This window comes from Mesocricetus auratus, unplaced genomic scaffold (genome assembly GCF_017639785.1).
Source record: "Mesocricetus auratus isolate SY011 unplaced genomic scaffold, BCM_Maur_2.0 Super-Scaffold_100676, whole genome shotgun sequence".
Lineage (NCBI taxonomy): Eukaryota > Metazoa > Chordata > Mammalia > Rodentia > Cricetidae > Mesocricetus > Mesocricetus auratus.
The window spans coordinates 183,483,309-183,620,454 of NW_024429266.1; the positions used below are offsets into that span (position 1 = coordinate 183,483,309).

Genomic DNA, 137,146 nt, shown 5'->3' on the forward strand with positions numbered 1-137,146 from the left:
GACCCCTGGTGGCCAAACCAGGGAATTACTGTCACTTCCTCAGTGACAGGCTAGTATCTCAATCCAGGTGGATGGAAGTCAGATGCTCACTAGGCCCTGACCACCAGCGGCTCTACAGAAGGCCTGCTGTTAACATCTGTCCCTATCTCATCTGTATTCAAGGTGTGTGCTCTCCCTGGCAGGACAGTATGGATGGCATCAACCCTCCTCCGCTGAATCTCAGGACATTGTACTACACAAACAGCAAAACAGAATCTTCAAAAGTTTTGGCGGTGAGGGGGTGGAGTTTGTGGACATAGTTCAATTGGTAGAGTGCTTGCCTTGCATGCACAAAACCTCGGGTTTGAAACCCAGCACCACATAAGCCTGACCCGGTGTTGTATGCTTGCAATCACAGTACCCAGAGAGTAGAGTCCTGGTGGCACTCCCCTTAATCCCAGCACTGTGGCAGCAGAGAAAGGCAGCTCTCCGTGAGTTTCAGGCCAGCCTCCTCTACACTGAGAGTTCCAGACATCCAGGGCTACATAGAGACCCTGTGTATGTGTGTGTGTGTGTGTGTGTGTGTGTGTGTGAGAGAGAGAGAGAGAGAGAGAGAGAGAGACAGAGAGACAGAGAGACAGAGAAGCAAGATCAGGAGTTCTAGGTTGTTCTCAGCTGCACACTGACATATTGAGTTCTAGGATATATATGACTATCTCAAAAAAGTTCCCAGCTGAGCTGTGGTGGCCTGTGCCTCGAATTCCAGTCCTCAGGAGGCAGAGGCAGGCAGAGCTCTGTGAGTTCAAGGCCAGAGAGGTCTACACAGTCAGGCCAGCCAGAGCTACATAGTGAGACCCTCTTCTCAAAAAAAGAAAAGTAACTTGAGATGTCTGAGTCTTGGGCACGTGTCTATATCCCAGCTCTGCAGACACTGAGGCTGGAGAATCATGCATTTGAGGCCAGCATTCACAAGTCCCTAGGTGTGACCTCTAGCACTACAAAACTAATAAGTAAACAAACACATTGAAAAAATGAGCTGGGTGGTGGTGGCGCACGCCTTTAATCAAGCACTTGGGAGGCAGAGACAGGCGGATCTCTGAGTTCGAGACCAGTCTGCTCTACAAAAGCTAGTTCTAGGACAGCCTCCAAAGCCACAGAGAAACCCTGTCTTAAAAATCAAAACCAAAAAAAAAAAAAAGAGAGTACTTTTTATATTCAGGTATCGAGCAGATTCCAGATGATTAAAGCAGCATGCATCACCTAAGGGGTCACATAACTTACTATTTATTCTAATGTTTGTATGTATTAGCTGTCTTCCTAATGTAAGCAGGGGGACTAAGGGTTTTCGTTTGGCTGGCCCGTTGCTGTATTCACTGCATCTAGAACAGTGCCTGGCACAAAGGAAGTACTCATAAAGACTCGCTGAGTGGACGTCAGGACTTGTGGAGTGCTTGCCTGTGGGGACTGCGGCACGGTGAGCAGCAACGGGAGACAAAGGAAAGGAGGGACGGTGCTGGCAGGTGACTTAGGGGAGCCCCCTGAGAGGTGCCCCGTGAGGTTTGCTCACAGACATGCTCGCAGGATAGAACTGTAGGGAAATCAGGCAGGGAGAGTCTAGGGAAGGGAGGGCCGTGGGAAGGACTACGTAGGGAGGCGTGTGGTCAGTGGAAGCAGGTTGTCTCCAGCCTGAAACCTATGCTGTCAGAGCCCAGAACTGTTTCCATGCATTTCACCACCGTGAGAACAGAGGCAAGACTAGATACAAAGAGGTATTGTAGCTGGGTGATGGTGGTGCACGCCTGTAATCACAGCACTCAGGAGGCTGAGGCAGGAGGATCTTTTGTTCAAAGGCCAGCCTGGGCTACTGAGTGAGACCCTGTCTCAAAATAATCAGGGGCCCGAGGATAGTTTTTGCCAAGCATGTGTAATGACTTGGGTTCAACCCCCAGCATAAAAAAGAAAGAAAGAAAGCATTAAAGGGTTGAAACAAGGGCTGGAGAGACAGCTCAGTGGTTAGGAACACTGGCTGTTCTTCTAGAGGTCCTGAGTTCAATTCCCAGAAACCACATGGTGGTTCACAACCATCTGTAATGAGATCTGGCGCCCTCTTCTGGCCTGCAGACACCATACAGACAGAACATTGTGTGCATAATAAATAAATAAATAAATAAATAAATAAATAAATAAATAAATGTCTTTAAAAAAGGGGGGTTGAAACAAAATATCTCTGCTTCCTCCCCACAAAATAGACTATTATTCTGATAGTGTTGTTCTGTAGTCCCAAACTACTCTGGGACCCATGGTAAGATTATAAGAACCTATGGCCTTGATTTAGAATTCAAGGTCAGCCTGGACAATAAAGAAAAGACCCAAGCTTTTAATCCCAGCACACAGGAGGCAGAAGCAGGCCATCTCTGAGTTTGAGGCCAGCCTGGTCTACAGAGGGAGTCCCAAGAGAGCCAGGGCTACACAGAAAAAACTTGTCTTGACAAACAGAAAGAAAAGAAGGAAGGAGGAAAGGAGGGAGGGAGGGAGGGAGGGAGGGAGGGAGGGAGGGAGGGAGGGAGGGAAGAAAGGACCCTGTCTCAATAAATATACAAGCAAACAAGTTTTCTGTACACCAAGATTTCAATATAATGTTCATAATGTCTCTATTTTTTTTTTTTTTTGAGACAGGGTCTCTCTACTTAGCCCTGGCTGTGCTGGTACTCACTATGTGACCAGGCTGACCTCAAACTCACAGAGAGCCTGCCTTTGCCTCCAAGTGCTGGGATAAAAGATGTGTTCCACTACACACCTGGCTTGCTTTTTTGAGACAGGCTCTTGCCTGTCCCAGACTGTCTTTGAGCTCTCAATCCTCCTGCCTCCGTTTCTGAAGTGTTAAGATCAATGTGCTCCTCCTCTTCTTTTTCTTTTTCTTTTGTTTTTCGAGACAGGGTTTCTCTGTGGTTTTGGAGCTGTCCTATAACTAGCTGTACCTGTCTCTGCCTCCCAAGTGCTGGGATTAAAGGTGTGAGCCACCACTGCCCGACTCCACCACGGGTTTCTAGGGTGCATCATCTTATTTATGGGATACGAACATGATTAGCCCCATTTCACAGAGGAACACTGGGGAATCTGAGGGCTAAAGGCCACACAACCAGGAAGTGGCTCAGTCTCTGTTTCCCAAACCCTTTTTTTTTTTTTTTTTTTTTTTTTTTTGGTTTTTTGAGACAGGGTTTCTCTGTGGCTTTAGAGGCTGTCCTGGAACTCGCTCTGTAGACCAGGCTGACCTCAAACTCACAGAGATCCGCCTGCCTCTGCCTCCCGAGTGCTGGGATTAAAGGCATGTGCCACCAACGCCCGGCTGGTTTCCCAAACTCTTTACTCGACACCTCCTTCCACAATCTCACGCAGCCAGGGCCAGTTCCAACTACTTTTCCCTCAGGCCGCATAAGGCCTTGCCAGCCCATCATACTTCTCACCTCTGCTATATCTTGTTGTGTGTCCGACTTCTCTGAGACCATGCAGGAAAGTAAACAGCACAAAGTAGCTTCAGGAAGTCCCTGAAACTGACGGGATCCACTAGGCCTCTCCCTGTCACAGTCAACAAAGCTGAGAGAACTAAGTGGAGCCAAGCTTGAGAGACCCTCTGGCTAGGCCAGCTGCCTGAAAGAAGCAGAGATCCGCTGAGCTCCTTGAAGGGACACTCTTCAACCCGTGGAGCGGCCTGCAGACTGTGCAGTGAGCTCCAGGTCCCCGCTTTGTGAGCTGTCACCCATGCTGGGGTGGCCTTGGTGATGAGCTCCTCTAAGAAACCCCAACAAAACTCAGTGGCTTACCACGCTGGACTGCGGTGGTATCCCCACTCTGTTCTGTCCGTGGCTCCGTATCTGGGGTGGGTGTTACATTTTCCCAGGAGGCTTTGTCACACATCCACCCTTGGTTTCCTTCCCCTCTTCCCTCCCTCTTCACATAAACCACCTAGCTCTTCCCGGCCCTCCCTGAAGCTGACTCATTATCTGCACTGCTCTCTCCACATCTTCCTTCACCGTCCGAGTCCCCTGACCCCTCACGCTACACTTGGGGCCAGACACCGTGCGGCTGAGGGAGGGCTGAGACCTGAACTCATTCAGGTCTCCAAGTGTGTTGCCCCCCAAACACACCCCACAGAACCGTCAGTGGCCTGCAGAATGGCTTAGGCTTCCTGCAGTTGACCAGGCCCCTCTCCCAAGTCTGCGACACTCTGACAGTCGGTACTCTTACACCCACCAGCTCAGCAGGGGGGATGGCAGATCTGCTTCCCTCTGGCCTTGCATTCACTCACAGAAAAGCCCTGCAAGGGTTGTCAGCTGGAGTTCGTGAAGATGGGAAGGAGAGAGGTAAACCTCACGTGGGCCTTTCTGCTCTTTCAGTAGGCCCTAGAGACAGGCCGGAAGCTAGGACATGTGTCTCAAGCCGCCTTCCAGAGCTCTTAAAGAACTGGAAAGGGAAGTTTCTCCTACTGGGTTTAGGGAAAACCAAAGGCTTCCGGGACTTTGGAATCAAACAAACCTGGCTAGTTAATTTCAGCGGTCACTTCCTAGCGTTGTGACATTAACCAGTTACCCTCTGTGAGCCCCATTTCACGGGTGGAAACAGGCTCTACTTACTGGGAGGTTGAGGGCCAAGGGAATTTGAAAGGCACTTTAGAAATCCCGCAAATGGGAGCTCCTTCCTTCGAGGTCTTATGGAGGGCTTTGGGGTTGCTGGCCGTGCTCTTCTGAACGACAGCCAGGACTCCAGGTGCATGGCCCAGATGAGCCCTGCTACTGAGCAGAAGTAGAGTCAGGGGAACTAGCAATAGGCAGGCAGGGCACGTTTCCATGGTGCTGGGTCAAGCAGGCCGCCTTGGGGCAGTAACTGGCCCACTGCCCTCTGGGGGCACTCTCTCCCCATGAGCTGATGTCCAATCCTGGGGGCTGCTATGGAGGTGGAGAAGTGCAGAGGGGTAGACAGACTGGAGAGTCCGCGGTGGAGGAAGGCCAGGGAAGGTTGGGGGAAGTAAGGGCCGGGCAGGCACAGGGTGGGGCTGGCAGAGGGGCCGTGGCCCCAGGGCAGCGCCTGCCCGGAGGGAGAGCTCCGACCCGGGGAGGAGGGACAGCGAGGGCGACCAGCGGCGCTGACACAGCCTCCATGTGTGGAGCGGGCTGGGGTTTGGCCCACAGGTCAGGCGTCTGGCAGTATTATGGGATGGAGAGGCCTTAGGAGACAGGGAGAGTATTATGGGCTGGAACAGCCTTTGGAGACTGGGGAATATTATGGGCTGGTGAGGCCCGGCTCCAACTGGAGGCGGGAGGAAGGGGTGCGGGGCGGGAAGGGGGGTGGTGGTGGAAGGGAGTATTATGGGCTGGAGGCCTCCTGCGACCAGAGGCAAGAGTATTATGGGCTGGCAAGGCCTTCGGTGGCCAGAGGGGGGAGCAGCGGGGGATGGCACCGGCTGCATGTGACTGAGGGGGGGGGCAAGTTGGGGGGTGACGAGTGGGGGTGGGGGAGCTTATTATGGGATAGCTCTTTGTACCTACTGCGGGGACTGCTTCTCCAGAAGATATTATGGGATGTCGTGTGTGGGAGGGGGAAGGGGGCTGGGGATTATTATGGGATGGTGGTGCAGAATTGGGAGGGCCTGAGGAGCTCTTCTCCAACCCCCCCACCAGCTCACCCCTCACTCTCTCCCCGCTGTAAGGTCAGCCTTCCTCCAAAAGCCCAACGGGAACACCTGAAATCCATCTCCCTACACACTTCCCCCACGCAGCCACACCCCCTCCGCACTGGGCACCTCGGCCCGTGCTAGGCATCCCCCCCCGGTCTAGCAGCCACCTCCGGCCTGCGGAGGGGAAAATGTAACTCCTGGATGGTGGGGAGGAAGCCTCACAGCAAGGTTGTGGTAGTCAGGGGTTCCCACCTGCATGTCACCTTTGACCCCAAATTCTTATGTCACTCTCCTTTTCCCCAAAGTGGGGGCCCTTGGCTCTCCCCTCCCCCGCCCCTCCATTTCCTCTCCACCTCCCTCCACAGCCGTAACCAGTAAAACAGGCGGCCGGCTATTATGGGATGGCTGCTCCCAGCAGCTCTGCAGGGAGGGGGCGGTCACCGCGGAATGTCTCTTGTGGGTGGCTATTATGGGATGGCCGCCTCTCTTCTGGGAGGGGTGGGGGCTAGGGAGGAGAATTATTATGGGATGGACCCAGCACAGCTGGGTGGGGCTGTCCTGGGTAGGTAAAGCACTGGGGAGGACAGGGAGGGGGGAGGAAAGGAAGGAAGAGGGAGGGAAGGAGCTGGCGAGGGTGGGGTGAGCCGAGGAGCCAGACCTAAGGCCTGGCAGGAGTAACTGGCTGGAGAGGTTTCTTTGGTGACAGCTGTTGGAAGAGGCCCCAGGGGCAGGCTCCATCGAGCCAAAGCCTAGGACACCTGGGTCCTCTTCATATCTTGGGGGTTGCAGATCTGGTGCCGTGCTGGAAGAGCTACCCGGCTAGGTGGCTCAAGTACTCCCTTCCACCTGTGCCTCCTCTAGCCTGGGGACGATCACAGAAAGATGATCACTGAAAAAGTAGAGACCGGGTGGGTTCCCGAGGGACACATGTCACTCCCCAAGCCCCACATGGGGTGCAGCCAGCCTGTCTAGCTATCTGGTTATCTAGTCTTCATAAATCCTCTTTCTGTCAGTGCAGAACTAGCCCCTGGGATCTCTGAGCAGTTTCTCCATCCACCCAAAGCAGAGGTGTGAGGAGAAGAACCGTGGATGGTATGTTTAAAACTCTAGGATGCCCTCCTCAGGGTTCTTGTAAACCATAGGGTGGAAACAGAGTTCTAGATAACTGGCTAGAGAGGCTGCCCCTTGGGTGCATTCATTGGGAGATTATGCCATCCTTAGTCTCTGTGGGCCAATCATGTCAGTAGCCTATTTATAACTGATCAAGGAGGTGAGCGTGGGGCAGAGAAGGGAGTGCGAGGTACAGACGCATGAGGACCACAGAAGCAGCACAAAAACGCACGCACGCTAACCCCCTGGCACTCGAGAAGATGGGGTGGAGGTGGAGATACGCCTCAGCAGCCAAGAAACTGCTCTTGTAGATGCTCGGGGTTCAGTTCTCGGCACCCTGGGGGTGGCTCACAACTGACCATAACTCCAGTCCCAGGGGCTCTGATGCCATCTTCTGTTCTCTTCCCATACTGGGCACATACATGGTGCACATACATATATGCAAGCAAACACTCATACACGTAAAATAAAATCTAAAAAGCAAGATTAAACAAAAAGATGAGCCGGGCGTTGGTGGCACACGCCTTTAATCCCAGCACTCGGGAGGCAGAGGCAGGCTGATCTCTGTGAGTTTGAGACCAGCCTGGTCTACCAAGCGAGTTCCAGGACAGTCTCCAAAGCCACAGAGAAACCCTGTCTCGAAAAACCCAAAAAAAAAAAAAAGGACTACCAAGACACTACCTCCTCCAGTCAGATGGCGAGGGGTTTGAACCTTCTTGTGCTGGTATCAGGGAGAGGTGGGAAGTGGGAGGGACACAGGGATAAGAGGTTGGAATCTGCAGAGGCGGAGTAGGTGTGGTCGATGAAGGATGCCAGTGTGATAGACCACAAGCAAGAGGCTGTGACCACCTACTTGTAAACCCTCCCTAGTTTACATTCACCCATCACTGTGGTGATGTGGTGTACACAGGAGAGGTCGGATCTGGGAAGTTGGAGATACTTATTACACAACTGAATTTGAGACCCAGAGACATGCTTGATGGAAGAAATTGGGGATAGAAGAGGACCTAATAAGGTATCCAGCAGAACTGTGTAGGAAGGAACAGCTTTCCTGAAAGGAGGAATACCTACATTATAGTGTCTTAAATGAGCCATATTCTAGCCCGTCAGTGGTGGCTCACAACTTTAATCCCAGCATTCAGGAGGCAGAGGCAGAGGCAGGCAGATCTCTTGAGTTTGAAGGCTAGCTTGGTCTACAGAGTAAGTTCCAGGACAGCCAGGGCTACACGGAGAAACCCTGTCTCAACAACAACAACCCCAAAAAACAAAAAACAGGGACTGGAGAGATGGCTCAGAGGTTAAGAGCCCTGACTGCTCTTCTAGAGGTCCCGAGTTCAATTCCCAGCAACCACTTTGTGGCTCACAACCATCTGGAATGTGGTCTGGTTCCCTCTTCTGGCATATATATGCAAGTAGAATACTGTATGCATAATAAATAAATAAATAGAAGCTTGAATGAGGAAGACTATGGAAGCCTGAGGGATGGAGAGAATGGACAATAGACCACAGTAAGCACAGCCAGAGGGTAGTCCAAAGAGTTCAGCTTAGTTTTGGAAAAAGAAATAATGAACTTCAAAAATGATTGGATGTCTCTCTGGCTGGCCTAGAAATTAGCCTCTAACTCAGAGGTCCACCTGTCTGTTGAGTGCTGGGGTTAAAGGTTTCTCCCATCATGCCCTGTTTGACCTAATACTTCACTATGGAGGGCTCATGGTTACACTCACAGGATTAGATGGGAAGGCACGTCCAGCATCACTGATAATCTGTTTGGGAGTAAGGAGACTGTCATTTTTCTGAGTAAAGTCTTCCCTGCTTCTTCAGCACTCATGAATTTGGTGCTTTGAATTTCACGGGAGAGTGTTAGCTGTTGGGGCCCTCTCTCTGGAGAGGTGAGATGAGCAACATAAGAGAGAGCATGAAGACCCTACAATTCACTTTGGATCAGGAAGTCCTCTTCCTGTAAGGAAATTCTGGTTCCTTTTCAACCCGTCCAGCTTCCACAGGTCTTTGGCCTTCCTGAAACAAGCAGGTTAGAGCAGAGGGAGACATGTCTGGCTTAAAGAAAGAGAAAGTGAGGCAGTAACGTTGGGATATTGGTTTTCACTGACAGAGACTAACTTGCTTCTGCTTCCCAAGAGCTGTTGTCAACACCCTCTACTACGCCATGCCTTTATTTATTTATTTGTTTGTTTATTTGTTCGTGAAGTGGAAAATAGGGTCCCTACAAAATGAGGATGGGAACAAATTGATAGTATTATGAGGCTTCAGGATATATAACTGGGGATTGACTAAAAAAAAATGTAGGACATTGAACATGAACCGAATTTGGTATTCAAGAATCAAGGTAGGAGCTGGAGAGATGGCTGAAGGGGTTCCACTCCCGGCATGCATATGGTAGTTTACAACCACCTGTTACTCCAGTTCCAAAGGATCTGGTGCCCTCCTCTGGCACTAACATGGTACATGGGTGTATGTGCAGGCAAAAATACTCCTAGACATGTTTGTTTGTTTTTTAAAGCTTTGTGTAGTGGTCCCCACCTCTAATTCTTGTAACCCTAGGATTTGGGAAACAGAGCAGGAGGATGGAAGATGATAATCTGAGGTCAGACTGAAAGAGAGAACCTATCTAAAAAAACAAAAACAAAAAACAAAAGGGCAGCTGGATGTGGTGTTGAGCATCTGTAGTCCCAGCATTCAGAAGGCAGAAGTAGGTGGATGGATCTCTGAGTTTGAGGCCAGCCTGGTCTACAGAGCGAGTCCTAGGACAGCCAGGGCTACACAGAGAAACCTGTCTTGGAAAACAGACAAAATGGTTTAATGGGCTTGAGAGATGACTCAGTGGTTAAGAGACATGCTGTTCTTGCAGAGGACGGGAGTTCAATTCCTAGCACCTACCTCAGGCAGCTTAGAAGTGCCTGTAACTCCAGCTCTAGGGGATCAGATAATACCCCTCTAACCTCCTCCTTCTCCTCCTCCTCCTTCTCCACACACACACACACACACACACACACACACACACACACACACACACACACCAAAAACAAAATAACCCAAGCAGACAAGTGAAAAAATGAGAGTAGCAACTGTGGCACAGATGTGTTTCAAGGAAACATGACAATGTTACAGAATTTCAGCATTAGGAACACTGACTGGGTGGATGCTGCTTACCGTTCAAAATCCCTTAGCATGTAGGGACCAGCCAGGAGATTATCATTCTCTTTTCTCCTCTCTCCTGAGGCCTCTTCTGCTCCTCAATATCCTCCTGTGCTGTGGATCAAACTAGGGGCATTGCATGTCCTAGACAAGAACTTTACTAGTGACAACTCCAGCTCTAGGTAGTATCTTTGTTTCTGTTTTGAGACAGTCTCTGATTTAGCCCAGAATGGCTCCAAACTGAGGATCTTCTTGTCTTTGCCTCAAGAGTGAAGGGTCTGAAGGCGTGCATCGTCAGGCCCTGCAGGAGATTATCTTGACAACCCCTTCTCTGGTAATCGCTCTAGATCAGTGGTTCTCAACCTGTGGGTAGTGACCCCTTTGGGGAGTGTGAATGACACTTTCACAGGGTCACCTAAGACCATCAGAAAACACAGATACTTACATTATGTTCATAATTGGAGTGAAATTACAGTTATGAACTAGCAATGAAAATAATTTTATGGCTGGGAGTTACCACAACATGAGGAACTGTATTAAAGGGTCCCAGCATTAGGAAGGTTGAGAACCGCAGTCCTGGAGGGACCACCTCCCCAGATCTCTATGGGGGTTGTGATCTCTCTTAGAGAGCAGTTAGGATTTGTTCAGTTCTCTATGGCAGGACCAGCTATTTTCATATTGTATCATGGTTTCTTTGGTAGTTTAATGCTTCTTTTAAAATTATTTATTGGTGCCCTGTCAGCCTGGTTGGTTAGAGCATGGGTGCTGCTAATAATGTTTATTTATTTGAGACTGGGTTCTACTGAAGCCCAGGCTGGCCTTGAATTCACTAAGTAGCAAAGGATGGCCTTAAGCTCTTGATTCTCTGCCTTCTGAGTGCTGGGATTACAGGCATATGACACCATTCCCAGCTGTTTGTTTCCTGTGGGAAGGCACCTGTGTCTTTCCTTGCCTTCTTAGTCCTCCTGCCAGCTCTCTGTACCTTGCTGAGTTCTCTGCAAAGGAATGTTGAATGAGCATGAGTGTGGGTAATGGGGAGCAGAGAGAGGGCAAGGCACTCATGTGGTGATGACGGGACAGCCACCACAGGGGCTGCCTGGGCTGGAGAGAGGCAGTGGGGAGGATGGCTGGAATGCTGAGAAACAGTTTTGGATGGGGGTTTATAATTAGCATGCGATGCTCTGGGTCAGTTAAAGTTCATGCAAGTTTTTCATCTAGTCTATATATTACTTGTTTGATTTTACACAAACTTTCAGAGTGGGAGGGAAGCATCTAAGATAGACGTGGATTGATGGGGCTCTAGGTTGGCTCTCTGTTCCTGAGTGTCTGCAGACGGTGAGCTAGGGAGCCCAAGGTCCTGGACACTGAGACACTTCTGGCCAGAGTACTCCTTTTGCCCAGAAAGGGAATAAGGTGTGTGCTAATGGGGGCGGGGACAGGGCAGTTAGAAGTTTGCCACACCCTCTGCTCTCGGGTGTTGGAAGAGATTGACAACTTCTAGAGATGGGGGAGGTAGTGAATATTATGGGATGTCTGGCCAGAAGACCTGTGTGAGGTGGTGGAGTGCAGCAGACATATTATGGGATGTGCACTGGGTTGTGTTGGGAGTGTTATGGTATCATGGGCTTCTTGTAATTAGGGATGCCGGAACAGATGGAGTGAACCGGTGGGACATTTCCCCAGTGTTAGGGGAGAGGACGTTTAGACGCCCGTCCTCTGCGAGGTGACCGCAGAGCTGCTGGCCACCAGCGGTGTCTCCTCGGTAGGGAGGAGTGTGATGTCTGGGCCTTGGAGCTAGGAGAGGCCAGGGAGGCTGGGGCTGGGGATGCGAACCTACAACACCCAGAACGCCCTGGTGTGCCGGGACTGGGGGCAGCTCTGGGGGGTTGGCTATTATGGGATATCAGTGTAGAAAGTGGGAGACTGATTATTACGGGATGTGTGTGGGAGGAGGCCGAGTGTCCGTTGTAGAGTGGGGTGGGTGAGTTTCTGACAATCATGGGATATCAAACTGGGGGTGGATGAAGGGTGGTTATTATGGGATGTTAGTGGGGGATGGGGTTGAGTATTATGGGATATGAGGCTGAAGTGATGGGAGGGGTGCTTATTATGGGATGGCCAAGGGGAGGGAGGGGTAAGGAGTTATTATGGGATGTTAGCAGTAGAGCCAAGAGTGAAGAAGTTGGCAAAGAGTGGTTATTATGGGATATCTGAGGTGGGGAGCAGGTTTAGTTTGAAAAGGTCCGCAATATATGTCAGTAGCCCCCGGGCATATATGTGCATGGAGTGTTGGGGGCGGGGTGTGTGTATGTGGGGTGTCCGTGTGTATTATGGGATGGCCAGGAGGTGGGCGGTTGCCCGGGTGACGCGCGCGCGCGCTCGACGGGGGCGTGGCCAATGGTTGCCTGAGCGACGAGGGGGCGGGGGTTGCCCGGGAGACCTAGGGAGGAGGGTGGCGGTAGTGGAGGGGGGGTTGGAGTTGGTTGAGGTTATTATGGGCTGTCCGTGGGGGGGCGGGGCCTGTGCGGTGGGATTTCCCGGCCGGTGTTTCGGGCCCTTTAAGAGGCGACGCCGGAGCCGGAGCCATTTTCCCCCCTTCGGCCGCGGTGAGGAGGAGCCGGAGCGGGAGTGACACCGGCGAGACCCAGCGCGACCTGAGGCGGCTCTAGGGTGAGGAGAGCGCGAGGCTCCGGGGGAGACGTCTCTCCCGGCCCGACAACATCTTGAGGGTCATCCTTTCACCTGTCCCTCCCTCGGGCGTCCCGGGGCCGGCGGGCCGTGCCCTGGCCGGGGAGCCGACCCTTTTCCTCCGCCCGTGAGGCGTTCGGGTTGCCCCCCGGCGTCGCCCTGCCCTGAGGGAGTCGTGCTCCCCGCGCCCGTCTCCCGGGCTCGGCCTCCCACAATGCCGGGCGCCCGCCCCTCGCCCTTTCCTCGCTAGCCCCCCGGGACACGTGGCCCGGCCCCCTTCCCGGTGGGAGCCAGCTCTCCGCCCGCGTCCCGACTCCTTGGGACCCTGGAGCGCCCGAGCCTCCACGCCCCCTGGTCCCCGCCGTTCCGGAAGAGAACCTGAGTTGTCCCGGAGGACAGCCTTTGGAGAGCTGCCCTGTCTGGGGACTGGCCCCTCCCCGGGCCCAGAGAGGCGCCCCCCCTCCCAAGTGACCTTGTGTCCCCGAGCACCGGCCGCCTCCCCTGGCCCCCGCCGCGCCTCGCCGCTCGGACCCCTGCTCGGTCTCTCCCGGTTCGCTCTAGCCCAGCTCGTCGCCACCCCACCGTGCACCAGCCTGACCTCGGGGGCATCGCTCCCTCTTCTTGGGGGCTCCTGCTGGGGAGCCGGCTCACGGGCTGTCCCCGAGGAGTGTGGAACTAAGTTCAGCCTGAGTGGTTCGGGTGCTCGGCGAGGGTGGCAGGGCCCGGGGGGCGGAAAGAGCGAGTGGGGGAGGGGGACTGCGCGTCACTCACTGTTCTCCCCCCTCCCCCGCACAGTGACTCGGGCCAGTGTCGAGGGCCCCAGGCCGCAGGCAGGAGCAGCTGGGCCGATTCCCTGGCCGGGGAGCGGAAGGGGATGGCGTCGGGCCTGGGCTCCCCGTCCCCCTGCTCAGCGGGCAGTGAGGAGGAGGACATGGATGCACTTCTGAACAACAGCCTGCCCCCACCCCATCCAGGTAACGTCTTCCCAGAGCGCCCAGGGCAGGAAGTGTTTGATCTTTCCTAGAGACCTGAGTGAGGCTGGGCGTGCTGCTCGCCTCCTAGGTGCAGAGCCCAGGGTGGAGGGCATCCGAAGGGAGTGGTTCTCCTCTGCGGAGCTCTTGTGTGTTGGGGGGGGGGTGTGCGGAGGGGGGAGGTGGACGCCATGTGCCTCTCGGGCACCGCGGACCCAGATGTAATCGGGCTGCACTCAAGGCTGTCTGGAATACTCCGCAGTTCCCAGTTGAGGGAGCTCTCTGGGTTAGCAGGCATCACCTCGTGCAGGTTCTTAGGAATGCAGGTGGCTGGGACTCCTGGAGACTCCGGTGACACGGTGGGGTGCTTTGAGATGTCTGTTGTAGGAGCCCTGCCAGGCATTTGGGATCCCGCGGTTGTTCTTGGGAAAAGAAAGTGGGAGTGTTGGTTGCTCTCTGTCCGATTATTTTTAGCTTGTGATAAGTTACCGGTTTTCTGCGCAGTTTCATGAGTGCGAAGTTTGAATCTCGCTCCTTATCGGATCTAGAGAACTTTTAGCTAGGCAGATTATTGGAATTTTTTGAATGGGGAAGGGATGGGGGGACTAGGAGGATGCAGTAACCGAGTAAGGAGAGGCAGAGGGAAGGAAGGGACTCCTTTTCCCCTGGGGTGGACATAATCCTGGCCTCCTTCCTAGAGGCTTCGGCCACTCTGAAGTAGTTTGGGCTCTGGATTGGTGGCGAGGTGTTTGGGTGGGTGTGTTAGGGTTTGCACTATCAGTGTTTTGGGGTGGCTCCTTGGACTGGCCAAACCCGTATAGATATCAGCTTGCCTGAGTGCCTGTTCTCAAGTGATGGTTGATGTCATGCTTATAAGTGGATAACTTCCTCTTGTCTCCTTATTCAGAGCCCCTTCGTTAAGACACCTATTGGTTAATTGACTCCCTGGTCACTTAAAAAATTAGAGTTTAAGTTAGAGAAAGCAAGCCCTTCCCCACCAGTGCTTTCCTTTATCCTCTCTTCCCCGTTCTGCTATCTGGTGGTCTTGGCTTTTTGTTTGTTTTGTGGTTTTTCTGTGTAACAGTCCTGGCTGTCCTGGCATCTGCTTTGTAGATCAGGCTGGCCTTGAACTCACAGAGATCCAATTGCCTGTGCCTCCCGAGTGCTGGGATTAAATTCATGCACCACCATGGCCAGGCCTGTTTTTATTTTTTATGACATGGTTTTCACTTCTGCCTTTTCCTTAGATCCAACTGGATTTTGAGGTATCCCGAAGAAATGCTTTTTAATTAAATTTGCCTTCCTTCCTTCGTTCCTTCTTTCTTTTTGAGACAGGGCTTCTCTGTAATCCTGGTTGTCCTGGAACTCACTCTGTAGATCAGGCTATCCTCCAACTCACAGAGATCTGCCTGCCTCATGAGTACTGGGATTGAAGGCTTGTGACACCACTTCTCAGCAAATGTGATCTCTTCTAATTTGGAATTATTTACTTCAGTTCAAGGCCATTTAAGAGAGCTGATATCTTTGGCCACTGGGATAAGGGACTTAGATGTGCATGTCATCACTGAGATGTAAGGCTGCAGATTTCTGTGCCTTTATGGGTTGGTGGTGGTGTAAGGAAGAGGGCTTACTTTCCTTCATATTCCTTGAGAGGGGCAGCATGAGTAGTGCTCTCCACCAGTGCTGGTCCTCAGCTCAGCCTTCCTTCTGTTATCCCTCTGGTCTAGGACTTCCCTCCCAAGTTGAGTGTGAGCACGCAGACTCTCAGTGTGAACTCTGCCCCAGTATATATAGCATGACCCGGTTTTCCCCTTTCCCAAATCCTCCTCTCTGTCTCCTGCAATGTGTTGCCTGCCATTTCAGCGTGTGATGCCTGAGGAGTTTGAGGCGTGTATGGATGGAAAGGCAGGCGATACTTTGCCTCCATGTGTTTGCCCTACCTCACTTGGCTCTGTCGGCAAGGATGGAGACGGGAAATGCAGCTGACTGAGGGTACTGTAAGGGTTATGGGGAAGAAGCCTTTAAGAAAATGACTGTTTGGGAACGAGGGTCTTCTAAGCTGACTCGATACTGGGATGGGTGAAAATGGGAGGCCTCTGGTGCCTGCACAACCTTAGGGCCTGTCTGACTTCGCAAGGCAGAACTGGAGTCATTTCAGGGCTACTTTTGGGCTCATGAGCTCATGATGTTTGCCATTGTTTTCTTGGTCCTGCTGCTTTTTGGGGGTCTGGACATGATTTCCATATGTTGGATAAGATTCTTGTTGGATGATTAGGGAGCTGAGCTTTGAGACTGGTTGTGGGCTCCATTCCTCAAGCTAAAGCTTTTGGATACCTTCAAGGGAAGAAGGTCATATAGTTTGATAACCTCCACTGAGCCCTTGTTAAATCTTCATTGTAATGTTTTAGAAAAATGATGGTTGAGTGAGTAACGCAGTCCCTGAGATAGTATTGCTCTTCATACTGTCTTGGCTTGCTTGCCTGGAACATTAGGGTGACCTCCTACAAACTGTGTCATCCTTGAGTAGGTAGGAGAGATCACTGGCTTTGGACCTAGGGCAGGTAATAATTTGAGAAGTTTTCTTTGAGGGTACTCTTTGCTGTGTGCACTGTGTCAGCTCCACCCCTCCCTGCCACTTCCTGCCTGTCTCATGTTGGCACTGGGTGCCCTGGGCTGGCTTCCGCGGTCAGGAGCCATTTTCCTTCTCTTCAGTGGGTGAGGCACTCCCTTCTCTCTCCTCCCTTTCCTACTCCCCCCTTCTTGGGCGGGGGTGGCTTGGGAAGAGATGGAGGAGAGGGAGGAGGGAACTGGGAGCCAGTGTACGTCTGGTACAAAGAAAGCTGCCTCCTAGCCTTCTCCCTTTGCCCTTTCTACCTACCCTTGCCCAGGAGCCCAGTGTTACCCAGGCTTTGTGTGCTTCTAGCCAGGGAAGGAGGTGGAGCCAGATGGGAGGGGGGTTGGGAAGGGGAGATGGTGACAGCTGGGCTGATTCCAGGCCCCTAGGGAGAAGAGTCGCCTGACCCAGGAGAAAGCTGGAAAGAAACAGTGGGACTAGAGATGGAGGAAGGAAACTGGGAGTGGGCATGAAGTTGAACTGCAAGCTGAATCTGGGACTGGGGAGGTTCTGGTGGTTCTGAGCAGTGGTAATCCTGAAGGGGTTTGATAAGGGTGTGATTTCTTAGACCTGGTGTTTGATCTGGGGCGGTGTGGTGAGGATTGAGTTTGTGTTGAGTGCCTCTGGTTAGGCTTTCCTCACCTTACAGTCTTATGGGCTGTTTGGTGGCCACTTGTAGGAGACCCGGATCCAGTTCTCTTACTTGCTGCAATCCAGGCAGCTAGCTCCATTTACCACACAGCTGAAGGTGACTGGAGTGCTGAGGAGAGGAGGTAGGGGCCTGGACAGCTGCCCGAGGTGGGCCTGCTCTAGCCTAGCTGCCTGTTTCAGGGATACCTAGCTCTTTGTGTGTTTTTGTACTGGGTATCAGCTCCCTTCCATGTAGTATAGCAGTTCTCTTCAGGAGAGTCTGGAAGCAGAGGTGTGGAAAGACAGACTGACCCCCTCTGCACTACGTCCTGACTTTTTGCCATTGCTCTTTTTCTCCGTCTGTCACACTTTGCCAAATGTATGTAGAAAATGAAGACGACCCAGAAGAGGATTTATCAGAAGCAGAGACTCCAAAACTCAAGAAGAAGAAAAAGCCTAAGAAACCTCGAGACCCTAAAATCCCTAAGAGCAAGCGCCAAAAAAAGGAGGTGAGTGGGTGACTGAATGTTCTGGGGAGTGAGAGGAAGGAAGAAGGAGGTGCTCCAAGAACGGTTGTAAGCCTGAGGGTTTTTTCTCCTTCTGGAGCTGTGGGTCAGGTCCTGGGATGAGCCTCAGGACTGTCCTGAGGTGAGCATGTGTGTAGCATGTGTGTCTGTCTCCCTCTTCCCCCTTCCCTGCTCCAGCGTTTACTCTTATGCCGGCAGCTGGGGGACAGCTCTGGGGAGGGGCCAGAGTTTGTGGAGGAGGAGGAAGAGGTGGCTCTGCGCTCAGACAGTGAGGGCAGCGACTACACTCCTGGCAAGAAGAAGAAGAAGAAGCTCGGACCTAAGAAGGAGAAGAAGAGCAAGTCCAAGAGGAAGGAGGAGGAAGAAGAGGAGGATGATGACGATGATTCAAAGGTGTGAGATCTCTGTCCTGTAAAGACCGCTGCCCTCTCCTCTGACCTTTGTTCCCAGATACATTCCTGCCCTTCAGAACACAATCTCTCCATATAGTTTTGATCATTTTCTCTTAGCTCTCTTTACCCTGCTCTTGCAAGCCATAGTTTCAACTCATATTCTCTTAGCAAGTGTGAGCAGTAGGAGGCAGGTTCTTGACTGTGTTCTCTGTTTCAGGAACCGAAATCATCTGCCCAGCTTTTGGAAGACTGGGGCATGGAAGACATTGACCATGTGTTCTCAGAGGAAGACTACCGTACTCTCACCAATTACAAGGCCTTCAGTCAGTTTGTCCGGTAAGTGAAGGAGGATCTTAGGGAGTGGAAAGGGAGGAGATTCCTTCTAGAATTTCTTGTTTCCTTTTCTCTTTTATTTTTATACATGGCCATCTTTCTTATTTATTTTTTCATTTCTCTACCAGACCCCTAATTGCTGCTAAAAACCCCAAGATTGCTGTCTCCAAGATGATGATGGTCTTGGGTGCGAAATGGAGGGAGTTCAGCACCAACAACCCCTTCAAGGGCAGCTCTGGAGCCTCAGTGGCGGCTGCAGCTGCAGCGGCTGTGGCTGTGGTGGAGAGCATGGTGACTGCTACTGAAGTTGCACCTCCCCCTCCCCCTGTGGAGGTGCCTATCCGCAAGGCCAAGACCAAGGAGGGCAAAGGTGAGATGGAATTTAATGAAGAGTTCAGAGTGGGCTTGGGAAGTCAAAAAGCAGCATAGGAATGCTGTAATACCCCTGAGGTAGGCAGCCGGAGGTAGGAGTGAACCTCAGGTTTAGAAGACAAAGCAGGTTAGAGCAAAGTTTAGGTGAAGACTTTGTTCTCTTGTCACTTGCCTTGTGATGCACATTTGGGTGTGCCCTGACTTTAGGTCCCAATGCTCGGAGGAAACCCAAAGGCAGCCCACGAGTGCCTGATGCGAAGAAGCCCAAGCCCAAGAAAGTTGCTCCTCTGAAAATCAAGCTGGGAGGCTTTGGCTCCAAGCGGAAGAGATCTTCGGTGAGAGCCTGGTTCATACCCCTGGGGAAGGAGGGAGCTTCTGTCAGGTACATAAGAATGTGGGGTACTATATTGCCTTAGGCAGGTGTGACTAAGCTCCTTCTATGTAATTCTTGCTGGCCTTTTTCACCATTCTTTCCTAGGCCTAGGCTTTTAACCTTGTTCTTGTCTCATTTTTTTCTCCAGAGTGAGGATGATGACTTAGATGTGGAATCTGATTTCGATGATGCCAGCATCAATAGCTACTCTGTTTCGGATGGCTCTACCAGCCGAAGTAGTCGGAGCCGCAAGAAACTCCGGACTGCTAAAAAGAAAAAGAAAGGTGTGTTTCTTTTCTGTACTTTGGTGGGAATGGGACAAGGTGGGAATGGCCAGGGAAGAATCTCCCTTAGGAGATAAGGGTTGGGGGGGAGGTGGTTTTGTTCTAATAATTGGGCTTTCCCTCTTCCTTGCCCAGGCGAGGAGGAGGTGACTGCTGTGGATGGTTATGAGACAGACCACCAGGACTATTGCGAGGTGTGCCAGCAAGGCGGTGAGATCATCCTGTGTGATACCTGTCCCCGAGCCTACCATATGGTGTGCCTGGACCCAGACATGGAGAAGGCCCCCGAGGGCAAGTGGAGCTGCCCACACTGTGTGAGTACCTGGGTACCCCTTAGGGCAGGGGTGGGGTGGGGGATGAGCTTCTTTGGGCCTAGGTGGAAATAGAAATGGCTGTCAATTTTGGAAAACATCTGAAGGGACAGTGGCAGTAGGTTCTGACTTGGGGTGGGGGTGGGGTGGTAATAATCTGATCTCTGGTTCTTTATTGCAGGAGAAGGAGGGCATCCAGTGGGAAGCTAAAGAGGACAATTCTGAGGGTGAGGAAATTCTGGAAGAGGTTGGGGGAGACCCAGAAGAGGAAGACGACCACCATATGGAGTTCTGTCGAGTCTGCAAAGATGGAGGGGAGCTACTGTGCTGTGACACCTGTCCTTCTTCCTACCATATCCACTGCCTGAACCCGCCCCTGCCTGAGATCCCAAATGGCGAATGGCTCTGTCCCCGGTGTACCGTAAGTAACTTCAGTGAGGGTGGAAGATGGGCAGTATCATATAATAAATAGCACAAAGGTTTGCTCCCTTGTAGGCATTGTGAGACTGAGGGCGTGGAGAAATCATTAGAGACCTACCCATTTTCTAGCTGAGACAGGAATTTTGTATTTTGTTTGTTTGCTTCTTTGTTTTTTGTTTGTTTGTTTTTTTGAGACAGGGTTTCTCTGTATTGCTTTGGAGCCTGTCCTGGAACTCGCTCTGTAGACCAGTCTGGCTTCGAACTCACAGAGATCTGCCTGCCTCTGCCTCCCAAGTGCTGGGATTAAAGGCGTGCGCCACCAACGCCCGGCCTTGGTAGTCCTTTGAAGCAGGATGAAATACTGTTTTAGTTTAGAGTAGTGATTCCTTTTTTTTTTTTTTTTCGAGACAGGGTTTCTCTATGGCTTTGAGGCTGTCCTGGAACTAGCTCTGTAGACCAGGCTGGTCTTGAACTCACAGAGATCTGCCTGCCTCTGCCTCCTGAGTGTTGGGATTAAAGGCGTGCGCCACCAACGCCTGGCACACACATTTTTCTTTTCTTTTTTTTTTTTTTTTCTTTTTTTTTTTTTTTTTTTTGGTGTTTTGAAGTGAAGTCTTACAGTCCAGACTGGCTGGCCTTGAACTCACTATACAGTGTATGTAACTCAGGCTGGCTTTGAATTCATGGTATCTCCTGGGTGCTGGGATTATAGGCATTAGTCCTACACGTGATCCTGTCTTTAAAACTTTGATTTTGGGAGGTGGAGAGATGGCTCAATGATTAAGAGCTCTTGATACTCTTGCAGAACACTGTTTGGTTTATTATATTTTATTTTTGTTTTTTGTTTGTTTTTTGAGATAGGGTTTCTCTGTGTAGCTTTGGAGGCTGTCCTGGAACTAGCTCTTGTAGACCAGGCTGGTCTCCAACTCACAGAGATCCTCCTACCTCTGCCTCCCAAGTGATGAAAGGTGTGCAGCACCTCCGCCCTGCTGTTTTTGTTTTTTTAATATATGTTCTGCCTGTCTTGGAGTGGCCTTGAACTAGATCTGCTTGCCACTGCCTCCTGCCTGCCTGCTACACTGAAGTTTCTTCCCCTTCCTGTCAGCCAGCCCTTTGTTCCTCTTTAATAGGTCTGTGTCTACTTATATGTCCTGTGTGCATACATGATTTTATGTGTCTGTGAGTTTAGGACTCAAACATTAGAGAAAACGTTAAGACTGACTTAATTTTCCTATATGATTGCCATAAACCTGTTTTCCTCTAAATGATATAAGTTTATTTATTTATTTTTAAATTTATTTATTTGTTATGCATACAGTATTCTGCCTGCATGTATGTCTGCAGGCCAGAAGAAGGCACCAGAGCTCATTACAGATGGTTGTGAGCCACCATGTGGTTGCTGGGAATTGAACTCAGGACCTTTGGAAGAGCAGTCAGTGCTATTAACCACTGAGCCATCGCTCCAGCCCACAAGTTTATTCTTTTTTTTTTTTTTTTTTTTTTTTTGGTTTTTCAAGACAGGGTTTCTCTGTATTGTTTTGGAGGCTGTCCTGGAACTCACTCTGTAGACCAGGCTGGCCTGGAACTCACAGAGATCCGCCTGCCTTTGCCTCCCGAGTGCTGGGATTAAAGGCATGTGCCACCAACGCCTGGCCACAAGTTTATTCTTTATAGCTGAAAAGGTTGGGTTGTTATAAATACACTACATTTTCTCCATTATTTCTTCCGTTGATGAACACCTACGTTGGTCCTATAACTTAGCTCTTATATACAAGTGCCACAATAAACTTATTTTTGAGACAAGGAGCTCATTATGTAGCCCAAGTGGGCCTTGAACTCATACCATCTATCTCATCTTACTGAGTATCAGGAGTAAAGCTCAGGTTACTGTGCCCGGCTTCACTTCAGTCTTGATGTCTTGCCTCAATTCTTGATAGCTTAGACTGTTTGAGACCCCATTTGTTGCATTTAGAGTGCTTAAGACAGGGAATCCGCCAGGCGGTGGTGGCGCACGCCTTTAATCCCAGCACTCAGGAGGCAGAGGCAGGTGGATCTCTGTGAGTTCGAGGCCGGGCTGGACCGACAGCCTCCAAAACAATACAGAGAAACCCTGTCTCGTAAAACAAAACAAAAAAAACAAAGCAACAACAAAAAAAAAGACAGGGAATCCTTGGCTCTAGTTCTGTGAATTTTCTATGCCGAACCATTCTGGATCATTGTTTAATGTATAGCTACTTGGCTTTTTATTTTAAGTTCTCTGATAATGTACAGAAAGGGAGAGAAAATTCTAATGTTCTTTACTTAGAGAGGGTCATGAGGTTAAGATTTTATTTGAAATGAAGTCTTATGACTCATTGACAAGATTTTTGGACTTGTCTGCTATTTTGTTTATAATTTTTTTTTTTTTTTTTGGTTTTTCGAGACAGGGTTTCTCTCTGGCTTTGGAGGCTGTCCTGGAACTCGCTCTGTAGACCAGGCTGGCCTCGAACTCACAGAGATCCGCCTGCCTCTGCCTCCCAAGTGCTGGGATTAAAGGCGTGCGCCACCAGCGCCCGACTTTGTTTATAATTATTTACAAAAACTTTTTTTGATAGGGTCCCAGTTTATAGCCCTGGCTTGAAATCCACTGTGTAAAACAGATAGGCAGGTCTCCAATTAACAGAGCTCTACTACCTACCTCTGTCTCCTCAGTGCTGGTATCAAAGATTTAGGTCACCAGACTCCCTGTAGTTTTTAACTTTTATTTTTCTGGGTATGATGGTTCGTTCCTTTAATTCTAGCAGAGGCAGTCAGATCTCTATGAGTTTAAGGTTGGTCTGGTCTGTATATTGAATTCCAGGCCAGCTAGGGCTCTGCAGTGAGACTTAGCTGAAAAGAAAAAAAGTATCTGTGTGTCTGTGGGTATTGTATATGCACATGTATGTGTAGGGATCCAGCCTCTTGTGTGCCTAGGTCAGGAAAGCAGCAATGTGCCGCTCTATTATTCCACTTTATGCCTTTGGAAAGAATATTAATAAGTCTTATTAAGCCTGAAGCTGTGCTGGCAGCTAGCAGGCTCCCATGATCCTCTCTTCCTTCTGCTCCCATAGCATTGGGGTTGCAGGTTGCATGACTATGTGTGGCTTTCTGTGTGGGTGCTGGGGGTTTGTTTAATGATGGGTGTTTTTCGCTGTATGTATGTGTAGACCATGTGTACTCAGTGAGAGAGGACCCTAACCCCTGGAACTGGAGTTACAAATGATTGTTAGCCAGAATGTGAATGCTCGGAATCAAATGTGGTTCTTCTGGAAGACCAGCACGTCTCATCTCTCCAAATGCTGGCTGTTTGAACCCAAGTTCTCATCCTTGTGCAGCAAGTGGTCTTACCCATGCTCTCATAAACATTAATGTTTATTAATTCTTGGGTAATTTCTTTATCTCCCTGTGGTTTTTGAGATAAAGTGGTCTCTTTTTCAGTGTCCAGCTCTTAAGGGCAAAGTGCAGAAGATCCTGATTTGGAAGTGGGGCCAGCCACCATCTCCCACACCAGTGCCTCGGCCTCCAGACGCTGACCCTAATACTCCTTCTCCCAAACCTTTGGAGGGGCGGCCAGAGAGACAGTTTTTTGTAAAATGGCAAGGCATGTCTTACTGGCACTGCTCCTGGGTATCAGAACTGCAGGTAAGCCTGGGACAGGCAGTATGGGTGGGGTGACACTGCAGAGATGGTAAGAAAACAGCCTTGTGAGTAAAGGCTGGATGGAGTTTCAGGGTGGTTTATTTTGTCTCTCTGCTCCCAGTTGGAGCTGCACTGTCAGGTGATGTTCCGAAACTATCAGCGGAAGAATGACATGGATGAGCCGCCTTCTGGGGACTTTGGTGGAGATGAAGAGAAGAGCCGAAAGAGAAAGAACAAGGACCCCAAGTTTGCAGAGATGGAAGAGCGCTTCTATCGCTATGGAATAAAACCGGAGTGGATGATGATCCACCGAATCCTCAACCACAGGTACCAGTTTGGCTCCCTGGAGGTAGTGTACTCTTACTAAAACAGTTAAGAGTGGCCATTGCCAGTGACTTACACTCAGTAGACATTCTGCTGTAATTCAGTGACTGAGTCCTGGAATTTGGCCCATAGGGAGAGTATAAATTAGAGAGAGAGATTAGTGGTCCAAAGACAGATACCATTGAGGCTTTGAGTACGTGTGGAGTCTGGCACATTTAGAATGAATGGTTTTGTCAGTTTTTAAGAGCAAGGCTGACTGAGGAGGTGAGGAAAGTTGCTTTCTGACTCTAAGGAGTTCTTTATTGACCTTGTAGTGTGGACAAGAAGGGCCATGTTCACTACTTAATCAAGTGGCGAGACTTACCCTATGATCAGGCATCTTGGGAGAGTGAGGATGTGGAGATACAGGACTATGACCTGTTCAAGCAGGGCTACTGGAATCACAGGTAGGTGCTCGAACGGGGCAAAGAGTAGAGCTGCCCTCTTGAAAGGACCCCAGGCAGCCGTGGTCTGTTTCCATTCCTAGGGAGTTAATGAGGGGAGAGGAAGGTCGGCCGGGCAAGAAGCTCAAGAAGGTGAAGCTTCGGAAACTGGAGAGGCCTCCGGAGACCCCAACTGTTGATGTGAGTTGGGGTGAAAGGAAGGGCATCATTTGTTGGGTGGGCAGTATATCTTGCCTGCTGCATTCTCATGGTGAACGAAGCTCCGAGTCATGGCCTGCAGATGACTCTAGCTTAGATGCTCTGGAGATATCACATCCTCCCTTTTAAGTAAAAAAAAAAAATTCTGGGATTTCATTCATTCTTCACCATCAGAAAAAACAAACCCACAGAAGGGATATTGTATGTGATGACAAATATTGTCTAGGGAGTGGTCTTATACACAGAGCTTGTTTATTTGAGAAAAGGCAGGGTCTCATAGCTGAGGCTGGCCTTGAACTGATCTTCCTGTTTCCACTTCCCACATGCTTTGACTGCAGGTATGTATCACCATCACACCTAGCTACCTGGCAGACCTAGTGGAATCAGTGTATTGGTAGTCTTTGATTTTCATTTTTTAAAAAATAATCTATTATTTTAGTAGCATTGGTGTTTTGCCTGCATGCATGTCTGTGTGAGGGTATCAGATCTTGAGAGTTACAGAGCACTGTTAGCTGCCATGTGGGTGCTGGGAATTGTTCCCGAGTTATTTGGAAGAGCCGTTAGTGCTCTCAACCACTGAGCTATCTGTCCAGCCCCTGGTTTTCATATTGAACTCAATCCTTCTGTTTCAACCTCTAAAGTACTAGGATTACGGGCTGGAGAGATGGCTCAGAGGTTAAGAGCACTGACTGCTCTTCCAGGGGTCCTGAGTTCAATTCCCAGTAACCACATGGTGGCTCACAACCATCTGTAATAAGATCTGGTGCCTCTTCTGGCGTGCAGACATACATGGAGGCAGGATGTTGTATTCATAATAAATAAATAAATCTTTAAAAAAAAAAAAAAAAAAAAAAAGTACTAGGATTACAGGCAGGTGCTACCATGCCTGGCTTCCTTAAGGGTTTGTTTGTGTGTTTTTGTTTTTCTTTTAGCTCTTAGAGGAAAAAAATATAGTGAGGAAGTGTGAAGGAAGCTACTGTCTCATGGGAAAAAGGGAAATCTTTACCAACTCTGTCTTCTCTCTCATCCTTCAGCCGACAGTGAAGTATGAGCGGCAGCCCGAGTACCTGGATGCCACAGGTGGAACCTTACACCCCTACCAGATGGAAGGCTTAAACTGGCTGCGCTTCTCCTGGGCTCAGGGCACGGACACCATCTTGGCTGATGAGATGGGCCTTGGGAAGACTGTGCAGACAGCAGTCTTTCTCTACTCCCTCTACAAGGAGGTAAGGATGGCAGGGTTAGTTTTTGATGTGGGTATTTATTTTTCTTGTACTTGAGGAGAGGATGGAAGGGAAGAAGGAAGTCTGACTTTGAACACTACTGAGGGATAGGAAGACGTAGGTCTGCTGGGGAGTTCAAGACAGGGTTTCTCTGTGTAGCTGGCCTCGAACTCTGTCTCCTGAGTGCTGGGATCAAAAGCATGTGCCACCAACACCCAACCTCCACTCTGGAATTTTTGTGTGTGTGTGGGGGGGTGTTTTACCTATAAGTATGTCTGTCCACCACTGGTGGAGACCAGATTCCAATTTCAGATATGAAACTGGAGTTACAGATGGAGCCATCATGTGGGTCCTGGTATCTGAACGGGGGTCCTTTGCAAGAGCTGCCAGTGCTCTTAACCAGTGAGCCATCTGTCCAGCCCTGCTGTGGCAGTGTGAAGGGAGTGGAGCCATGCTAGACGTAGTGTGTCTGTCCTGGGCATTGGGAATGTGTGTGTTTTGAGGTAAACAGAATTACGGTTGGATTTAGTGGTAGGGAAAGTCTTGGTGGAGCTTGGCTTTGTCAAGGTGGGTGTTGTGTTTTGGAAAAGAGGATCAGACAGTTTTGAAATGAGAACAGTGGGTGGGAGCAGTGGTGCACATGTCAGGCCCCAGCTTCTCTGAGTGTTGGGGCGAGGTGGAGTCTGTTTGAGGATGATACGACTCTTAGTCCTGATTCTGCCTGCTTTCTCCCTAGGGTCATTCCAAAGGCCCCTTCTTAGTGAGTGCTCCTCTTTCTACCATCATCAACTGGGAGCGAGAGTTTGAGATGTGGGCTCCTGATATGTATGTCGTAACCTATGTGGGTGACAAGGACAGCCGTGCTATCATCAGGGAGAATGAATTCTCCTTTGAAGACAATGCCATTCGTGGTGGCAAGAAGGCCTCCCGAATGAAGGTATCTCAGTGCGGGGAGGAAGAGGATACTGTTTGAAAGGGATTCATTGCTTTGGGCTTAGTTTGCTGCTTCACCTGATCTCTGAATAAAGCAAAAGGATAACTCTGGGAGTGGGGAAAGCCTACCTGCCTCTTGCTCTGGCTCTGCTGATATTGGAGGTGTGGACCAGTATTGAATAACCAACTCATCTTTATGCAGAAAGAAGCATCCGTGAAATTTCATGTTCTGCTGACATCCTATGAATTGATCACCATTGATATGGCCATCTTAGGTTCTATTGATTGGGCCTGCCTCATTGTGGATGAAGCCCATCGTCTGAAGAACAATCAATCTAAGGTGAGTAGAGAGGGAGGTGATAGTCTTCAGTTTTAGTCTCTTGGGAGCATCCTCTCTTTGAAATAAACCTAAGTAGAGAAGAAAGGAAAAATGGTCTTTGTTTCCTTCCTTACCTGTGGTAGCACTTCTGTGGCCGGGCCTTTAAGAATGATGGTGGGGGTGGGGAGGGGGGTGGGAGGTAACAGGGGTGGCTGGACAGATGGCTCAATGGTCCTGGGTTCAATTCCCAGCACCCACATGGCAGCTTTCAATGGCCTGCACCTGTACCTCCAGGGGATCCAACACGCTAATGCAGACATACACATAGGCAAAACACCAATGAACATAAAATAAAAATAAATACATCATTAAAAAAGAATGATGCCAGCCATGGGATGAGAGAATTGATTTCACTGGACAGTGAAACAGCTTGGGATTCTGTAGAGATAGATTGGTGCTCTGATTTCTTGAATTTCTTCTCTTCCCCAGTTCTTCCGAGTTTTGAATGGTTACTCACTACAGCACAAGCTGTTGCTAACTGGGACTCCATTACAAAACAATCTGGAGGAATTGTTTCATCTGCTCAACTTTCTCACCCCTGAGAGGTTCCAGTAAGTGTGTTTGTCATGGTCAGTCCATGGTTATCCTTTTAATTCTTCCGTTGTTGCCCATTTCCTATATTAGTTCCTTCCCTTGTTTCTCCCTCTCCAATGACTTTTTTTTTTCTGAAGCAATTTGGAAGGCTTCTTGGAGGAGTTTGCTGACATTGCTAAAGAGGACCAGATTAAAAAGCTACATGATATGCTGGGACCTCACATGTTGCGGCGGCTTAAAGCTGATGTATTCAAGAATATGCCATCCAAGACAGAACTGATTGTGCGTGTGGAGCTGAGCCCTATGCAGAAGTGAGTGTGGAGTGTGGAAGCCTGCCACTCTGCCAAGGCTTGTGGTGACAGGAGCAGGCAGGGCCTGAAGACACCTGAGAGCTGGGGCTGGAGTTGGGAGTTCTTAGTTATACCTTCCTGTGTCTAACACGACGGCGGGGTGGCTAGTGTTAGCCGAGCTCCACAGTGAGGAATGTTGGAAAGATGACCTCAGGCAGTTGGGTTACTTCATTAGTCATTTAAAGACTTGAGTCCAACCTGTGCTTGTTCATGTAGGAAGTACTACAAGTATATTCTCACTCGGAATTTTGAAGCACTTAATGCTCGAGGTGGTGGCAACCAGGTTTCCCTGCTAAATGTGGTGATGGATCTTAAGAAGTGCTGCAACCACCCTTACCTCTTCCCTGTGGCGGCGATGGTAAGTTGTGCCACCTCTGTCCGCCCTGGTGCTCACTCCTCCTTGTGGGCGTTCTTTCAGTATATTTTCCTTTGCTCGGTCACCAGGAAGCTCCTAAGATGCCTAATGGCATGTATGATGGCAGTGCCCTCATCAGAGCCTCTGGGAAATTGTTGCTGCTACAGAAGATGCTCAAGAACCTTAAGGAGGGAGGGCATCGTGTACTCATCTTTTCCCAGGTATGTAGGCCCAGCCAGAACTGCGGAGACAGTGGGGCAGCCTAGTGACTGAGAAGAGGGATGATCACCGGGCAGCTCTATAATTAAGCTGTTCTTTTTACAGATGACCAAGATGTTGGACTTGCTAGAAGATTTTTTAGAACATGAAGGTTATAAATATGAACGTATTGATGGTGGGATCACTGGGAATATGCGTCAGGAGGCTATTGATCGCTTCAATGGTAAGAGAGGAATGGCTTATTTCGAGGCAATCATTTCCTGTCCTTTTTTTTTGTTTGGTTTTTAAGACAGGGTTTGGAAGCTGTCCTGGAACTAGCTCTTGTAGACTAGGCTGGTCTCGAACTCACAGAGATCCGCCTGCCTCTGCCTCCCGAGTGCTGGGATTAAAGGCGTGCGCCACCAACGCCCGGCTCTGTCCCTTTTTTTAATAAAGAAATATTATTGCTGGATGATGGTGGCATATGCCTTTAATCTTAGCACATATCTCTCTTGAGTTTGAGGCCAGTTTGGTCTACAGAACTAGTTCCAGGATAGCTAGGGCTAGACAGAGAAACCCTATCTCGAAAAAAAAAATTTATGTATGTATGTATGTATGTGTGCATATACACCTATATTTGTATATGTGATGATGATGGTGGGCATGGTGTGCACACCTTTACTCCTAGTACTCAAGAGACAGAGACAGATGTCTGTGAGTTTAAGGCCTGTTGGTTTACGTAGTGAGTTCCAGCACAGCCAGAACTATGTAGAGAGATCCTGTCTCTCAAAACCCCAAACAACAACAATAAAAATAATTACTTTTCATGTGTGAGTGTTTTGCTTGTGTTGTAAGTATGTGCTCCCACTATGTGGCTGCCTAGGTACTAGAGTTACAGAGGGTTGTGACAGACTGTGTGGGTGCTGGGACTTGAACCTAGGTCCTCTGTAAGAACAATCTTGCTATGTATCCTTGGCTGGTCTGGAACTCTTTTTTTTTTTTTTTTGGTTTTTACGAGACAGGGTTTCTCTGTATTGTTTTGGAGGCTATCGGTCCAGCCTGGCCTCGAACTCACAGAGATCCGCCTGCCTCTGCCTCCCGAGTGCTGGGATTAAAGGCGTGTGCCACCAACGCCCGGCCTGGTCTGGAACTCTTATGTAGACCAGGGTGGACTCAAGTGCAAAGATGTACCTGCCTTTAACTAAGTGCTAGTATTAAAGGAGTGTGCCTCCTGCCTTCCTCAATCATGCATGTTTGCAACTGCATCTGCACACTTGTGTACTATAGCACCGATGTGGGAATCCCAGGAAAACTTCCAGGAATTAGTTCTCTCCTAATACCACATAAATCCTAGGGATTAAACACCAGTCATCAAGGAATCATTATCTGTTGAGCCATTTCACTGGCCCCACTGTTTTTTTTTTTTTTTAAGATTTTATTTTGTGTGTGTGTGTTTTGCCTGTATGTATCTTTTGTTGTTGTTGTTGTTGTTGTTGTTGTTTTGTTTTTTGAGACAGGGTTTTTGTTTTTTTGTTTTTTTTTCTTTTCTCTGTATTGCTTTGGAAGCTGTCCTGGAAGTAGCTCCTGTAGACCAGACTGGCCTTGAACTCACAAGGATCCACCTGCTTCTGCTTCCTGAGTGCTGGGATTAAAGGCGTGCACCACCAACGCCCGGTGCCTGTATGTGTCTTTATATGCCATAGGCAATGTAGTACCTGCAGAGAAACCAGAAGAAGGCATTGGATCTCCTGGAACTAGAGTTATAGCTGGTTGTTCCGTCTCCATGTGGATTTTGGGTATGAACCCAGGTCCTCTGGAAGAAAAGCCAGTGCTCTTTACTGCTGAGCCATCTCTTTCCAGGACCTCAGCTTATTCTTTTTTTGTTTTTTTGAGACAGGGTTTCTCTGTGAAACAGGTCTGACTGTCCTGGAACTCACTCTGTAGACCAGGCTGGCCTTGCACTCACGGAGATCTGCCTGCCGAGTGCTAGGATTAAAGGCGAACTCTACAACTGGCCCCCAGATTGTTCATTTGCAGCTGTTTTCTCAGTAGTTCTTAGGTGTGACAGGTGCCTGAAGAGGTGCCTAGAGTTACGAGCTAACTGATAGGAACTGAACCTGCTTTGTCTGTGAGAGCAGAGAGTACTCTATCTCCAGTCTCAAGGACTAGATTTGGTGATGCTCAAATAAGTGGTGGACTTGTCTGTCTCAGTAGATGGAAGTACGCCTTCCCCCAACCTTTAATTTTTATTTATTTATTTTGAAACAGGGTCTCTCTGTATAGTACTGGCTGTCCTGGTTATTTAAAATATTTTAGACTTAAAAGTTGTAAAACAATACAGAGTTAGCTTGCTGTCTTAATAGCTAGCAGCTTCCAGTGCTTGGTGGCATATGCATGTAGTCTCAGCACTTAGGATGTCAGTGGAACTGGAAAGAACATTGATTGACTGTTCTAGAGGATCTGGAATTTGATTTGCTGCTAGCACCCACATGGCAGCTCATAACTCTAACTCCAGTTTCAGGGAATTCAACATCCTTTTATGGCTTCTCCAGGCAGTACACATGCTGTGCACAGACATACATGAAGGCAACACACACACAAAAGTAAAGATAAAAAATATTTAAAAATGGGCTGGAGAGATGGCTTAGAGGTTAAGAGCACTGGCTGTTCTTCCAGAGGTCCTGAGTTCAATTCCCAGCAACCACATGGTGGCTCACAACCATCCGTAATGAGATCTGGTGCCCTCTTCTGGCGTGCAGACATACATGGAGGAAGAATGTTGTATTCATAATAAATAAATAAATCTTTAAAAAATATTTAAAAATAATTCAATGATACCTGGGCTACATGGCTGTATGAAACCCAGTCTGGAAGGGGAAAAAAAGACCCAGTGAGATGGCTAGCAGGTGAAGGTACTTGCCACCAAACATGTCTGTCTTGATTTTTATCCTGGGGACTCATGGTAGAAAGAGCCAACTCCTGCAAGATGTCCTCTCTGACTACACATATGTGCACATGCACGTACATACACAAAATAACGTAATTATCACCTGCTAGCCATCTCACTTGGTTTTTTTTTTTTTTTTTTTTTTTTTTTTTGGCGTACACCTTTAATCCCAGTACTAGGGAGCCAGAGGCAGGTGGATGAGTTCGAGGCCAGCCTGGTCTACAGCAAGTTTCAGGACAGCCTCCAAAATAATACAGAGAAACCCTGTCTTGAAAAACAAAAAACAAACAAACAAACAAAAAAAGCCTCTTTAAAAGGCCAGTGAGGTGGTTCAGTGGGTAAAGGTGCCAAGCTTGTTTACCTGAGTTTCTGTGTCTGGGAGTCACATAGTGGAAAGGGAAGGCTGGCTTTGTTTACCTGAGTTTCTGTGTCTGGGAGTCACATAGTGGAAAGGGAAGGCTGGCTTTGTTTACCTGAGTTTCTGTCTGGGAGTCACATAGTGGAAAGGGAAGGCTGGCTTTGTTTACCTGAGTTTCTGTCTGGGAGTCACATAGTGGAAAGGGAAGGCTGGCTTTGTCCTCTGGCCTCTATTTTGGATCTGGAGAGCATAATCCCATATCCCAGCACATAGATGCACACAAAATGAAGGGGGCATGAGGAATTGTCTGGGGCTGTAACCCAACTGTTACGAATGCTTGCCTAACATGCATGAGGCCCTTGGTTCAGTCCTCAGCGCTACATAAAGTGTGGTGACATAACTAACCTCAGCATTGGGGAAGGAGGCAGGAAGTTCAGTTATCCAGAGAGTTTAGGACCACTCAGATCTGCATGATACCCTGTTTCAAAAAACAAAAAAACAAAAAACCCAAACTCAACAAAACAAAGTTAATAATTTGTATAACCATGGTACAGTTGCCAACAGTAGGGAGTTAATTAACATTGAGTCATACTGTGAACTGTAGGTCCTAATTGTCACCAGTTTTTCTTTAATGTTCTTTTTTGGTTTGAGGATCCACTTAGATCCAAGGGTAGATCCTACTCTTTACATGTACTGTTAGATAGGAAGCTGCTGCTTCTTTTTTTTTTTTTTTCCCCCGAGACAGGGTTTCTCTGTGTAGCTTTGGAGGCTGTCCTGGAACTCACTCTGTAAACCAGGCTGGCCTCGGACTCACAGAGATCCACCTGCCTCTGCCTCCTGAGAACTGCGATTAAAGTCGAGTGCCACTACCACCTGGCTAGATAGGAAACTTCCTAACTGATATTTCACTCCCTCATCCCTTCATGGTATTGACACTTTGAATTTTAGGTCACTTATTTCATGTAGTGTCTCTTTCTTGAAAAATACTTGTTTAAGAATGTCACAGGTGTGATGTTTTGTGATATTTGCATTTATCCTTTCTGATGATTATTGGTCACTTGGTTGAGGTGGTGTCTGCTAAAATTCTCCATTGTAAAGTTACTTTTCTCATTGAAATTCATACATGTCTTGAGTCAGATACTTGAGGTTATGTTAATACTTTGTTTATAAACATTGATGCTGATTTCAGTATCCTTCAGGGTACCCTGTTTATGACAATTGTTTGGTATTTTTATAAGTTGTTTCTTACCTTCCTTCTCTACTTATTGGAATTCAGGAGAGAACTGATGGTGTTTTCTGTTTCTTAGCACCGGGTGCTCAACAGTTCTGCTTCTTGCTTTCTACTCGAGCTGGGGGCCTTGGTATCAATCTGGCCACTGCTGACACAGTTATCATTTATGACTCTGACTGGAACCCCCATAATGACATTCAGGTGAGTACAGTAGCAACTTTAGGAGGTTCCAGAGGCTCCCACCCTCCAGGAGAGGGTTCTGTCATTTGAAATATAAGTGTGAAACAACAGACCTTTATTTTGAATGTCATTATAAGCCTGAGAATTAGGGTTAGTTGTAGTCCTTTTAGTCCCTTTTTGGGTAATGTGATAAGAGGTTAGTATCTGGCCTTGTGGTAGTGGTACACTCATAATCCCAACACTCAGGAGGCAGAGACAGTCAGATCTCTGTGAGTTCAAGGCCAGCCTGGTCTATAGAGTGAGTTCTAGTGCAGCCAGGGCTGTTACACAGAGAAACCCTGTTTCGAAGAAGAAAAAAAAAAAAAGAGGTTGGTGTCTGGAGGGAGAGGTGCAAAAGGAGATTTTATGTGAAGACTAGCTTCATCTTCTATCTAGTATCTCTGATTTCTATGAAAGTCAGTAGGACATAAGATTGCTGGTTTGCTTGATAACTCCAGGCCTTTAGTAGAGCCCACCGTATTGGGCAAAATAAGAAGGTGATGATCTACCGGTTTGTGACCCGTGCATCAGTGGAGGAGCGCATCACGCAGGTGGCCAAGAAGAAGATGATGCTGACACACTTAGTGGTACGGCCTGGGCTGGGCTCCAAGACCGGCTCAATGTCCAAACAGGAGCTTGATGATATCCTCAAATTTGGCACTGAGGAACTATTCAAGGATGAAGCCACAGATGGAGGTGAGCTAATCAATCAGGAGCTTATATTTTGGGTGGAGCTTGGCCTCTCAGAGGGGAGGGAAGTACTTTTGATAGCAAGGATCCTGTGGGAACTTGTCTTTTTTCTCTCTCTCCTTTCTCTCTGTATCTCTCTGTCTCTGTCTCTCTGTCTCTGTCTCTCTGTCTCTCTCTCTCTCTGTCTCTCTCTCTCTGTGTTGCTCGAAACAGGGTTTCTCTGTGTAGCTTTGGAGCCTGTACTGGAACTCACTTTGTGTAGACCAGGCTGGCCCGCCACTGCCTCCGAAGTGCTGGGATTAAAGGTGGACACCACCACCACCCAGCTGGGAGCTGCTTTTTCTACTGCAGCAGCTGAATTGACTTTAGGGTTGTGGGCCCTGGTTCTTCATAGGAGGAGACAACAAAGAGGGAGAAGATAGCAGTGTTATCCATTATGATGATAAGGCCATTGAACGACTGCTGGATCGAAACCAGGATGAGACTGAAGACACAGAATTACAGGGAATGAATGAATATTTGAGCTCATTTAAAGTGGCCCAGTATGTGGTACGGGAAGAAGAAATGGGGGTGAGTATGAGTCCAAGGCAACACTGTTCTTGGTGATTGATCTAAGAATTGTAATTGAGGTCACGATGATATTTGAAACAAGAACTTTTTTTGGGGGGGGGGCCTTGAAAAGAAGGAATGTGGGCTGGAGAGATGGCTCAGAGGTTAAGAGCACTGACTGCTCTTCCAGAGGTCCTGAGATCGATTCCCAGCAACCACATGGTGGCTCACAACCATCTGTAGTGAGGTCTGATGCCCTCTTCTGGCCTGAAGGCATATGTGCAGGCAGAACACTGAATACAAAATAAATAAATACATCTTTTTTTAAAAGAAAAGGAAAAGAAAAGAAAAGAAGGAATGTAACATGTTCGGTTTTCATTCTCATCTTTGCCAGGACTGTCAGGAGCTACACGGCCAGACTTCACATAACTATCATATACTGTCTGTCCTGTCTTTTTACATATCTTGTTAATTCTCCATATAACGTTTTTGAATGCTACTTTAGAAAAAGATGAGATACGTACTTTGATAACTAGCTGTTTTCTCAAAGATGAGAGTTCTTTCCTTTTAACCCCTTGGTCTTTTACACTAAGAAGCAAATACAACCAAAAGAGTATGTGGGATTTTTGTGATGTATTTCTTCCCGTAAGTAATTTTAAAAATGGTTGCACTCTTTGCTGGTTCCCTTTGAACCAGTTGACGCAGGGTTAGGTTGGCATGGAGTTTTGATGTCTTTTTTTTTTGGTTTTGTTTTTTGTTTTTCTGAGACAGGGTTTCTCTGTAGCTTTGGAGGCTGTCGTGGAACTAGCTCTTGTAGACCAAGCTGGCCTCGAACTCACAGAGATCCACTTGCCTCTGCCTCCTGAGTGCTGGGATTAAAGGCTTGAGCCACCACTGCCTGACTGATTTTTGGTGTCTTTAATTAACCATGCTTTCTCATCAGAATGATGCTCTTGCTATTTTCTGATAGTATAGCTTTTTTTTCTTCTTTTTCAAACAAAGCTTTGCTATTTAGCATAGCTCTTAAACTTTTGATCCTGCATTAGCATCCCACTTGCTATGATTACAGGCCTGGGTGTTATTTTTGCTGAAGCCTCGACTGGCTTTGAACTCTATGTAACTTAAGCTGACTTTGAATTCCTGATCTTCCTTCGCCTGCTTCCCGGGTGCTGGTATTACAGACACATGCTACCCAACGATGCCTGGCCGCCATATCATGTTTGACTATCTGGCAGAATTTTTATTATTTTGTGTTTTATTTTTGAGACAGGGTCTTGGGTATCCCAGGCTGGCCTTGATCTTACTGTGTAGCTGAGAATAACTTGACTATCTTCCAAGTTTTGTAATAACAGCATGGGCCACAAGGCCTGGTGTATGTGGTACTGGAGATTTCACCCAAAGCTCCTCCAATGCTAGGCAAGCGTTCTGTCCGGCTGATTCCATCCTACCCCTCCCTGTCTAGCAGATCTTGATTAGCAGGATTATTGGGTTTTGTTTTGTTTTAGGGCTAAGATCAGCTCTACTTGATAGGTTAGCTTTTTTTCCCCCTCCCGTTTTTTATGAGACTTTTTCTGTGTAACAGCCCTAGCTCTCCTGGAACTTGATATGTAAACCAGGCTGGAACAGCCTGCCTCCGCCTCCTGAGTGCTGAGATTAAAGGTGTGCGCCACCACTGCCTGGCTTAGGTTAGCTTTTTGAAGGGTACTAAATCAAACATTAATTGGAATTTTTCTTTCCTTCTTGTTTATTATATTTTTTTAACTAATCAAAAAATTATTTTGAACTCACAGAGATCTGCCTGCCTCTGCCTCTTGAATGCTGGAATTAAAGGCTTGTGCCACCACCACCTGGTTTATTATGGCTATTTTTTTTTTTTTTGAGACAGGACTCCCTGTGTAGCCCAGCCCTGGTCTTCCTACCTTAGCCTCCCAAATGTAAGATAACACATGTGAACCACAATATCTGTCTTTCTCTTGTTTTTAAGACAGAGTCCCATATGTCTCAGGCTATTCTGGAACTCACTATGTAGTCAAGGATGACCTTGAGCTTCTGATCCTCCTGCCTCTACCTCCTGAGTGCTGGGATGACAGGCGATGCCAGGTGTACAACTGCCCTGTCCTGTGCATGTGGTGCTGGGGATTGGACATGAGCTTTGGGAACGTGAGAAAGCACTGCAAACTGTGCTTTTGCCAGCTTGTTCTTAAGGGATGTTGCTTCTAGTCAGGGTTTATGTGTAACTGGTGGAGAAATTTTATATAAATATATAAACATATTTTATATGCCTTTATATATAAAATATATAAATTATATGATTCAACCAAAAACTGCCTTTTTTGATAGATCTTATTCCTTACAGTGGCAGAGTGTTCTGTAGAGTAATTGCATGGCATAGCACACGCTAGGAGGCGATCCATGCTAGTGACTGCAAATAAACGTGGTGTTCTCCGATTAGTGTCAGCAATTCTGTTTGTTTTATTTTGAGACAGGGTCCTACTACGTAGCTCTGGCCTGGAACTTACAGAGATCTACCTGCCTCCAAGTGTCAGGGTTAAAGGCCTGCACCACCACCACCGCATATTTATTTCTTTTTAGGTCTTTAGTAAGGAGGTGGGGTTACTGGGAATGGAACCTGGGGCTAAGAAGTTAAGCTGCTACTGAGTTACATTCATACATACTAAAAGAATTTTTGTCTTTTAAAAATTTTATTATATATATTTATTATGCATAGTACTGTGTGTTTTAAAATATTTGGGGGCACAGGGTCTTTTTGTTGAGACAGGATTTTACTGTAGCCCTGGCTGTCCTAGAACTCAGGCTGGCCTCAAACTCATAAAGATCTACCTACCTCTTGTCCCTCCCCCCAGTGCTGTGATTAAAGGTATGCACCATAAATGCCCTCCTAAGACAGGGTCTTAAGGAGCCCAAACTAGGATTTTGGCAGCCAAGGATGACATTGAATTTCTGACCCTTTTGCCTCTGGCTCCCAAGTGCTGGGATTATAGGCGTGTCATCACACCTGGTTATATATGGTGCTGAGAATTGAATCTAAGGATTGATGCGTGCCAGGCAAGCACTTTACCAATCAAGCCATATCCCCAGCCCCTCTATAAATTGTTGCCCAGGCTGGCCTTGAACTTTTGGTTCTCTGGCCTCAGTTTCTGTATTTTCTGTAAAAAAAAAAAAAAAAAAGCTAAGGCTTGTACCATTAGGCATAAGAACTTTATTTTAATGGCCAGGCCACACTATGTAGTGCTCTCTGCCCTGGAATTCAATTCCAGGCTGGCCTCAGGCTCAGTTCTTCTCTTTCAGCTTAAGTGCTGAGATTATAGATGTGTAGTGATTAATTTTGAAAAAGCTGAACCCAATGTGGTGGCACATGCCATTAGTCTTAGCATTCAAGAGTCAGAGGTGGAGCTGGAGAGATGGCTCAGAGGTTAAGAGCACTGGCTTCTCTTCCAGAGGTCCTGAGTTCAGTTCCCAGCAACAACATGGTGACTCATAATCATCTGTAATTAGATATAGTGTCCCCTTCTGGCTCGCAGGAATGTATGCAGATAGAACACTGTATACATAATAAATAAATCAGAGTCAGAGGCAAGGAAATCTCTTGAATTCAAGGCCATCTGGTCTACATAGGGAATTCCCATGCCTCTCGGGCTACAAAGTGAGACCTTAGCTTAAAAACTGAGATTGAGAGGGAACGAGGAGGGCTAAATAAAAAGCTTATTTTGTCTTACACGGTTCAGGAGGGTTAGTGCAAAGTCCTGTTGCTTATGGGTGGCAGGCATATCCTAACGGCATATGTACTGAGGAAACTACTGGAAGGGCAGTAAAGAAGCAAAAGAGAGCAGACTTAATGTCTTGCTGTCGCCTTCAAGTACGTGTCCAGTGATCTGATTTCTTCCCATTAGGTCTCTACTCCATGGAGGTTCCACGTGTGTGTGTGTGCGTGTGTGTCTGTCTGTCTGACCAAGGTGACCATGAATTTTACAGTGATCCTCCAGTGTTATCTTTCTAAATGCTTCAATTACAGGGGTGAACCACCATTCTTGGGGGTGGTGGTGTCTCTTTCTGTTAGGGGGGTGCTTGGAGAGATGGCTCAGCAGTTAAGAGCACTGGCTGTTCAGAGTTTGATTCCTTACCCACGTGAGCTTACAAACATCTGTAGCTCCAGTTCCAGAGGCTCTGATGCTGTCTTCTAGTCTCCTTGGGTTCCACTCACATGCAGGCCAAACATGTACATAAAACTAAAAATACTAAAATAAAAAGTTTAAAGGGAGTTATGATTTTTGGGTATTTCAGTTTCGTATTCTTAGATTTTATTTCTTTTAATAGGGATGACTAGCCTATTCTGTAATTTAGTTGTGTAGGCATTTAGGTTGAGTGTGTGTGTTCGGCTATGTGGAGGACAGAAGACAAGTTGCAGGAAGTTGGTTCTCTCCTTCTATATGGGTCGCTGGACCAGCTCTGACATTTAGATTATTTGCACATAGATTGTAAAAGATGGCTTTACTCAGCTGGGTGTAGGTGGCGCATGCCTTAAATCCCACCACTGGGGAGGCAGAGGCAGGTGGATCTCTGAGTTCCAGGACAGCCTCCAAAGCTACAGAGAAACCCTGTCTCCAAAAAAAAAAACAAAAACCAAAAACAAAAAGCGGTGTGTGTGTGTGTGTGTGTGTGTGTGTGTGTGTGTGTGTGTGTGTGTGTGTGTGTGTGTGTGACTTTACTCTTGGATTTTGAGGTTTTTTTTTTTTTGAGATGTGGTCTCACATATTCCAAGCTTACCTTGAATTCACTGTGTGGTTGAAGTTGATCTTGAACTTGTCATTCTCCTGGCTCTACTTCTCAAGGGCTAGCATTATAGGCACATGGTTATGCATTGCTAAGCAAGTACTCCACCAACTGAACTACATTTGCAGCCCAAGATTTGTATCTAATCAGTATTTCTGAAGTGTCCAAGGGGGAAAGAATCTGTAACTTGGGTAAGAAAACTTGTAGAGCCAAGCTGGGTAGTGGTGACTCAAACATTTAAATCTCCAGCACTCAGGCAGATGTAGATACATGACTTCATGAGTTCAAGGCCAGCCAGGACTACATAGAGAAACCCTGCTCAAAAAACAAACAAGAACAAAAAAAAAAAAAAAAAAACCTGGAGAACTACTGATACTTGAGTGTGTTTCTGTATGTATGTATGCATGTGGGGAAGGGTGTGTGTGTGTGTGTGTGTGTGTAATTTTGTTTTTTTAATTTCTCAATACTTGATAATTTTTTCTGAGGTTCATTAAGGCCAGTGTTTTCTGGCCTGTTTATGTCTTGAAGCTCTCTTGCAGTGTTTGGGAAGCCCTCCATTCTGCCGTCTAAAGTGCTAACCTTGCTGTCTCTGTTCTCCTGCTTCTGGCTGTTGCCAGTAGGAAGGTGCACAGTGTCTCATTTTGTCTCATCATAATACTTTTCCTTCTCACATTTTTCTTTAATCAGGCTGACTGCCAATCTACACCTAACCTTTGAAGAGCCATGTCTTGTCTGTTAAATTTCTTCCAAGTTTTTAGGTCCAAGCAGACACACAGAGTTTACAACAAATGCAGCCGTGCAAGGAGCTAGCAGAATGGGAACTGTGAGGACCAGGGGTAGCTGGTGGTGCTGACTTCAGCACCCCTGAGTCCTGGCCCTCCCTCTGTCCCAGGAGGAAGAGGAGGTAGAACGGGAAATCATAAAACAGGAAGAAAGTGTGGATCCTGACTACTGGGAGAAATTGCTGCGGCACCATTATGAGCAGCAGCAAGAAGATTTAGCCCGAAATCTGGGCAAAGGAAAAAGAATCCGTAAACAGGTCAACTACAATGATGGCTCCCAGGAGGACCGAGGTGTGTGTGGCCGGCCCCGCCCCCCACCCACGGGCCGTTCCACTAGAGCAGTGGGCCCCGCTCATCTGCCCTCTCTCCCTCCAGATTGGCAGGACGACCAGTCCGACAACCAGTCCGATTACTCAGTGGCCTCAGAGGAAGGTGATGAAGACTTCGATGAACGATCAGAAGGTGAGAGTGGTGCTGTCTTACGGTTCTGTAGCTATTACATTGTTTACTGTCCTGTCAGCGTCACTCATCCGTCATTTCTTCTTACAGCTCCCCGCAGGCCCAGCCGTAAGGGCCTGCGGAACGATAAAGATAAGCCATTACCTCCTCTGCTGGCCCGTGTGGGTGGAAATATTGAAGTAAGTACCATGTGATCCTATAGTGAGGTGAAGGGGGTGAGAGGGTGCAGTGGGTCTTCAGTGGGAAGACACTTGCTTCCTCTTACGGTGGTTCTTTTTTCCTTAGGTACTTGGTTTTAATGCTCGTCAGAGAAAAGCATTTCTTAATGCAATTATGCGATATGGCATGCCACCTCAGGATGCTTTCACCACTCAGTGGCTTGTGAGAGATCTTCGAGGCAAGTCAGAGAAAGAATTTAAGTAAGTTGAAGGCTAGGCATGCCAGTTGGTCCCAGGGCCTAGTCTGTGTTGTGCAGGAAAGGGTCTTGCTAACTGCAGTTGGCAGGTGAGCAGTTGTTCATAAGCTGTGCTCATGGCTTCTCTGAGGAGACCTTGGATTGTAGTGTTGATCTGGAGATCAGCATTCTGGGCCTTGTAGGCCTTACCTTGAGGCGGGGCATGCTTATGGCCAGCGACCGTGTCTGATGGGCTCTGTTTAACTATGTCCTCTTTTCCTACAGGGCTTACGTGTCACTCTTCATGCGGCATTTATGTGAGCCTGGGGCGGATGGGGCAGAAACTTTTGCTGATGGCGTCCCTCGTGAAGGCCTGTCTCGGCAGCATGTTCTTACTAGGATTGGTGTCATGTCCTTGATTCGTAAGAAGGTGAGCCCTAGGCCTGTTTTTACTTGTAAAGATTGTAGAGAAATCGGGGGCCAGTAGGAAGGTAACCTACAGCTGGAAATGAATCTTCTTTAACTTGCCATCCTTTGCTATATAGGTTCAGGAGTTTGAACATGTGAATGGGCGCTGGAGCATGCCCGAACTGGCTGAGGTAGAGGAAAACAAGAAAATGTCTCAGCCAGGGTCACCCTCTCCAAAGACTCCTACACCTTCCACACCAGGGGACACACAACCCAATACTCCCGCACCTGTACCACCCGCTGGTGAGTCTGCCTGTTATGTCATTTCTGTCCTTTTTAAAAATGTTTTGTCCTGTGCCTTTTACTGCTCCCCTGTGCTGAGTCTCAGCAGGGTAGTCTGGCAGGACACACAGTAATTTCCCTCTCAGTTTAGGAGGGCTGTCCTAAGTATAGGGCCAGCTCTTAAAGGCACGAGAGGACAGTTTAAAAGAGAAATAGCATGACCTCTCTGATTGATCTAGGGTCTTCCTAACTGATTGTCTTCTATTGGTCTGCAGAGGATGGGATAAAAATAGAGGAAAATAGCCTTAAAGAAGAAGAGAGCGCAGAAGGAGAAAAGGAGGTGAAATCTACAGTCCCTGAGGTGACTGTGGAGGTAAGAGATAGGGTGACTGGATGCTATGCTAACATCAGATGTTTCTTGAGATTCAGGGCCATTTGCCTCACCTACTGTTTTCTGTTCCTTTGAAGTGTGCACAGCCCCCTGCCCCTGCCCCTGCCCCTGCCCCTGCCCCTGAGGATGAAAAGGCTCCTGCCGAACCTCCTGAGGGAGAGGAGAAAGTGGAAAAGGCAGAGGTGAAGGAGAGAACAGAGGAGCCTATGGAGATGGAGCCTAAAGGTGTGCGTGTGTGTATTTGTATTTTCTTTTTTTTTTTTTTTTTTTTTCCCCGAGACAGGGTTTCTCTGTGGCTTTGGAGGCTGTCCTGGAACTCGCTCTGTAGACCAGGCTGGCCTCGAACTCACAGAGATCTGCCTGCCTCTGCCTCCTGAGTGCTGGGATTAAAGGCGTGCACCACCAACGCCCGGCATGTATTTGTATTTTCAAGCACTGCAGGTTGTTGTGTTCTTGACTTTTGGGCTTTTGGAGTATCAGGAAGAAGTGATACACCTGGGACCCTTGCTTCTAAACTATCCCCAGCCTCTGACTTCTTTGAAACTACTCATAATAGTGTAGATGTGTAATGCTGTTGGAGTTGTGTGGGGGGTCAAAGTGTAGTTGTCTTTCTTTAGGGTGTTCTCAGTGCCTCCTTCTTTCTAGGCTCTTCTTCTGAGGCGGAGAAAGTGGAGGAGAAGTCTGCAATAGACCTGACCCCTATCGTGGTGGAAGACAAAGGTTGGTGTGTAGAGAAGCTGACTGTTGTGTGGACTGAGTTTGTATTAAAACCAGAAGCAAGCACATAGTCCACCTATTACTGTAGACATTTTGTTCCAAGGTAAATGACTGAGTTGTCAGAGAGCTAGCTTGTGGTGACACCCTTTTCTGGGTCTGAGAGACCTGAGTGTGGAGATAGAGGGAGACAGATAGATAAAGCATCCAGTGCCTGGGCAGGGGCTATTGTCCTGACGTCTTCCTTTGTCATATCCTGTAGAAGAGAAGAAAGAGGAAGAAGAGAAAAAGGAGGTGATGCTTCAGAATGGAGAAACCCCCAAGGATCTTAGTGATGAGAAGCAGAAGAAAAACGTCAAGCAGCGCTTCATGTTCAACATCGCAGACGGGGGCTTTACGGGTATGGGAATGGGAGCCAGTGTTCAGTGCGTAGAGGGACAGTTGATCATTGCCCCTCTGAGTTCTGTGTCAAGGAGCTAGAACTGGATCACACTGAGATGGATAGGGGACGGGGATAAGAATAACTACTTTTTTGTTTTTGTCTTAGGGTTTTTTGAGACAGGGTTTCACTGTGTAGTCCTGGCTGTCTGGGACTCAGTATGTAGAATATGGTGTGCTACACTTTGCCTGCATACTTAAGTGGGTTTGTTTGTTTTAATTCTCAAGGTGTTTGCCTTCTTTTCCACTCTAACCTTCCTCTCAATTCCTTCTCAGAGTTGCACTCCCTTTGGCAGAATGAGGAGCGGGCAGCCACAGTCACTAAGAAGACTTATGAGATTTGGCACCGCCGGCATGACTACTGGCTGTTGGCTGGCATTATAAAGTATCCTTGCGTGAGTCAAGATGGGGATGCTAGGTGCAGGGATGAGAAGGTTTTAGCTTGAGGCTACTGTTTCCTTTGTTTTTCCTGAGCCCTTTCCCAACAGCCATGGCTATGCCCGATGGCAGGACATCCAGAATGACCCACGGTATGCCATCCTCAATGAGCCTTTCAAGGGTGAAATGAATCGTGGCAACTTTCTAGAGATTAAGAATAAATTTCTGGCTCGAAGATTCAAGGTGAGCAGAATGGGACAAATGTGACCTGAAGGTCTCTGCTGAAGAGTCTGTAAGGAGGATCTGTTCATTCAGCACCCCAACATACGTATTTTATGTGCATGCATGTTTTGTCTGCTCGTATGTTTCTGCACTGTGTCTGTGCCTGATGTCTACAGAGGTCAGAAGAGAGCATCAGAGCCTCTGGGATTGAACTTACATTAAGGTTGTACGCAGCCCTGTGCATGCTGGTTACTGCATCTAGGTTTTCTGCAGGAGCAATTAGTACTTTTAACACAGCCATCTTCCTAGCCTTATAGTTTGTGGTTTTGTATTTATTTATGACTTTGCTTCCAAGTAACTAGATGCAGGGATCAAGATATATAGACTTAGAGGCTAAGTGGGGCAGGCAGATCTCTATGAGTTTGATGCCAACCTATTCTGCATAGCCAGCTTTGTCCAGGCCAACCAAGACCTTGTCTCAAACAAAAAACAGCAAAAGAGACATATACATACAGAGTTGAATTTATTGAACTGTATAAGAGTTGTAGCTATATCTTATGAGTGACACAGACTAGTTCAGTGGGTTTGATGGGGAACTGTGTAGGTTGGGGTGTCCTGATTGAACTGTATCCCTGAGGAGGTAGGGCTGTGAGTGGGCTAGGATCCCTTTTTTCTGGGTCACAGAATTTGTATGGATAAAGGGAAAAAGGCTGGGTGCAAAAAGAAGATACAGAGTGAATCCTATTTTCAGTATTACACTAAGACAACCCCATTCAAGTATGCAGCAGATATGTATTGGGTATATCTTGTATGTAGACCAAATAGGATACCATGGAAATAGGATGCAGTTCTCCTCAACTGAGTGTATTTGAGGGAAAAGAAAATGTGTATTAATAATGTATACCTATAGGTGTTATATACTAAAGAGTGTGTTGCACCAGGGACCTAAGAACAAATAAGTGGGGTGTTTGTTTTCCAGCATTAGTTTCACATAGATGACAGTGTGTGTTAGGGGAGGAGGCTACTGAATGCCCTAAGTTGTACAGGGTATTTGGGGAGAGGTAGCTCATGAATGACCTTAAACATATTGGTAGATGCAATCGAGATTATTATTGGGTAGGATCAGAGGGACCTATAGTGGTGGGAGGTAGGTTGGGATGAGGTTAAGAGCTCAGAGTAGGTCTTTGTACCAGAGACAAGAGTATGGATTTTATTCCTCTGGTTCATAGGCAGCCATTGAAGGTTTTTGAATAGGACCAAGGGAAATGAAAACATTAATAAGACTGTAATTATCATATAGTTGTGAGATATTAAGAGCCTGACCTGTGATGCTGGTTGTAGACATGTGAAGGTTAAAGATAAGAAAACCACATCAAAGGATTTCTGGACTTCATGATTTACTGTGGGGTTAGCAAAACTTTTCTGTTAAAGGGCCAGAGAGAGCTGAACAGTGGTGGTATACACCTTTAATTCCAGCACTCAGGCAGAGGCAGGCGGATCGCTGGTCTACAAAGTGAGTTCCAGGACAGTTACATAAGAGAAATCCTGCCCAAAACCAGAACAAAAGGGGGTTGGCAGAGAAAAAGTGAGTAACACTTAGTGGGCCTTATGGATGGCCTCTGTAGATCCACAGCTCTTGTCATTGAAAGCAGTGGGAATAAGAGCCACATAAATTAGTTCCAATAAAATTTCTACTTGTGGATGATCCAATGGCAGTTTTATGTAATTTTCAAAAAGCAGCATGTATTAATTTTTTTTACTTTCCTCAGCCATTTATCTATAACATAAAACTTCATTCTTTTTTGTTTTTTTTTGAGGCAGGGTTTCTCTGTATTGTTTTGGAGGCTGTCCTGGAACTTACTCTGTAGACCAGGCCGGTCTCGAACTCACAGGGATCCGCCTGCCTCAGCCTCCTGAGTGCTGGGATTAAAGGCGTGCACCACCACTGCCTGACTAAAACTTCATTCTTAACTCTTGAGCTATACCAAAACTTGCCATGAACAAGATTTGGTCCCTGGACCAGATTTCACCAACTTTTGAGTGCTGAGCTTGATGTACATGGTAAGATCCAAAAGTAATTGACTGAGCTTGAGTCAGTGGGAAAGATGCTCATGTCAGAGCAGAGAGAAGCTTGTTTACTTTTTTTGTTTTGTTTTGTTTTTTTGGTTTTTCAAGACAGGGTTTCTCTGTGGCTTTGGAGGCTGTTTACTTTTGAGAAGATGTTTAGTTTGAGGAAAGTTGCTTGGCATTTCTCACAAATGAGTATCCCTTCAACTTAGCTTCCTTACCACTGCCCACCAATGGGATCCCAACCCTCAATGTGTGCGAGGCACATTGAGGGGCATCAGTTACTGGCATAGCCATGCTGCCTGGTACTGCAGACATCACTTGAGAGCAAAAAAGAAAGAAAGTTAGATGTGATGACACATGCCTGCCACCTAGCACTTAGGGATTTGAGACTTAGGGCAAACTAAGATACCTCCAGCAACACATGCCTGTTAGTTTAGTATTTGGATGGAGGGAGGGAGGAGGATCAGGAGTTCAATGTTATCCTTTATTAAATAGTTTGAGGCTAGCCAGGGCCACAGTTGGATCTGTCTTAACTATTCCTAAAAGCCAAGGCTAAACCTTTGGGATGCTTATGACCTGGGGGTGGGGGACTGAGCTGGTGAGGGAGACACAGTTAAGTGCCTATTTGGGCATAAATTAGTACATATTGACTGACACAAAATATGAAAATAGGCCTATTCTCATAACATCCTTTGTTCATAGAGGGACTATGTAAGAGCCAGTGGGAACTGCATGTTGGTAGTTCATGCCTATAATTCTAGTGCTTAGGAGTCTAAAGCAGGAGGATCCCTGCCTGAAAAACAAATAAAGCAACAAAAACCAATCCTGCTTGACAGCAACAACAACAAAACAGTAAGTAAGATTGAATATGTATGTAGCTTAGTTACACAACACTTTCTTGGGCCATAAGTTTGATCTTCACTACTGGGGAAAATAACCTTCAAACAGCCTTGCGTTGGTGGCGCATGCCTTAAATCCCAGCACTCGGGAGGCAGAGGCAGGTGGATCTCTGTGAGATTGAGGCCAGCCTGGTCTACAGAGCAAGTTCCAGGACAGCCTCCAAAACAATACAGAGAAACCCTGTCTTGAAAAAACAAACAAACAAAACAAAAGAATAACCTTCAAACAATGGATACTTTTTGTAACTTAATAACTAACATTCTCAGGCAGAGGCAGATGGAATTCTGTGAGTTTGAGGTAAGCATGGTCTATATAGTAAATTCTAGACCAGCCAGCTTAATTATTGCCTGCTGTATTATGATTTCATTCATGGCCAGCCTTGGGTTTATGAGACTTTGCTGTCTGTCTGTCTATTATTTGTGAAATCCAGATAACCTGATTGATACAGTTACTATCTACATAGGATAGATTACTGTATTTGCTGCAGCTGCCAGCAATGAAACAGGAACCACAAAACTCAACAAAACCCTTGTGGAGTTTATTAGGGAAAGGAAGCAAAGGGAGGAGGGGCAGGTGCTGACCAACCCGGACAGACATGGAAGGGGAAAGAAGGGGCAAGCAGGTGGGAGGCACTGACTTAAAAGGGAGGCCAGAACTTTGTAGGTTGAATATCGTGATACTTCCCGAAGACTGGCAGAAAATAATGAAGACTTACAGAAACGGCAGTATGAATTGGAAAAAGACACTGTGTCTGTGTTAAGCTACTTGAAGAAGCAGGATCAGGAAAAAGATAGTGTGTTAGGACAACTGTGACACACAGTAAAGCCATTTTTCCTTTAGTCTCAGCACTTGGGGGAGGATCATGGCTTGTTTGAGGCCAGCCTGATACACAGGTGAGTTCCAGGGCCACCCAGAGCTACAGAATGAGACCCTGCCTCAAAGCAAAGCTATTTTTGGTAGGTGTGGTAGTGCATGGTGGCTCTTGCCTGCAGTCCCTGTTGTTCCCAGGCATTTACTTACTTGTAATCTATTTGTGTGTCCCCTGCAAGTGTGTTTGGGAGCTCTCTCACACTATCCTCTTACTGCTTTGAGGCAGGGTCTCTACCTAAACTTGTGTCCTGCAAGTTCCAGTGATCTTCCCTGTCTCCCCTGCCCCCGCCCCCCCCCCAGAGCTGGCATTCTTGTTACCATAGGGCTGAGGTCTGAACTCCACTCCTTTTCATTGTCTAGCAAGCACTCTTCAGTGCTGCCTATGCATCTGTCTAGCCCCAAAGTTACAATTTCAAGATCAGTCTGTGGTGCACATTCCTATACCCTAGCACTCAGGGAGGTAGAGGTCAGGGGATCAGGAGTTCAAAGTCAACCTAGATGAGAGAGTGAGTTTAAGGCTAGCCTGGTCTACCTGAAACCCTGTCAAAGAACAAACTTTATTTTTTGAGACAGGGTTTCCCTTTGTAGTCCTCTCTTGTCTTGGAATTAGCTCTGCAGACCAGGCTCATCTCAAACTTCAGAGATCCATCTGCCTCTGTTTCCTTGGGGGAGGAGTCATTTTAAAACAGGGTCTCACTATTGTAGCTCTGGCTTGTCCTGGAACTTTCTCCATTGGTCTAACTGGCCCCGAAACTCACAGAGACCTGCCTGCTGGGATCAAAAGTGCTGGGATCAAAGGCGTGCGCCTCACAGAATAAAGAGATTAAATGAAATTTGTTGTCGCATGGTTTTGAAGAGCAAAGGAAGTGCCTGGTGTACAACTTAGACATACATGTTCATGAACATGACTGGATTATGTAAAAGATGATGTGTATGTAGGAAGAACATTATCAAAATGTTAACATCTCTAGCAAGGGAAGGTGAGGGGATTACCTGTGGTTTTACTTATTTTATTTTTCTAAGTTGAGGTTTACGAATTCTCTCTGAGGATCTAAAGTGTAGAGAATTGTAAGTGTGGACCTCCAAATGGGAAGGAGATGGTGAACCATGTTGGGGGGGGTATAGTGTGGAGGAGCCGAAAGTTCATTATAGACATTTCTTGACTGGAAGTGGCGATTAGTCCAACCCCTTCTCTTATTTTTCTCTGTGCAGCTCTTGGAACAAGCTCTGGTGATCGAGGAGCAGCTTCGAAGGGCGGCTTACCTGAACATGTCAGAGGACCCCTCTCACCCGTCCATGGCCCTTAACACTCGTTTTGCTGAGGTGGAATGTTTGGCAGAAAGTCACCAGCACCTGTCCAAGGAGTCGATGGCAGGAAATAAGCCAGCCAATGCAGTCTTACACAAAGGTCGCCAGTGGCTCCCCTGCCTCCTGCTCCTTCAGCCACCCTCTCCACTCTCTCCTCCCCAACATCCATAGCTTCTTGCTGAGGACGGCCCTTTTCTCTTTGAACTCTTAGTATATCAGGTTCTTGAATAATAGTGTCATCTGGCATATTTTAGGGGTGACTTCAGGTGATTTTAGATCCCTTCGAGCTCAACATTGTATTTCTTTCTAATTAAAGTTAAACATTATGAGGGGTGGAGGTTAGATGAGGAAAAGGTGGGTGTCGTAAAGGCAGTGAAATAGAAAGGCATGCTTGCAAAAGAGGAGATCTTAGATATTACGTTTCTCAAGTGGGAAAGCACACGTACTTGGTTTGATCCCTTATTGTGAGAATAAAAACTGTAAGAAACAAAGCCCTGTGTTAACAGTCACCTGTGATCCCTCCCAGTACAGGGAGACAGAGGCAGGAGGATCAGGAAGTCATCTTCATGCTTGGCTATAGTGTTTGAAGCCATTCTTTAAAAAAAAAAATGGAGACAATAGAAGGGATATTGAGCTAAAGGGGTTTGGTGGCTTTAAATCAGAATCAGCCAACTGTGATGACTTATGCCTGGATTCCCAGGTACTTAGGAGACAAAGCAGGAATGTTACATGAGCTCAAGTTCCAGTCCTGTCCTGGGCAACATGTGAAACAAAAGCCAATTGGGCTGGGCAGTAGTGACGAACCCCTTTAATTCCAGCCCTTGGGAGGCAGAGGTAGGCCGATATCTCTGGATATCTCTGGGAGTACTTGACCAGCCTGGTCCACAAGAGCTAGTTCCAGTTTGAAACCCTGGCTCGAAAAAAAAAAAAAAAAAAAAAGCCAATTGGAACTAGAATGTGAGGAATAGACTGCTCAGCCAGGCCAGGTTAAGTGAAGAGTCAAGAGGCCATATCCTGGTATGCTGGTGGGGCAGGCAGCCGGTCTTCTCAATTGGAACTGTGCCCTTGACTACCACAGCTCACGACCTTTTTTTTTTTCACCTCTGCAGTCCTGAAACAGCTGGAAGAACTGTTGAGTGACATGAAAGCCGATGTGACTCGACTCCCAGCTACCATTGCTCGAATCCCCCCAGTTGCTGTGAGGTTACAGATGTCAGAGCGGAACATTCTCAGCCGCCTGGCAAACAGGGCACCAGAACCTCCCCCACAGCAGGTAGGACCAATATTTAGTCGCAGCTTTTCCCACAAAGCCATGGAATTTGTACTTTGCTTGTGTCCTTGGCTTTCCTAATGGTTGCTTCCTGTGGCATCAGGGATACCTGGGCTCTGTTCTGACTCTGGCTGTTTTTCCCTGTAGGTAGCCCAGCAGCAGTGAAGAAAGACCCAGAGCGATGATACCACCTCAGCCACTGAGCAGTGACCTTCCTCACTCACTCTTGTCCTGGCTGCCCCCTGGGGGCCTGGGAGATCCTCGCCTTCCTTCTGCCCATCTTCTGAGTTGTAAAGGAACAGCCCTGTGCACTAGGGGCAGGGAGGGAGTGAGGGACAATGGTGCCCTCCCTGCTGGAGAGACAAGCAGCAGTAGCGCGGCGCCATGTGCAAGGAGCTTCGGGCTAGCTGCCTTCTGGACCCTGGCTTCCCCCACCGTGCGCCTGTCACAAACTCTTGTGGATTTTGCCAGGCTTGAAGAAAATGATCTGAATTTCTTCCTCTTTTTGGTTTTATTTTGTTGGTTTACTTTGTGTTTTCTCCTTTGGGGTTATTCAGAGTGGGCCGGGCCCTGGGCGAGACACAGCTACCTCTGTTGGCATCTTTTTAATACCAGGAACCCAGCGGCTCCAGCCACTAAGCGGCTAAAATAAAGTTGGGGGAAAAAAAAAGGAAAAGAACCAAAAGCATAAAAAACCACAACAAATTTCTTGATGAGAATTGAAAATAAAGGTTTCCTTGTATTTTAGTGATCTGGTTCAGTGTGGGTGCCAGGTGCTGCCGGATGTGGGGAGCAAGAGGCTGCTGCATCGTCCCTTTGTAGGCTCTGACCTGGAGCAAATTATCCTTGCATCAAATAGTTCCTGCCTGGTAGTTGCCAAGATGAGGCCAGTATGGCCACCTAAGTGCTAGGCAAGCATTCTCCATGGGAACATCGTATATACACACAAACACATACACAATTTTTTTGAAACAGACTGTCATCAAGTACTGCCTTTCTCTGCCTCTTGAGTATGAGAGTTAAGGACGTGTGTCCTACCATGATATTTTTAGTGATTCACTTTTCCTACTTTGGTTTTTTATTTCCCGAAACAGGGTTTCTCTGTGTAGTCCTGGGTCATTGAATTCCAGGCTGGTCTCAAGCTCTTTCAGAGCTGGGATTAAAGGAGTGCACCACCACACCCGGTTTATAGCTTATACTTTTTTTGGTTTTAAACGTATACGTGGGGAGGATTACTGTGCACGTGAAGGCCAAAGGACGACTTGCAGGAGTTGGTTCCCAAGCCCACAATATGGGTGTGTCCTGTAATCAACTCTGGCTGTCAGGTTTGACAACCGGCGCGTTAATCCTCTGAGCCACCTCCCAAGCCTGAAAAGTGCAGTTCTTGAGGAAGGCCGAGGACATTTCAGGCGATGCTAAGTGAAAAGGGTCAGCGAGGAGGGGAAGCTTGGCTTCTATAAGAAAAGCAGGTGAGCGGAGCCGTGGAACCTCGCGATCCTGAGATCTAAGGCAGTTCACTGGACGCTAGGCCGAGGGTCGTGCTGCGGTTCTAGGTAGGAGCGTGGTGGCATCGGGCGTCCTAAGCTGGAACCCGCGGGGAGAAGCCGATGCTCAGCGGGATGGCAGAGTGAGCAGGAGCCCACCGCTGCACGTTTCCCTCCCCCAGCTGCCGGAGCCGGTGATGCGCGTGTTCTGAACTGTATCCGTTCCGGTGCCGCCGCCGGAAGAGGCGGGGCCCTGTCCGGGCGCTTTGCGCGTGCGCGATACACTCGGTCGGCTTGCCGTCTGGGAGCTCTTCCCTGGGTGCACGTGGAGCGGGCCTGGCTGGAAGCGATCGGTGTACACTAGTCCAGCGGAGGCTTCAGGTGCGTCTGCAGGGTTCCGGAGCCGGCTTTCGACCTGGGCCTGCCGAGGGGGGCGCGGTGCCAGGGTCTGGTGGGAGTGCCTTGACGGGGCCCATCAGGGGTCGGGAGCGCAGGTTCTGGGCCGGTCGGTGCTCCTACGGCCTGCGTTCCCTTTTCAGCATCCACAACGCCGGCTTCCCTCGTTTTTCTTTGCTTTAGTACCATGGGGCGTAAGTTGGACCCTACGAAGAAGGAGAAGCGTGGGCCCGGTCGAAAGGCCCGAAAACAGAAGGGTGCAGAGACCGAACTGGTCAAATTCTTGCCTGCAGGTGAGGGTCGTAGGTCCCTGACCCCGCCCAGCCTCTGGTCCATTTTATATCAACCTTTTTCCGTTTGCGCGTTCTCCTTCACCTGCTGCGTAGATGTGACTTGTTAGGACGTAAGTCATCCGCGTTGGGAGGCAGGGTAGGCAGGCACACCCCGGGGTGCGAGGAGAGAAGCCCTTTCCAGAAAAGGGGCTCTCGTGAATTTAGAAAGGTTTTGTCGAGTCTGGTCTTAGCAAGCAAGAGTTGGGAACGGACAGGCCAGTCGTAAGTCGTCTGGAAGAAGGGGTGAAAGCCTGGGTCCTGGCTCCGAGTCTTGTGTGGTGAAGCACTCCTTGGAAGAAAAGACTGCAAAGGGAGTTTGGTTGGTGTTTGGTTTTGAATGGAAGGTGCAGTTTATGGAAGTCACAGCCCATGAAAGAGGTCCTCAACAATATGGACACAAGTATGGCTTCTTCGAATTTTAGGGTCCTGGGAGAGAGACTTTGTCAGCAAATGGATGCTGAGGGGTCGGGTGTCTTTTTTTTTTTTTTTTTTTTTTTTTTTTTTTGGTTTTTCGAGACAGGGTTTCTCTGTGGCTTTGGAGGCTGTCCTGGAACTCACTTGGTAGTCCAGGCTGGCCTCGAACTCACAGAGATCCGCCTGCCTCGGCCTCCCGAGTGCTGGGATTAAAGGCGTGCGCCACCAACGCCCTGCGGGGTCGGGTGTCTTACACACAGTTATTAAGTGGAAAGGGCTGTGATTTCTTGTAGAGTATATAAAAATAACATTAGCAAAGTTGAACTCTACTGTAGTTCACAACTGAGTAAGCTGAGAATAAAGGAAAGGGTAAAAAAAGGTTTTGAGGTTATGCTATTATCAGAGTGTCCCTTTCTGGATCTGGCTGCTCAACAGGCAGATGGATGATTCCTTCATCGCCTCCACATCCTTTGTCTTTTTTTTTCCCTTCCCCTGCTTTACTGGAGGTGTTGGGAATGGAACCTGGGCTTTTCCCATTCTTGGCACAGGCTGTCCCACCAGCCCCTCCTCCACATCTTGGAGTGATTGATACACATTGCCTGTACTTTGTAACCTTGTATCTTTCTTTCCTGACCGGTGAATGAACCCGGGGCTTGTACAACCACTGGACCACATCACCAAGTCTCTCCGTCACACTTTAGTTATCATGGTGACTCTCTTCCCAATTACAGTCCTGCTCCCATTTTGTGTGTTTCTTATAAACTCCTAATCTGGCCCGGCAGTAGTGGCGCACGCCTTTAATCCCAGCACTCGGGAGGCAGAGGCAGGAGGATCAATGAGTTCTAAACCAGCCTGGTCTACAAGAGCTAGTTCCAGGACAGCCTCCAAAGCCACAGAGAAACCCTGTTCTGAAAAACCAAAACAAACAAACAAATAAATAAGTAAAAATAAGCTTCTAATCTCCTTTTTTAAAACAGCTACTGATGAGAATTCCAAGAGGCTGTCCAGCCGTGCTCGGAAGAGGTGAGTGTGAATGCCCAGGCTGCTTGATACATGGATGGCTAACTGTGTGTTGTCATGTTTCTTTGTTAAGACCCTAGAGGTGCGTTCCCATGTCTTCACCTTCTGTATCTTTTCAGGGCAGCCAAGAGGAGGTCTGGGTCTGTTGAAGTCCCTAAGCCAAATAAGTCTCCAGGGATCAAAACATTGCCTGGAGAATTAGCAAAAGGTGAGTAAGAATGGGGGGTTGGTCGTTTTGTGAAGAGTCTTCTGGGTCCTGGATAGGGCTAAGTATTTCTAGAATGGAAGGAAAAACAAGGCATTTATTTATTTATTTATTTATTTATTTATTTATTTATTTTAAGGTCTGTTTTTGTTTGTTTGAGACAGGATCTCATTGTGTAGCTCTGACTGTCTTTGGACTCATTATGTAGACCAGGCTGGGCTTGAACTCACAAATAGCCCCTGCCTCTGCCTCCTGAGTACAGAGATTAAAGGTGTGTGTTGCCATGCCTAAGATTATTTTTTTTATCTTACTTATTTTTAAACACTTTGTCTCTATTTTATGTGTCTGAGTGTTTTGCCTGCATGTATGAGTGTATGTCACATGTATGCCTGGTGCCCATGGAGGTCAGAAGAAGGCATCAGATCACCCCAGAACTAGGATTACAGATAGTTGTGAACCACCATGTAAGTACTGGGAGCCAAACCTGGGTCCTTTGCAAGAGCCTTCTCTCCGCCCTGTTTTTATTTGTTAATTATGTGTGAGTGTGTGGATGTGTGCACATGATGTTCAGTTGACCTGGAGATGCAGATATAGGTAGTTGTGAATTGTCGGGTGTGGGCTCTGGGAACTGAACTCGGGTCCACTGCAAGATCAGTATGTATTCTTAACTGTTAAAGCATTGCTCCAGCCCCCAAAGGTCATTCTTAAGGCTAGAGAAAGTACAGGCTCCAGAGGTGTGGGGCAGGGAGTGTGATGGCCATCTATCTGATTTGTCAAACCCTCACTGTGTTCAGGAGCAGTCCAGGCTCGAGGGAAGAAGCGCCCAGCACCAGCTCCTAACAGTGAGGGGGATGAGGAGGAAGACTCTGAGGAAGATGTTGTGGCAAACCAGGGGGACCTTTGGGGCTCCGAGGACAGTGATGCTGACATGGTGGATGACTATGGAGCTGACTCAGACTCGGAGGATGAGGAGGAAAAGGTAAGACTCACTTGTGTGTGTTCTCAAGTAGATCTTATGCTTGTTTTAGACAGGTTCTTGCTGTGTATCCCAGGCTGGCTCCTTAACTCAGAGACCTGCCTGTCTCTGCTTCCTGAGTGCTGGGATTAAAGCTTGATTGTTCTTTAGAGATGAGGTTCCACTGTGTGGCTCTGGTTGGCATGAACTATGACTGCATATTCCAAGCTGGCCTCAAATTCGCAACTGTCCTACTTTGGCCTCCTTGGTGCTGGGATTACAGGTATATGCCCGTGGGCCCAACTTTAAAGTTTAGCCTTTTAGTTCCCAAGCAGGGTTAGGATGTGTAGTCCTCTCCTGCCTTGGCCTCCCAAGCGCTGGCACCTCAGACATGTGCCATCATCTAGGTTGCTTTTTAGCTTCTTTCCAGGTTGTTCAGACTCCCTCAGAGACAGGTAATCTGAGTGGATAAGGTTCTGCTTCTCTGTTTTTCTGTCTCAGCCAGTGCTCAAAGGTTTGAAAGCACTGCTCTCCCTGTCCTGTTTTTCAACATAGGGTTTCTCTGTGTTGCCCTGGCTGTCCTGGAATTTTCTCTGTAGATCAGGCTGGCCTCAAATGCATGGAAATCCACTTGCCCCTTCCTCCTGAGTGCTGGGACTAACGGGAGAGGAGAGGATACTTGGATATCCTGATGAGAGTAAACACACACACACTTAGAATTTTAAAGCATTTACTTAGTGTGTATGTACACATACATGCGTGTCACGGTGTGAATGTGGAGGTCAGAGAACACTATTTGGGGGGGGGATTCTCTTCTACCATGTGGGCCCCAGGGATTGAACTGAAGTTATTGGGCTTGGCAGCAAGTGCCTTCATAGCTGGCCCTAAGTTTTTTTACGTTTTATCTACTTGTGAGTGTGTGGGTGCAGACACACGCGTGGCTAGAGGAAACTTTCTGGAGTTCTTCCACTGAGTTGTCTTCCTGGCCCTGCTTATTTACTTACTTAATTTGTGTGTGTATTGGGGTGGATGCTACCCTGCTGTGCTCGGATGCTCTTTTGTTTTTGTTTTTCAAGGATTTCTCTGGGTAGCCTCAGCTGGCTCTGTAGGCCAGGCTGGACTTGAACTCAAAGATCTGCCTGCCTCTGCCTCCCGAGTGCTGGATTAAAGGCGTGTGCGCCCCTCCCCACTCCCCATCCCTGGGCTCGAATGATCATTTTGTTATTTACTTATTTTTATTACATATACAGTGTTCTGCCTGCATGTACCCCTGCAGGCCAGAAGAGGGCACCAGATCTCATGATAGATGGTTATGAGCCACCTTGTGGTTGCTGGGAATTGAACTCAGGATCTCTGAAAGAGCAGTCAGTGCTTTTAAGCTCTGAGCCATCTATCTCTCCAGCACCTCAAATGCTCATTTTTAACAAAGCAATTGTTGTAGGCTGAAGTGATAGAGCACTCAATCTGATATGTGAGGCTTGATGTTGTTTATTTTTAGGGAGGTGGTATATAGTCAAGATAAAAGTTTTCTTACTGGGCTGCCAGTGATTGTATGATTGCGTTGTATGCTTATTTCAGAAGCTTCAGTAATGTAAACTTGTATAATATACAGCACTGCCCTCTGCAGAGAGCATCGTAAAGGCCAAACACAGGAAAATGGGTCATAGCTCATGCACATGGTGAATTAACATTGGCTGTCCTGTCTGTGAAACTACTTACTTGAGACAGGGTTTCACTATGTAGACTAGGCTGGCCTTGAACTCACAGGGATCTGCCTGCCTCTCACATGCTAGGACTTGGGTGGAGAGATGATCAGTGGCTAAAAGTACTTGCAGAGCACCTAGGTTCAGTTCCTAGCACTTGTTGGACTGATCACAGGGGCCTATAACTCTTAAATCCAGGGATCTAAGGCCCTTTGGTGGCCTCTGGGCATCTGCACTCATGTACACATGGTCACACATGTATGCTCAAATTCACATGTAGTTAAAAGTAAAACCTTAGCAAGGCATGGTGGCACATACTTTTAATCCCAGTAGAGAGGCAGGCAGGTCTCTTATGTTCAATGCCAACTTGGTCTACTACAGAGTGAGTTCCAGGACAGCATACTACACAGACAACCCCTGCCTCAACAAAACAAAAAACAAAAAAGAAACACTTGCAAGATAATAGAGTAATATGTAGAGTAATTTAAGAAAAAATATGTCAAAGCAAGGCCCAAGAACACATGTTCTCTTTATCCATGAGGTATTTCCTGTTTTGTTATGTAGTCAGATTGGTTCCAAACTCTTCGTGCTTGGCCTTGGCCTCCTGAATGCTAGGGTATAAGTGTGCATGACCTGGCCTTCCTTCACACCCCGTATCCCAATCAAAAGAAATAAGGAGCCAGGCATGGTGATCCCCACACTTGGGAGACTGAAGCAGGAGGATTGCTGTGAGTTTGAGACCAGCCTGGACAACAGAGTAGGACTGTCTCAAAAGAGACAAACAGATGAACATCTGGAGCTGGAGAGAGCTCAGTGGTTAAGAGCACTTGTTGCTCTTACAGGTGGTCTGGGTTTGACTCCATTGCTCACATGACTGCTCAAAACCATCTGTTCAAGCCTCCAAAGCCACAGAGAAACCCTGTCTCGAAAAACCAAAAAAAAAAAAAAAAACCATCTGTTCAGTGTCTTCTTCTGGTCTTCATGGGCACTGCATGCATGTCATGTACACAGATCTGCAGACAAAACACATAAAATTTAAAAATAAAGGACCTGGAGAAGTGTTAACATGAAGTTATGTGCCCTGGCTATTTTTGCAGAGGACTTGGATTTGGTTCACTGAATCCACATGGTGGCTCAGAACTGTCTGTCATTCCAGATCAAGGAAATTCAACTCCCCTGGTTGGTGTCCAGGGGCTTCTTCCTGCACAGGCATTCTGGCAAAACACCCACCATACCCATACTTCTTCTTTTCTTTTTTTTTTTTGGTTTTTCGAGACAGGGTTTCTCTGTATTGTTTTGGAGGCTGTCCTGGAACTCGCTCTGTAGACCAGGCTGGCCTCGAACTCAGAGATCACCTGCCTCTACCTCCCGAGTGCTGGGATTAAAGGCATGCGCCACCAATGCCCGGCCCCCATACATTTTTTAAATCAATAAAATAGAACATTTAAAAGTAAAAAACCCTAAAATTAAAAACTAAAGAGCTGGGTGGTGGCACACACCTTTAATCCCAGCACTCAGGAGGCAGAGACTGGTAGATCTCTGAGATTGAGGCCAGCTTGGTCTATAGAGAGAGTTCTAGAACAGTCAGGACCGTTACATAGAGAGACCCTGTCTCAAACTAAGTAGGGCATCTGAGCCAGGATGACGGGCAGCCCTTGTCTCTTACTTGTGTCATTAGCTTGTCTTTGTTTCCGAGAGTGTTAGATTTGGGGGAGGACATCTGAGCCAGGATGACGGGCAGCCCTCATCAGCGGCCCTTGTCTCTTTGCAGTTGTTGCCCATTGAAAGAGCTGCTCTGAAGCAGAAGGCCCGGGAAGCTGCTGCTGCTGGGTGAGTTTGGCAGCAGCTGGGGGAGGAAGATCTGAGGAAGGAGGGTGTCTGTTTTGGCTTGAACCCCTGCTCCTGGCCTTGTTTCTAGGGGCCAGTGGAGTGAAGAGGAGACTGATGAAGAGGAAGATGAAGATGATCCCCCTGCGTCCTCTCCTGCAAAGGATGACAAAGCAGAGGGGGGTTTGCAGATTAATGTGGAAGATGAGGAGGCCTTTGTGCTGCCCCCTGCTGGGGAGATGGAGCAGGATATCCTTTGAGAGTGCATCGTGAGGGTGCGGGAAGGCACTGAGAGAGAGGGTTTCTTAGACTTGAGGCAGCATTTCCTTAATGGGCCCACATGTCCAGGCTCCAGACCTGCAGCGAGTCCACAAGCGGATCCAGGATATAGTGGGGGTACTTCGGAATTTTGGGGCTCAGCGGGAAGAAGGACGGTCTCGTTCTGAGTATCTGAATAGACTTCAGAAGGATCTGGCCACTTACTATTCTTATGGAGACTTCCTGCTGGGCAAGCTCATGGAGATCTTCCCTCTGTCTGAGGTACCGGCCTGCCAGTCTGTTGCTTCTATTTCTCACCTTTGTAGGGGTGTGAAGGCATCTAGCCCCCCAGCTCCCCAAGCCTGAGCTCCATGGTTCTCTCGACTCAGTCCCTGATGTGCTGTCTCCATTACAGTTGATCGAGTTCTTAGAAGCTAATGAGGTACCCCGGCCAATCACCCTTCGGACCAACACCTTGAAAACCCGTCGCAGAGACCTTGCTCAGGTGAGGAGTCAGTATCGTTTAATGCAGAATTGGACCAACTTTTGCACACCTGGGGACCACCCTGCCCAGTCCTGGCTGGGTGGGCTCTTGAGTCCTATGTATGTCTTGTTACAAGCATGGTCCCAGCAGGTAAGCTGGGAGAGGCCTGTCTGGTAGACTCCGGGCCTGGGCTACTGTAGAGTAGAACCTTGTCTTTGCAACCTCTGCTCCCTGTGCCTGGGATGAGACATCTGCATCAGGATGAACAGCTGCCTTCTAAGGAGTTGGAGGAAGGTTACCAAGAGGCTGGGAAACTGATTCTTGCCCCTAGTAAAACATTATACACAATTTTAATCTTATCCAAGGTTGAAGACTGCCCCTTTTATGCTGTTTTCTTGTTTTAAAGGTGTGTGTGTGTGTGTGTGTGTGTGTGTGTGTGTGTGTGTGTGTGTGTGTGTGTGTGTGTGTGTCGTGTTCGTGTGTTCACCGTGTGTGTGCCACCATATGGGTGCTGGAATTGAATCCAGATCCTCTTCAATGAGGATGGTTGCTGAGCCATCTCTCCTGTTCTGCATATTGTAGCTTTTTTTTTGTTTTTGTTTTTGTTTTTGTTGTTTTTTTGAGACAGGGTTTCTCTGTGGCTTTGGAGGCTGTCCTGGAACTCCCTTGGTAGTCCAGGCTGGTCTTGAACTCACAGAGATCCGCCTGCCTCTGCCTCCCGAGTGCTGGGATTAAAGGCGTGCGCCACCACCGCCCGGCTGCATATTGTAGCTTTTACATTATTTTACAGGAGATGATCGTCTGCTTGTGTGGAATATGCTTGACTGAGTTAGAACCCTGGGATTAAAAAGTGGAGTGGGGCACAGGGGCTGGGGTGTGGCTCGGTACTAGAGCCCGTGGCTTTAACATGCACAAGTCCTAGCCACAGCCTCCAGTTAGGGGTGTGTGCCTAGATCTGGTAGTTTGTACCTGTAATCCCAGCGCTTGTGAGGTTGATGCTCAGACTACATAGCAATGTCCTGTCTCAAAACAAAGGGACTTGAAGGACAAGGGCTAGAGTAGCTCAGCGGTTGACCCTTTGCTCAACCTTTATAAGGACTTGGGGTCCATCCTGAACGGGAGGCAAAGGGGTGTGTGATGGTCTGAGGAGGAGAGGATCCGCTGGCTCTTGTGAGTGGGTGTTCTTGGAGTTGTGGTGACCTGGACCTGTGTGGAACAGGCTCTCGTGCCTGCCTCTTTTCTGGGTAGGATATATGGTTTTGACATCCTCATCCCTTTTTTCAGGCTCTAATCAATCGTGGAGTCAATCTGGATCCCTTGGGAAAGTGGTCCAAGTCTGGACTGGTGGTGTATGATTCTTCCGTGCCTATTGGTAAGTGTCCGCTATTTGTAAGTGTGCCCTTCTGTTCCGCCCCGTGCCAGCATGTCACACAGTGGTCCTCTTACAGGCGCTACTCCTGAGTATCTGGCTGGCCACTATATGCTTCAGGGAGCCTCAAGCATGTTACCCGTCATGGCCCTGGCACCTCAGGAGCACGAGCGGATCTTAGACATGTGTTGTGCTCCTGGAGGGAAGACCAGCTACATAGGTATGAAAAGGGCAGTCTGGGTGGGTGGCTGTCGTATGGCATGCTTTAGAAAGAATATAGGGAGCCGGGCGGTGGTGGCGCACGCCTTTAATCCCAGCACTCGGGAGGCAGAGGCAGGCGGATCTCTGTGAGTTCGAGGCCAGCCTGGACCGACAGCCTCCAAAACAATACAGAGAAACCCTGTCTCGTAAAAAAACAAAAAAAAAAAAAAAAGAAAGAAAAGAAAGAAAGAATATAGGGTTGGTGACTCCTTGAATGAGGCTGACCCAGCTTGTCTCTGGGGTCTAGGGGGTCTAGGCTCCAGGTTCAGCTCTGTTGTCTAACCCTCTGTCTGACCTTGGCTGACTTGTAGGTAGTAACTGTGCTTAGGTTGGCTATTACCATGCTTGGCTTTAGAAGGTAACATAGCATAATGCCTTTAGAAGCCCTTGGCCCTTTGATGTGGTGTAGTGATGTAAACCTGTAATCCTGGTACTCCAGAGGTGGAGACAAGGACACTAGACGTTCAAGGCTGGCCATGACTATATGAGATCCTGTCTCTGAAAAGGAAAGAAATAAAAGTAACTTTTTGTGTAAGACCAGAAGCTGGTCATCAAAACTGGTAACTCTGGGGGTTAGCCTAGTCCCCACTGGGGTGTGCAGGCTGCGTAGGCAGGGAGGAGTTGGCCTTGCAGGGGTGAGACCTGGTCTGTGGGTTCTGGGCTGGGGTGGGTAGCAAGGGTGAGGCAGAGGAGCTGCTGCTGAGCTCTGGTCCCCTCCCCCCGCCCACAGCTCAGCTGATGAAGAACACAGGAGTGATCCTCGCCAACGATGCCAATGCTGAGCGCCTCAAGAGTGTCGTGGGCAACCTGCATCGATTGGGCGTCACCAACACTATTATCAGCCACTATGATGGGCGCCAGTTCCCCAAGGTGGGCCTCTTGTCTTTCCTGAGGCTTCAGGTTACCATGCCCGTGGTGACATCGATGTGTTTTAGCGCTGTCCTTAGGAAATTAGTGCTTGTTGAAGCAAGCATCTGGCTGACCTTGCCTTTTCCCAGGTGGTGGGGGGCTTTGACCGAGTGTTACTGGATGCTCCTTGCAGTGGGACAGGGGTCATCTCCAAGGACCCTGCTGTGAAGACCAACAAGGTGAGGGCCTGGTGGCGGGACTGACTGGCTGACAGGCCCTTGGGTGATCTCGTGGGGCTGGAGTGTGGGAGTCAGAGAACACCCGGTAGGCAGCCGCCCCCTTCCTCGGGCTGTCTTATGAAGTCTCCACCCTGATTCCTGACAGGATGAGAAGGATGTCCTGCGCTGTGCCCATCTTCAGAAGGAACTGCTGCTCAGTGCCATTGACTCCGTCAACGCTGCCTCCAAGACCGGGGGCTACCTGGTCTACTGTACCTGTTCCATTACGGTGAGTCTCTGCAGGGCAGCTAGTGGAGGCTGGGTGGGGAGGTCTCTCAGATCCAAGTCCACGCCATTCCTTCCTGCCTTGTCTTCCCCACATCCAGGTGGAAGAGAATGAGTGGGTGGTAGACTATGCCTTGAAAAAGAGGAATGTGCGGCTGGTGCCTACAGGCCTAGACTTTGGCCAGGAGGGCTTTACCCGCTTCCGAGAAAGGCGCTTTCACCCCTCTCTGCGCTCCACCCGGCGCTTCTATCCTCACACTCACAACATGGATGGCTTCTTCATCGCCAAGTTCAAGAAGTTTTCTAATTCTGTTCCCCAACCGCACACAGGTAATTTGTTCTGCCATTCCCCACCATCACCACCTTTGCTCTTCTGGTCTTGTTTTCTGAGAAGAATGAGGGAGGGAGGGAGGGGGGAGGGAGGGAGGGAGAGGGGGTGAGGGGTGGTGTATGCAGTGTGATGCGTGTGTGGGGCAGGTGTGCTCACTTGCATGTGGGGAAGCTAGAGCTCAGGTCAGGCGGGCGTGTACATGCCACAGAACACCTGTGGAGGCCAGAGAATAACTGTTGGAGTTCTCTGTTTTCCACTATGTGGGTCTTGATCAAACCCAGGCTTGGCAGCAGGTGCCTTTACCTCCTAATGGGCCCACCCCCCTTTATTTTTTTTATTATCTTTCTAAAGATTTATTTATTTATTATTTATACAGTGTTCTGCCTGCATGTATGTCTGCAGGCCAGAAAAGGCACCAGATCTCTTTACAGATGGTTGTGAGCCACCATGTGGTTGCTGGGAATTGAACTCAGGACCCCTGGAAAAGCAGTCAGTGCTCTTAACCTCTGAGCCATCTCTCCAGCCCCCACCCCACTTTAAAAAAGATTTTTTTTTGTTTGTTTTTTCTCTGAGACAGGGCTTCTTTGTATTGTTTTGGAGGCTGTCCTGGAACTCACTCTGTAGACCAGGCTGGCCTTGAACTCACAGAGATCTGCCTGCCTCTGCTCCCCTAGTACTGATATTAAAGGCGTGCACCACCACTGCCCAGTTAAAAAGAATATTTAAAAAAAAATATTGTTCATTCATGTAATGTGCTGTAGATCAAGTCTTTAATTCCTCCCCTTCCCTGCCACCTCACTCCCTACCTGCCCCCAGTCCATTTAATATTAACTGTATGGATGGGACCATCTCCTGGAGCATGAACAGCCTCTCAGGACCTCATCCCTTAAGCCTGACTCCGCCCCTAGCAGCTGTCAGTTGCCAGGAGCTCCTAATAGTAGGGTGTGAACACACACACACCACCCACCCGTCTCACTTTACTTTTTTTTTTTTTTTTTTTTTTTAGCTAGACTGCCTGGAACACCAACACCTGGTGTCCCGAGTCCTGCGGTTCTGACTCCCAGCTGTTTTCACTGGGATGCCAGGGATCCGAACTTAGGCCCTTGTGCTTCCTTACCAGGCACCCTACCCACTAAACCCTCTCCTACCTGCTTTCCACTTTTCTAGAGGCTGCAGTATGACGAGGGGGATGTTTGGTGTTTTATCTCAGCAACTGTGCACTTGGATAAGACCCTGTCACCCAGCCTCTGTCGCCCTTGAGCCTGTTTGAGCAGGTTGAGATAGATGGGTCTTTTGTTTAGCCTAAGTGCATTCCCGTTGCAGGCTGTGGTTTCTTTCGATTCCTGGCCTGGGTTCCTGAGTGCAGCTCTGGTGGCCCAGCATCTCTGCAGCTCTCTGGGCAGCTCTCCCAGCCTGACGCTAATTGCACTTTGTTTCCCCAGCCATCTTGATGCTGGCGTGTATCTCGGGAGGGCGGGGTGTTCTGGGACAAGACCGGGAGCCTTGGGTTGCTTGGAAGATGGTGAAAGGGGCATCTGAATACAGCGTGTGATTCTAGGTTGGGTTTGGTGTTTTCTTTTTCAGTAGCTGCAGAGCCAGTGCATGCCAGGTAGTGTCTGCCTCTGAGCACCACTGTCCCCCCCCAAAAAAAGGTGTTCCTTACACAAGTTACCATAGAGCAAAAACCTTAAGAAACAGCACACTTTAAGAGGCAAGGGCAGATAAATCTTTGAGTTTGAGGCCACACTGGCCTCTTGTCGTGAATTCAATACCAACCGAGGCTACATAGCAAGACCCTGTCTCAGAAAAACCTAAGAAATAGGAAGTTTTGCTATAACTGCAGTGTGTATTTGATATTGTCTTCATTGATACTTACCAGCTGTTTTCTGGTTGGGTTTGCTGTCGTAGTTCCTGCATTGTATGAAAATCCACGATGGAGAAAACCTGTCTACTGGGATTTCAAAAATAAGCTGGAACTTTTCCCTGCCCCTTAGACTGAATGGAGACTGGTGTGGGACTTTTGCCTTCTCCTTAGTTTCTTGCTACATACTGCCCTCAAGGGGGCGCAGCTTCCTATGAAAACCTCTTGGTTTGAGAATAGGCAATGATCCCTTAACAACAGGGTACTACGTTAGGCACCTAAAGCACATCCTAATGTGTGGGAGTCTTGGTCTAGAGGAGGCAAAATAAGCCTCCTTGCTCCTCCCTCCCTCCTCTCCCCTGCCCTCCCCTCCCCTCCCTTCCTCCCTCCCTTCTTCCTTCCTTCCTTCCTTTGGGTTTTCGAAACAGGGTTTCTCTGTACCTTGGCTGTCCTGGAACTCACTCTGTAGACCAGCCTGGCCTCAAACTCAGATCCACTTGCCTCTGCTTCCCGAGTGTTGGGATTAAAGACATGCCCCCACCACCACCCAATAGCTTCCTTGTTTCTTAATGGTCAAACCATCTCTTTAATCTTTACCACAGGAAATGCCGCAGCAGCCATCCCTTCGGAGCCTGGGCTGAGGGATCAGGTCACCCCCATGTCTGAGAGCAGCGATCAGTCCACCAAGGGAGCTGGTGGGGCAAAGGCAAGACAGCAGCATTCCAGAAAGCCCTTCCAGAAGGTGAATGGTGTCGCCAAAGGGCCAGGGTCAGAATCCACTGCACCGTCTGTCCCAAAGGCCCAAGTATCTGCCAGGCCCCAGGAGAGCAGTCAGCCTGATGGAAAAGCTGGGGTGATCAGGAAACCAAAAGTGGCTGGGAAGCTAAAGCAAAGGGGACCCAAATCAAAGTCCTCCAAGGAAGCTGCTCTCCCAGAGCAGAGAGCCCCTCCCAAGGGCGCGCACTCGGAAACACCTGCCGTGCCGTCACCCGATGACATCTGCACTGCTCCAGGGCTTAAGGACTGTGGTCAGTCCCTGGGGAAAACCAAGAAGATTGAAAAAGCAAAGCTGAAGCTACCAGAGCAGCCTGCCAAGAGCGCTGCTTCCCTAAAGGAGGATGGTGCCCCCAAGGGACCCTCAGTCCCCACTGGCTCACCCCATAGTTCCACCAGACCCCCACCAGCAAAAAGGAGAAAATCGGTGACAAAGGGCAGCAGCCAACCACTGTTGTCTTAGATGGACTTGGAAACAGACTGTGCTGACTCACCCACGTTGTCTCTGGGTTGGAATTCTGCAATGATGGTCTCCCCACTGTGCATACTTAAGAGATTTAATATACATATTTTCACTCCTAGTCACTGTTGTGTTTTTTTAGGGGGCTGGGTATTGGCAACTTGTAGGAAGGTGGGCCTGCGATCGGTCCTCTTGACGGAAATAACGAGGCATTACCTGAATGATGGCTCAGTATAGGTCAACCATAGGCTCCTTCCATTTCTTGGTCTCCCAGGGAAAAAGCCATAGAATCAAATCTAGAAGATGGTAGGGGTGAAGGGAAGACGGTCTTCCACTGCTGGTTCCCCTCAGGTACCAGAGGGCCTGGAATCTTAGGATGTGGGTAACTCCCTGGGGAAGGGCTAGTCGGCTTCCTTCTAATGTTGACTCCACAGACCCGGAAAGGTCCAGGGCTAAACCTCTAACGAGAGACTTTCATTGGGTTCCTCTAGTCCCGCCCTCATGACCTCTGCCCTACTCCCGGGCCGTCTGATTGGTTGTTCGCATCCTGCAGGCGTCTCATTGGCTCTTTTCCTCATCCTCTGCTGCACTGGTCTCCATCTCCCAGCAGAAGGCGCAGCCATGAATCCGTTATTCGGTCCCAATCTCTTCCTCCTACAACAGGAGCAGCAGGGCTTGGCCGGGCCGCTGGGGGACCCTCTGGGAGGCGACCACTTTGCCGGGGGAGGGGACCTGCCCCCGGCTCCGCTTGCCTCGGCGGGCCCCGCTGCCTATTCGCCTCCTGGGCCTGGTCCGGCGCCCCCTGCAGCCATGGCTCTCCGCAACGACCTGGGCTCCAACATCAACGTGCTCAAGACCCTGAACCTCCGGTTTCGCTGCTTCCTAGCCAAGGTGCACGAGCTAGAGCGCAGGAACCGGCTGCTGGAGAAGCAGCTGCAGCAGGCTCTGGAGGAGGGTAAGCAGGGCAGGCGGGGCCTGGCCCGCCGCGACCAGGCGGTACAGACCGGCTTCATCAGCCCGATCCGGCCCCTGGGGCTGCCCCTGAGCTCCCGGCCGGCCGCTGTGTGCCCCCCGTCCGCGCGGGTACTGGGTTCCCCCGCCCGCTCGCCAGCCGGACCCCTCGCTTCCTCTGCGGCCTGCCAGTCATCCACCTCCTCCTCCTCCTCCACCGCCTTCTCCTCGTCGACCCGTTTCATGCCTGGCACCATCTGGTCCTTCTCACACGCTCGCCGCCTTGGACCCGGACTGGAATCCACGCTGGTGCAGGGGCCCGGCCTGTCGTGGGTACACCCTGACGGGGTGGGCGTTCAGATCGACACCATCACTCCCGAGATCCGCGCCCTGTACAACGTGCTGGCCAAAGTGAAGCGGGAGCGGGACGAGTACAAGCGGAGGTAGGGACCTGCAAAGTAGGGACGAGGTTCAAGACGTGCCACACATAAGCACGACCGGGCAGGGAGTTGCTGCAGGGTGCCCAGACCGGAGAGCTGGGGGCCCGGCAGCCATGGTAACGAGAGAGAAGTTCCTGCTGCATGGATGCAGGGGCCCCAGAAGCCACCGACAGTTCTCGTCAGACTCGTGACTAGAGAGGCATTCTAGAACACTGGGAATTCATACGTTTCTTCTGGCATGTCTCCCTGTCTTATGCAGTGTTTGCATGACTCTGCTAACTGTGGGGTGTTGTGCGGTGTGAAAGGGAGAGACAGCACTGCATCTGTGGGTCGTGTCTGGCCCGCCTCAGACGCAATTTCAGGATCTAAACTCCACACTTGAGGTGAAGGATGTAGTTTTAATTCTGGAGGAAAATTAAGTGAAATTGGAACGAGGTAGTGATGAAGAGACTCTATCTCCCCAGAGTCTCACAGAAGGGAGGCCCAGGCCTCACGATGGTTCCATTTGAAAGGCTCAAGGGCCCCAGAACCTGAAAGCTTTGCTTGGCACAGTCAAACAAACAGGGGGAGAGAGGCAGAAAGGGTACAGGCTACCCTAGGGCATGGAGAAGGATGGTCGTTGTTACAGAGCTGTGAGGGAGGCTGTCGCAGAAGAATCGTGAACAGAGCCAGCAGGGGATGGGGTAAGGGGAAGTGGGAACATGGGCACACCCTACAGTAACAGTGTCTGAGCACCAGCCCAGTGTACTCTGGGGATGAAGGGTTGGCTGTCTGAGAGGAGCCCGTCCCTAACAGGTTGGCACAGGAGTTAGGAGGAAGGATGTCACATTGGCATCCTGGCTGTGTACCAGGGTGACTGGTAACCAGGCGATAGGAAGGATCTCAGGCAGAGTGAGGGCTTTGGAGATTGACCAGGCTGTGGCTGAGGAGGAAGATGATGGCAGTCAGGGAGGCCTAGGCTTGGGGCCTCAGCATCATAGCTAATGTGACCCTTTCGGGCTAGCCTGGACTGCCTGTGCAGGCCAAGGTGGCAAGGATTGCTGTCTGGGTAGCTGTGTGTGGGGACCATCCGGAGGCCCTGGGAAAAGTGTTGGGTCTGGGATGACCTTCAGGGGTTGGTAACCTGTTAGCGTCTGCCGATTACCTGTGTCGGCGCTTTCTGAAGTTGAGTCCTCCCTGTGGCTCCCATGACTGTGGCCATGTTATAATTATCTTTGGGCTTCTAGTTGTCTCAACATTTAGGTACCACCCAGAACTAGGCTGCACCTGGCGCTGCCCTCATAGGGCTTAATGCAGGCGATGGAACACTGGACAGTTCTAGGGTTCTGCCATAATCCTAGGAACAGCTGCTCTTCTCCAGGGCATCGTTTAAAACAGAGGGCGTTTGTCCTTGGTGCAGCTGTCCAGGGCAGCAAAGAGTTACTCCTTGGGGACTGATTAGCTCATCTCTGCAGCACATTCCTGTGCCGTGGGCCCCGTGACTAGCCTTGCGTGGTATGTGACACCCTTCCACCCCAGAGCCCCTGCCTGCCTTCTGGGCTCATTATAGCAACGCCGTGCTCCCCATCTTTAGCCAGGACAGCACAGGGAGCTTGAGTACTCACCCCCAAGTTCCACTGTCAGCTCTTTTGCCTGTGTGACCTTTTTCTTGGGGTTCAGTTTTTCCAACACAAGAGTGACCCCTGCTTTTTCTCTTCCACTCAGAAATAGGATTTATATGTAGGAGAGGCCTCTGGTAAATGCAGGATGTACGGCAATTGCCCAAATTCTACCCACGTTATGGGAACCTTGCAGAAAAGAAGGAAGGAAGGTGAGAGAGTTGGGCGGAAGTCATACTGCAGCCATTGTGTGTCTGGGTGGAGAGCACATAGAATCCTCATGAGCGTCCAGATGATTCATTCTCAGACCTTCTCATGAATCCTCATCTTGCCTTAGCGTTCTCATATAGCATTTATTTAGTTCATTATCAAGTAGGATCTCCGGCCCTCCCTGATGCATCTTGGCCAGGGGTTTAACCTCTTGTCAGTCCTGTGGGCTTTCTCCAGAGACACACGGGAGACCACTTCCCATACTTGCACGTTGCAGATGAAGAAACGAAGGTTCTCATCCCAGAAAGTGTGTAGCTTGAGGCTACCAGGGTCTGTCATTGCCAGGACAAAAGGAGAAGCAGATATGGGGGTGGCGGTGGGGCTGGCAGGGAGAGGGCTAGAGGGTGAGGGAGCCCAAGAGCCGAGCTGCAGGGTGGTGGCTGGGCTGACGGCCTCTTCCCCCAGCCAGCTGGGAGGGGCAGCTGGGGAGTTATTATTAGGAACACTGCATTGCGGCTGGGAGTGCAGAACTTGGGAGAGCAGGGACATGGAACCTGAGGGGGTGAGGGGCACGGGAGAGGAGGGAAGGGCCACGAAGGGCTTAGTGGTCCTGACAGCAGAGGCTGTCCTCTGCTGCTTCCTTCCCACTGATCTCGCTCTGAGCCTTCTCCTTCAGCCCCCTTGCCCTCCTTTCTGAGGCCAGAAGAATTGTACGCAGAACACAGCCAGAAGCGATGAGCTAATGCGCCAAGGCTTTGCACCCGGCCACTGGTTCAGCCAGCCTCGGGTTCTGAACCTACGGGGCCAAACAGGACCCCACCTTCCATCTCAGTGACAGGGTGGCATGTGCCCTTAGCCCTGGGTAATACCCCACAGGCTCTGCCCCATGGCCAGTGTGTCTTCACCAAGCACCTGGCGAGCTCTGGTTTGAACTCTGAGGGATGCTGTGCTGCTTAGAGGACCCTTCCCTCCTCCGCTTCAGTTCCCTGTCGCTTAGGTGTGACTACTCAGCAGTCCCTAGCTTCTGTTGGCCACTTCTTTCACACTGCTGGGGGGACATCACACCCTGTGACCTTATAGCTCACTTCAAGGGGTTGGGTGGGGAAGGACTGTGTCCCCCCCGAGGCTGCTGAGCACCTCTTGATCCAGCCTGTGTCCTGCAGATGCTTTCACAGGTTTAAATGGTACCCAGGAGGCAGGGCAGCAGGCTAACAAGCTCTGTTCTGTGCGGGCAGGAGCGGGAGACCGGATCTGTGCCGCTGAAGGTGGGAGACTGTTGAAGGGGGGACCTGGTGTGGGCAGGAGGTGGGGGAGGAGTCCAGCCAGACAGCTGGCAGGACTGGGCCCACATGGGGATGGGTACTGCCGAGGGCCAAAGTGGTGGCGTTGTTGTTAAATGTAGTCCTGTACACGGTCCAGAGGCCCTGGGCCGGCAGTTGGTGAGCTCAGCCCTCGTCAGGAAGTTTGGAGCCACGCAACAGCTGCAGCTGCCCACTGGCTGACCGGCCCATGTATTCTCGTCTTAACTAATTCCCATCAGAGAACCAGACCTGGGGTCTGAAGCCCGGGCTTAAGAGGGAGGGACATGAGCTGTGGTGGCAGGAGGGACTCGAGGCTTTGTTCTCTCCCCTTCCCAATGTCTGTCAGGTGGGAAGAGGAGTACATGGCGCGGATACAGCTGCAAGAGCGAGTGAATGAGCTCCAGGAGGTGAGGGTGCTCACCCCACTGCCCCTGCTTCCCTGTGGCACCGCTCAGCCCTCGCCCTGGCCCCCATGCCCTTCCCACATGGACATCGTGTCTGCCTTTCCTCCTGGCTGTAGGAGGCCCAAGAGGCCGATGCCTGCCAAGAGGAGCTGGCCATGAAGGTCGAGCAGCTGAAAGCTGAGCTGGTGGTCTTCAAGGGCCTCATGAGTAACGTGAGTTCCGGGTTCCCGCGTGGCCCTCAGCTGCCCTCAGATGATCTGCTGCCCCTGCCCCTCCGTGTCCCGTGCCGCCCTCCCCCTCACTGTCCCATGCTTTGTGGCTTTGCTCTTCGCCACTATCTTCGGTAGACAAGGAAGCTGTCGTCCTGTCTCCGAAGCAGGATGCGTGGCCACGCCATCACAAGAGGTTGTGAAGCAGTCAGCAATGCACAGCTGTGTGCTCTCGGGTGGCTCATACCTGTAACCCCAGCACTGGAGAGGTGGTGGCAGAACCACCAGACAGACGGGGATTCAAGGCCAGCATGAACAAAAACAAAAAAGAGGAACGTGCGTGTAGTTCCCACATGGCGGGGCGTCTGTCGGGTCCAGCCGACCTGAGAGGGAGAGTGTGGATTGAGGAAAGGAATAGGCAAGAGACAAGACAGAGAGTGGAGGGCAGATGAAGCAGAGCCGTTTTATGGGCCCCGACATGTGTGCCGCTCTGGAACCTGCTGCCTGGGCTCCCTTGTGAGTTCTGTCACTTGCTGGCTGTGTGGCCCTGAGCCTCTTCCTTCCCTACCTCCTCTCTGGCCTCCCCTGAGGGATGCGGAAATTAAAGAGGAGACTGCTCAGGGTTGTCGTGAAGAAGACAATGCCCTTAGTGCTAGAAAAGTGACGTAAGTGTCATTTGTCATTGTCCAGTGCTTTCTCCATGTTTTGTTTTGCTTTTGTTTTTTTATTTTTTGAGACAGGGTTTCACTGTGTAGCCCTGGCTGTCCTGGAACTCGCTCTGTAGACCAGGCTGGCCTCGAACTCACAGAGATCCGCCTGCCTCTGCCTCCCGAGTGCTGGGATTAAAGGCGTGTGCCACCACTGCCTGGCTGTCCCAGTGCTGTCTTTCATCTCCAAGGACTTACATTTTAGGAGGATAAGAAACTGGGAGCCGGGCGTTGGTGGCGCACGCCTTTAATCCCAGCACTTGGGAGGCAGAGGCAGGCGGATCTCTGTGAGTTCGAGGCCAGCCTGGTCTACAGAGCGAGTTCCAGGACAGCCTCCAAAGCCACAGAGAAACCCTGTCTCAAAAAACCAAAAAGAAAAAAAAAAAGAAAGAAACTGGGGGGGGCGGGGGCTCAAGAGAGGCCCTGCTCATCCTAGCCTAGGCCTAGCTCTCCCGGGTCTGTACTGCCTGGGGGTGCTCGTGTCATGAGCTGTCCTGTGGGTGGGCATGGTGCTGCAGGATGGGCCCCTGGGCAAAGGGATGTTCATCCAGCAGGTCAGGGACTTTGTGGAGGAGGTGACACTGGTGTGCTGCAATGGATGAAGATGTTGCTGAGGCTTTATCAGTCCCGGCTGGGGTGCTGGGCGTCTCCTCACTCTTCCCGGTGTTCTTGGTACAGAATCTAACAGAGCTGGACACCAAGATCCAGGAAAAAGCCATGAAGGTGGACATGGACATCTGCCGCCGCATCGACATCACGGCCAAACTGTGTGACTTGGCTCAGCAGCGCAACTGTGAGGACATGATCCAGATGTTCCAGGTGAGAGGCCCGCTGTCCCCGGCTGCCGGGGCTGGGCAGGTGGAGAAGCTTCTGTCACGGATGGCCTGGGTCTCAGGCCCTGCCACCCTTCCCCTCTGGGACACATCTTGGCCCCTGGGGCCCTTGGTGGGACTAGGCTGGGAGGCAAGGGACAGCCTCAGAACAGAGGTTTTGGAAGCCATCTCTAACTCCATCTCCCCCTCCCCTCCTCTGTCTGCTTCTCTCCTCTCTTTCACCTTTTCTCTTGCTCTCTCCATAGAAGAAGCTGGTTAGTGTGACCTCACGCAAGCTTACTGCCCCGGTCCCGCCCCTCAGCCTCCCCTCCCTCAGTTTTGGCCCTGAGCTCCTCAGCCAGACGTCTTCTTCCTGTTCCGCTTCCCTTGCCCCCCCCCCCCGTTTCTGGTCTCTTCCTCCTGATTTGTCCTTTTCCTTCTCCCACGGGCTTTCCAGATCTGAACGTGAGTCGGGTTCTCTGTAAACACAAACGACCTCCTCGAAGCCCAGGGCTGAGTTCAGTTGAGACTTTTACCAGAAAGACTTCAAAACCAAGCAAAGCCCAATTCCTCTGTAGCTGTTGAACTTCTTCTTTTTCTAAGGGTTTATTTATGTGTGGGTATTTTGCCCCCGTGTCTGCTCACCACATGAGTGCAGTGCCCGCGGAAGTCAGAAGAGGGCACTGGATTCCCTTGGAACTGGAGGGCTGTGAGCCGCCGTGTGGCTGCTGGGAACCGAACCTGGGTCCTCTGGAAGAGCATCCAGTGCTCTTAACTGCTGAGCCATCTCTCCAGCCCCACTAAACACATCTTAATGTAGTCACACCACAAGCCATTTCTCCCCTTATCTTACTTAGCTCTATTTTCTGTTTCTCCTTCCTTCTTCGTCTGCAGCTCTGCCTTGTCTGTGTGTCTGCCCATGTCTTAGTGATTCTCCTGTTGCTGTTCCTGTCATGTAACTGTGTCTTCTCTGTCCGCCCCTCCCTTCCTGCTGGCCCTCCCACCCTGCGGCCTCCCTGCCCACCCTCTCCTCATGCACCCGGCCTCGCCTCTGTAGTCTCTACACTTGTCTCCCATTAAGGTCCCGTCCATGGGGGGGCGGAAGCGGGAGCGCAAGGCTGCTGTGGAGGAGGACACCTCCCTGTCGGAGAGTGATGGGCCCCGCCAGCCTGAGGGGGACGAGGAGGAGAGCACAGCCCTCAGCATCAACGAGGAGATGCAGCGCATGCTCAGCCAGCTGTGAGTCCCGCAGGTCCCTCCCAGCTGCCCTCGTCAGATGCGCCCAGTCCCCCGAGGCCGGTGCTCCCCTAGTGCCCTGTGCCCACTCAGAGGCCCCAGCGCCCTTGACACGCGGGTTCCCTGTCTCTAGGAGGGAGTATGATTTTGAGGACGACTGTGACAGCCTGACTTGGGAGGAGACTGAGGAGACCTTGCTGCTTTGGGAGGATTTCTCAGGCTATGCCATGGCAGCCACAGAGGCCCAGGGAGAGGTAACCTCCCCTCCTGGCCTCAGGCCCCTCAGGCTCTGCCTCTGTGTCCTGCCACGTTGTCTGGCTCCCCGTCTCATGCTGTCCCCAGTGTGGCTCTCACCTTCCCCTGGCTCCTCCCCATCCCTGTCTGTGTCCTCTCTTCCTGTTTCCTCTAACCAGACTCTCTCTCTCTCCCTGCCTTGGCCCTCGGAATGCCCCTCTCCTGTCCCTCCCTGGCTGGCTGCCCCTCACTTCCCCCTCTGCAGCAGCAGCAGCAGGAAGACAGTCTGGAGAAGGTGATTAAAGATACAGAATCCCTGTTCAAAACCCGGGAGAAGGAGTACCAGGAGACCATCGACCAGATAGAGGTAGGGGTTCCAGGGGCTCACAAGCCTCCTCCCAGCCAGACTCCAAGACCAGGACCTTCCACCTTTTGGCAGGAGGAGTGCAACCCACCCCTGAAGTTGTGGTAGCTTTAATGGGCCCTCGAGACCTCAGGATCTAGAGGCAAATAGATGTAGGTTCAAGTCTTGGCTCTGTCACCACTTAGAATAAATCTTGGTCTTCCTTCTTTTCTGTTTACTTTGCATGCATGTATGTATGTATGTATCGGGCAGGGGGACATGTGTTTGCCATGGTATGTATGTGGAGGTCCGAGGACAGCTTAGAGTGAGTTCCCTCCTTCTGCCATGTAGGTCCCAGGGATCAAGTTTAGGTTGTCAGACTTGGTGGCGTGTACCTTTACCTGCTGAGCCGTTGCTTACCAACCCCATGTTCTTTCTTTTCTCTCTTAATTTTTCTGGGGGAGGGGGGTGAGACAGGGTTTCTCTGTGTAGTCCTGGCTGTCCTGGATCTCACTCTGTAGACCAGGCTGGCCTCGAACTCACAGAGATCCGCCTGCCTTTGCCTCCTGAGTGCTGAGATTAAAGGTGTGCGCCACCACTCCTGGCTCCCTTGTTCCTTCTGAGTGCCTGTTTCATTATTTTTGTTTATTTATGTATATATGTATTTATTTACAAGTTCTTGTCTTGTAGTCTAGATTGGCCTGGAACTCCTGGTTCTTCTGTCTCCATTTGCTAGTATTATGGGTGTGAGCTACAACACTTCGGCTTTGCACTGTGTGTGTGTGTGTGTGTGTGTACGCACGTGCATGTGCATGGGTCTGTGTGCAGGCATGCAGATGTGCACACATGTGTGTAGAGGCCAGAAGACAAATTGTTCTTTAGGTGTGATTAAGTTTCTTTTTTTTTAAGATTTATTTATTTATTATTTATACAGTGTTCTGCCTGCATGTATGTCTGCAGGCCAGAAAAGGCACCAGATCTCTTTACAGATGGTTGTGAGCCACCATGTGGATGCTGGGAATTGAACTCGGGACCTCTGGAAGAGCAGTCAAGTGCTCTTAACCTCTGAGCCATCTCTCCAGCCCTTAACTTTCTTTTTTAAGATGTTATGTATTTAGAAAAAATATTTTATTATTAGCTGGGTGGTAGTGGTGCACACCTTTAATTCCAGCACTTGGGAGGCAGAGGCAGGAGATCTCTGTGAGTTCGAGACCAGCCTGGTCTACAGAGTGAGTTCCAGGACAGCTCCCAAAGCCACAGAGAAACCCTGTCTGGAAACCCCCTCCCCCAAAAACAGGGAAAAAAAGTTTTATTTATTATGTATACAGTGTTCTGTTTGCATGTCTCCTTGCCTGCCAGAAGAGGGCACCAGATCTCATTACAGATGGTTGTAAACCACCAGGTGGTTGCTGGGAACTAACTGGGTCCTCTGGAAGAGCAGTCAAATGCTCTTAACCTCTGAGCTGTGTCTTTAGCCCAGGCGTGGTTAACTTCATTCTTTTTAATTTATTAATTTTTTTATTTGATATGCATTGGTGCTTTTGGCCATGGGTGTTAGGTTCCCTGGAACTGGAATTACAGACAGTTGGGAGCTTCCATGTGGTTCCTGGGAATTGAACCCAGGTCCTCTGAAAGAGCAGTCAGTGCTCTTAACCATTGAGCCATCTCTCCAGTCCCTAGTCCAGGTGTGGTTAACTTTTTAAAAAATTATTATTATTATTATTATTTTTTTGGTTTCTCGAGACAGGGTTTCTCTGTGGCTTTGGAGGCTGTCCTGGAACTCACTCTGTAGACCAGGCTGGTCTCGAACTCACAGTGATCCGCCTGCCTCTGCCTCCCGAGTGCTGGGATTAAAGGCGTGCGCCACCAACGCCCGGCCAATTATTATTTTTTTTTGAGATGGTCTCTCACTAGTCTGGGTAGACATCTGTCTGTGCCTCCTCAGCTTCAGGGTTACAGTGTGCACGGCACTGCCTAGCTTTTTAATACAGTTTTGGATCCACTCAGATCTTCATGCTCATCAGGTAAGCGCTCTGCTGAGTGAGGTGCACCCCAGCTAGCTCCCTCCTGAGTGAGGTGCACCCCAGCCAGCTCCCTCATTCCTCTTTAGTTCTTTGATATGAACACATGGGCACACACTTGTTTTCTCTCTTTCTCCTCTTTTCTATGTGTCCTTTGTGTGTGTGTGTGTGTGTGTGTGTGAGAGAGAGAGAGAGAGAGAGAGAGAGAGAGAGAGAGAGAGAGAGAGTGCCCCTCAAGGCCAGAGAAGGGCATCAGATCAGAGAGAGAGAGAGACACACACAGAGAGAGAGGGAGACAGAGAGAGAGAGAGAGAGACAGAGAGAGCCCCTCAAGGCCAGAGGAGGGCATCAGATCCCCCTGGAGCTGGAGCTCACAGGTGATTGTGTCTGACATGGGTGCTGGAGACATTTCTCTTAGCTTCCATACAGGGTCTTTCTGTGTAGCCAAGCTGGCCTGGAGTTGGAGGCAGTCAGTTCTCCTGCCTCCGCTGAGTGCTGGGGTTACAGATGCCATGTTAAGCTTGGGCCTGCCTCTTTATTTGTGAGAGGAGATGTGCATGTCTCTCCCTGCAGGCTGTGTTATTAGGATGATCAGATAGAGTGATACACGTGGCGCTTGGGACAGGATCTGGCAGGTTGACACATCATACCGTGCACTGTCTATTACCTGTGACACCTCAAGTGCCAGGGCACCCCTGCCTCCTTGACTCAGCCTGTGAGCTGGAGGAGTCTCCCTTGGCAATGGAGCTGGGATTCTGATTGTCCTGCTGGGCTGCAGGCAGGTTTGTAGGGAGGAGGTCACTGTCAGAGGACAGTTGGGTGGGGCTGTGTGAGGACGGGGTCTTGGACTCTGATGAGTGAATGAGACAGGAGACGTCTGTGTCAGCCTCCCTGTGTCAGCCTCCCTGCAAGCCCTGTGGGGTATTCCCGTGCCTGTAAGGACTCACCTTATTTGCATTTTGAGAACAAACTTCCTGTGTTCTTAGTGTCCCAGCACACATCAAATGAACATGCTATCCTATGAAAAACCAGGACTTTTGTTTTTAACCCAGGAAAATTCTGAGTTTCAGAGGCCTAGCCAGTGTTCTGCCACCAGCTGAGATTTGTCTGGGGACAAGTGACCCTCTCCCATTGCCTGAACATGCCTCTTACTGCCCCATCCCTTTCCTTCCTGATTCCCCTCCCTGGGTTGTACCTACACCTTTTGGATTCCATGCCTTAGCCAGGTAGGGGTCTTACCTTAGCTCAGTGACTGGGGCTACCATGTGGTCATACCTCGGACCCCAGGTGCCTGGCTGTAACTGCTATCTGGTGAGACAGGAGAAAGCAAACCCCCGGGGCCAGGGCTGTAGCTTAGTTGGTAGAATGCCTGCCCAGCATGCACGAACCCCTGAGCTTGATCCCAGCCCGCGGGAATCCGGGTGTGGTAGGGCGAGCCTGTAGTCCCAGCACTTGGGAGCTAGGAGACGGGACGAGCAGAGGCCACCATCATCCTCAGCCACATAACAAGTTTGAGGCCAGCCTGGGCTACATAATCCTTGACTTTAAGAAATATTCTGTCTGGGTGTTGGTGGCGCATGCCTTTAATCCCAGCACTCGGGAGGCAGAGGCAGGAGGATCTCTGTGAGTTTGAGGCTTGCCTGGTCTACAGAGCAAGTTCCAGGACAGCCTCCAAAACAATACAGAGAAACCCTGTCTCGAAAAACAAAATTCTGAGCCAGGCAGTGGTGGCACACACTTTTAATCCCAGCATTCGGGAGGCAGAGGCAGGTGGATCTCTGTGAATTCCAGGCCAGTTTGGTTTACAAAGCAAGTTCCAGGATAGACAATGCCATTACACAGAGAAACTGTGTCTTGAAAAGAACATATGGTTTTGAGGTTGTTTCTGAGTTGTGTGCCTTCTGTCCTCTCCTGGAAGAATGACTTGAGGAGAAAGGTAAAGGAAGTTCACTTGGTAGCTTTGTGGCAGGTTTGCTCCTGGGATCTCCCTGGGGCATCTGCAGCTCCTTTACCTGTGTGGCCTTTAATCTCGGTGTTACTGAGGTAGAGCTGCCCATTGCTGGATGGTAAAGCTGATGACAGGTGTAGGTGGCAGCTGATCTCTGACCTGCAGTGTCGTGGTTTCCTCACTGGTAGCACAGACTGTGATGGGAACAAGCATGTCTTTCAAGCGGTCTCCGCCACGGCTTACAACCAGCTGTCCACCAGATGACCCAGAATGCCAGTGTCCTGGCTGTCCCCTTTGTCGCTCCCGGGGCTCATTTCCCTCCTTCTGCCCGTTCCCACCCTCTTTCTCAGTCGCATTTGCTGTGGGTGGCTTCCCCACTGCTTATTCACATGCGTCACAGCCACTCTCCTGCCTTCCCTCACCTCAGGCAGCCAAGCAAACCACCCCACAGCAGTTTGCTTCTCCCCTTCCGGCCCCTGGCCTTTGTACCGAAAACAAAGAGAGGCAACAGCTTGTCTCTGGCCTAGATACTTTTCCGTCTCAGCCCACTTTTTCTCTGTCTCCAACCTGGCTGAGACACAGCTCTGGGGTTGGCGGGGAGAGGGGGGGAGGGGGGAGTCTTTTCTTGATGCAAGGACCCCGTTTCTTCCATGCAGAATTTCTGAAATTAGGACACATTTTGTATGGACATCTCTCTCGTGTGGGGGAATGGGTTATGAATGGGAAAATGAAGGAGTGAAACGCTGTAAACACAAACCAGTTTTCCTCCATTGCAGTGAGTCTTTGGGCTACTTCACAGTGAATTAGATTCAGCCGAGGGAGGGCTCAGTGGCAGCAGAGATGCAGAGATAGAGAGATGCAGAGATGAGCAGGACTCTGCCTACCCTTGGGAACTGAGCTCTTGAGTCACCGAGGAAGGCCAGTGTCCTGCCCAGAGAACCTGGGTGAGCCGAGGCAGAGAAGCCCAGGGAGGAGCAAAGCATCCCATAGACCGTGTTTCTGCTCATACCATTGGGGTTCACTCGGCCCTGTCCACACGGACACCCTTTCCTTGTTGCTCTCTGCTTTCGAGTTAGGAGCTGTAGGAATTGGAGGCCAGGACCACACAGGTGCATCGCTGACTTTTTTTTTTTGAAACAGTCTTTTTATGTAATTCAAGCTGGCCTCAAACATGCTATAGACCAGACTGATCCTCAACTTCTGATCCTCCTGCCTCCCCTTCTGAGCACCGGGATCAAAGGTGTGTGCCACCATGCCTGACTTCTCTCCTCTTTTTGAGACCAGATTTTTTTTTTTTTTTTTTTGTTTTTTCGAGACAGGGTTTCTCTGTGGCTTTGGAGGCTGTCCTGAAACTAGCTCTTGTAGACCAGGCTGGCCTCGAACTGAGACCAGATTTTACTATTTAGATTTTAGGTTTACATCAGACCGTCCTCGGCCCCTGAGTGTTGGAGTCCTGGGTGTGTTCACTGTACTGTGTGTGCTCTTACTGCTCTCTTTTTTTTTAAGATTTTATTCATTATGAATACAACATCCTGCCTCCATGTACGTTTGCACATCAGAAGAGGGCACCAGATATCTTTACGGATGGTTGTGAGCCACCATGTGGTTGCTGGGAATTGAACTCAGGACCTCTGGAAAGAGCAAGCAGTCAGTGCTCTTAACCTCTGAGCCATCTCTCCAGCCCTCTTACTGCTCTCTTAAAAGGAACCCAGGCACCTAGCTGGTTCTGGGGGTGGGGCACAGTGGCGGTGCACAGACTCCCAGGAAAGGGCTGAGTGAGCACTGTCCTGAGCCCTTGCCCAGCCAGAGTGAGGGCCTGGAGTTAGATCGTTAATAACTGTCCCTGCCCCCTGGAGTTAGATTGCTAATAACTGTCCCTGCCCCCTGGAGTTAGATTGCTAATAACTGTCCCTGCCCCCCTGGAGTTAGATCGCTAATAACTGTCCCTGTCCCCAGATCCCAGGGAAAACAGGCAGTCGTGGTGTGCTTGACGATTCTGCCACCTGTTTGGTTTCTTTTGAAGTCCAAGCTTTTGACTATGGCTGCCCGGCCTCCGGGGCCCAGCTGGGCTCTAATCCCCAGTCTGCCTTGGGCTTGCTGACGTCCTCATCCTGCCCTGCCCTACTTTACTGCAGCTGGAGCTGGCCACGGCCAAGAATGACATGAACCGGCACCTGCACGAGTACATGGAGATGTGCAGCATGAAGCGGGGCCTGGACGTGCAGATGGAGACCTGCCGCCGGCTCATCACACAGTCAGGGGACCGGTAAGGACCCCAGCCCGGGAAAGAAGCGTGGGACAGAGCCCTGATGGCCTGTGGGCAGTGACCAAGTCACATCTTCAAGTGGAGCTGTTCTTGGGAGTCACCTTTAGGTGTGGCCCAGATTGGTAGCTTCCTCTCCCTGCCCTGGTGGTCAGATGATGCCTACCATTGCCCCAACTCTGAGTGTCTGAGAGCCGGAACCTGGCCAGGAACGAAAAGATACAGGGGCAGGTTTTTGTCCAAAGTCTTAGTCATGATTTATGTATTTGACCTTGTGTAAGATTAAATTTGGGTTTGGGGAATATAGCTCAGTAGTAGAGTACTTGTCTAGCCTGTGTGAGACCCTGTGCATTGGTACATACATACATACATACACAGACACACACACACACACACACACAGAGAGAGAGAGAGAGAGAGAGAGAGAGAGAGAGAGAGAGAGAGAGAGAGAGAGAGAGAGAGAGAGAGAGAGAGAAAACTTAAAAAAAAAATCTGGGTCCTGAGAAGTGGCTCATTGGTTAAGAGCACTGGATGCTCTTCCAGAGGACCTGGGTTCAATTCCCAGTGACCACATGGCAGCTCACAACTGTCTGTAACTCCAATTCCAGGGCTTCTGATACCGTCATACAGACATACATGCAGGCAAACACCACTTAGCACAGGATAAAAATAAATTACATTAAAAAACGTGTAACCCAGGCATGGTGGTGCCCAGCCCAGCCTTGGGAGGCTGAAACAAAAGACTGCCATGAGTGTGAAGCTGTACTCGACTACAATAGCAAAAACTTGCCTCAAAATAAAACAGCCAGCAACAGCAACAGGTAAAATCTGAGGAGCCACAGTAAGCCAGGTGTGGTGGCGACATCTGTCATCAGGCGCATAGGTGTCACAGGCAGGTGGATTGCCACAAGTACCAGGCCAGTCTCACCACTCTGTAGTGTTCCAGGCCAGCCAGGGATGCATACTGAGACCCTGTAGTGTTCCAGGCCAGCCAGGGATGCATACTGAGACCCTGTCTCAAGACAAAAACCCCAACCCACTCCCCAGTTACATTAAGCTGGGCACAGTGTGCAGCGTGTGTACTGGGGTTTTGCTTGTCATCCCAGCTACTCTGGAGGCAGGATTGCTTTTGCCAGGTGTTGGGGGGTTAGCCTTGGCAACATAGTGAGACAGTCCCCTCCCCCCCACCCCCTCCTCCCGTTACAGCTGGACAGGAAGCTGGGCCCTGGGTCAGTACATTGTGGGATCAGGAAGCATCTCCATGTTGTGACTTGAGGCTTTTCTGATCCCTGAGCTTCTCAGAGCCTCCAAGAGGGGAACTGTTCCCCATCGAGATGAATGGGGACGTGTCTTACCACCCCACTTCCCTGCCTGGCATTCGGCTGTGCCCCAAAAGATAAGGCCATGAGAAGGAGAGCAAGTATGCAGGCCTCCTTAAGCGTCCGGCTTGCCCCAAGGTGACATCTGGTGTTTTTTTCTAGAAAGTCTCCTGCTTTCACTGCGGTCCCGCTTAGCGACCCACCGCCACCGCCGAGCGAAGCCGAGGCCTCCGATTGCCACGTCTCATCTGATAGTGCCATGAGATAGGGACCAGCGCCTGGCTCCCCAGAGCTCACTGAGGCGGGGTGGGGGCCTTTCGTGCCACTGCATGAAGCCTGGCCCTGGGGCTGTCCCTCCCCAGGGCCCCTGGGGGGTCTGGAGCTAGGCTTGGCCTCACCCTTCCTGGACGACTCCCATCACGTTGGGGCATTCCTGCCTTCACTCGTGACTGTTTGCTACTTGTCCATCTTTGGAAACGCCGCCAGAACACCTGTAATCCTCCCGTCTCCATGTGTAAGGAATGTGGTTGTGGGACCTGCCTGTTCTCCTTGGCTAGCTTGGACTTTTGTACTGGTGCTAACTGGTCCAGGCACTGCTGTGCAGCACACTCATCTGGGAGTCCCCGACTTTCGCATCACGTACTCCCGAAGGGGTGCCTGGAGGGAAGCGGGGTACCTGGCCTTGTGTCCCCGAGCTCACAGCTGCCCTCCTGCCTGCTGTACAGGGAATGTGGCCGTGCAGCTTTTCCTCTGGGAAGTGCACACAGAGGACTCAAGTGTCTGGGCTGAGGGCGGGGTCCTGAAGGCAGACACTGCTCAGAGGAAAAGGTGACGCTCCCTCCTGCACATGGGTGTGTGCCCAGGGCCTGGCTCTCTGGGGATCAGAAGGAATGAATGCCTCCGTGGCTGTCATTCACAAAACCAATAGGTTAAGATGTTCCTGACCTTGGAAAGCAGGGGACCAAGTCAAGATGTCTCATTGGAGACCCTGCCAAGCTGACATTAGTGGAATCTCTGAAAGCAATGAAGGAGTATTTATTGAGCACTTTTGTGTCCCTGTGTTGAACACTTTCTGCTGGTCTTTGGTTTTTCCTTTTTCCGAGATGGGTTTCTCTGTAACAACCCAGGCTGGCCTCAAATTCAGATCCTCCTGCCTCTGCCACTCCATTGCTGGGATTGCCGGCATTAGAGGCATGCACCACCATGCCCAGCCTAAGACCTTATGCTGTCTTCATAGCAAACAATGAGGCACCAAGAACCAAAGCACTTCAATGTCCGCCAGTGAACCACACCTAAAGATAGTGACAGCTGCGGGCACCAGCTCAGCTGTTTCAGGGTACAGCAGTCACTCCCCTCACTGATACATTTTTACTGTGCTGGGCATCCTTCCAATTTTACCTGAGGCCTCCAGACACATTTGACCTGTTTGCAGATAAGACCGTTCTGGAACTTGATGCAGCCCAACCCAAGTCTAAGACCATACTCCTGGTTCCCATTGTCAACCCCACTCCTGGTGCCAAGTCATCTTAGGCAGCTTTTGACCTGTTCAGGACAGGAAACCTGAGCTGGCACGTAGCTACATGGTGGCCCTGGACTCTGTAATGCCCTGCGTGACAAAGCTATATGCAGAAGGCGAAGCCTTCCCAGCCTTGCTAGGTCAGCCTCCCAACCCTGTACTGAAGCAAACACCAAGGAAGACGGGTCTAGTGAACTTTATTGATGGTATTCAAGAGAGCAGGGCTCCCTAAGCCCCTCCTTTATTCTGGGGGTCTGGGATGGAAACTGTGAGGGAGATGACCAGTGTGGGGGTTGGTGGACAGGGACTGCTCAGCAGCCAGGGCCTCTCTCTTGCTTGAGTCCTTGCTGGGGTGGATGGATGATCCAGGGTGGGTCTCTTACTCCTTGGAGGCCATGTAGGCCATGAGGTCCACCACCCTGTTGCTGTAGCCGAATTCATTGTCATACCTAAACACATTGGGAGGACAGTTAGGAGGGTTTACTTTTTGGGCTAAACACCAGGGGGTGCCAACCCCAAGTTTTAAAAGCCCGTTTCTGATCACATCGCACATACCAGGAGATGAGCTTTACGAAGTTGTCATTGAGAGCAATGCCAGCCCCAGCATCAAAGGTGGAAGAGTGGGAGTCACTGTTGAAGTCGCAGGAGACAACCTGGTCCTCGGTGTAGCCCAGGATGCCCTTCAGTGGGCCCTCGGATGCCTGCTTCACCACCTTCTTGATGTCTTCATACTTGGCCTAGTAAGGGCAAAAACAAGATGACTACTCAAGCCCCAACCTCACCACCCTACCAGAGACAACCCTCAGCCCACCCCAGACATACAGCTTTCTCCAGGCGACATGTGAGATCCACGACGGACACGTTGGGGGTAGGAACACGGAAGGCCATGCCAGTGAGCTTCCTGCAGACACAGGGAGGTTTGGTCAGCCCAGATTACTGCCGCCACTCCCCATCCCATTAATTCCCCCTGTGAACAAAAGCTCACCCGTTCAGCTCTGGGATGACCTTGCCCACAGCCTTGGCAGCACCAGTGGATGCAGGGATGATGTTCTGGGCAGCCCCACGGCCATCACGCCACAGCTTCCCGGAGGGGCCATCCACAGTCTTCTGGGTGGCCGTGATGGCATGGACTGTGGTCTGGAAAACACGGAGACAGTGAGCAAGGTCTTGCAAGGTACCCGCCACAGCGCCCACACAGCAGGACCCTCTGCCTATAGGACGACCAGGTGGACTACATACCATGAGTCCTTCCACAATGCCAAAGTTGTCATGGATGACCTTGGCCAGGGGGGCTAAGCAGTTGGTGGTGCAGGATGCATTGCTGAAGAGAAGAGGCGGGTTAGAAGGCTCACCCACCTGTAACCTCACCCCTGCTTGCCCACCTTGCAACAGCCCTCTGCTATCCTCACCTGACAATCTTGAGGGAGTTGTCATACTTGTCATGGTTCACACCCATCACAAACATGGGGGCATCAGCAGAAGGTGCGGAGATGATGACCCTCTTGGCTCCACCCTTCAAGTGGGCCTGTGTGCAAAAGTTGATTTCAGACCCCGTTCTTACTTTGTAGGCACCAAATCAGAGTTCCCTTCATCTTCAGCCCTCTGGCCACTCACCCCAGCCTTCTCCATGGTGGTGAAGACGCCAGTAGACTCCACAACATACTCGGCACCAGCATCACCCCATTTGATGTTGGTGGGATCTCGCTCCTGGAAGATGGTGATGGCCTTCCCGTTGATGACAAGCTTCCCGTTCTCAGCCTTGACTGTGCCTTTGAACTTGCCATGGGTAGAGTCATACTGGAACATGTAGACCTGGGGGGAACAAATGAGGGAGGGCATCAAGGGACTGAATCAGTAAACACCCCGCCCCCTTACCCGTGGGATTAGCACCCACCATGTAGTTGAGGTCAATGAAGGGGTCATTGATGGCAACAATGTCCACTTTGCCAGAAGTGAAGGCAGCCCTGGTAACCAGGCGTCCAATACGGCCAAATCTGAGGTAAGGAAAAAAAAAAAGGAGTTGGGGGTCAGAGAATTCCTCATAGGCCTCTCTAGTCAGCACTGGGCAGACACATGCTCTTCAGAAAACAGAATCCAGGTGTCTCCTAGCTGTAGAGAACCCACAGAAACCATAACTATGCATGTCACGACAAAGACTCAGTACAGTATTAGGTGTAAAGAAGCAGGAAATTCAAGTTTTGTTCTGAATTTCCTTTAATAAAGCTGGTTGAATGCTTAGAAGCAGAACTCAAATATAGAACACCTCCATCCTTAGGAAGCCAAGAGGTCTGATTCTATCTTCCTTGAGCAAACGGGATTGGCTGGGCTTTTACTGCAGGCCATAAAGTGGAGGCTCCTCTCCAGAGATGATTAGGCTCAAAGCCTTGTCCATCCCCAGTCATTTCAAGTCTCTGGGGGGCAGTGTGCCCCTGCGTGGGCAGGACATTCATCACCCCCTGGGAAGCTTTTCCAGCCTGGCCCGGCTTCAGGCTACACCCCCTGGACAGGAAGGACTTGTGCACTCAGCATCACCAAGCTCAAAGGGCAAGGTTAAAGGTCAGGATGAGCAGGACAGGGTCAGCCAACCTGCTTTCTCCAAGTCCCTCCCCCTAAAGGGAAAGAGACTAAGGAAGCCACTGGGCTTTCCAATCCCTAAACCCTGGGCTCTAATTTGCAAAGCACCTGTCTTTGCTAGCTAAAAATCAGGAGCAGGAGCAACAGATGTGTGTAGGGGCCAACAGGGTGGAGGAGCCCAGACCCCAGATACAGAAAGTAAAGGTCAGACGGCTAAATTTAACCTCAGATTAGGGTGGAGTGGGGAGATCTGGTTTCCAGAGGATGGAATGGGGAGAAGGGCAGGATCCGAGGCTCAGACACCCAATCCTCTTAGTGACCTTTACAGTCCGGCCTATAGGGTTTGGTTATGGAAATGGAGGTTATGGGGGAAGGGGATGCCACCACCGGAGCCATTTTGTGCTGGAAATTTTCTTTTCGGAACCACCATGACTCAGCTCCCTCCACCCCCCTCACGCACTACGCCATAGCCAGCACCTTTGGGGCTGGGAGAAGGACAAGCGGACCTCTTTACGCCCGCTTCGATTCTCAGAGAATCTACAAAATGCTAGAAGAAAATGAGGCGTGAGGGGCTGCTTTAAGGCTAATAAGATGAGGCGGCTTGTAAGGTAGAGCTCTCTTGAGAGCACGGAAGCGAAGCCTTGCATCACCTGGCTTACAGGATAGAGGCGACTCCACCCGGCAGAGGGAGTGGGGAGTTAGTCACTAGCTAGGAAGGAGGAAGGCCGAAGGAAGGTTTCCTAACGGTGGTTCATTCATTTCCTTCCCGTTTGCAACATGGCGGCGGCCAGTCACCCTAAAGGAAGCCCTTGAGAGATGATGCACTAAGTGGGCCACCGACGGTGAGGATGGGGGTGATGGGGGGAGGGGCTCCCCTTCTGCCACGTGACGCCTCAGGGCGCGAAAGTAAAGAAAGAAGCCCCAGCCGGGGGATTAGGAGATGGATCCTAAGCTGGCGTGCACGCGGGGGATGGTCCTCCTAGAGAGGACTCCGGGCTGCTCATCCCCGCAAGGGCGGAGCCGGAGCCTTCGTCCGCTGACCTTGAGGTCTCCTTGGGTGCTGCGGTCACCCATCCACCACCCCACGCTATTGCAAAGCCCCCGGGTCAGGCAGACCAGCATACGCAACGGAGTGGGACCCGAAGCCCCACCCTAGTCCAGCCATGAACTTACCCGTTCACTCCGACCTTCACCATTGTGTCTCAGGAACGGGGCTGCGGGAGAAGAAGTTGAGATCAGCGTGGACCACGGTCACCAGGAGACCCCCCCCCCGCCTCCATTCCCGCCGCGCGACCCATCACGTCCACCTCCAGCCTCTGCAATGCGGAGCCCGGGCTCGGCCAGTGGAGCTCGCCCTGCCGCCCCCAGTCCCGGACAGAGCGCGCCCCCCTTCCCAGCTTCCGACCGTCCCAGGCCACATGCGGCCCACCCTGCGGTTTTTCACCTGGCACTGCACGAAGAGATGCGGCTGCGTCTAGAACAGGGAGGAGCAGAGAGCACCGGGGAGGGCTGCAGTCCGTATTTATAGAAACTGGGGTGGTGGTGGGGAGCTGATGACGCTCGCCCCGCCTCCCGTCCCGCTCATCCAGTCCCAGCTCAAGGGCGCTGAGGCCTGAGCTACGTGCACCCGTAAAGCCGCGAGTAGCAGGGCCTGTCGGTGCCTCCCCACCCCCCTCTCTTTGGACCCGCCTCGTTTTTGAAATGTGCACGCACCAAACGTGTGGGCTCGGGGCTGAGAGGGGGAGGGGAACCGGTGATGGGGGACAGGATAAGGCCGAGGGAATAGACTATGAACTTAAGGATGAGGAGTGTGCACTAAGGACGTCCAGGACCCAGGGACCTGAAAGCTGCCAGCCGGATAAAATGAGAGAACCTTGGAAGCTGCAGGAACGGGGGCGGGGGGATAGCGCAGAAGTGCGTGTCTGCCCACAGCTGCACCGTCGTCCCTCTCCCCTTTTTGAAAAGGCTGTGGAAAAGTTGAGGATCTTCTCGTTGTTCTTTGGTAGTGACACAGGCAAAAAATAAGCAGCCGAGCAGAAAAGGCCCGGGAGGGGCCACTTTGCCTCCTGCGGGGGCTCGCCGCATTCTCGGTCCCATCCCCCGCCCTCCACCTCCACTTCCTCCAGGCTTCTCTTTCTTGGGCCAGAGGGCTGGCCTGTGCACTGGGCTGTGAGGACAAGGAGGAGGCTAGGGAAGCGGCCTGAAGGGGCGGTCCCTACGCCATAGGTCGGGATGCCCTGCAACCTAGAGACCTGATTATTAAGACTTACAAACATGCCTCTGTGTTCACCAGTTAAGGTCTAGGTTGGGGCCCTGGGGTGAGGACAATGTCCTGGTTGTGGGTTGGGTTGGAGGAGGCAAAGAAGCCTCCCAGAATGTCGCTCCTCGGAACCTGAGGGTTGCACCGCCCAGGCTAGGAAACACTGCCCCTTTCACCCACTGCAGCCCCAGGGCGGGGAGCTGGACGTGAGGGCGGAAGTCCCTCCCCGTCCTGGGACGTGCCTACTGGCCCTGCAGCCAGGGACTCTCCTTTCTTGACTGCCCTCGTGGAGGCAGGGTGAGGTCTGAGAGGAGGGAAAAGTAGAAGAGGTGTGTGTGGGGGTATTCTACCCTGAGCCAGAACCGGCAGGCCCCAGCCCACTCTCACAAGTGGGAAGGAGAAGGGGGGTTCCTCCTCCGAAGCGTCGGGAAGGTGGGAAGGGTGGATTCTGAGCTCTCGGAAGGGTTTGGGAGCACAGCCACAGGAGCAGGGCAGGGGAATCCTGGGGCCTCTTTGCTAGACCAGTGCAACTTGAGACGAGCCCCCTGCTCTTGTAGCTGAAGAGCCTACTTGCTAAGTTTAGCTGGCCTGATGATAACCTCTGCTTAAAAGGCAGGGAGCAGGCTGGGCTGCACCCCAAATCCAGTCCTGGCTCCTTGCCCTTCTGGGATTGCCCTACCTCCTTGGAGCCCCAGAGCCAAGGCTTTGAGACTGACAGCTGTGTGGTCCATGCCCAGGCTTTTCATGAGCAGGGGCCAGGCCAAGTGAACATGCTGGAAATGCAGGGGTGGGCCGCAACCCTGCCCCTTTCTGCCTTCCTTCCAGCAGAAGTTCCAGGAGCATTAACGCTTTCCCATCAAAAGGTCTCAGGAGCCCCTCTACAACCCTGCCCTAGCCTAAAGCATGCTTCTGAGGTGCCTCCTGCCTGTCTTTTGTCCCCCCCACACACACACAAGAGGTAGGGAGCATTTCTGTGGCAGTGTGCTGTTGTCATGACAGCAGAAGCATCAGTGTCTCCTGTTCCAAGTGACTCAGCAGACTAAGGACTTGGGGGAGGGTGGGCAGCACACAGCACCCCCTGCAGACCCCACAGCATAGTGAAGGCTGACTCTTGGGGGATAGACCTTGGCACCAGCAGAGTTGGGGTTCGTGATCTCTTCTGGGATGTGGCACACGGAGGAAAGAAACAGTGGGTCTAGAGAAGTGTTTCTCAAGTTGCACACTCTGGATACACTGTTGTGGGATGTTCTATGCATGAAGGACATTAGCATCATCCAAGGCTTTCGCTCTGTGTCCCACAAGGCTATGACAGAAATAGGTCTCCGGGTATAGTTAAATGTTTTCTGGGGAACAAAGTACCCCCAGGCTGAGAAGCGCTTACGTAAGCGCAGAAACCACAGAATTCTCTTCAGTGGAACCTCACCAGTTGGGCCAGATGAGGAGACATGAAGACCAGAGACAGCCCAGGATGCCTGGGCTGCCTATCTATCTTCCTTCTCTCTGGTTTGGTAACCCTCTATCACTGAGTCTGGGCTAAGTGAAAGATGAAACAGAGACCAGCATAGGACAGAATGCTTAAAAGTATGTAAAAACATTTATTCTTAGAAAACATGAAGTGTTTCTTGGAAAGTGAAAGCGGCAGTCAGATGGGCTCTAAGGGAAGGGCTTGAGTGCAAAGACCATTTACATGCTAAAAACAAGGCGGCAGCAAACACTTCTACAAGGGAGGAAGTGAATTCAAAGGCATCCAATAAGGTACCCTGCACAGCAGGGATGGGAATAGATAGGAGAAGGCAGCTCCTAGGACCTGTGTCTTCGGGCAGATGACCTGCGGATCGGGGTGGTTCTCTTGGGTGTCTCTTCTTCTGTCATTTCCGCTGAAAGTTCTAGTCAAAGGATTATAGGAACAAAAGCTGAGTCACAAAGATGCTCTAAAGTGGATCTTAAAACATAAATAGAGCTGCAAAGCACACTGCGGAGGTCAGCCAGGTACCTGCACAGTGGGGAAGATATTACCAAGAAGAGTAACTCCACACCCAGGCAAGCCCCAAGGGGACCCCAAGGCAATCGAGTCATACCATCCTCGCTGGTCTCATCACTTGAAAAGACAACTTTGACTTTCTTCTTCTTGGACTTTTGTTGCTGAGTGTTTGGACGACGATGGTTGGTACGTCGAGGCTTAGGTGTGACAAAGTCGTTGTCTGAATCTACAGAAGTCAGAGGCTGTCGCCTTGAGACTAGAAATGGCAGGGAGACATGATTTCAAAAACAGAAACCAAGCACAAAGAAAAAAATAAATGAGTGAAGGGAGTCCCACTGTGGGCTTGTCTCATACCGGCAGAGGGTTTCTTGGCAGACAGGGCTTGCTGGCTGCCTCCTTGGCCAGTTTCGAGCTCCTCTATTCCATCCATGCCCCTGGTGTGACAGGCCCGAAGCTTCTGCTCGAATTCATCTATGGTAGTCTAGAGAAAAAAGGTGAAAACAGCACTGGAAACATTAGCTCCCTTCTTTAAGACAGACATAAAGAAACAGACTTCAAATGTTTATCCTAAGTAAAAGAAGCCAATATGAAATCACCATATATGGTGAGGTTACCACTGAGTGACACCACCACAGAGGTGATGTGGCCTTAGGGTAATGAAAATGTCCACTATGACACTGTGGTGACAAGTATGTGCCACTGTACAGTGAACCCAGTATCAGTGTGAACTGTGGACTTTGGGTGCTGATCTGTCATTCATTCAGTCACTCAATCACATTCATTCATCAGCTCAATGTAGACTAAGACCACGGTACCCAAGGATATGAAGGAGATGGAGCAGAGGACAGGACCAAACGGGGACTCTACTTACTTAGTTTTGCTTTAAACACGAAACTACTCTAAGCAGAGCATGTGGGGTACACATTTCCTACCAGCACATGGGAGGCAGAGGCAGGGGAATCTGTGAATTTGGGGCCAGTCTGGTCTACTGTAGCCAGCTAGAGCTACACAGAAAGACCATGTCTCAAGCAGAAACTGGCCTTTACTGGGGGCTAGAGATGGCACTGGCTGCTCCTGCAGGAAACCTGGGCTCCGTTCCTAGCACCCACATGGCAGCTCACACTGTCCTTAACTCAAGTTCCAGGGATCTGGCACCTTCACATAGACACACACACAGGCAAAATACTACTGTATATAAAATAAGATAAATCCGAGAAAGGGACCAGGAAGTGGACATAGAAGGGTCTGGTCTCAAGTCACTCTAGTTAAATGGCTGTAGTGAGGCTGGCCCCTAACCCTCAGGGAGAACAGACTGTGCTCACGGCACTGGAACCCACAGGGCCAGTGACCCTGCACCACCCACCTTGCCCTCAGGCTTGGCCCCACGACGCAGTTTGCCCACAACGGACAAAAAGGCACTGAAGACAGATTCATCTACTAGTTTATCTCCAAAGCAGTCAAAGTTGTCCAGCATCTTGTGGAGGCCTCGCTCTGTGAGGGGCAGCTGGGACACACAGTAGGCCAGATCCCGGTACTGCCGCTCAGTTCTGCACAAGGGAGGGACTTTGTGAGGCAGGCATGCCCTCCCGCTTCAGTCTCCCTTGGTACAGGGGCACCACTCTTTAAAGGAAAGAGTCCCTCTTGGCACAAAGACCTCCCAACGTGGCAGCATACCGGGCTGTGCGGAACCGATGACACAGCTTCTCCACCAAGCTCTCAGTCTGTTTGTCCTTGGTGATGTAGGAGAGGAGCTGCCTGTGAGGAGGGGAGTGTGTGACTGGCCAGGAAAGCTCTATTCCCAACTTCTACATCAAAGCCACCCCCCTCTGTCCTTGCTTTAGAAGAATGGTCTTGGCCATGGCCTACCACTGTCCCTTTAGTCCCCTTCCATTTACTGAGAATGCAGATAACAACAGCTGCCATCTAGAGACTGCTACTAGACACCCACCATACCGGGAGCCTGACCTACCCTAGTTAAGAGCCTCAAGAACAGGAAGCAAGTATCATCACTCTCATGGGAAACACAATTAGGGGTCAAGTTGTTTTTGGAGAAGGTACATCTGGGGCCGAAGACAGTGGCAAGAGTGCTTGCCTGACCTATGCTAGGCCCTGCGTTCTTTCTTATTCATTCTTAGCCCACCATAACCAACCAACCAATCAGTATGGGAGGGGAATAAAAGTGTGTCTGGTTGGTATAACGGACTTTGGCTGCCCATCCTACAATGAGGGATGCTCTCGCAGCCTGGACTCTTGGAGGAAGGCTTAGGCCCTGGATGAAATGACAGACTCTGGAGATCCTCCATGGAGGGCCTCACCCTCCCTGGGGATTGGAGTGGAGATTGGGTGGGGGGCTAGGGGGTCTGTCGGGAAGGGCAGGGGAGGAGGGGAGGGACAGGGAGTTGGAATTGACATGTGAAGCAAGCTTGTTTCTAACTTAAAAAAAAAAAAGACATCCCATCCCCTCAAAAAAGTGTGTCTGGTTCCTAACTAAGTCTGTCACACACACACCTCCCAAACCTCGCTACACCCCTGTAGGTCTAGAAAGCCATACTTCATGATTGTGTGGAAGGGCTCCTCTTCTACCCCACCCTCTGGGTCTGACAGGCGGCTGATGATATCAGGAAGGAGATTATAGACCGCATTGCCCTGCAGGAGAAAAGCACACAAATGAGAGGTGTGTGTGTGTTCTACACACGCCCTCTGCAGAAAGCTCTAGGCTGCTCCTCTCACCTTGTGGGAGAGCTCATTGAAGAAATTCTTGGCCAGGGCAGCAATCTGGGGCACAGGGTCGATGAGCAGCACTGCCATCTCGCTCACCTGGCCCTTGACTTTCACCATGTCCTTCAGGATCAGGTGTGTCATCACCAGCCCCGCCGTCCTCCGCACTTGTTGAGCTGGGTCTCGGAGGCTAGGAAAACAAGCTCTAGTCACTGACATCAGGAACTCGTTTATACCTAAGACCTATACGAAGGCCGATGCAAGGACCCACTGCTCTACAGCATGCCACTCCAGAAGCGGCTCCAAGGCTGTTTTGAATGGAAGGCTGGAGTCAGGGAGAATCATCAAGACTTGTAGGCAAGATTTTAGAAGGATGCTTAACTTCCAGTGTCCATTTAGGGCCCTCTTGTACAGGGTGAGGAGCTGGCAGATAATCAAGGCACTGCCACAGGCCAGGGGAAGAGCTGTGACTCACTGCAGAGTAGAACTCTCACTGGTGTGCGAGGATCTCTTACCGGGCGTAGAGATGAGGAGTCCAGGGATCCACCAGGTTGGGGAAGCGGATAGCCAGATCCCCAGTGGCAACCATGAGATTAGAGCGGACAGCGGGGAGTGAAGATTTCTCAAGCATGGTGAACAGAAGACGAAGCTGGGAGTCACAGAAAGTGGCACTGAGGGCAAAGAGAGAATCATTAGGGCAGCAGGAAAGCTGTGTCGTTTCATCTTCCTGCAGAGGAAACCAACTGGGCCTACCTGATCATGCAGAACTTGCCAAGGGCCAGTGAAGCCGTGGCGCAGAGGGCTGGGTTGCTGTAGAGGCCAGGGTTGTTGCAGACCTTAAGCAGCAGCGGAACAAAGGCAGCGAGCACCTGACTGCCTGTTGGAAGAACAGCTCCAGGTTTGGGACAGATCGCACTAACTGGGGCAAAGGACACAGAGCCCTTTTTCTTACCGTCCAGCAGCTCCTTCTCACAGATACTACGGATTAGTTCTGCCTCTGTGTCATCTGCAGTGGCCCCGACCAGCCCCATCTCTTCCTCCATAGTTGTTTCAGAGCTTGTATTCTGAAGGGAAAGAAGCCAGGGAATGTCAGTGATCACCTTTCTTTTTTAAGACAGGCTCTTATGTAGCACAGGCTGTCCTGAAACTCTCCACGTAGACCAGGCTGGTCACGAACTCACAGGGATCTGCATGCCTCAGTCTCCTAAGCTGGGATAAAGGTCTATATCACTTCATCCTGCTTTAAGACAAATTTAAAACGTTTTATTTTTACAGTGCCTTGCCCTGTATGTATATAAGGGTACCACATGTGTGCACTGCACACGGAGGTCAGCACGGGCACTGGATTCCCCTGGAGCTGGAGTTACCGATGGCTGAGAGTTGTCATGTATGATCTGGATCTGAGCCCAGGTCCTCTTCAAGAGGAAATGCTCTTAACCTCTGAGCCATCTCCCTACCTCAAAGACATCATTTTTGATTCTAGCATAACACTTCATTTGCATGAAGAGATCTAAAGATGAAGTTTATAAAATCACCCACGGGGTGCCAAACATGTCCATAGGGAGAAAGAATTCACGAGTGGAGGAGGGAATACAGGTCCCCTCATAGGTTTAAGATCTCTACTCCCCTTTCCTCCGAAGACATAACTGACTGTAAATGGCAAATAGATGGTCTGTGTCCAACCCGACATTGGTTCAAGGTCACTTCACCACACTGTTGCAAGACTGTCTTGTCTATGACAAATATACCTTTAGCATAGAGGACACAGGATCTCACTGGGTGACAGGCTAGTAACACAGGCTGATAAGAAGAGGGGATGTTATGTATGTGCTCAAAGAAACAGTGCCTCAGATGTGGCCACTACCCTAGTTTAAGGTATACAAGTCAGTCTGTACCTACACCCCCTACTGGATGAGCATGGACAGACCCATGCCATGTTCCTTGATGCCCATCTTCTCCAGGGGAGTAGCGACAAAGAGGCAGGTTCTTCACTTTTAATAGAGAAGCAGAGATTCCCCTGGGAAGAAATGTCCTGAGCTGAGGTCATGAAAACCTGGGAAATGCTTGGGGACAGGAGCCCATCACCTAGTCACTCACTCACCTTCTCCTTGGGCTCCTTGGTCCTGTGCTCCTGCTCCTCCCGCAGAACACGCCGCCGACCCAGCTCTCCACTCACTGCTTGTTCCAAATGGACCAGCTGCTGGAGGGCCACATCCCCAGCCAGTGACAGCAGGTTCATCAGCAGGAATGTGGGGAGCATGGGGACAGTCTCCTCTGATGTGAGGGAAGAGCAAAGGCATAGTCAAGTGCCATTAAACTTCCAGATCCCCTCCTTATCATGCGCCACTCAAGCTAGGGACGGGGTGGGGTGGGAGACGTGGCGGTGAACCAGAATGAGTGCGGGCTGAGACACCTCACCCTTAGGGAAAACGACACAGGCTGGCTGCCTCTGGGCCCGAGCCATCAACCCTCTGCCCACTTACTGGGGTCCTCCTCGGAGGTGCTCTTCTCAAGCTTCTCCAAGGCTTGCTTTGCGCAGCCCTGTAGCATCTGGGCACAGATCACCTCAGGGCCCTCTGCCAGCTGGTAGGTGAGGCTCACTGCCACCTCTTTGAAAGGGATCCAGAGGGGATCTGGATGTGCGAAGCCTAGGAGAAAGGCGTGGTTGATCAGTGCAGTGAAAGGACCCAGACACACACACTTCAGGCCCCTTTGATAGCTCACCCTTTGTGACCATCTCTCGAAGTCGCTCAAACAACTTGTGTTCCTGAGGCAGCCGGAAGGGAGGCTCACGTTCACCCAGGGAAGGCTGAGACAAAAACAAGATGTCAGGGTGGAGAATGCCGACAGGAGGCTCTGCATGCTCCTCAGCTGAGCCAGTCACCCCCATCGCCTACCTTCCTCCTGTCCGAGATGTTGGCAATGGCAAGGCACACCTGCTGGGCCAGCCTATAGTCCTGTGGGAACTTCTCATCCAGCCCTACCTTCACCAGAGTGTCTAAATTGCTTCCTATGATTTCTGGTTTTCCTCTAGGGAAAGGAAAACAAGAGTTAAAGGCAGCCCTGGGCAGGATTCCACGGTAGATAACGGGAGTGCGGGAAGGTCCCAGTAACCGCTGTGGGGTTCCTAGAGCCCTGACGCACTACAGAAAGGCCCTGACTCGGGCCAGGTCCCTGGATCCCCTTGTGCTAGTGACTATTTCTACTACACATGTAGGGTGCTCTCTCCATCCAGCAGCCGACCCCAAGAAAGCTCAACTGGCTGACTTTGGAGTGAAGGGAAGAAAGGGCTTCTCAGACCCTCCTTCCCTTCCCACTCTGCTTGCTTTCTGCCCGAGCCTCACCGTGCCATCATGCCAAGCAGCATGACAGAGGAACAGCGCTCCAGAGGAGAGCAGGGGACCTTTTCCGTGGCCCGCTCCCATAGCAAATGGATCACTGCTGGTTTTATCTCATCCTTCTGCACAAACTCACAGAGCTGAGGAGAAAAGAAAAATAATTCAGCTTCAAAAAACAGTTCCCTGTTGGTTTACTTGTCTGGAGACAACATGAGACCTTAGGGGGTTTGAGGCCAGCCAGGACCACACAGTGAGAGGACAGCCTCAAACAAAGTAGCAAATCCCAAACTGGGAATGGGAAAGCAACTAATCTCAACTCTCTGTGGGGCTGAACAGATCTCTGCACACAGGAAACAGCCGCTAATTATAACTGCTGAATGGAAAGAGTAGAAGACTTACGATTTCCTCAAGGCACTGGATGGTCCCAACAGAGGCGTCCACTAACAACAAAGAGAGGTTCTGTACGAGGGCCTGGGCCGTGGCTCTGTGGGAACAGTAGAGATCAGTGGTCACTATGAGTGGGAAGCTGACCTTGGAAAACAGGCTGTTAGGTTAGATAACTGCTTGGAGTAGACCTCGGTGGAAGTCGGACCCTGGGCCTGGTATGGAGCAGTTCAGAAGTCCCCTGCAAGAATAGCCTTCAGGACACTAGGAAATCCCCGAGAAGCTGACCTGAGAAAAGGTAACCAAGACAAGGAACCCCTATACCTGGCTGAGTCCCCTTTTGGGCTGAGGTAGAGTTGGCGGTAGGCATTCAGCACAGCTTCCCGGACACCAGGCTCCTTAGACCAGATGAGAGGCAGCATGCGGCGAACCCCAAACAGGGCCTGGGGCACCCCAAATTGGAACACCATCACAAAGAATTCAATCACTTCCTGCACCACTGAGAACAAATACAAATGTCACCCATCTTCTTGACAAATATCACAATACTCATAGATAGAATCCCTGTTAACACAGCAAAATGAAAATAGAGGCCACTGTCATTGTCCCTGAGAATGACTGCCATAATGCCTTGTCATGACACTGGCTAAACTAGGTAAACATTCCCTGACTTTCAATAGTGCAGGCCTCAGGGGCTGGATGATAGCTCAGGAGTTAAGAGCACTGGCTACTCTGACCCACATGGTGGCTCTCAACATAGCCTAACTCCAGTTCCAGAGATCTGACTCCTTCTGCTCTTTACAGGCACCAAACATGCATGTGGTACACATACATGCAGGCGAAACACACATAAAAGTAAATAAAATCTTAAAAAGTAATAATAATAATAATAATAAAAGTGCAGGCATCAAGAAATACGAGCAGGCAGGATCATTTTCCAACGCTAAGACCAGTCCTTTCTGCGGAGCCTGGCCTACCTGTGGTTGTGTTTTCATACATCATCTTGCTGATGATGCCGATGGCCTCTGTGATCTTCTGGGAGAAGCTGTAGGCATCCTGCAGGTACTGCACCAGCATCTCCTGCTTCACCAGCTCGTCGTTTCTCTGGGATACCTCAGGCTCAGACACACTGGGAGTGTCTTTACTGTCAGTTGGTGCTGGGACTGTGTCCCCATGAGACTCCTGTGTGGAAGCTGCAGGGCCTAGAAATTTGAGAGGTACAAGAAGTTTTGCCCAGGTGTACCTGGGGAATCCAATGGGTACCAACATCCCTGGATATTTCTTTCCACATTGTAAGAGTATGAAGTTAGAACCTATTCTAACACATTTGGTTCATTTCTTAATAGATCCCTGCAGACCCCTCTGGCTTGCACAGGCACCCTATGACCAGGCCTCTGCCTTTCCAGAGCAGCAGTGTCAGCCCCTCCCAGCCTCCTCCAGCCCGAGGCTGTGCTTTGCTGACTGAAAGGGTTACCTTTGAAGATAATTCCCAGGAGACTCAGGAAGCTGGTCTCCTCTAGATCTGTGTGACGGAAGTGTTCAGACTCTTGGAAGCGGCTGGTGGCTTCTCGAGTGAGAATAATAGCCTGCCTGAAAGAATACGAGCCTGTCACCAGTCGGCACCCAGAAGAGTGTCACTGAAACCTTTGAAGGGATCCTACCTCACGATTTCACGCAGTATCCTAAAGAGAAGGGATTCACCTCATGCTTAAAAAGCTGAGCAGCTGGGAGTTAGTGGCGCACGCCTGTAATCCCAGCACTCTCGGGAGGCAGAGGCAGGCGGATCTCTATGAGTTTGAGGCCAGCCTGGTCTACAGAGCGAGTTTCAGGACAGGCCCCAAAGCTACAGAGAAACCCTGTCTTGAAAAACCAAAATGCCTACTCCAAACACCTGTGTAAAAACCTACTATGTTTGGGCGTCAACAGACTTTCAATAAGATGTTACTTTTATGGCTTAACCACACAATGAGGCTCTTTTCTTGAAACAGAGTTTACAATGTAATCAGAATGACCATGAAACTCCCTATGTATCTCCGGCTGCCCTTCAACTCCCACTCCTTCCGCCCAAGACTCCCTAAACCTTGGGATTACCACAAGTGCTGCTGCCCCACAATAACATCTGTGTAGCCAGGGCGTGGCTGGGAGGCACAGCTCTGCAGTAGAGCATATGCTGTGCACATGCAAGCCCCTGGGCTTCGTGTCTGTCAAGAAAAACAAAAGGCGGCAGGTGACACCACCTCTGGTTTATGCCGTGCTGGGAGCTGAAGCTAAGGTTCCTATCTGAGGTGAGCGCTCTCACCTACCAGCTGAGCTACATCTCCATCCCCTTCACCTTCGAGATAAAGCTTCACTACAAAGCCCTGACTGTGAGGGAGCACTTTAGACCTTGCTAGCTTTGAACTGGCAGCATCCTCCTCCCACTGCCTCCTGAGTACTGGGATTAATAATAGGCATGCACCATCATACCAGGTTCACTTAGTTGTCTGTGAAATGCTAGGAACCAAATGCAGGGCCTTGGATACAACACTGAGCTAGACCCCCAGGCCTGGGAATGGCCTTTTGTTTTGCTTATCTGGTCCTGGGGATTGAACCCAGAGCCTCAAGCATGCTAGTGTTCCACCACTGACACATCCCCAGCTTTCTTTAAACTGAGATAGAAACTAAGTCGTTCCTGACTTAGTTTCTCAAGTAATTTGGATTACAGGTCCGTGCCATAGACTGAGCTCCTGAGGAGTTTCTTAAATAATTTAAAAAGTAGAAAGATGTCTGGCGGTGGTGGAGCATGCCTTTAATCCTAACACTCAGGAGGCAGAGGCAGGCAGCTGTGTTTCAGGATAGGCTCTGAAACTACAGAGAAACCCTGTCTCGAAAACAAACAAAAACAAAACAAAAAAGTAGAAAGGCAGTTTCAAAATATGCATTTGATCAGACATCACTAGAGTAAAAATATTACCTCTGGAAGCAGCATACTTAAGTACAAATCATTTTGGGGGGGGGGGACTTGAGGGGAGCTTCTCTGTGTAGTCCCAGCTGTCCTGGAACTCGCTCTATAGACCAGGCTGGCCTCGAACTCAGAGATCCATCAGCCTCTGCCTCCCAAGTGCTGGGTGGGATTAAAGGTGTGCGTCACCACAGCCTGGCTTAGTACTAATAATTTTTAAGGATTCATCATAAGTCTCTCAAAGGTCAACTCTAAATCCATACAGACCCGCTGTGGAATAATAGTGTTGTACACAGCGAAGATGCATCACTCTGGTTTAATAAAAAACTGAACGGCCAATAGATAGGCAGGACTTTCAGGGCACAGATGCTAGGAAGAAGGCGGACTCGCCAGCTGGATACAGACAAGCAGGCTGGGCATTACGGAGATAAGAAAGCAAATGAACAGAAATGTATAAGTTTAAGTTATAAGAGCTAGTTAGAAACAAGCCTCGGCTATTGGCTGAGCTTTCTAATTAATAAGTCTGTCTTTTTTTGTGAGCTGACAGTCCGAAGGAAACTTGGTCTACACAGAGCTGCAGAGAACACCTTAGTCTTTCACATACTTGTAACTAGCTTTGGCAAGCAGGTGACGGATGCGACCTTTCACCTCCTCCGCAGTCTCTGAGTCAGCAATTTGTTGGTCTCCTTCTTCCTGGGGAAGCTCTAGAAGCTGCTGCAGGGTAGACTTCACTTCTGGTAACATGGCTTCCCATTCCTCCTCTGGGTCTAGCGCTGCAGCTGAATGGGAGTCTCGTTTAGTCTCTCTTAGGCTTTATGACCTCAGGGAGAAAGCAAGTCAGACTACTCACAAGCAGCTGTACTTTGCCTCTGGGCTGCTCGCATTTCTTGTAATTTCTGGGTCTCCTTCTGCAGTGGTCCAGCAAGGTCAGTGTCACTAAGCTGTCAAGTTAGAATGCACATCAGGTCACTAACATACATAATTCCATCCGTTTCAATTTCACTCCTCTTGCACGCATCATGTTTACTTACCTTGCAGGAAAAGGGATTATTGGCTACGAAGCTGGCCAGCAGCTGGATGGCATTTTTACACACAAGCACTGATTTGTCTGCCAGACGTCCCACTGCTAAGGCCATCACTGCCTGGAAACGGGTCAGGGGGAGCACCTAGATGAACAGAAGGAGAATCAACAACTGCAGCCTATGGGCCACACCCCGTGGAGGGCAGCTACATATTTGGCTCAACACAAAATTTTAATCCTACTTAAAATACTATGGTATTTTGTTGTGATTTTTCTTTTTATAACTTTTCATTTTGTATTGTTCATGGGTATGAACTTGGTAGATGACAATGGCAAGTTGTAATGCCCAAAGTTTGAAGACACCCATGAGTTTAACCTAAGCTACCCGCTCATTCTAAAGAAGCTTTTTTGTGGGTTATAAAGTATGTGAATAGCAATGCACTGTAGTCCTTAACCAAAGCAGCACCATTCTTTTAAGAGAAGACTTTTATTTCTTTTAATTTTATTTATTTATATTTTATGTAATGAGTGCTCTGTATGTATACCTGCATGACAGAAGAGGGCATCAGATCCTACTATAGGTAGTTGTGAGCCACCATGTTGCTGTGAATTGAACTCAGGACCTTTGAAGAGCAGCCAATGAGTGCTCTTAACTGATGAGCCATCTCTCCAGCCCCCCATGGCAGACTTTTATTACTGGTAGTAAGAATCTCAAGTTTAGACTCTTCTTGGGGCAGTTACCAGATTCTGTGTCTATTTAAAAAAACAAAACAAAACAAACAAACAAACTCCACTTTTTTCAGGAGTTAGAGATATGGCTCAGAGGTTTAGAATACTGGCTATTCTACCAGAAGACCTGGGTTCAATTCCCAGCACCCATGGCAGCTCACAACTGTCTGTGACTCCAGTCCCAGGGAATAAGAGGCTTTCAGGCTTCCACAGGTACCATACACATGTGGTACATGGACACAAGCTAGCAATACACCCATACACATACAATAAAAAACATTTTTCTTTCTTTTTTTAAATTGAGTCAAGGTCTCGTATATCCCAGCTGTCTTCCAGCTTTCTATGTGGCTAAGGATGATCTGAAACTACTGACCCTCCTCCTACCTCTACTTCCCAAGTTCTGGTATCATAGGCATGCCACAATGCTCAGCTAGATTTCTCTCTTTACTTTGGTAAGAGCTTCAACATAGAGAAGGTTGTTTACCTTCTGTTGGACAATCCGTGTTAAGAGCTGCAAAACACGGCTTCGAACAAAGGAGTTGACATCATGGCCATGAACTTGCAAGATGTCCAGGAACTGATCTCTGGTTTCTCGAGCCGTTTCTTCCAGTTGGTCTCCTTTCAGGACCTGCAGTATCACCTCGGTCATGGCTGCGAGCACAGCATTGCGCATCACGTAATTCTAGAGGGAGACACGAAGTTGAAGCAGACCTCTCCACTTCTATACACATATGCCTTTCCCTCAGTCTTCTGCCCTTCATCAAGGTTGCCATTCCTTGTGCTAAGCTGTGATTTTCCTGGCCAACTGCCTAGGTGTTTATCCTCAGGGTCACAGGAAGATGATGAGTTCTGAGGGGATTCATCTTCTCAGAGAATGCCAGAAAACAAATAAATAAATAAGAGCCAAAATCAAAGTCTGGTGATTCCTGATCTGAAATGCTTGGGACACAGTATTTTGGATTTTGCATATCTATATACATAGTATCTTAGGGATGGAAACTAAATCTAAATGTGAAATACATCTATGTTTCATATATAATCACACTTATAGTCTAAGGGCAATCTTAGATACCACCAAGCCTGATGACCCGAGTTCGATTCCCATGACACACTTATAGTCTAAGGGCAATCTTAGATACCACCAAGCCTGATGACCCGAGTTTGATTCCCATGACCAGTGAAGGGAGAGAACCAACTTCCACATATATGTACACATTATACACACAAAGTAAATAAATGAACGTGTAACTGTTTTTCTTCTGAGATAAGGTCTCACTATGAAGCACTGTCTGGACTAGGAGTATGAAGAGCAAACTGGCCTCAAATTCACAGAGATCCACCTGCCTCTGACTCCTGGGTGCTGGGATTAAAGATGTGTGCCATGCCTGGCAAATAATATAATTAAAAAACAAAATCAGATATATCTATAAATGCACATTTGAGAAACATTTTTTATTATCCTTTATATCTGATCATGCTGTGACCTTCTGATAGGTTTGATAAAGAGCTAAATGACCAATACCTAGGCAGGAGAGGAAAGGCAGGACTTCCACACAGAGAGGGGAACTGGGAGGAGGAATCTAGACATGTGAAAAAAATGCCAGTGAGACACAGAAGAAGCAAGGATGGACAGTATGAAGAAGTCGTCATGTGACAGAACATAGATTTTAAAATATGGGTAATTTGAGTTATAAGAGCTAGTTGGAAACAAGCCTAAGCTAAGGCTAAACTTTCATAATTAATAAGTCTCTATGTCAGTATTTGGGAAAGAAAGACTTGTTACAATAAAACTTTATGAATAAGGATTCACTTTCCTTCCTACTCCTTCGTAACAAAGAAGAACAGACCAGCCTTGGTGCCAAGAAGTCTGTTATGCAATCTGGTAGAGAGCAGGGCAGGGGATTTCCCCCCTCATCCCCAGGACAAGAGCCAGAGAACAGAGCACCACACAAGAAGTTAAAGAAAATTAGATCAATGAACAAACTGTCTTTGACATTTCCCTGGGAACCCCCAACACTAGTCTGGGAGGAAGCCAGGTAACCATCCAGGAAAAAGAATTGAAGAGGAACAGCACAGGTTGGTTGAGAAAGCTCATTGTTTGTAGAAAGCGATGCTAGCCAGATGGGAGCAAGAGGCTGCAGCCCAAGAACTGGATGGGACTGAGAACCAAACCCGAGTCCCTCTCACTAGACAGGTGCAGCGTGGTCATCTCTTCTACCAGAACTGCATAGAACCAAGCGATATAAAACCCAGATTCGGTAAGAGGGCTCCTTTATGTGCTTCTCTGTAGACACTGTCATAGTGATCCATCCAGACTGCCCATCTTCTTTGTGTGAAAACCTAATCTGGGGACAGTCCTCCTTTGCAGCCTAGGCCAGGATTCTCCTTTCTAAGTCCTCTGGGTCTCAGGCTCCAGGTGGACACTTCCATTCTAACTGAAAGCTACTTTCTTTCTCAAGAAGCAACCTTGAAGCTAGGTGTGGGCACACAAGTTTGTCATTCCAGAGCTGGGAAAGTAGACCAGCCTTGGCTAAACAAGTTTGAGGCAAGCCTAGGCTGCACAAGACACTGGAAGGGGGTAGAGGAGGGGGAGAGATATAAAATGAAAATGAACCTTGGCTAGGCACGGTAACGCACATAATTCTGGAACTTGGGAGCCAGCCTAGGCTACCAAGCAAGCCCCTTTTCCTTCTTATCCTGTTGTGTGTATGTTTGATGTGTGTGTTTATATGGAACATTTGCAGACTCAAAGGACAACCTTAAGTGTCTGTCTCTGCCCTTTTCCTCTGCATAAATTTACATGTAGGCAAAAACACTAAAAATTATTAAAAAATTTTAAAGCAAACAAAATTCTCACCTTTTAGATCATGTGCTTATTATTAGTATGTACAAGTCTTTGGGTTGTTACCCAGAACCACATTATAATGGAGGGGGGGTGCTTCAATGGGCTTACAACCCCTAGACTCACCTCTCCATCCAGATGATCTAACAAAAAGCACATGCTGGACATAAGGACAGCTGGGATCCGCTCTGCTAGCTCAGTGAGGAAGGCTGCAAAGCCCTTTGCCCCGGCTGTGTCTCGACTCAGTTCCTGTGAACACTTCTGTCCAATCTCTCTGAAGAAAACGCAGATATGGCAAGAAAGCTCAATTGCTGGGTTCCCAACAAGGGAAGTCAAGACAGGCAGCTAGCACACGAAGGAAGCAAACGTCACATGAAGAAAGGGTCTCTGAGGAGGAGGAGTCAGTCACCTTACGATCTCCCCCACGATGCTCTTCATCCCATAGTCTGTTGCCCAGAGACTCACAGCTGCCACTAGCACAGACGGCAGGTGCTCAAAGTGCTGCAGCATCTGGATAATCTTCACCGTCGCACCTGGGAAGTACCACCGTGAGGCATTCGGGAGAAATGGCAAAGCAGGGGCAGGAGCAAGGTGGAGGCAACTTACTGAGCATATGACTGTAGCGGACCAGGGCCACCCCAAGCAGGTGTGCGATGGCTTCCCTGGTGGGGCGGTTCTTCTGGTGACTAATGGTGGGATTCTCCAAAAGGCGGTAGCAACAGCCAGTAACCAAACTAAAAAAGATGGACAAAAAGAAATCAGCTCACTGGAGTCAAGTCCCTGGCTGCTCCCTTACTCATTCTGTTGCTACTAAGTCCAAAATCAAGGTTTCTAGAGTTCCATTCTTTCAATCTAATCACCTTCTACACCAAGGTGCTTTACAGAATGCAATCCTGGGGGGAATTTTTACCTTTGGATTAGCAAATGTCAGCCAGTTTCTCTAACAAGAAACCAGAAAATATGATCAATCAAGATGGTAGGGCAAGGTTACTGAAGGCTTCTCATTGTTAAAAACGATCAGTTCAGTCTTTACCTAACAGACTTTGCATTTACATCTGCTGTAACTAACTGATCATTTACATTTACTTTGGTTTTTGAGACAGGGCCTCTCACTGGGACCTGGGGCTCACTGCATGGACCAGGTGGCTGGTCAGAAGTTCCAGAGACCTATCTGCTTGTCCCCACCTCCCCAACACTGTGCCATGTTTGGCGTTTGAGATGGGCATTGAGGATCAAAGGTTAAATATCCTCATGATGGTATGGTAAGCACTTTGCCGACTGAGGCACCTCCCCAGGCCTCAGGCTAACCACGAAGTCTCTAGGTCAACCAGGATGCCCTCGAACTCACAGACACCTGACTCTGCTTCTCCTGAGTGCTGGGCTTATAGGTGTGTGCCACTATGCCTGGCTACTTAGTTTTTGAGACAAGGTCTTGCTATGTAGCCTTGGTGGCTCACAGAATAGCCAAACTGGCCTTGAACTCCTGGCAAATCTGCTTCAGCCTCTCAAATTATAGGTAATAGGCATGTACTGCCACACCTAGTCACTTTCTCCTTCAAACACACACTTCATTTCCTTTCCAGTCTTACATTACTCAGATGTCTAACCAGCACCTCAAACTCCATGTCCAAAGCAGGACTTCTGATCTCCCCTGCCAAATACCCACCACCTCCCGATACCTCCGTTATCAGCAACTCCTTTTTTCTAAATGTTCTGGCCACAACCCTGGGATGGTTGTTCTTGACTGTATTTTCCCTCACATTTCATACCCAATCTGTCAGCAGATCCTGCAACACCATAAGAAAAAGAATCCAACTACTCCCCATCCCCTATGCCACTCCACGGAATTGCCTTGATTACTGAACTGGTGACTGGTCTCACTCCCTCTGCTGTTCTACAGTCTATTTCTATCTCATAACCAGGATGACTCCAAGAAAGTATAGTCACATAACGTCACTGCTCTGCTTGTGAATGGTACCATCGGGCACTGAGCATAGATCAAAGTCACCACGAGTCTTATCAGGCCCTGCAATGTGGCCTGACCCGCCAGCCCACCCTCACCTTCTCTCTCTTGTTGTGGTGTGGGATATTCAATCATTCCATGTGAGGATGTGTTGCTGTTTTTACATCATCTGCCTAAGGTACCTTCTGATAGGTTTAATGGCCAATAGCTAGGCAGGAAAGGGCAGGCGGGACTTCCGGGCAGAGACAGAAACTCTGGGAAGAATGGGGTGTGTGGGGGGTGGGTGCTGATTCACCAGACAGACATAGAGAAGTGGGACCTGTGATACTGAGGGAACAAGCTACGCGGCAGAGTGTGGAGAATGTAGGTTAACATAAATGGGCTAATTTAAGTTTTAAGAGCTAGTTGGGAACAAGCCTACACTAAGGCCAAGCTTTCATAATTAATAAGACTCCCTGTCATGATTTGGAGCTGGTGGTCCAAGGAAGCCTGGCCGCACTGGTGCCTGCTGGAAAGCTCCCTCCTTAGGGTCTCTGGACTCGCTCTTCCCTTTTCTTATCCTTGCTGTTCCTTGAACTCTTCGCACATCTCTCATTAACTTCCTCCGGATCTTGGCTAAAGTGTCTCCACCTCAAAGAGGTCCTGCCGGAACAGCTGACTTAAAAAAATCACAGCCCTTCCCTATCAAATTTTCTAGCCTCTTCCTCCATATTAACACACAATACATACTATGTATTTTCCATTTTTAAACACTGCCAGCCAGGAGTGGTAGCGCCACCATTTGGGAAGTTTGAGGTAATTTTATGAATTCTAGGCTAGCCTAAACTCACTAGTAGTGAGTTCAACACCAGCTGGGCTACACAGCAAGATCAACCTAAAAAACAACTCCCACCTAAAAGCACACCTTCTATTCTAAAATACAGTGTCTATAATGATGCCCACCACACACCTAGGGGATTCTTAGAAAACACATTTCCACAAATACAGATATTAACAATGAGGAATTCATTCTGGTGGCATGTGCCTTTAATTCCAGTACTTGGGAGGTGAAGACAGGTGAACCTCTGTGAGTTCAAACCCAGTTTAGTCTACATAGAGAATTCCAGGCCAGACAGGGCTGCACAATGAGACACAGTTTCACAAAAATAACAAAACAAAACAAAAGGCCTATCTAGCAACAGAGTCTCATTCCTCTAAGCTCAGGACCATCTGCAGCCACCTAACCACCCACCTGACAAACTCCTCTTCAATCACGGAGTGGTTCCATAGGTGACGAATGTCCAGCTGGAGCAGCTGGGTTAAAAGCTGAAGAACTGGCTGCCTCTCTTCCTCCCAGTCAAAGCCATGGGCTGCCTTGGCCTGGGCCTTCTTTCCCTAAAGTGATGGTACAGACACCTGGGGTGGATATCACAGAGTAAAGATGATCTAGCCTGTGCGCCCACACTATCCAGTATCAAGGCAAGGCTAGGCAGTTCCATAGAGGGTTACAGGTTCTAGAATGCACACTTTTATCAGGGAAGGAGATCTGGTACTTGGGGACTCCCTCCTAATCCCCAAACAAGAACAGTAAACATCCTAGAATCACTGGTTTCTTTCCCATCAATTCTCTTACCACCCCATGTAAAATAGGCCAGGAATTCCCATTTTACCTTCCCACCCACGTCCAGGTTGATGAGGCTTGTCCGGCTGGTCATATTCTCAAAGGACTCCAAGAGGCGTATCAGGGCATAGCAATTCATTTTGAGGGCATTGAGATGGGCACTTCTATCTGATACACTCAGAGTTGCATCATCCAGGATGGATGGAAGTTCCTGGGAGTGGCAGGATACCACTGTGAGGGGCAGAATCTGGGAGTTGGTCTCATTGACTTTTATGTACCCCAACTTGTAAACACTTAGCACTTGTAGCCATCAGATTACCAAAGATCTGTGTGTCATCTCTCAGTGGTTATGACACAGCTAAGTCCTTTGGGACCCCTGACCCTTGTATCTTGAATATAGCCTGTTCCTACTTCCATTCCAGTTACCACAAGTCCTCCCTGGCACCTGGAGAACCCCCTACTGGAGTGAGGAGGTTCAGAAGTAGGAAATCTTTTGTTGGTCCGCCCTTACAGTGAACGCACATTACTCTGTATCGACCACCAAGATTACAGACCCTCAACAGGTCAGAGGTTCCCCGGACTTAGCCAAACCGACTGAATCACAACAGCCTTGATATCATCACATGGCTGAAAAATGTAGGAAATGCTAAACACAACACCTTCCAGTCCCAGCCCCCAAACCCATCGACACCTTTTATCAGGAATTCCAGGGTATCTTCCTTGAGGCCAGGATCTACACTTCGAAAGTGACTAAGAAGGAAAGAAAGTGCGGGAGTGAGACAGGAGCCTGCAGAGCCCATTCTCATAGGTCAGGTCTAGGGAATCTAACATGTGAAAACACTCATGGAGTTGCCCAATAAATACGGAAGCTGGACAAATGCTCACTACAGATGTCAGCACCCACAGCCAATTATCAGAACCTGTCATTTGGAATTTCAAAACTAACATGCAAAAAAATAGAAATAAAAAACCACCGAAGTAGCCTCCGGTTCTTTCAGCAGTCCCCGCTGCGTACTCCACTTACTGTAAAATGCTGTAGACTGTATCAAAGTGCTCCAGCATAGCCAGGGGTCCCCGCGCTCGGAAGGCTGACTGAAAGGCTAGGAAATGAAGGGTGTGCTTTATTTAGAGGAAAGAGGACTTTTTGGTAAATTTTATTTCTATGCAGAAGGCATTTGGTTGACATGTTTCCTGAATCTTCAGTCTTTGTCTTTCATGATCTTGTTTTGTTTTGCTTTGTTGTTTTTTTTTTTAAACTTTTGTCTTTTTGAGACAAAGTTTCTCTGTGTAGCCTTCCTTGGCTGTCCTGGAACTCAACTCTGTAAATCAGGCTGGCCTCGAACTCACAGAAATCCGTCTGCCTCTGTACTGGTGTGATTAAAGGCAAACGCCACCACTGCTTGTCCAGGTTTTGTGTTTTTTTTAAACACATGGTTCTGTTCTATAGACCAGGCTGGATTTGAATTCCTGTGCTTCCTGGAATGCAGGGATTACAGGCATGCGCCACCACTGCCCGGCTCATCAATTGTATCAAAAGGGAGATGATAAGTCTGATATGGTGGTATACAGCTAGCTATAACCTCAGCAACTCAGGAGGCTGAGGCAGGAGGATTAAGGCTTGCAACCACCAGCTGTTGGTGGTACACCCCTTTAATCTCATCACTTGGGAGGCAGAGGCAGTTGGATCTCTGTGAGTTTGAGGCCAGCCTAGCCTATAAATAGAGTTTTAGGACAGCCAGGGATGCACAGAGAAATCCTTGGAGGTGGAGGGGGCGGGGGAGTTGATACCAGAGAGACCTGTCATTAAGCAAAATCAAAACCACAAAACAAGGAAAGAGGCAATATCTTAACACTGATCGCTCGGCAGTGTTGCCACTTCTCCGTATTTTTTTCTCCTTTATATAACCATTCAGTCAACAAAGGACTGCACACATGACAAGGTCAGTGATGTAGCAGCCACCTACTCTATGATGTTTACACAATTTACACAATAACAAAATTGCCTAATGACACAGGTCTGAGAATATATCCTGCTAAACTACATGTGACAGTATTTTGTGGAAAAATAAGTTTGAAATTATGCTACTCCCTTGCTTCAATCACATTTTTGGTAAGGCAAGCATCTGTAGAATTTTCTTGCCTGATATAAACATTACTGTGTTATTTTCTATTTCCATTACTGTTTGTAAACCTGCTAATGTGAATCTTATGTAAGAAAAGGTTGAGGGTCAGGTGGGCGTGGTGGCACACCCTTTTAATCCCAGCCCAGAGGAGGCAAAGGCAGGCTCTTCTTTTGGAGGGGTGATAAGGCTTCACAAGGTCCATCAGGCTGGCCTCGAACCCAGAGGTCTGCCTGCCTCTGCCTCTGCAAGCACTGGGATTAAAGGTGTGCACCACGCCTGGCTCATTACATTTTCACATACAAGTATCATGTACTTTAGTCACACTCACCACATTTTGTCATGAACACTTTCTTACCTCCTCACACCACAAGATGGCCCAGGGCTACTTTATATTTCCCTTGGCTTGGTACTGGAATCAACCTTTGTTGTTTGTTTGTTTGAGACAAGGTTTCTCTGTGTAATAACCCTAGCTCTACTGGAACTTGCTCTGTAGACCAGGCTGGCCTTGAACTCAGGGGTCCACCTGCCTCTCAATTGTGTGTGCCACCACTACGCAGCTAGAATCAACAATTCTTGGAGTCCTGGCTCACTGTATAGGAGAACAGTTTATAAAAATCCAAGCTCTAAGCACTGGATAGATTCACTGTTGCTCCTGGCCGGTAGCCCCAGTCACTAGGGAGGCTGAGGCAGGAGGATTGAAAACTCAAGAGCCTTACTGGACTACAAAGTGAATTCAAGGCCAGCCAGTGCAACTCAACAAGACCATGTCAAAGGGAGGCTGGTGATGTAACTTGGTAAATTACTTATCTGCTACATGCAAAGCCCTTGGTTCAATCCCCAGTCCTGAAAAGAGAAACCAACCCAGCAGATAAGAAGGAGGGGCAGGAAGACCAGGAGTTCAAATTCAGCTACATATTCAATTTGAGACTGATCTGGGTTATACGAGTCCTAGTCTCAAAAAAGAAAGAAAAAGCACAAGACAGAAATGCCTTTTCCCATTTCTGCCACCTCCAATAGGAGAGAAACTGGAGTCACTAAGCATCCCTGCTACTGTCAATGATTAGATGAACTGGGTTGTTTGTCTTTCTAGAAGAGGAAACCAAGACATACAGAGAAGTAACTTGTTCCAGATAAGACCAGCCGAGAAGTCAAACCCAAGCAGACTGGCTCCAGCAGCTTTGGTCTATATGTACTTCCCTAAGCAACCCAGCATGAACCAATTCCAAGAAGTACAGAAGCACTGTGGAGTCTTACTGATAATATACAAGTTGTTTCAGTCTTTCAGGAGGGTTCCACACTGTGCATACAATCACAGGCCACACCGTCAGTGAAGAGTCACATATATGGTATTCCTACTCGATAATGGGACTGAAAACTTACTATTGCCTAATGATGTAACCATTGTTACATTTACACTATGCATCTGTAAGGTTTGTGGTACAAACACATTCACTCTGCACTTCAAATTCTATTAAAGTATGGCACAGACAGTTGTGAACAGTATCATTCTTGGTAATAAAGGACTATATTCTTAGCTATGTAATTGCTGTTATTTAGGGTGTATTTCTACTTATATATTTACTATAAAATGCTAATGTTGTGTTACTCTAACAGCAGCCTCATACATCTTCTATTTTTGTTGTTGTTGTAGGAATTTAGCAGTCACTGTATTCAGGGTTGACATTAGAATGAACAGCTGTTTTTTTTAATAAGTGCTTTGACCTTGAAGAATCCTTGTGGAAAACAGTGATTGTTTTGCTGAAGGGACATTGTAGCCATCCCATGACTTTGGACACAAGACGCCTCAGGCACACCTGAAGCTTTTGTATTACTGTGTATTGCAAAAAACACATAATATAATAAAGGACTAGAGTCATGGGAGCACATGACGAGACGCTCTCCTTTAATAAGACACTTAATTAGATTAGGGACCTTGGTATGAAGAAATACTTCGTGTAACAATTTACCAGGGCTTTACATTGGTTCATAATAAGGGGTAAAAATACGAAACCCTAGTGTAACTGGGTTACGTGAGACTGTTTCTTGAATAGCTCAGGGAGGACAGTCCAGTACATTTCCTGCCCTGATGGAGTGTCACAGAACTGCAGACCAGAAACAATATAATTCCATAGAGGATGTTTGTCTCTTGAAGCTCACTGGTAGCCATGAGTCTTACCTCTAAGCTGGGATGGAAGATGCTTGATAGGCAATACCTCTTGAACAACATACTGATTCACACCTCCGCTTTTCAGCAACTCCTCTGGAGATAAGGGCAGATGAAATTCGAAGTTTTGGGGAGACATCCTTCTCCCACCGGCTCACAGGCCTAGAAGGCAAACAGCAAAAAAGTCAGTCTAAACCAGAAATTCTCAACCTTCGTGCCTCGATTCCTTAACAGGAGTTTCCTAAGATCATAAAAAAAAAGATTTATAACAGTAGTAGCAAAATCATAGTTATGAAGTATCAATGAAATAATGTTACGGTTGGAGTCACCACAACATGAAGAACTATGTTAAAGGCATTTAAGTCAGGCGGTGGTGGTACATGCCTATAAATCCAGCTCTTGCCTGAGGCAGGATTGCTGAGTGGCTGCAGTGAGTACGAGGCTGTCAAGGGCTATCTCAACAAAACAAAAAAATTAAATATTAATGAACTATTAAGTGACAATCAGTGTGTACAAACAGCCTTGTTGCTTCCATTTTAAAGGGAGAAGATCTTTAGAGAACGCCTCGTTCAGCATTGGGGTTCCCGGATGCACGAGGAACACTAACATCTATTTATTCATCCCGTGTCTGCTTCTGTACTCTCCTAATCTCGGTCTCACGGGACGCGTAACGAAACAAACTTATAGACTGGGTAGTAAGGTTACGGCGATGTGCCCATTCCACACGTTCCATGTCTGGTCTGTCACACTCACTGCCACATTAGATTTCAAGGACATCCGTAGCAGACATCGCTGCCGACGGCACACTGGCACAGGCTGGCTCACGTCCCGCACCCGACTCTCAGCCTTTCACTTCCCGCTTCCCATCCGTACCACACCTCACCTGGACGCCTGGACACCGCTCACCCGCCGCTTCTTCGACTGGGGTCGACCGGCAGAAAAGGGAGGAAGAAAACACGGGGGGGGGGCACAATACGCGCCAAACACCGAGATCGTTTTCAAGCTGGCGAGCAAAGCAGCCAATCCGCGGCAGGCTGAGACGGAAACCCGCCTCGGAGTCGGGCGTGGCGCTCGCAGAGCCCGCAATTCCGAGTTCAAACCTCAACGGCTGCAGGGAGGCCAATCGTGACGCGCCTGCAGAGGCCGGCCAATCACAGCGCGGGAGGCGGGCCCAGCGGGCGGGGCGGGGCCAGCGGGCGGGGCGGGGCCCAGGGGCTCGGCTCTCTCGGGGCTCTCCGCGGTGATCCGTCCCTGCAATGGTGACCCGCTGTCCTCCCGCAGGCCCGGAGGCAGAGCCAGGCTGTCTGACCCAGCCCAGGTTTTACCATGCGACGCCCCGCCAGCCACCGCGCCCCGTAAACTGAGAGAAAGCACTGTATCAGCAGAACCCTGTTGCGAGGCGCAAGGGGACCCTGCCGTAGCGCCGGGCTCCCATCCTCCACTCCCCTCGCAGTTGAGGACGCCTAAGGAAACAGGAGAGGGTTTACTTCTACGGTTATGTTTGAGGGCGTCCTAGTCTGCGACAAGAAACGTGCCGCGGCGGTAGAAAAAATTTCCAGTGCACAAACCGGAAGTATCTGAGCTGGGCGCGCTGGATAGGCCGGAACTTGAAGGGCGGAGCTTGTGGCTGGGGCAGTGCGCGCCAAGGCGGGTCTGCTCCCAAAGCTACCTGGGTAAAGGCCCAAGATGGCTCCCGTGACTGTCAGGGCCGTGTGAGACCCTGCTGAGACCGTGTCCTTTGAAACCCACACTTGGTCCCCATTTTCCTGGCTGGTTTGGTGCCCTATTGAGGTGGACAGGCATGGCAGGGAGTCTTCCGTGGGTGGCAAGTAGGAGCCTGTGGGGCTTGCTGCCCTTGGCGTGCAGAAACTTCTCTCAGGGTAAGTGGGTAGTGCGTGGAGGAGACGAGCCGCGGACGGCTTGTGAGTGGGCAGCGCCGGTTCAGTCTCTATCCCTTCCATTCCTAGGTGTTCCACTATTGACCCGCGTCAGGCTTACTCTCCCAGCCCCCAGAGTGGTTGATCGCTGGAACGAGAAGAGGGCTCTGTTTGGTGTATATGACAACATCGGAATCCTGGGTAGGACTTGATTCCTAGTTTCGGAAGGACTATTGTGCTCTGTCGACTATTTTGTTTTTGTTTGCGTAGAGAATAGCGATGTGCTCAGGGCAGCCTTGGCACAAGCTGGAGCCTAAGGCAGGCAAGAGACCAGGCTGCGTTGCAGAGAATAGTGTGGGGCCCAGTCCTACTAATGCAGCTCGTTGTGTGCTGTTCTGAGTGCCCAGAGCTAGGAATAGTGGTGTCAGTGTTTGAACCCCAAACATTCTGGCTACAAAGTCTTGATTTTTTTTAAAGGTGTGTGTGCGTGCACACGCTTGCCTGTTTTACCATATGTACTGCTTACTGTTCAAGAAAGGCCTCATGTACAGGGAGTCAGGCTTCCCCCAGAACTGGCCTTGCAGACAGCTGGCAAACCTAACTGCTGAGCCCCAAAGAGTGTACTTTGTACTATTATGTGTGTGTCTTGTCTGTAAGTCCTGCCCAGGGAGACAGAACTGGGCTGAAGGCTTAGCTGGCCTTGCTGCCTTCTCCTCTCTTGAAACTAACACATTCTCTCCTCACATTACAGGGAATTTCGAAAAACACCCTAAAGAACTGATCAAGGGCCCAGTATGGCTTCGAGGCTGGAGAGGAAATGAATTACAGCGTTGTATCCGGAAGAAGAAAATGGTTGGAAACAGAATGTTCACCGAGGACCTGCACAACCTTAACAAGCGAATCCGATATCTCTACAAACACTTTAACCGGCATGGGAAGTACCGATAGAACAGAGAACACGAAACTCCAGAAGAGAGACACACTTGTCACCCTGGAGAAGGGGAACAGGACTTGCCCTTTCAAGGAAAGAGCTCAGTGTGCTCTCTGTAATAAAATGGGCCTTTTTGGAATGTGATATGCACACTGTATGTTCCTCACAATGCTGCTTCTACTCATTCATTCAGACTGAAGTCTGCGTCCCTAAGTTGTGGGGTCTTCTATTAAGACCTTATTTACAGTTCAATTATACTTTTGTCAATTAGAATCATTTATTGTTGGCACTGACGTTGTTCCTTTTTTTTTTTTTTTTTATGTAATCATAGAGACAAAACCCAGGGGCTTTCTTGTTCTAGAGGAATACTCTGCCATTGAGCTACCAGGCCTCTTGGAAATGTAACGATGCTGTTGTTTCTAAATACCACTCTCATCAATTAGGTTAACTAACCTGAGTGAAGATGTGTTTCAGAGGGTGACCTTGAACCACATCCAGTTTTATGCAGTGTTAGAAACCACACCAGGGGACTGGAGAGATGGCTCAGATGTTAAGAGCATCGGCTGCTCTTCCAGAGGTCCTGAGTTCAATTCCCAGCAACCACATGGTGGCTCACAACCATCCATGATAAGAGCTGGTGCCCTCTTCTGTCATGCAGGAATACATCACATAATAAAATAAATCTTAGCCAGGCGTTGGTGGCGCCCGCCTTTAATCCCAGCACTCGGGAGGCAGAGGCAGGCGGATCTCTGTGAGTTCAAGGCCAGGCTCTACCGACAGCCTCCAAAACAGAGAAACCCTGTCTCGTAAAACCAAAAAAAAAAAAAAAAAAAAAATCTTAAAAAAAAAGAAAAGAAACCACACCAGGATTTCCTATGTTCTAGGCAAGCATTCCACCAACTGTACTAGTACCTCCTTTAAAGTTTTTGGGGTGGGGCAGGATTTTAGTAATTCTGGCCTAGAACTCACTATACCCAGCAGGCTGGCCTCTTGTAAATGGACGTTTCTCTGCCTCTGCCTTCTGGGTGCTGAGGTAGCTGTGTGTGCCACCACACCTGGTCTTTCTCACCTTTTTTATTTTTATTTTTTTATTTTATTTATTTATTTATTTTTTTGGTTTTTCGAGACAGGGTTTCTCTGTATTGTTTTGGAGGCTGTCCTGGAACTCGCTCTGTAGACCAGGCTGGCCTTGAACTCACAGAGATCCGCCTGCCTCTGCCTCCCGAGTGCTGGGACTAAAGGCGTGCGCCACCAACGCCCGGCTTCTCACCTTTTTTAATACATGCCAAGTGCCATGTGAGAGCACAGGGAGGGGAGGCTGAGTTGCTCCTCAGAAGCTACAAAAACTCCTCGGTAGATGTGAAATGAACTTGTTTCCTGGATATTTGTAAGCACCAGGGTTATGAGAGAGATGTGCAGATGAAAGTAAAGCACTTGGAAGCATGAGTTGGCTTCTTTAAGGGACGGATGTGTATGATAGTGCTGATATCTTGAATATACTGGGTACTTGTGCCACAGTAAAACATACCCTCTGCCTGGGTTTTGTTTTTGTTAGAATATATTAATTGTAAAAGATTCACTGTGACTTTTTTCTTTTTTTTTCCGGTTTTTGGAGACAGGGTTTCTCTGTATTGTTTTGGAGGCTGTCCTGGAACTAAGCTCTTTGTAGATTAGGCTGGTCTCGAACTCACAAAGATCCTCCTGCCTCTGCCTCCCGAGTGCTGGGACTAAAGGCTTGCGCCACCAACACCCGGCTGACATTTTTCTTTTGTTTATTTTGTTGAGGCAGGGTCTCTACATAATCCTGGCTGTCCTTCAACTCACTATGTAGACCAGGCTAGCCTTGAACTCATAGAGACCAACCTGCCTCCTTAGTGCTGGTTTTTAAGACTTGTGGCACATGCCCAGTCAATATGACACTTTTCATACATTTTTTTTAAATAAAAATCACTTTGATGAGCATTCTAGAAATTACAAAAAGATAATCCAGGGAATTTTTTTTTTAAGGTTTTTTCAAGACAGGGCTTCTCTGTGTGGCTCTGGCTGTCCTGGAACTCATGCTGTAAACCAGCTTAGCCTGGAACTCTCACAGATCCGCCTGCCACTGCCTCCCAAGTGCTGGGATTAAAGGTATAAGCCACTACCTCCTGGCTCAGAGGAATTTTTCTTGCATACTTTCATGCAAGCTATTTTTGTTTTGGTTTGGTTTTTGGGACAGAGTCTGGGGTTGGAGAGATAGCTCAGCAGTTAACAGCCATCTTCCAGAGGACCCACAGCTGTTTAGCTCCAGTTCCTGGACTCTATGGAGACCAGGCATGCACATGGTATCATGGTATGCAGACATACATGCAAGCAAAAAGTGAGTCTAATTCAAGCTCAGGCTGGCTTGGAATGCTTTTTATTTTTATTTATTTTTTTGGTTTTTGGAGATAGGTTTCTCTTTGTAGCCCTGGCTGCGCTGTCCTGGAACTAACTCTGTAGACCAGGCTGTCCTGGAACTCATAGATATCTGCTTGCTTCTGCCTCCAGAGTGCTGGGATTAAAGGTGTGCACCACCACTGCCTGGTTTAGGGTGATTGTCTTATTTAAATTGTTAAGTCTGTGTCAATGAGCTTTCATTGAACAGCAGTCCATTCTGAAATGTGATGACTGAAAACAATCCATTTTCTCTGGGTTTTCTTGTTCAGCTAGTTAATTCTGTTTGTTGTCATGAGGCCATATATTCATCAGTGGGCTTCCCTAGAGCTAGTATGTCTAAGACATCTTCATTCATGTTTACTGAGCCAGATGATACCTGAGGATTTTTTTTGAGAACCAAATTGGGGCCACTGCAAGAATAGGGAGTGCTCTTAACGTCTGAGCCATCTCTCCAGCCCCAGCTGAGGTTCTTTTTGTACAAATTTTTATTATTTTAGTCTCTCTTGGACTTGTTTACTTAAAGACTTGATCCCGAATGGCAAAAATGGAGTGACAAGGCTTGATAAATGAGACTAAGTCATGGTGTCAACAATCTTGGTAGCTAGCCGGACATTGGTTGCGTACGCCTTGAATCCCAGCACCCGGGAGGCAGAGGCAGGCGGATCTCTGTGAGTTCGAGGCCAGCCTGGTCTACAGAGTGAGTTCCAGGACAGGCTCCAAAACAATACAGAGAAGCCCTGTCTTGAAAAACCAAAAACAAAAAAACAAAAAACCAGTCTTGATAGCAAACACCTTTGATTCCTGCACTTGGGAAGCACAGGCAGATCTGTCAGTTTGAGGCCAGCCTGGTCTACATATCCAGTTAAGGCTACACAGTGAAAACCCATCTTTTAAAAAAAGTAGAAAAGGAAGAAGAAAATGTTTTAATAGAATCTATGATTGTCAGTGAAGAGGGAATTAACAATTCAGCTCCACCAACCTATATAAAATTCTTCCTGCTGTAAGATACAAAAGGTCTCATTTTCAAACACAAAGCTGTATTGTTTCTGGTACAGAACAGTATGCAATATTTTCCTTCAATAAACACTGAATCATTGTTAAGGACCTTGGAGGCATACAAACCACAAAGACAGAACAATCTGCCTGCACACTGTATATAAACAAGATACACAGTTGAATATGGTAATTCCACAGGAAAAGTAGAGTTGCGTGAGGTGGGTTGTTTTTTTTTTTTTTTGCCTTTCTAGGGGGTCAGAATGTGTGTACACGTGTGTGTGTGTGTGTGTGTGTGTGTGTGTGCATGCTCGCGAATGTGTGTACAAGGCACAAAAGTTACTGAAACTGAAGCTTGTTTAAAAAGAAGAGAAAAAAGAAATTGGAAACCTTCCCTGCAGTCATGGTGTAGCTTTGCCCTTGTTTGGGGTGGATCTTGTATCTGTTGAAACTTTAATGGTGAGGGCTGTCCACTGATGAGAGGAACGATCTTGAAGACGAAGAACGGATCATGGGAAAACACCTTACAGGGCAGTGGGAGAGAGGCTGAAGTGGGTAAATTGTAATTCTCCCACTTGAGCAGTTTCTTGTCTGTTCAGCGATGTGCACATCACATCACCATAATTGGTTTTAAAACATTTTTGTCATCTCTCCCGAGGTCACAGCTTCCACTTACCCTTCCCTTCCACAACCGGCCAACTACTGCACCCCTGTTCTCATGTAGTATGGGTATCTCATGTAAAAAATTATCATTAATGGATGACCACTTGGGACTGGTTTTTGTTTTTCAACTCAGCAAGGGTCATCTATGCTCTAATGTACTAATAATACTTCATTCCTCTTTGACACCAAGTAACAGTCCATTGTATGGAATTATATGATTTACCTACTTCTCAGTAGACAGACATTTGGGTTATGACCAATTTTGGCATATTCTAAATAGTACTATGAACATTTGTGTGTTGGTTCAGGCTAAGGGATATTCAGGCCACAGTCCCCTTCAGCTGCCCCTTCTGTCTTTACTCTCACAGATTCCGTAAAAGCAGAGGCAGGGGCGATATCGTGACTGTCTGTGACTCTGAAATTCTCATTTCCCGAAAGAAAGTTTAACAAGGTCTCAAAGCTTTCAGGGGCCGTAAGTGACACTGCTTGTCTTAAATTATTTTTCCATTGCTGTGAAGAGTCCTAACGACCAAGGCAACTTACAGGAGAAAGAGTTTACTGGGCCTGACTACAGTTTCAGAGGATTGGAGTCCATGACCACCGTAGTGGGAAACATGGAAACAGGCGGGTAAGCATGATGCTGCTGCAGCAGCTGAGAACTTGCATCTAGTGCACACATAGGCAGAGAGAGAGAGAGAGAGAGAGAGAGAGAGAGAGAGAGAGAGAGAGAGAGAGAGAGAGAGCCAACTAGGAATGGTGTGGGTTTTTGAAACCTCAGAGCCCACCCCTAGTGACGCACCTCCTCCAACAAGGCTACACTTCCTAGTCCTTCCCAAATAGCTCTACCAACTGGTCACCAAGCATTCCAATACATACGCCTATGGGGGTCTTCTCCTTCAAACCACCACACCTCCCACAGGATGGGCACACAGTCACTAAAGGACCAAACCTTTTCCACTTCCCATGCTACCCAGGAACCAGAGAGCACCTGACTCTCATACTATTGGCTACTAATCAACTGTAGACAAAGGACCTCCCCACACCTCTGAAACCTGTAAGAGGAGCTCCAGCTAAAGCCTGCTAGAGTTTGAGTGCTCCTCAGAGCCCCCCCCACCATGCTGTCTTCCTACGGTATTAGTAACTTTCCTAAGGGGGCAGTGGTGGCACAGGACTTTAATTCTAACACTTCGGAGGCAGAGGTAGGTGGCTCTCTGTGAGTTGGAGACTAACCTGGTGTACAGAGTGAGTTCCAAGACAGCCAGGACTATAACACAGATAAACCCTGTCTCAAAATACCAAGCAAAAACAAACAAGACCCTAAATCAAATGAAAACAAACAACAAACCAAAACTCTCCTAAGAAATCTCTTACACAAATACATCAAAAATCCACCTTAGTTCATTTTAACCCCAAATTCTGGGAGTTTGCATCATATAACAAGGATTTTTGCAGACACAGATCTTCATTTCTCTTGGGTACACAGAGCAATGGTAAGACTCTTCAAGAAAAACCCCCAAATGCAGCATTCTGGATCCCCATCAGCACTGTAGGAAGCTTCTGTTTGTTTACATTCGTAGCAACACTTTAAATTTCCAGCATCCTAAGGGTGTGAACTGGTATCTGTTTGTAGTTTTGCTCTGTATTTCTCTGATGGTTGTGACACAGAGCACCTTTTCTTGTGTTTATTGGCCATTTGTGTCTAAGTAGATCCTTTGCCCATTTTCAAATTAATTTATTTTTTTAAGTTTATTTATTTTTATGTTATGCGCATTGGTGTTTTGCCTGCATGTATATCTGTGTGAGGGTGCTGGGAACTGAACACATGTCTTCTGGAAGAGCAGTCAGTGCTCTTAACTGCTGAGGTATCTCTCCATTTCTCAAATTAGTTTTTTATTGAGCTGCAAGAGCTTCTTATATATTCTGGCTGGGTGTTGGTGGTGCATGCCTTTAAACCCAGCAATTGGGAGGCAGAGGCAGGCGGATCTCTGTGAGTTCAAGACCAGCCTGTTCTACAAGAGCTAGTTCCAGGACAGCCTCCAAAGCCACAGAGAAACCCTGCCTTGAAAAACAAAAAACAAACAAACAAACAAACAAAGTATCTTATTTTACATACCAATCCCAGTTCCCTCTCCCTCCCATTCTCCCACTCCTTACCAACCCCCACCCCACCCCCCCCATCCACTTCTCACGGAGGGTGAGGCTTCCAATGGGGGAGCATTAAAGTCTGTTACATCATTTGGGGTAGGACCTAGGGCCCCCCACCCCCTGTCAGATAGAAGTTCTTTATCAGATATATTATCTGCAAATGTTTTTTCCTATTCAGTAAGTTTTTAATTTTTATTTTATTCTTATCTCTGAAAGACAAAAAGATTTAAATTTGGGGGCTGGAGAGATGACTCAGCCCTTAAGAGCCCTGAATGCTCTTCTAGAGGACCTGGGTTTAATTCTTAGTATTAAAAAGCTGGGCGTTGGTGAAGCACACCTTTAATCCCAGCACTCAGGAGACAGAGGCAGGCGGATCTCTGTGAGTTCGAGGCCAGCCTGGTCTACAGAGCGAGTTCCAGGACAGCCTCCAAAACAATACAGAGAAACCCTGTCTCGAAAACCCCCCCCAAAAAAATTCTTAGTATTCACAAGGCAGCTCACAACCATCTGTAACTCCCGTCTCAGGTGAGCCAACGCCCTCTTTTGGGCTCCACAGGCACTGCATTCACATGGTGCATAGACATCAATGCAGGCAAAACACTCATCCACATAAAATAACAATAAAGAAAAAAACACTGTCACGTCTGCTGTGCGGCCTGTGTCCGAGAACGTGCGGAGGGTGTCGGGGATTGACAACACAGAGACTCGTTCAACAATATAAAGAGAACTTTTAACAGGCTCCAAAAAGGTTCAAGAAAAACTTCCTAAGAAAAGCTCCCACCAGAGAAGCTTCTGCTCTCTCCTCTACCCTCGCTGGTTCTGCTCTGACACCAGAGGTGGATGTGTGTGGGTTTTTGAAGGTGCGGTTAGTCTTTGGACAAGGTCGAGGTCAGGGCGGTTTCTGTGGGAAGGCCTTTCCCAGGAACTTATTGTATCATTTTTAGTAAACATGTTTTTACTAAACATTGCCTTACAGCTGCCTACTCCCAGGCAGAAGGGGAAGTGGCCAGGAACTTATTGTATCGTTTTTAGTAAACATGTTTTTACTAAACATTGTCTTACAGCTGCCTACTCCCAGGCAGAAGGGGAAGTGGGTCTCTGCTCAAGGTCTGGTGTTCCCACAATTCACCCCTTTTTATTTTCAAATGAGGCACTCCTGGCTTAGGTCAAGTAGGGTCACCCTCCCTTTCCCGTCTTTGGGGGACCTTGAACCCCTGTTTTAGGTGGGAAGGGTCTTCCCCACAGGTTGCCCGTCATCGGAGATACCCCAACCTTAAATCATCTGTAACCAACCTTCATGGCTATCGGGATTGCCATGGGCTAAGCTAATACTTGGTTACGGATCTCTTGTCTCTGGAACAAGGCACGTTTGAGCTCGGCATAAAGCCAGAATGCCTACCGCCACTGCCACCATTTCCAGGACCCCCATTGACATAGCGCCTCTCCATTACCATACCCATCACCAGATCTGGGCCATAACATTCTACCAGCCTTCGTCTCTTACAAGGGTAACCCGCATGTGATTTACATTTACAATTTGATAAAGTTTCCAATCGTTTCAAGATCTGCTCAGGAAAGCATTTAGAAAGTGCACTTGCACAGATACATTAGGTACAATCATTGATGTTACACATGTAGCATTATAAAAAATATGAACAATAGTTGTCACATTAGGACAAGTTGCATTTCTCCAGAAAAATACACTGGCCTAGTCGTGATTCCAGAAACAGGAACCATCAAGTGACCATGTCCTGTTCAAATACTGAAAAGAGGCTTTTGCCACTCATAGTCCATACCAATGTCCAAATACTTTAAATGGGTCCTTTTTTCCCCTAAAGGGAAAACTGGCAAAATGAATTCTGTTGTTTCAAGGTGTGTCAAGGGCAGACAGTTAGTCTTTCCAGTTCTCTGTTGGCTTCGGGATGAAAACTCACGGGTCCGGAAGGTTAATGCAGCAGGTCTGTTGAGAAACTGGAAATCTCAAACCGACTGTTTTCTTTCTTTCTTGGGCTCTAGATTCGATGACATCAAGAATCAGGAACACTGATTTAGGAGATCTCACTCAAACTGGCTTAGGTAGGCTCCCATGGTCTCAGGTCCAGTTTTTCTCTGCTCCATGCATCTCACTAAATGGTCTGACAGTTGCCGAAGCTTTATTCTTTTCCTGCAAGAAAACACAAACATGCCCTCGACCCCAAATTAGGGTCTTCTCCACTGTCTAGTGTATGGATGTCTCCATTTGACCTGAGCAATGGTTGCTCAAGTTCCATCATGCCAGAATCTATCTGAAGCTCACTGGCATTCACATTATAAAATTTTTAAATGAGGAGTGTATTATTTGATGAGTCATGTGGGGACTGGGGACATTATTCCCCCTTTTTTATTTTCTAAAAAAATTTTCTTTTTTGAACTGTTGAAGCTGGACCATAACAGTAGAAGGATTTGTCTACCCTCCTTGGTTAACTATCTAGGTAAATTGGGCTTACTAAATAACTTTTGAAAATTATTTGAAGTCTGTGAGCAGTCTTTCCCAATCTAACCTGTAGAACTCTCACTAGCTGACAAGGCCTCATTTGTATCTTAAATTTTTCTGTTAAAACATTAACAGACTGGCTGGATGTTCCTTTTGGCTATATTTAACACAATCTAGGTAGCTTCTTCACTATTTTTGAAGGGATTTAAGTATCCTTTTAATCATATAAGCAGTTCACACTCACACATTCGCAATCACATTTCATACATACCGGTGTGGCCACACCATACATTCAGAACATACATGCATCTTTTAGTCATCCTTTTTCCCTAGGTCATGATTAGTCTGTTGCAATGAAGCTTCCTTAATTGAAATCTATGTAAAAGAACAACTCCAGCCAATCCTTGAACTAAAAAGGTTAAAAAGTCCTATATGTTTTTATCATTCCTTCATTTGAGCTACAGTCATGGGGTACAGCCGTACCTACTCCTTGTAACTCTGTAGATGCAAGGTAGAGAGGCCAGGCTTTTGGCCAAAAGTTTTTAGAGATGACTCACAAAATAGAACTTAAATGTAAACAAAATTTTCCATTCCATATACCTTTGTCTTTGTCTTTTTCTTTAATTAATACCAGTACCAAATTTTTTTTTTTGAGTCAGGGTTTCTCTGTATTGTTTGGAGGCTGTCCTGGGACTTGCATAAAGGTGTGTTGGGATTAAAAGCGTATGCCGCTGGGAATCTCTTGGATTCCCCTACTTCCTGACCCTGGTATCAGGTTTAGGAGGGGGAAACTCAGAATGTCTAGTTTCTGACTTTTTAATCTCATTGGCAGCAGCCGCTTCCAATGTATTATTGGTGTTATAAAATGGATGAACAGGGAGCTGGAATGACTAACTGGCATCAACATGGGGGGGAATCCTCACCAATGCCCATATTTCCCTTACCTGAGTGTTCAGCAATGGTTGGATCTTTATCACGGTGAGCATTCCTAGTATCCGGAGTAGTATTGGGGTCGACATGCCTGATGCACCGTTCGGGGACCCAAATGGGCTTCTCACTTCCTGGAGGGAAAACACAAACAGCCCCTCGGACCCTAGCTAGTAGGGGAGTGGGTGGCTGCCATTTTCCTGTAATCAAATCCTTCCATCTGACCCATCCCAAGGACTGGGAGGGTTTGTTCCAATGTCTCTCCATAGCAGACAAATTATTATGATCTATGGTCAAAAAATTTAAAATGTAAAGTATGGTGGATAACTGAATATTGGGGGAGGTAACATACTCCCCATTTTTTATTTTCTTAAAATACTGTTTGAGAGTGGCATGGGTGCGCTCCACAATAGCCTGTCCCGTGGGGTTGTGAGGAATACCAAAAGAATGGACAATGTGATGTTCCCTGCAAAAGGCAGCAAAGCGATTGCTGGCATAGGCAGGGCCATTGTCCGTTTTTAGGGCATCGGGTACGCCCATGTAGGCAAAGGCCTGCAGGCAATGAGAAATAACATCTTTAATCTTCTCTCCTGAGTGGAGAGAGGCAAAAATCAGTTTAGAATACGTATCCACAGAGACATGCATATATTTTAATTTCCCTGCCTGCGGCAGGTGAGTGACATCCATTTGCCAGAGATGGTTGGCCCTGAGGCCCCGGGGATTTACCCCCTCATTGGGAGAATTATGATAAGGGGCACAATCAGGGCACTGAGAGGTAATCTGTGTAGCTATGGATAAGGGGCACCCAGTGTGAAATTTAATGGAGCGGGCATTTAGATGATACCTCTCATGGAGCTGGTGGGCCAGCTGCTCCTGAGTAAATAAGACCCTAGGGCGGGTCAAGGAGTCAGCAATTTCATTGCCCTGGGCAAGGGGTCCTGGAAGGTTAGTATGTGCACGAATAAATCCCACATAAGCAGGGTGGATGCGCTGCCAAATAAGATGTTGGAGCTGAACTAATAAGGAACGAACCTGGGAGGTTGGAAGAACATATGGAGAAGTTTCTAAAGGTCTAACAATGTTGGCAACATAAACACTATCAGTATATAAATTAAAGGGCTCTCCCTCAAACATTTGGAAAGCCATCAAGCATGCAAACAACTCGGCGGCTTGTGCTGACATCTGCCCTATGGGTACCCTCTTCCGTACCTGAGAAGAAACCACCACCGCAAAACCCTTGGAGGAGCCGTCTGTAAAGACTGAGCGAGCTCCAACTAGAGGGTTCTCCTTTAAAATCTTGGGAAAGATCACAGGGTGTTGTTTGAAAAAAGACATCAAGGGGCTGTTGGGATATTGGTTATCAAACTGTGCGCCTGTAGATGTAATAAACAGGGTCCACCCATCATGGAAGATCTGTAGATGTTCCACCTCCTCCTTACCATAAGGAAGGATAATTTTATCAGGACTCTTTCCAAAGGTTTGAATGCTAAACTTGTGCGCCTTCCACAACAATTGTAAAATGAGATCATAGTAAGGGGTCACTACCTTCTTAGGGGAGGCTGACAAATGTACCCAATAAATAGGACCAGTCTGCCAAAACACGGCAGTGGGCGAAAAGCTAGATGAAAGTACAACCAGAACAAGGGGCTGCCCATAATCTATACGCCAAAGGTGGGCTTGCTCTATACTTCTTAACAACAATTGTAGGGCTTCCCTGGCCTCTGGGGTAATCTGTCTAGGGGAAGTTGGAGCAGGGTCCCCAGGAAGAATATCATAAAGCGCTTTAAGAGCCCCTGTTTTAATAGAAAGAGAAGGGCGAAACCATTGCACCTCTCCCAAGAATCTCTGCCAATCATGAAGTGTTTTTAAATTTGAACAATCAATTTGGAGTCTTTGTGGCCGGAGGCCAGTTTGTTGAATTTGATGACCCAAATAAGTATAAGGGGGTCTCTTTTGGATCTTTTCAGGAGCCAAAATAAATCCTCGGGCCTCCAGAAGCTCCTGTAGCTCTGCAAAGGCTATGTAACATTGTCTTTCTTCGGCCGCAGCCAAAAGAATATCATCCATGTAGTGGATAATGTAAAGATCAGGGAACTTACGTCTGAGGGGATCTAAACAGGCAGCTACGTAAATCTGGCATATAGTTGGACTATTAGCCATCCCTTGGGGAGCACCACCCATTGGAAGCGAAGGGCAGGCTCCCTAAAGTTAATCGCAGGAAGGCTAAATGCAAACCGAGGACTATCTTGAGAATGCAAGGGAATAGAAAAGAAGCAATCCTTCAAATCAATGACAATCAAATGCCAGTCTCTAGGAATGGCCACAGGCATGGGCAAGCCAGGCTGCAGAGCCCCCATAGGCTGCATGGTCGCATTCACGGCCCTCAAGTCTTGTAGTAACCTCCATTTCCCTGAAGATTTTTTTATTACAAATATAGGGGTATTCCAAGGGGACGTGGAAGGAACCAAATGACCTGCCTCCAATTGTTCTTGAACTAGCTGGTGAGCCGCCCTTAGTTTCTCCGCTGGTAAGGGCCACTGTTCCACCCATACTGGATCATCTGATAGCCATGTGATGGGTATGGGGGCTGGCGGCGCAACAGTGACCCTCATCAAAAATGGCCAAAACCCTTCCTATCCCCTGGGGCCCTGGTCTCCAAAGGGAGGGATGCCACAGGGCAAACCTCTCCCTGTTCTAGTTTACCTAGTTCCCTCCCCGGGCTCCAGCCCCTCCCTTGCGTCATCTGGGGGCCCCTGCTTTTGGACTTGGGTGCCTGAGTGGTGAGGACCACTCCCATTTCTTGCATGAGGTCCCGTCCCCAGAGGTTAATAGGGAGGCCAGGCAAAACATATGGCTGGAAAAGCCCTGTGTGGCCTTCAGAGTCTTGCCACTTTAAGATTCTGAGGCTTTTTGGGGCACAGCCTGTCCTATTCCCTGGAGGGTCACTGTCCCTTCCTCTTTCGGCCAGGTGGGGGGCCAGAATTTATCTGAGAGGACAGAAAAATCTGCCCCAGAATCTAAGACGCCCCTAAAGGACTTGCCTTCTATCTTTAATGTAAGATGGGGGCGGTTCTCCATAGTGGCTACCCAAAATGCTGCCGGGCCGGTACTTCCAAAACCTTGGTTGCCCCTTTTCTCTTTAATTTTTCTAGCCTCACAAGGAGCTGTAGGGAGAAGGAGTATCTGAGCAATCCGTTCTCCTGCAGGGATGGCAACAACCCCACTGCCCACTGATGTCATTATTTTAATCTCCCCCTCACTATCCTGGTCTATAACACCGGGGTGTACCTGGATGCCTCGAAGAATAGTACTGGACCGTCCCAAGAGTAGTCCGACCGTGCCTGGAGGCAATGGCCCATGCACCCCAGTAGGGAGGGCCTGGATCCCCATTTCCGGTGTTAGGATTGCCCGGGCAGAGGGAGCGAGGTCCAATCCTGCACTCCCCGAGGTGGCTCTAAGGAGGTCTGAGATATGAAGGGTTTGCTCTGGGGGAGAAAATGAGTCCTGCCACTGCCCAGAGCAGGGGTCATTGCCCCGTACACATTGGTTTTGGGGCCCTGGGGCGGGGCCCTCCTCCCGTTTCCCTGATTATTATTAGCAGAAAGGAAATTTCCCTCCCTGTCAGTTTTAGAGTAGCAGTTATTGGCCCAATGATATCCCCTTTGACAACGGGGGCATAAACCAGGTCTCTTGAGACCCGCAGTACTATTTTGAGGGCACTCTCTACGGAAGTGTCCCTCCCTACCGCAGCTAAAACATGTTTTTCTCCCTCCCAGAGTAGGTCTTTCTTTCCCCACTTGGGGCCGAATAGCAGCAGCTAACACTTGGTCCTGGATGAAGTTCCCATCAGTGTCCCTACAGATCCGGATATAGTCATTTAGACTTTTATTGCGATAGGGGCGAAGGGCTTCCTTACAATATTTATTTGCATTTTCAAATGCCATCTGCTTTATGACTGGCATCGCAGGCCCAATGCCCCCAAATATTCTTTCTGCTACCTGACTGAGACGGTCTACGAAGTCTTGAAAAGGTTCGGAAGGTCCTTGAAGGACTTTGGACAGATGATCCCCTCCTTCCTTGGAAGGCAATGCTTTCCAAGCCCCTTGGGCTGCTGCTGCCACTTGGGCATAGACTGCGATGTCATATTGCATTTGTTGCTGAATGGTGGCATATTGACCACTTCCTGTAAGCATGTCCACATTTCTCTGGGGCAGTCCGGCCTGTGCATTTCTTTGGGCTGTCTGGCTGCATCTTTCCTGAAACTCACCTCTCCAAATCAAATAATCTCCCCCCGACAGAGCTGCTCTGCAAAGCTGCTGCCAATCGCCAGGTGTCAAATTAAGAGACGCAAAAGATTCCATTAAGGAAAGTGTAAAGGGAGCCTGTGCTCCATAATTTAAAGTTGCCTCTTTAAGTTGTTTTATATCCTTAAAATTTAAAGGGTTATGACGCCTAATGACCTGTCCAGAATTGTTCGGATCTGGAACTTCCATTACTGGGGCCACCACCGGGCAGCATTGGACCCCTCCCCTGGGTCTTCCCTCCAGGTCTGAGAAGGACTGGGTTATCTCATAGGAGGAGTCCCTTTTTCAGAGTATGGGGAAGGGTTTCTCTTCCTGTCCTGTCTTTCCTTAATTAGAATCTTTTTAGTTCTTTTTTAAGGGCCGCGATCTCAGCAAGTAACCGTTCCTTTTCAGACTGTGACGAGTCTGAGTCTGAGCTACTTCCATTTTCTAGGTCTGATAGAGAAGGATATAACCGATTCTGACCGGAGTCCTTCTTTTGGGTCGCGCCCGGAGATGTCTACCCATTTTTTGTTGTTACTAAGAGACTCCTCCTCATCCTCACTAACAATGGAGCCTCTAGTTTCAATCACGGTCTCTTCATCATCACTCTCTGCCCCTGAACTCAAGGAGGCTTGAGTCTCAGTCTCTTGTAACTCTAAAAAGCCTCTTTTGTGTCCTGAACTACCTGGCGGTGACGAACCTTATCTGTCAAAAGTGCTCCCCTCACTAATCTCCATAAGGAGAATGTCGTAGGGGGCAAGGACTCAGATCCCTCTTTTCGTAAAAGTCTATGAAGATCACGGCGAACCTCCTCCCAATCTGGAATATTTAAGCTTCCCCCAGTAATGAACCATGGACTGGCTCGTTCGATCGATTTTAGAAAGCCTTCTAGGGTTTTAGACTTGACTGCAGTCCCATGTTCTTTAAGTAACTTTTTTAGTTGATACTGCAATGATTCTAGCTTCCCGGAACTATTCCCCATAGTTTCTTAACCCCGTCCACTTACCTCGCTTTCACGATCTCAGTGGGACCTCCAATTGTCACGTCTGCTGTGCGGCCTGTGTCCGAGAACGTGCGGAGGGTGTCGGGGATTGACAACACAGAGACTCGTTCAACGATATAAAGAGAACTTTTAACAGGCTCCAAAAAGGTTCAAGAAAAACTTCCTAAGAAAAGCTCCCACCAGAGAAGCTTCTGCTCTCTCCTCTACCCTCGCTGGTTCTGCTCTGACACCAGAGGTGGATGTGTGTGGGTTTTTGAAGGTGCGGTTAGTCTTTGGACAAGGTCGAGGTCAGGGCGGTTTCTGTGGGAAGGCCTTTCCCAGGAACTTATTGTATCATTTTTAGTAAACATGTTTTTACTAAACATTGCCTTACAGCTGCCTACTCCCAGGCAGAAGGGGAAGTGGCCAGGAACTTATTGTATCGTTTTTAGTAAACATGTTTTTACTAAACATTGTCTTACAGCTGCCTACTCCCAGGCAGAAGGGGAAGTGGGTCTCTGCTCAAGGTCTGGTGTTCCCACAAACACATCAATGAAAGTTAAAACTTTAAAAACATTAGCCCTATTATTCCTCCTCAAGTTATGCCCTATCAGATCTGTGAAATATTTGTTCATGTTAGCTTCTTTGGTGGCCTAAATGGAAAGGGTTCCTCTAGGCTCATATATTCTAAGTCTTGGTCCCCAGTAGGTGGAACTCTTTTGGGAATTACTTGAAGGGTTGGCCTTGTTAGAAGAGGTATGTCACTGGGGGTGGGCTTTGGAGTTGAAAAACACCTGGCCATTCCCACTTAGCTCTCTCTCTGCTTCATGCTTGTGGGCCAGACCTTAAGGTCTAGCTAGCTTGTTGCCATGTTCCCTGCCATGATTGTTATTTTAATCCTCTGGAACTGTGAGCCCACTGTAGCAGGCTTTCTTTTGGGCCACCAACCGGCTCCTAGATCATGACACAGAGACTCCTTATCAGTTATGAATGCCCGGCCTTCTCTTATGCTTATCCCTCTAGCTCCTATAACTCAATTTAACCTGTTTCTCTTGATCTACGTTTTACCCCTGGGCTTTTTACCTTTCTTTCTTTCTGTATGCCTTACTTTTCCTGCTTCTTCTGTGTCTGTCTGTCTGGCAGCTGCCTGACTGGCTGTTCCCTGGAGTCTCCCCCTTTTTCCCTCATCTCTTCTCTCTGGAGCCTAGATTCCTCCTCCTACTTATTCTCTCTGCTCATCAGCCCTGTCTATCCCTCCTCTACCTAGCTATTGACTGTTCAGCTTTTTATTAGACCAATCAGGTGCCTTAAGCAGGCAAGATAAAACAGCTATACATCTTTACAGAATTAAACAAATGTAACACATCTTTACATAGTTAAACAAATTTAACACTCATTTACACAGTTAAAACAATATTTCACAACATAAAACAATGTAACACACCTTTACACAGTTAAAGCAATATTTTGCAACATAAAACAATGTAACACATCCTTATATAGTTAAAGTAATTATTTTACACCACTCTACACATTAGAGACTTTCTTTTATAAGAAAGTCATGCCTTGGTCATGGTGCTTTGTCGTGGCGATAGAAACCAACCAAAACAGCTTCCAAATGCCTAAGCATGTCAGATACTTGATTAGTGTCTTGCAAGGGGATCATCTATCATAGGGTGTACTTTCTCCTAATCTAGTCATGGCAGGTGGCACTGATTTGACCTTCTAGCATCAAGTGACCTTCTTGTCCATTCTCTCCTATGTGGTGAAATCACAGGTATGTGACTTCAGTCCCAGTTTCTTCTGACCTTTATTAAAACCTGAGAGGTTATAGAATTCTAGATTAATAATCATTTTGCCCAGGTAAAAATATTTATTTTATGTATATGTGTAGGAAGTGTGTTCACTTCCATGTACATATGTGCATGTGTGTGCAGTTCCTGTAAAGACCAAAAGAGGGTGTTAGATCCCCTAGAACTGGAGTTAGAGATGCTTGTGAGGCACCATGTGGCTGCTGAGAACTAAAATTGGATCCTCTGGAAAAGTAGCCAGCGCTCTTACCTGTCAAGCATCTCTCTAGCCCCTGGAAGTTGTTGTTGCTTTAAAAAGATCCACTGCCATGTATTCCAGTATTGTGATGCCATTTTCTTTCCTGTTCCATTTTTATTCTCTTTTTGAAAGATTTTAAGACTCTCTGTTTTTCTCCCTTGTTCTCAGATTATAGAAAGTTGTGTCTTTGGTGTGATTCTGTTTCTTTCACTGTGGTAGCTGGAACCCACTACTTGGTCTGGAAAAGCTCATTTAATTCTGAAAGTTTTTGTTGCATATATTTGATAATTAACTCCATATCCATCATTTCCTTTTCTCATATTTCCTGTTTTCTCCTTTTTTGGGATCCTTTATTACTCAGACATTGAACTGCTTGGCATGACTTTTAAATTTCCTTAATTCCTGCCTTGGCCCCTCTGATTCTTGGCATTTCTTCCCTGATTTGTTTGCAGCATATGACCACAATTTATTTCTCTTGGAACTGTGTCTGTGGAAATTCCCCAAGGCCTCTGCTGCATGGGAGCTCACAGGGAGGGCTGCATTGCTCCTGCAGGTGCTGAGTGCTGTCAACCCCAGACCACTTGGAAATTCTTGTCATGCTAATTTTAGGAAGAGGAGATGCTAAAAGCTTTCAAAAATGACTAAAACAAGGATTTCAGGCAAAAGTATTTAAAAAACATAGTTTGGGGTTATGAATTCAAATATTCAAAAGGGGGGAGAGGGGGAGAGAGAGATTGATTCAGTGGGCACACAGTTTGCAAATAATTTCATTTGCAGAGCACTTGAGTACTAGCACTTTAGAAACTTAGTTGCCAATACAGGGCTTCCAGCTTCACTTGCCGACTTTCTATTAGATTTCCAACTCTGAGGAAGACCTTCAGGTTGTTTCCTATGCTACAGTGGCATCCCATGAGGCCACCATGCTCAAGCTCAATGTTCAGTGTTCAGCTGCCTCTCGGAGTATCAGCTTTCACTCGCATTGGCCTTTAGACCATGTTTACTTCTTGTCAGCTCATGAACACATTTTTAAAATGCCATTCAGTGTCATCCCAGCACTTGGAAGGCTGAAGCAGGAGTATGGCTTGATCCATCTCAGAAAACCAAACCAGGTCATAACCTCCATGAGGCAAAAAGATCTAAGAGCTAGGCAAGGTGGCACATGCCTTTAATGCCAGGGCTCAGAAGGCAGAGGCAGGTGGATCTCTGAGTTTGAAGCCAGCCTGGTTTACAAAATGAATTTCAGGACAGCCAGGGCTGTACAGAGAAACCCTGTTTCAAAAAACAAGCAAAACAAAGAGGATTTAAAGTAACAATTTGTGTGTGTGTGTTTTAGAATTTTTTTGTAAAGATTTATTTATTACATATACAGTGTTCTGTCTGCACACCAGAAGAGGGCACCAGATTGAATTGCAGATGGCTGTGAGCCACCATGTGGTTGCTGGGAATTGAACTCAGGACCTCTGGAAGAGCAGCCAGTGCTCTTAACCTCTGAGCCATCTCTCCAGCCCTAGAATTTTTTTTTAATTTAACTTAGAAACAAGCTTGTTTTATATTGTCAATCCCAGTTCTCTCTCCCTTCCCTCCTCCCCTGCCCCGCAGTGATCCCCTATCCCATCCTCTTAAAGAAACGATTTTTAAAAAAGATTTATTTATTTATTATGAATACAACATCCTGCCTCCATGTATGTCTGCACGCCAGAAGAGGGCACCAGATCTCATTACAGATGGTTGTGAGCCACCATGTGGTTGCTGAGAATTGAACTCAGGACCTCTGGAAGAGCAGTCAGTGCTCTTAACCTCTGAGCCATCTCTCCAGCCCAAGAAACAATTTTTAGAAAGAAAAATAAATGCCATGTATGGTGATTATGGTATTTTGATAGATCCCATGGTAATAAGATTGGACACAGGCTTGTTTCTAGGGTGTCCCCCCTTTCCTTTCTCTCTTTTGCATTTTGGCATCTATGAAAATGAAACGCTTTGCTGTAGCTATTAGTCAGGTATTATTCACATTGTATTCACTGTATTCGTCATACCTGCTCATGAGCATCAAAACTTAAAAAATGAATGCCAGAGGTTTGAAAGAAAATTCCAGGGGGGGAAGAGGGCTCTCTTTAGTCTCTTAGGAAATGCTGCACCACCAAAGATTTAGCGTGTGGACATCTGAGTGAAAAATATGAATCACTGAGGATTAGCCTCTGGAGGATGGGGATGTAGCTCAGGTGGCTAGCATGCAAAAGGACCGAGTGTGACCCCCATACTGCAGACGCCAGACATGGTGGTACATGTCTGCAATCCAAGCACTCCGGAAGTGGAAGTAGGAGGACCAGAATTTCAAGGTCATTCATGGCTACAAATCATGTTTTAAACCAGCATGGACTACAAGAGCCTGTTATAAAAAAGAAAGAGCCTCTGAATGTGAAGCCATAAGTGTTCCATTATTATGATATTATTTTCTATTTTCCTTTGTATGAATGTCCAAGGTTGAGATAAAAATTTACACTGCAGACAAACCCAAGCTTTCAATAAATGTAAAATAAAAATTACAAGGCTAAGAAAGTGCATCACACTTATAACTTCTTTTTAAGACGTGAGGCATAAAATAACGTTGAGTTTTACAACTGATGTCTAGGAAAGGGATACTATTGAGAGAAAGAAGAGAATTCTTTATATATTAAGAAGGAAAAATCGGCCTGGCCATGGCGGCATACACCTTTAATCCCAGCATTTGGGAGGCAAAGGCAGGAGGATCTTGGTGAGTTCGAGGCCAGCCTGGTCTACAGATCTAGTTCCAAGATAGCCAGTACTACAGAGAGAAATCGTCTCGAAAAACCAAAACAAAAGAAAAACAAAAGGAAAAATATCTATTAGGCTTAATAAATTTTTGGAGGTGGGGTAAAAAGGAAATGGGTGAGGCAGCAGAAAGATGGCTCAGCGGTTGAGAACACACTGCTTTGGCAGAGGATTTGGTTCCCAGCTCTCACACGCACTAAAAAATCATCTGTAACTCAAGTTCCAGAGGTTAAGCCCTCTTCTGGTCTCCAAGGGCACTAGGCATGCATACATGCAGGCAAGAATTTGTACTATAAATAAGTGGGGGAAAATCTTTAAAAAAAAAAAAGTAAAGAAAAAGAATGGTAAAAAAAAAAATCAACAAAACAAAACAAAAAAACCAACAACAACCCCTCCCCCTCCCAAAAAAAACCAAACCGAAAATAGGGAAGTCTAATTTAGTTCAGATTTCTGGGCTGGGTTAATTAAGTTGCTGTGGTAACCTAGAAGTTGCCGTTTAGGGACGAAGTTTAATTTAGTAGAGGCTTTATTGAAAGATATCTGGCCTGACGTTCTTAGGCAGGGAGGGTGAGGGGGTGTTCGTCTAGTCAGGGCTCTATGAATATGCATACACTGCTGAGCCACCGCAGCCTGTCAGAGTCCGGCGTCCAGGTCACCTGGGCTTCCTTTAGCCAAGTGCAGCGGGGCAATTAAGAGTGGCAGGAGCCTCCAGCTCAGCGATTGGCCCCTAGAGTCTGCTGGACATTAAACAAACCACTGTTGTATTGGCCGGTGAAGGAGTGGGAATGAATGAGAGGAGAACTGTGATTGGTATCGGTGTAGGGGCAACAGAAGGACATGCCCTGCGTGGATTGGACCCAGAGACTTCAACGTCATTCGAGAGGCGTGGTCATCGCTAATAAAGTCGGGAGTCTGCACTGCACCCGCAGTAGGTACCACCGCAATTAGAGTTCCGGGTAGTGCGTGTGAGGCGGAGCTCGGCAGTTCCGTCTGCTTCATCCGCAGCGTCTCCCTGTCTGTCTTGTTTCATTCTCCAGAGAGGGACGGACCTCCACTTCCTCTGTCAGAAAAATGTGAGTTGACTCTGGCCTAAGGTCCTCGACACCTCTTTACCCACTCTCCCTCCGCAGTGTCCAACTCTGCGGGACGGAAAATGGCGCATTGCAGCAGCTGCAGCGACGCCGGGAACCACCAGCTCGCGCCGCCCCCGGACTGGGCCACCCCGGGATGCGGGCAGCGCTCCATCCCGCACCAACTGCAGACGACACTCCTCTGCAGGGCAGGGGCGCGGGGGTCCCACGTTCATTGCATCCTCACCTCTCCTCTTTGTATCGTGGAAACCCAAAGGGAAGAAATGGGGGAGGTATAGATACAGACAGGGAACTAAGGGACCCTTCTTGTTTGTTTAAGAATCTGTCTCTTAGAACCTTTGGGAATACTTTTATTGGTACACTTGCCCGTTAGTAACTCTAGGTTTGTGCATGCCCTCACCCAAGGTGTGATGTACCTGCCTCATGGCTGTGAGCAAAGCTTCAGAAACTTGCTAGTTCTGTAGCGTCTTGTGAGCAGCTCAGAGAGTCTCAGGGAGTGGCATGAGATCCTATGCAGCCGTTTATGCTAATGGTGCTTTCCAGTGGTCGAGTCCTAGCCAAGTATAGGAGGAGAAATAGGGAGAACAGTGAATTCTTCATTTTATCCAAAACACATAGTTTAGTCTTAGCTGTCTTCAGCACCACCCCGTTCTGCAGATCTGTGGCTAGATATTGAGAACTTCTCTTCATGATCACATACACATAATAAGGATTTTCTTTTTTCTTTCCATTTATTGCCTGAATCTCTTGCCTGGTGCTAGATGTATTTGTGTGTGTGTGTGTGTGTGTGCTCTCTCTCTTTCTCTCCTCCCTCCCTCCCTTCCTCCCTCCCTCCCTCCCTCCCTCTCTCCCTTGTTTGGCTTTTCCAGACCATGTTTCTCTGTGTAGCCCTGGCTGTCCCAGAACTCCCTCTATAGACCGGGCTGGCCTCAAACTCAGAGGTACACTTGCCCCTGCCTCCCAAACTCTGGGATTAAAGGTGTGCGCCACCACACTCAGTTTGTGTTGCTTCTCTTGCTGATTTTTTTTAAACAGAAGTATTTACTTGTATTAAATAAGGATTGTAACTCCCTGAATAGGTGGAGTATTTCTAGCTCCCAACAAGTAATAAGTGAAGTGAAACCTCTAAAGCTCACAGTCATCTGACTTTTCTTTTTGGCCTCTGTGACTTTAACACTCTTCGTTGCTGATGAGCTGTTTTTACTTGGGGAGAGGGTCCTTCTTAGCCTGCTAGCTGTTTTTACTTGGGGAGAGGGTCCTTCTTAGCCGACTCACTCCAGGTGGTTTCATGTGTGATGACTGGAAGGGGGTAGAGAAAGCATGATGGAAGCGGGGAATCACGAGGGCTCTGACCTTAATCTTGTCATTGGTGCCACCATCCTGGACTCCCTCCAACACTAGCTGCTACCAATTTATTGAAATCCCTGCCTTCAGTCTAGAGCTAGATTGCTTAGTTAGCTGAATAGCGGTGCAAGTCCTGTGGCTCCCGTGGCCCTGTGTTACCCTTTCCTTCCTCGATGTCTAGGATGGGAATGGGAAAGTGACTCTTTAAATGGAAGAAGCCAGTATAATCTGTTAATCTGGCCTCTCTGAGGGGCTATCACAACTTGTCTAGAAGAAAATTTCACTTAGCTGTGGAAAAGGAGATTCAAGATATTAATTATATTGTGATTAATCAAGGAGTTTACTGTTTTGGTAACTTTGTGATGATTTAACCTCTACCTTATTTATTCTTGGACTGCCATGGCAAGGATGTTTTATGGAGTTTAAGAAATTTCTATTCTCCATCAAA

The 137,146-nt window shown here is 48.7% G+C and overlaps 7 protein-coding genes and 2 non-coding genes across 23 annotated transcripts in view; 6 read left to right on the forward strand and 3 right to left on the reverse strand.

The window, feature by feature from the left end:
• Positions 1 to 12,433: 12,433 nt before the first annotated feature.
• On the forward strand, positions 12,434 to 50,840 carry Chd4 (chromodomain helicase DNA binding protein 4). 7 transcript variants are annotated; one of them, XM_040739247.1, is made up of 40 exons: positions 12,434 to 12,583; positions 13,397 to 13,575; positions 17,204 to 17,325; positions 17,521 to 17,736; positions 17,953 to 18,071; positions 18,197 to 18,438; positions 18,648 to 18,775; positions 18,962 to 19,097; positions 19,233 to 19,411; positions 19,590 to 19,829; positions 23,285 to 23,488; positions 23,607 to 23,812; positions 24,124 to 24,255; positions 24,336 to 24,432; positions 25,485 to 25,676; positions 26,410 to 26,610; positions 26,809 to 26,946; positions 27,415 to 27,536; positions 27,657 to 27,830; positions 28,086 to 28,227; positions 28,314 to 28,445; positions 28,549 to 28,666; positions 33,035 to 33,159; positions 33,636 to 33,873; positions 34,262 to 34,437; positions 40,100 to 40,280; positions 40,365 to 40,451; positions 40,539 to 40,627; positions 40,734 to 40,867; positions 41,128 to 41,272; positions 41,388 to 41,553; positions 41,808 to 41,905; positions 42,001 to 42,148; positions 42,569 to 42,643; positions 42,900 to 43,037; positions 43,352 to 43,460; positions 43,564 to 43,696; positions 48,728 to 48,926; positions 49,933 to 50,096; positions 50,241 to 50,840. In XM_040739247.1, exons 2-40 carry the CDS (start codon positions 13,476 to 13,478, stop codon positions 50,256 to 50,258), a joined length of 5,763 nt encoding a protein of 1,920 aa, XP_040595181.1. In that variant the 5' UTR covers positions 12,434 to 12,583; positions 13,397 to 13,475; the 3' UTR covers positions 50,259 to 50,840. The 7 variants fall into 7 exon arrangements, with proteins under 7 accessions (XP_040595181.1, XP_040595182.1, XP_040595183.1 ...); XM_040739248.1 differs by having other exon boundaries at positions 48,728 to 48,923; XM_040739249.1 differs by having other exon boundaries at positions 40,103 to 40,280.
• On the forward strand, positions 41,593 to 41,733 carry LOC121137357. Its single transcript, XR_005874610.1, has one exon.
• Positions 50,841 to 51,796: 956 nt separating the features above from the next.
• On the forward strand, positions 51,797 to 65,700 carry Nop2 (NOP2 nucleolar protein). The gene is made up of 16 exons (XM_040739253.1): positions 51,797 to 51,958; positions 52,157 to 52,266; positions 53,697 to 53,742; positions 53,859 to 53,947; positions 54,739 to 54,923; positions 58,374 to 58,432; positions 58,521 to 58,678; positions 58,770 to 58,969; positions 59,103 to 59,192; positions 60,456 to 60,543; positions 60,620 to 60,760; positions 61,532 to 61,671; positions 61,800 to 61,889; positions 62,035 to 62,157; positions 62,255 to 62,483; positions 64,948 to 65,700. Exons 2-16 carry the CDS (start codon positions 52,161 to 52,163, stop codon positions 65,580 to 65,582), a joined length of 2,379 nt encoding a protein of 792 aa, XP_040595187.1. The 5' UTR covers positions 51,797 to 51,958; positions 52,157 to 52,160; the 3' UTR covers positions 65,583 to 65,700.
• A 466-nt stretch (positions 65,701 to 66,166) lies between these two features.
• Positions 66,167 to 82,620, forward strand: Iffo1 (intermediate filament family orphan 1). 4 transcript variants are annotated; one of them, XM_040739254.1, is made up of 10 exons: positions 66,167 to 66,973; positions 70,426 to 70,486; positions 70,600 to 70,695; positions 72,078 to 72,218; positions 72,478 to 72,486; positions 73,269 to 73,450; positions 73,581 to 73,701; positions 73,947 to 74,048; positions 80,129 to 80,259; positions 81,738 to 82,620. In XM_040739254.1, the coding sequence occupies exons 1-10, from the start codon at positions 66,201 to 66,203 to the stop codon at positions 81,841 to 81,843; spliced, it is 1,722 nt and encodes a 573-aa protein (XP_040595188.1). In that variant the 5' UTR covers positions 66,167 to 66,200; the 3' UTR covers positions 81,844 to 82,620. The 4 variants fall into 4 exon arrangements, with proteins under 4 accessions (XP_040595188.1, XP_040595189.1, XP_040595190.1 ...); XM_040739255.1 differs by having other exon boundaries at positions 73,950 to 74,048; XM_040739256.1 differs by having other exon boundaries at positions 73,293 to 73,450.
• A 651-nt stretch (positions 82,621 to 83,271) lies between these two features.
• Gapdh (glyceraldehyde-3-phosphate dehydrogenase) lies at positions 83,272 to 87,226 on the reverse strand. Its single transcript, XM_040739258.1, has 10 exons — positions 87,110 to 87,226; positions 86,839 to 86,879; positions 84,986 to 85,085; positions 84,706 to 84,903; positions 84,501 to 84,616; positions 84,331 to 84,412; positions 84,077 to 84,228; positions 83,914 to 83,992; positions 83,647 to 83,828; positions 83,272 to 83,540 (listed from the first exon to the last, which is right to left on the reverse strand). Exons 2-10 carry the CDS (start codon positions 86,859 to 86,861, stop codon positions 83,471 to 83,473), a joined length of 1,002 nt encoding a protein of 333 aa, XP_040595192.1. The 5' UTR covers positions 86,862 to 86,879; positions 87,110 to 87,226; the 3' UTR covers positions 83,272 to 83,470.
• Positions 87,227 to 89,500: 2,274 nt separating this feature from the next.
• Positions 89,501 to 112,890, reverse strand: Ncapd2 (non-SMC condensin I complex subunit D2). Of its 2 annotated transcripts, XM_040737794.1 has the most exons (32): positions 112,613 to 112,890; positions 111,742 to 111,891; positions 108,467 to 108,542; positions 108,134 to 108,192; positions 107,492 to 107,673; positions 107,074 to 107,216; positions 104,486 to 104,613; positions 104,289 to 104,412; positions 104,006 to 104,153; positions 101,522 to 101,719; positions 100,319 to 100,453; positions 100,138 to 100,228; positions 99,892 to 100,066; positions 97,821 to 97,936; positions 97,324 to 97,548; positions 96,671 to 96,845; positions 96,362 to 96,446; positions 95,969 to 96,102; positions 95,522 to 95,654; positions 95,349 to 95,433; positions 95,108 to 95,272; positions 94,726 to 94,898; positions 93,577 to 93,688; positions 93,378 to 93,501; positions 93,140 to 93,295; positions 92,637 to 92,814; positions 92,458 to 92,552; positions 91,581 to 91,661; positions 91,270 to 91,453; positions 90,261 to 90,387; positions 90,004 to 90,162; positions 89,501 to 89,811 (listed from the first exon to the last, which is right to left on the reverse strand). In XM_040737794.1, exons 2-32 carry the CDS (start codon positions 111,866 to 111,868, stop codon positions 89,726 to 89,728), a joined length of 4,179 nt encoding a protein of 1,392 aa, XP_040593728.1. In that variant the 5' UTR covers positions 111,869 to 111,891; positions 112,613 to 112,890; the 3' UTR covers positions 89,501 to 89,725. The 2 variants fall into 2 exon arrangements, with proteins under 2 accessions (XP_040593728.1, XP_040593729.1); XM_040737795.1 differs by lacking the exons at positions 108,467 to 108,542; positions 111,742 to 111,891; positions 112,613 to 112,890 and having other exon boundaries at positions 107,492 to 107,653.
• Positions 107,748 to 108,070, reverse strand: LOC121137372. The gene has a single exon (XR_005874624.1). It is a non-coding gene; the product is annotated as a small nucleolar RNA U85 (small nucleolar RNA).
• Positions 112,891 to 112,940: 50 nt separating the features above from the next.
• Positions 112,941 to 114,681, forward strand: Mrpl51 (mitochondrial ribosomal protein L51). Its single transcript, XM_005084047.4, has 3 exons — positions 112,941 to 113,609; positions 113,697 to 113,807; positions 114,358 to 114,681. Exons 1-3 carry the CDS (start codon positions 113,531 to 113,533, stop codon positions 114,552 to 114,554), a joined length of 387 nt encoding a protein of 128 aa, XP_005084104.1. The 5' UTR covers positions 112,941 to 113,530; the 3' UTR covers positions 114,555 to 114,681.
• Positions 114,682 to 135,177: 20,496 nt separating this feature from the next.
• Vamp1 (vesicle associated membrane protein 1) overlaps positions 135,178 to 137,146 on the forward strand; it is an 8,155-nt gene continuing 6,186 nt past the window's right edge. For 4 of the 5 annotated variants that reach the window (XM_040737850.1, XM_013123638.3, XM_040737851.1 and 1 more), the window contains exon 1: positions 135,178 to 135,336. In XM_040737850.1, the coding sequence (XP_040593784.1) occupies positions 135,335 to 135,336 (2 nt within the window). In that variant the 5' untranslated portion in view covers positions 135,178 to 135,334. The remainder of the gene's footprint in view (positions 135,337 to 137,146) is intronic. The other variant, XM_005084048.4, reaches the window with a different exon arrangement.

What these genes read in the sequence shown, in the direction of transcription:
- Chd4 (XM_040739246.1), top strand. Translation starts at nt 13,476, where the DNA reads ATGGCGTCGGGCCTGGGCTCCCCGTCCCCCTGCTCAGCGGGCAGTGAG. An exon ending in AGTGGAGCTGCCCACACTGT is followed by an intron (nt 19,412 to 19,589) that starts GTGAGTACCTGG and finishes TCTTTATTGCAG; the next exon opens with GAGAAGGAGGGCATCCAGTG. An exon ending in CAGGGCTACTGGAATCACAG is followed by an intron (nt 24,256 to 24,335) that starts GTAGGTGCTCGA and finishes TTCCATTCCTAG; the next exon opens with GGAGTTAATGAGGGGAGAGG.
- Nop2 (XM_040739253.1), top strand. Translation starts at nt 52,161, where the DNA reads ATGGGGCGTAAGTTGGACCCTACGAAGAAGGAGAAGCGTGGGCCCGGT. An exon ending in CGGGAAGCTGCTGCTGCTGG is followed by an intron (nt 58,433 to 58,520) that starts GTGAGTTTGGCA and finishes CCTTGTTTCTAG; the next exon opens with GGGCCAGTGGAGTGAAGAGG. An exon ending in AGATCTTCCCTCTGTCTGAG is followed by an intron (nt 58,970 to 59,102) that starts GTACCGGCCTGC and finishes TCTCCATTACAG; the next exon opens with TTGATCGAGTTCTTAGAAGC.
- Iffo1 (XM_040739254.1), top strand. Translation starts at nt 66,201, where the DNA reads ATGAATCCGTTATTCGGTCCCAATCTCTTCCTCCTACAACAGGAGCAG. An exon ending in GAGTGAATGAGCTCCAGGAG is followed by an intron (nt 70,487 to 70,599) that starts GTGAGGGTGCTC and finishes TCCTGGCTGTAG; the next exon opens with GAGGCCCAAGAGGCCGATGC. An exon ending in TCAAGGGCCTCATGAGTAAC is followed by an intron (nt 70,696 to 72,077) that starts GTGAGTTCCGGG and finishes TTCTTGGTACAG; the next exon opens with AATCTAACAGAGCTGGACAC.
- Gapdh (XM_040739258.1), bottom strand. Translation starts at nt 86,861, where the DNA reads ATGGTGAAGGTCGGAGTGAACGG. An exon ending in TCATTGACCTCAACTACATG is followed by an intron (nt 84,904 to 84,985) that starts GTGGGTGCTAAT and finishes TGTTCCCCCCAG; the next exon opens with GTCTACATGTTCCAGTATGA. An exon ending in AACTCCCTCAAGATTGTCAG is followed by an intron (nt 84,413 to 84,500) that starts GTGAGGATAGCA and finishes TCTTCTCTTCAG; the next exon opens with CAATGCATCCTGCACCACCA.
- Ncapd2 (XM_040737794.1), bottom strand. Translation starts at nt 111,868, where the DNA reads ATGTCTCCCCAAAACTTCGAATTTCATCTGCCCTTATCTCCAGAGGAG. An exon ending in CCTGGAATTCCTGATAAAAG is followed by an intron (nt 107,674 to 108,133) that starts GTGTCGATGGGT and finishes TGCCCCTCACAG; the next exon opens with TGGTATCCTGCCACTCCCAG. An exon ending in CCAAGGAGCCCAAGGAGAAG is followed by an intron (nt 93,689 to 94,725) that starts GTGAGTGAGTGA and finishes CTTTCCCTTCAG; the next exon opens with AATACAAGCTCTGAAACAAC.
- Mrpl51 (XM_005084047.4), top strand. Translation starts at nt 113,531, where the DNA reads ATGGCAGGGAGTCTTCCGTGGGTGGCAAGTAGGAGCCTGTGGGGCTTG. An exon ending in GTGCAGAAACTTCTCTCAGG is followed by an intron (nt 113,610 to 113,696) that starts GTAAGTGGGTAG and finishes TTCCATTCCTAG; the next exon opens with GTGTTCCACTATTGACCCGC. An exon ending in TGACAACATCGGAATCCTGG is followed by an intron (nt 113,808 to 114,357) that starts GTAGGACTTGAT and finishes CTCACATTACAG; the next exon opens with GGAATTTCGAAAAACACCCT.